The sequence below is a fragment of the Malus domestica genome, chromosome 08 (genome assembly GCF_042453785.1).
Source record: "Malus domestica chromosome 08, GDT2T_hap1".
Classification (NCBI taxonomy): domain Eukaryota; kingdom Viridiplantae; phylum Streptophyta; class Magnoliopsida; order Rosales; family Rosaceae; genus Malus; species Malus domestica.
The window spans coordinates 21761800-21905116 of NC_091668.1; the positions used below are offsets into that span (position 1 = coordinate 21761800).

The 143317-nt window shown below is 36.5% G+C and overlaps 10 protein-coding genes and 2 long non-coding RNA genes across 27 annotated transcripts in view; 5 read left to right on the plus strand and 7 right to left on the minus strand.

The window, feature by feature from the left end:
* LOC103404898 (probable leucine-rich repeat receptor-like protein kinase At1g35710) overlaps positions 1-5240 on the minus strand; it is a 5634-nt gene extending 394 nt beyond the window's left edge. The window contains exons 1-2 of the mRNA XM_029107150.2: positions 1866-5240; positions 1-180 (exon numbers count right to left, since the gene is read on the minus strand). The exon at positions 1-180 is cut by the window's left edge and continues 394 nt beyond it. Of these exons, the coding sequence (XP_028962983.1) occupies positions 1-180; positions 1866-5232 (3547 nt within the window). The 5' untranslated portion in view covers positions 5233-5240. The remainder of the gene's footprint in view (positions 181-1865) is intronic.
* Positions 5241-23101: 17861 nt separating this feature from the next.
* LOC103441640 (probable leucine-rich repeat receptor-like protein kinase At1g35710) lies at positions 23102-31389 on the minus strand. Its single transcript, XM_070826363.1, has 4 exons — positions 29631-31389; positions 28270-29486; positions 25256-25853; positions 23102-23572 (listed from the first exon to the last, which is right to left on the minus strand). The coding sequence occupies exons 1-4, from the start codon at positions 31387-31389 to the stop codon at positions 23172-23174; spliced, it is 3975 nt and encodes a 1324-aa protein (XP_070682464.1). The 3' UTR covers positions 23102-23171.
* Positions 25996-28197, plus strand: LOC139198207 (uncharacterized). Its single transcript, XR_011583482.1, has 4 exons — positions 25996-26133; positions 26269-26390; positions 27152-27210; positions 28075-28197. It is a non-coding gene; the product is annotated as an uncharacterized lncRNA (long non-coding RNA).
* Positions 31390-33252: 1863 nt separating the features above from the next.
* On the plus strand, positions 33253-36242 carry LOC114826367 (uncharacterized). Of its 2 annotated transcripts, XR_011583483.1 has the most exons (6): positions 33253-33475; positions 33560-33719; positions 33825-33893; positions 34591-34649; positions 35598-35790; positions 35888-36242. It is a non-coding gene; the product is annotated as an uncharacterized lncRNA (long non-coding RNA). The 2 variants fall into 2 exon arrangements; XR_003775179.2 differs by lacking the exon at positions 35888-36242 and having other exon boundaries at positions 35598-35837.
* Positions 36243-45907: 9665 nt separating this feature from the next.
* On the plus strand, positions 45908-49686 carry LOC103441632 (2,3-bisphosphoglycerate-dependent phosphoglycerate mutase 1). 7 transcript variants are annotated; one of them, XM_070826485.1, is made up of 10 exons: positions 46146-46246; positions 46757-46843; positions 47031-47305; positions 47526-47749; positions 48078-48196; positions 48282-48438; positions 48585-48686; positions 48784-48903; positions 49226-49290; positions 49393-49572. In XM_070826485.1, exons 3-9 carry the CDS (start codon positions 47032-47034, stop codon positions 49283-49285), a joined length of 1056 nt encoding a protein of 351 aa, XP_070682586.1. In that variant the 5' UTR covers positions 46146-46246; positions 46757-46843; position 47031; the 3' UTR covers positions 49286-49290; positions 49393-49572. The 7 variants fall into 7 exon arrangements, 4 of the variants coding, with proteins under 4 accessions (XP_070682584.1, XP_008378537.1, XP_070682586.1 ...); XR_011583486.1 differs by having other exon boundaries at positions 46156-46366; positions 48998-49290; positions 49394-49686; XM_070826484.1 differs by having other exon boundaries at positions 46156-46366.
* A 1426-nt stretch (positions 49687-51112) lies between these two features.
* Positions 51113-56856, minus strand: LOC103441633 (uncharacterized). Of its 3 annotated transcripts, none has more exons than XM_070827233.1 (7): positions 56707-56856; positions 56505-56601; positions 54723-54803; positions 54431-54607; positions 52780-52878; positions 52131-52373; positions 51113-51703 (listed from the first exon to the last, which is right to left on the minus strand). In XM_070827233.1, the coding sequence occupies exons 3-7, from the start codon at positions 54795-54797 to the stop codon at positions 51287-51289; spliced, it is 1011 nt and encodes a 336-aa protein (XP_070683334.1). In that variant the 5' UTR covers positions 54798-54803; positions 56505-56601; positions 56707-56856; the 3' UTR covers positions 51113-51286. The 3 variants fall into 3 exon arrangements, with proteins under 3 accessions (XP_070683334.1, XP_008378541.3, XP_008378542.1); XM_008380319.4 differs by having other exon boundaries at positions 54723-54814; positions 56707-56844; XM_008380320.4 differs by lacking the exon at positions 56707-56856 and having other exon boundaries at positions 56505-56672.
* Positions 56857-65013: 8157 nt separating this feature from the next.
* Positions 65014-72968, minus strand: LOC103441634 (probable helicase MAGATAMA 3). 4 transcript variants are annotated; one of them, XM_070826486.1, is made up of 9 exons: positions 72711-72968; positions 70457-71888; positions 69136-69324; positions 68865-68960; positions 68612-68771; positions 68366-68498; positions 66525-68285; positions 65697-66411; positions 65014-65514 (listed from the first exon to the last, which is right to left on the minus strand). In XM_070826486.1, the coding sequence occupies exons 2-8, from the start codon at positions 71814-71816 to the stop codon at positions 65983-65985; spliced, it is 4128 nt and encodes a 1375-aa protein (XP_070682587.1). In that variant the 5' UTR covers positions 71817-71888; positions 72711-72968; the 3' UTR covers positions 65014-65514; positions 65697-65982. The 4 variants fall into 4 exon arrangements, with proteins under 4 accessions (XP_070682587.1, XP_070682589.1, XP_070682588.1 ...); XM_070826488.1 differs by having other exon boundaries at positions 65014-65494; positions 72711-72870; XM_070826487.1 differs by having other exon boundaries at positions 65014-65539; positions 72711-72870.
* Positions 72969-80041: 7073 nt separating this feature from the next.
* Positions 80042-85861, minus strand: LOC103435261 (probable beta-D-xylosidase 7). Its single transcript, XM_008373646.3, has 6 exons — positions 85326-85861; positions 84826-85137; positions 84118-84287; positions 83158-83255; positions 81138-81902; positions 80042-80798 (listed from the first exon to the last, which is right to left on the minus strand). Exons 1-6 carry the CDS (start codon positions 85740-85742, stop codon positions 80206-80208), a joined length of 2355 nt encoding a protein of 784 aa, XP_008371868.3. The 5' UTR covers positions 85743-85861; the 3' UTR covers positions 80042-80205.
* Positions 85862-89093: 3232 nt separating this feature from the next.
* On the minus strand, positions 89094-92473 carry LOC139198102 (uncharacterized). Its single transcript, XM_070826364.1, has 2 exons — positions 92026-92473; positions 89094-91546 (listed from the first exon to the last, which is right to left on the minus strand). The coding sequence occupies exon 2, from the start codon at positions 91533-91535 to the stop codon at positions 89094-89096; it is 2442 nt and encodes an 813-aa protein (XP_070682465.1). The 5' UTR covers positions 91536-91546; positions 92026-92473.
* Positions 92474-93187: 714 nt separating this feature from the next.
* Positions 93188-98524, plus strand: LOC103441636 (uncharacterized WD repeat-containing protein C2A9.03-like). 4 transcript variants are annotated; one of them, XM_029107155.2, is made up of 10 exons: positions 93188-93903; positions 93987-94139; positions 94213-94380; positions 94815-94901; positions 96996-97130; positions 97218-97328; positions 97429-97520; positions 97593-97698; positions 97790-97876; positions 97970-98524. In XM_029107155.2, the coding sequence occupies exons 2-10, from the start codon at positions 93993-93995 to the stop codon at positions 98381-98383; spliced, it is 1347 nt and encodes a 448-aa protein (XP_028962988.2). In that variant the 5' UTR covers positions 93188-93903; positions 93987-93992; the 3' UTR covers positions 98384-98524. The 4 variants fall into 4 exon arrangements, with proteins under 4 accessions (XP_028962988.2, XP_070682590.1, XP_070682592.1 ...); XM_070826489.1 differs by lacking the exons at positions 93188-93903; positions 93987-94139; positions 94213-94380 and adding an exon at positions 96031-96081 and having other exon boundaries at positions 94813-94901; XM_070826491.1 differs by lacking the exons at positions 93188-93903; positions 93987-94139; positions 94213-94380 and adding an exon at positions 96031-96081 and having other exon boundaries at positions 94814-94901; positions 96961-97130.
* A 15543-nt stretch (positions 98525-114067) lies between these two features.
* LOC103441637 (ethylene-responsive transcription factor RAP2-4) lies at positions 114068-116055 on the plus strand. Its single transcript, XM_008380323.4, has one exon. It carries the CDS (start codon positions 114724-114726, stop codon positions 115789-115791), a length of 1068 nt encoding a protein of 355 aa, XP_008378545.3. The 5' UTR covers positions 114068-114723; the 3' UTR covers positions 115792-116055.
* A 4999-nt stretch (positions 116056-121054) lies between these two features.
* On the minus strand, positions 121055-128017 carry LOC103441638 (uncharacterized). The gene is made up of 13 exons (XM_008380325.4): positions 127449-128017; positions 127016-127089; positions 126744-126827; positions 126537-126617; positions 126218-126298; positions 125149-125241; positions 123770-123949; positions 123430-123497; positions 123240-123291; positions 122328-122381; positions 122127-122219; positions 121932-121998; positions 121055-121651 (listed from the first exon to the last, which is right to left on the minus strand). Exons 1-13 carry the CDS (start codon positions 127588-127590, stop codon positions 121560-121562), a joined length of 1161 nt encoding a protein of 386 aa, XP_008378547.1. The 5' UTR covers positions 127591-128017; the 3' UTR covers positions 121055-121559.
* Between the last annotated feature and the right edge of the window lie 15300 nt (positions 128018-143317).

Genomic DNA, 143317 nt, shown 5'->3' on the forward strand with positions numbered 1-143317 from the left:
CCACAATTGACATTTGATGGGGTGGTAATGTAGATGCTGATGATGACGTGGATGAAGAAGGCACCAATGAGAAAGACGAGAAAAAATCTCCGGGATGCCTTCCCATGATTGTTTCCAATGCAACCACTCCAAAGCTATAAACATCGCACTTTTCGTTCACTTTCATGGTATATGCAAGTTCTGAACAAAATAAGATTATAGCAATATTGGAAGTATTAGTTTGTATATAAAAATTTGAACAAAATTGGACAACTAATTTACAATTAACTTTAACAAAAGGAAATGAGAGCTGGCAAAATGGACCGAGACAAACGACCCAATTTGCTCTCAAAATTTCAACTAATGGGCAAAAGACTTAAAAAGGGTCAGTTTCATATTTTTGTAAATTTATGTAAGGGATACTGAGTGGTCTGCGATCTGTCTCTCTTAATCCGCCGACTCACTGCCCTATTCTCTCAGTCCGCACTCTCACGATCTCACTCTGCCACTCCGCCACTCTATCCTTTGCTCTCTCGCGATCTCTCACTCCGCCATTCGGCCCTCCGTCCTATCACGGTCTCTCACTCTCTCTCTCTCTCTCTGTCTCTCTCTCTCTAATTTCATAACAATATGAAACATCACGAGCCCTCTCTGCATTGAATTAATGGCAGTTACCTAGAGGTGATTTTACTTTGTCTTTTTTGTTGGGTTAGTGGATTATTAGCTTAATTTGGGTAGTCAAGGTTTCGTTTTGGCTCAATTTCGATTTTCAACTATAATTGAATTTTGGGTTTTAGGGATTTCTTCTTAGTGATCGTCTTCATATTCGATCGGTGATTTTTTCTTCAAAATTCGGGAATTTTACATTTCATATATATATAACATACACTAAATCTTCCTTAGCTCGTATTGGATATTGACATATTGTAGATTGTGCTTGAACTAGTAATTTTGCTGAATGATTTTATTAACTCATCTTGTAGTGTGGAGGGCATGTTAAGACCGAGTTTATTCGATAAACTTTTTGACACATGGGCTCTCTTCGATATGTGATTGCTTCTCCTTGTTGATGATAGCCTCTAATTGAAAACAATGCGAGACAGTTTTTTTCCTTGAGAAACTGCTGTTTGAATTTCTTAGATCATAGTTATTTTACATCACAATAATCTTTGCTAGTCTTATATTTTGGGTTTTTTACTTTTCATTGCAGGATTTCGATAAAAGTTACAAAAAGGGCTCAATTTTAATTATAAAAACTGAATTAAATTCTTGAGGGAAAACAAGAGTTAGATATTCTTTCTTGGTGGAAAATGGAACAATTTCATTATCCTGTCCTTTCTCGTTTGGCTTTTGATGTATTAGCAATTCATGTTTCTACTGTCACCTTAGAATTAGTATTTAGTATTGGTGGTAGAGTGATCGATCAATATTGTAGTTGTTTATTGCCTTAAACCGTTCAAGCGTTGTTATGTACTAGAGATTGGCTTTTTGGCAAAAGAGATAAATCTTATGTGGTATTTGTATTCTCACTACAGTTCCATGTTTACTGCATGTTGTTTTAATTAGTTAGTTTTTAGTAGTTCATTAACATCTCGATTGGTATTACTTAGTAAATTAGATGCTTACTATAGTTTGCATGTTTATAATTGCTTTTTTTTCCAATTTATTTTTATGTTTTAGCTTTAAGGAAAGAGAGCGCTGACTTGGAAAAGCTTACAATGAACCCAAGTATTGCCTATACTTAAATATGAATGTTCTCTTCAAAATCAAACCATGTAACGTGGTATGTTTAATCCGTCCTAACGTTGAAAAGAAATAAATTTGGCCAAAACATTAATCATAAACAGCACTCAATTAATAAGGTTAAAAGGAAGAAAACATTTTACCTGGTGCGACATACCCATATGTGCCTGCAACGGCAGTCCAAGTAGTTGAGTCTGGATTCAAAAACATAGCAATGCCAAAGTCTGAAACAAAGGCCTCATATTCAGAATCCAACAAAATGTTCTTGCTTGATATGTCTTGGTGCACAATTGGTGGCACACAATCGTGGTGCATGTATGCCAAGGCATGAGCTACACCTTTAACAATATTCACCCTTTTTCTCCACCCTATTTCTTTAGCTTCTTCATCTTTACTCAAATTTGCAGCCAAGCTACCTCTTTCAACAAACTTGTACACCAAGAACGAGTGTTGATGGTGTGAACAGAAACCATAAAGCTTCACGATATTTCGGTGTCTTATCTCTGAAAGTGCCCTTATTTCGTTCAAGAATGCCATCTCCAAATTCTTCTCGCCATCCCACAATTGATGTAATTTTTTCACAGCCACTATGTTGTCACTTGACAAATTTGCTCTGTAGACGCTTCCTTGTCCTCCGCTCCCGATGCAATATGTGGAATCAAAATTTTCTGTCACCCTTATGATTTCCTCATACATTGACTTTCCATCAAAATTTAAAACTGAAAACGATATTTCTTCATGCAAGTGTTTTTCTGCTTTATCTGGATGCTTCTCCTTTCTTTCCACTACAAATTTAATTGTAAAGAAAGCAGAAAGAAGTAAAATTGCTGCTATAAAGGAGAATGTGATTCCAAATACCCATTTGCAATCCTTTCTTGGGCCATGTGTGCAAGGTTGCAAACCTTCGACGTTGCCGCACAATCCTTTATTCCCTTGTAAGTACAGAGCTTGTCGAAATGCACTGTTGTTGGGAATGGGGCCTTCCAATTCATTGTAAGATACATCCACGTACGACAAGCCGTGCATGCCTTCAAAGCTTGGTGGTATGAAACCCGAAAGATTGTTGTGAGAAAGATTGAGTGTCTCCAAACTCTCCATATTGTTGATTTCTGGCGGTATGCTACCTTTAAGTGAGTTGCAACTCAAATCAAGTTCGTTCAACATAACTAACTTTTCCAACTTCAATGGAATTCCATGGGAAAAATGATTGTTGCTCAAATTCAGATGGTACAGTTTGAGAAAGTTGCCTAAAGTGCTTGCAATTGACCCATTGAATTTGTTTGATGACAAGTCAAGGTATTCAAGATCAACTAGTAATCCAAATTCTGAAGGTATACAACCTGAAAGTTGATTTCCATTTAGCATCAACTTCTGCAAAGAAGTCATTCTCCCGAATCCCTTTGGAATGGCCCCAACTAAGTGATTTGAAGAAAGGTCAAGTCTATGGATTTTATGAGCATTGACAATCTCAGGAGGTATGCTACCAATAAGGTTGTTTCCCACAATTAGTAAGGTTTCTAATTGTGCACATTGTCCCCATTTTTGTGAGATTTCACCATAAAACTTATTGTGGCTCATATCTATGAAATCAAGATTTGGATAAACACCAAAGTTTTTTGATATATTGCCTGTGAATTGGTTCCCTTCAAGACGAACTCTAACTAAGCTCTTGCATGTTTTCAAGCTTTTGGGGATTGGACCTGTCAAATGGTTATTGCCCACTGAAAGGTTTTGGAGTTGTCCACTACAGCAAATATTTTGGGGCAAATAACCTATTAATTGGTTATTATGCAATTGCAATTTAGTCAACTTCTTCAAATTCTTTATCTCTGAGGGGATGGAGCCAGAAAGTTGGTTATCTGTTAGGTGTAAGATTTTCAAGTTGACTAGATTACCTATTGAAGCGGGAATTGAATCACTGAGCTGATTATAAGACAATTGTAGGTTCACAAGAGATTTTAATTTCCCTAACTCATTAGGAATTGTGCTAGAAAGATTATTATTATTGAGATAAAGAGTGGCGAGGTTTGTGAAATCACCAAGAGATGTTGGGATTGAACCGTTGAGTTGGTTATAAGACAATTCTAGGTCCACAAGAAATTTCAATTTCCCCATCTCTTTTGGAATTGTGCCAGAAAGATTATTATTATTGAGATAGAGAGTGGTAAGGTTTGTGAGATCACCGAGGAATGTTGGGATTGAACCGTTGAGCTGGTTATAAGATAATCCTAGGTGCACAAGAGATTTCAATTTCCCTATCTCTTTTGGAATTGTGCCAGAAAGATTATTACGATGGAGATAGAGAATGGTAAGGTTTGTGAGATCACAGAGGGATTTTGGGATTAAACCATTGAGGTAATTCCCAAACAAATCTAGCTTCAAAAGAGATTTCAATTTCCCTATCTCTTTAGGAATTGTGCCAGTAAGATTATTACTATAGAGATAGAGAGTGGTAAGGATTGTGAGCTGGCCTAGGGATGTTGGGATTGAACCGTTGAGCTGGTTATATGACAATTCTAGGTCCACAAGAAATTTCAATTTCCCCATCTCTTTTGGAATTGTGCCAGAAAGATTATTATTATTGAGATAGAGAGTGGTAAGGTTTGTGAGATCACCTAGGGATGTTGGGATTAAACAGCTGAGCTGGTTAAAAGACAATCTTAGGTCCAAAAGAGATTTCAATTTCCCTATCTCTTTAGGAATTGTGCCAGAAAGATTATTACTATAGAGATAAAGAGTGGTAAGGTTTGTGAGCTGACCTAGGGATGTTGGGATTGAATCGCTGAGCTGATTCTCTGACAATTCTAGGTCCATAAGAGATTTCAATTTCCCTATCTCTTTAGGAATTGTGCTAGAAAGATTATTATTATTGAGATAGAGAGTGGTAAGGTTTGTGAGATCACCTAGGGATGTTGGGATTGAACAGCTGAGCTGGTTAAAAGACAATCTTAGGTCCACAAGAGATTTCAATTTCCCTATCTCTTTTGGAATTGTGCTAGAAAGATTATTTCGGTAGAGATAGAGAAATTTAATGTTTGTGAGATCACCGAAAGATGTTGGGATTGAACCACTGAGCCAATTGTTAGAAAGATCAAGTGAGATGAGTTTGGAGAGGGAATTGATCTGAGCGGGAATGGCATCAAAGAGATTATTGTAGCTGAGATTGAGGTATTGAAGATTGGGAAAAGACAAGAATGAAAACTCATGTAGCGTACCTTGTATACCGGAATTGGTAAGGTTTATCACACTAACACTTCCAACAGCATTGCATGAAATACCAGTCCAGAAACATGGGGCTGCTTTTGTATGAGCGGGTAGGTAAGTCCACGAGGTGAGATTTTGCAGGCGGGTATGGTTTTGAAAGGTGGCTTTCCATATGAGAAGTGCTTCTGCTTCAGTAGTAGAAGTAGCATAAGCAAAAGCACAAAAACTTGGCGGTGAAAGAAGTTGTACGAATAAGACAAGGCAATAAGCCAAAGGGCATAGTTTATGAAAATCTAAAGATGTCATGGCCACTAGTGTTTAATTTCGTGTACGTATTAGAATCTACTCCCAGGGCTTATTTATAATGGCATTCATGAGCTATTGTAATTAAGTCAATTCAACCTGCATCAAAAAAGGGGATGGGAGAGTAGAAAGATACAGGCCTTGCAAAATGTTTTGTAAGTACAAGATAAGTCAAAGTCTTTGTCCCAAATGTGTGTAATTGTTTTATGGGGCCCACCCCACTCCTTTTACCGGTTGTTTCCAATAATAAACAATGTACTTAGTCCCAAATGTGTGTAATTGTCAATATTTCTTCTCAAATATCACCATCTCAGCCCTGCCCTCTCGTTCACATCTCATTTATTTCTATTTTTTTTTTTTCTCATTAAAGTTATTCCGTTTGGTGTCATAAGTTAAAACTTATATCAAATAAAAGCAGCGTTACTTGGTGATGAAACAAGTTGTACGTACAAGACAAGGCAATAAGCCAGAAGGCATACTTTATGAAAAGCTAAGGATGTCATGGCCATTGTTTAGTTTAACTTCGTGTACATATTATAATCTCATTTATAATGGCATTCATGAGCTATTGCAATTAATTTGACCCGCACCGAAAAAAGGGGTGGGAGAGAAGAACAAAAATACAGGACTTGCAGAATGTTATGTTTTCCACAAGAAAAATGACCTCTTCATGGCTTTAGAGTCTCAGACCATGGAAAAGTTGTTCCAATTAATTTTTTTTCTTTCTCGACTTTGTGGAGTCTTCCATAAATTAAGTTACTCGAAGTCAAAGTCTTTGTCTTTTATATATATAAGGTAAATACAACTTGGCAATTTGTAGAGCTTAATGATGCTCAATTGATACTTTTTTTTTTTAGTATTCTCCTTTATTTCATATGACTATGGCAACTGATTCTTTTTAAATCTCGACGTAGACATATATTGGCATTGTTTTGCAAACTGCCTTAGAATAAAAGGGAAGGAACGTTTGCAAAGGCTTGCAGGTTTTCTTTACGCGTCAAAGTTATTTTCTAAGGAGACATTCGAACTTTTGCATTTTCTCGTTAATCTACGTAACTTTTTTTTTTTCATTTTCACTAGTTATAGATAAATATGCACATGTAAAGTCGCAATATTTTACTCAAAATCAAACATTAGAAAGAGTCAAAGTTTCATTAAGGATAGATTAATTTCCAAGGGCTTCTAAAAGTTTGAGTGGCCTTAAATTTGAGTGTGTGCTTTGGGTTTAATTCAAGAATTTACCGCAAAATTGAATTTTGTGAACCATGAACAATTCGCACATGCGTGCACGTCGAAAAACCATGTATATGTACTCATAAACTTATATTCCGATACTAGAGAAATCATGGAAATCCGAAACCCGAAATCTTTATCTTGGCCTTGATTTTGTATCGGAATATAAATGTGAAATTGTACGTCGGTTTTCTTGTGGCAAACACTACTTCTAGTTATTTATAATTTTTTTTTGTATTTTTAAATTTCTTTTTGTTTGAATATTTACTGCTCTCTTTGTATAACAGTGAGATTACCACTGACGGAAAACTTATAACCAAGCTTGACCAGATTTTACTCAACAGAATCTAAAAGTTCAATACAAAATACACTAATGGTTCACAAATATAAAGAAAGCTAAGCTCCCATCGCACGCCTGCTCATCTGGTTGGAGTGCTACTCATGATATGGAGTTAAGTCTAACTAAACCTGGACAGCCCGACCAGTCAACATTCGGTTAATTGTAATTGTAAGTCCCATTGTAGCAATTAAGTAAAAAATTTCGTATTTGAATAACCAAGCATACCTATACATTATATTCCTCTCTTTGGTGCAATGCTTTGCAGACGATCACACATTTTTTATCCTGGTACACGTAGTATATTGGGAAATCGTAAAGGATATACAACAAGAGTTATCGCAAGAGTGAGAGAGAGATGAGAGATGAGAGTGAGAGAACTGCGAAGGGAACGACGTCGGATGGAGCAGTGGTTTTCCATTTAGATTAAAATAAAGAAACGGAAAATTTGAAGAGGGGTATTTTAGTATTTTTACCGTGCTTAAGAGCAATGGTTTTTCATTTAGATTGTAATTAATTCGAGGCTTATTGTCAATGACGCCTCTAGAATTCTATTTTGATTTTATTTTTTTTCTGTAACTTAAAAGTTATCATTTTTTTTCTTGAAAAATTTGTTCCGTTTTGACTTGTGGACTCTCTCTTCTCCTAGAAACTTATAGGTCGTCTCTTAAAATATATATGGGACCCAACGCCTAATAAGACTATGCCACATGTACAATAAATTTGATTATAAATCTCCATTATGCGTTAATATTCAACAATCACATAATATTAAGTTTAAAAGAAACTGAAGAAATGAAAAAAATAAAAAATAAATCGATTAGCCTAGCGCACCCAAATCAAACCCACATAAGAAATTAACATATCTAAGGTAATTTGGAGCAAAATTTAGGTTTTATAGACACGACTTGCAAGTTTCAGAGGGCAAAATGGGATCAAAATCAAGTTCCAAGGACAAGGTTAATCGAACCTTGAGTTCCAAGAAGTAAAGTGGTAACTTTTGAGTTTTAGGAAGTAAAGTGATAACTTTTGAATTACAGAGAGCAAATTGAGATTAAAATCAAGTTTCAAAGGGTCGGTCGTACCCAGTGCACAAGGCTCCCGCTCTCCCAGACCCTGCGTAAAGCCTTAATTCGATCCGCACTGATTAAAAAGGCTTGGAAGAGAAGAACAATAATAAAGACTTGCATACTCTTCTGGTCTCCACAAGAAAATGACATCTTCATGGCTTAGATGATGGAAAAGTTTTTCCAATTAATATTCTCTTTTATGACTTTGGAGTCTTTCATAAATTAACTTACTCGAAATCAAAGTCTTTATCTCTTATATATAAGTCAAATGCAATTTGGAAATTTGTCATCAAATTTTTTTTCCTCAAAGACTAAGAGCTTAATGATGCTTAATTGGTACTACTTTTTCTTTTCTTTTTTTTTTAATTTTTAGTATTCTCCTTCGTTTATTTCATATGACTCACAAAAGATTTTCTTTAGATCTCGACATAGACATATATTGGCATTGTTTTGCAAATTGCCTTGAATGAAGGGGAAGGAACCTTTTGCAAAGGCTTGCAGTTTCTTTTACGAGTCAAAGTCATCTTCGAAGAAGAAATTCGAACTTTTGCATTTTTCTCGTTTATTGGATGAATTGAAATTTACAAAACTTATTTTCTTTTTCACTAGTTATAGATAAATTGCACAAATAAAACTGCCATGCTTTACTCAAAATTGAACATTAGAAAACAATCGAGGTTTAGTTAAGAATATAGATTAATTTTCAAAGGCTACTAACAGTTGGAGTGGCCTTAAAAATTGGCGTGTGCTTTGGGTTTAATTCAAGAATTGACTGCATAAGAGCAACTCCATCCATGGAGCCCTTCCCCCTGGCAATCCACTATTGAATCCACCCTTTTGAACAGTAACTGCCTTTAATAAATAGTAACTACCATTAATGAACAGTAATTGTCATTTGCATCTCCACCCTTGGAGCCCTCCCCCTGGCAATGGGCAATAAAATATTAGTTTTTTTTTGTTTGTTTAAATAATACAAAATAAAATTATTTGTAATTTCAGATAAGATTTTTTAAATCGTTCTCGTTGCGCCACGTGTCATTTTATAAAAAAAACAATTATTTAGTGATGGATTTCGATAAGATTTTTATCCAATGTCATCGTGCCACGTCTTCAAGAAGCGACCAATTCGTACCTGCATCAGTAGTCATTTTGTGGAAAAAAATTGGATTGAAACTTTGAGAGAAAGATAGGAATTTGATTGAAAGTGGTTGAGAAAATATGAAATTGTGGTGTAAGGTAGATGGAGAAGAAGTGGTATTTATAGAAAAGTAAAAACAATTTTTTACAAATTTTTTTTCAAACTTTTTACAATTTTTTCGGATTTTTTCCATTTTTTTTAATTTTTTTTTCACATAATTAATCTCTGTCGTTGGATTTTAAAAAAATTGAATTCCAACACTTCAGATTGTGCCACGTGTCACAACGGTAACTTTTCTTAATTTTAAAACTATTTTTTCTTTATTTATAAAGCATATTAATATCGACCGTTGATCTTAGATCGAACGGTTGATATTAAATAAGATTTTTTTTTTTACCGTTGAAATCCAACGGTCCAAATGAAGGAGCTGTTGAGATCGAACGGACCATGGGAAGCCACGTGGCCTCCCAACGGTAACTGAGACCTTCTGAAAAGCGGACTGCTTTTCTAAAAAGTTGTCAGGCGACGCGCCCCCACACGTGAGTGGGGTGCACGCGCCTGACAGAAAAAGGGCTGGGAGCTCAGGCTGCCGGGCTGTCACAAATTGACAGGCCTCTTGCTCGGGCCTTCTCCACGAGCTCGGGCTCTTCATGACTGGAGCTGATTAACAGGCCCTCGGGCCCTTTCTTCTTCCCTGTCCCCCGGCCTACATGCAAGACTGGACTTGCTCTAAGGGAATTATGTGAACGTCGAAATGGCGTGTGCTTTGGCCTTAAAAATTTGCACATGCGTGCACGTCGAAAAACCATGATCTGTACTAATAAACTTTATTGACTTAGGACTTAGGAGCATGCATGCTTGTGATGCTTTTTTGTTCTTTGATTTGACTCTTTTCACATTTTCTGCGATGTATTACAGAATTCATGGAAATCCAAAAACCCGAAATTTTCATCTTTGGCATTGATTTTGTATACATAAATATGAATGTGAAATTGTACCTTTTTTAGATGGCTAATTCGTCGTGATTTGGTCGGAATGAATCATCCATAAGTATCAAAGTTTAGAACATTCGACAATCTATTCTTTGACTCACATATTCCACATAGCATAATTGTGTATTGCATGAAACAAATATATGAAACATATACAATATATATATATATATATATATATCAGAAGGAAAATATAAACATAGGGGGTTCATGCATCATGAGGACTGTTTTCATGTTTCACGGTTGTTTCAAATATCTTACTTTATTTTAAGCGTACCTGATTGGCAGAAAATAACAAAAGCCTTTGAACTTGTAGAAGATCATTCTCATAAAGATGGAATTGCATCTCAAATATCTTACTTTTCTTCAAGATCTTCTACAACTTGTATCACGTTCAACACAAAAAAAATAAAATAAATTGAATCAATAGCATGTTGATCAATTCAATAAAATGATAAATTAATCATAAAAATAATGATTAAAACGTAATACTCCTCATATTGAAGATCAAACTCTCTTTAGCGCAGCGTCAAGAGCGTGCTGATGACGTGTTGTAGGCATAATTTACTGAACAATTATGGAGGCCAAAGAGAGATGGGTGTGGCAATAGGTAGAGAGAATGAGAGAGATGTGTAATTGTGGGTGTGTTATATTCCACCCCATTGTGCCTTTATTTATAGTAGTAGGATAGGTTAAAACCTTTCTCTTTAGGATTACAACATTTAATAGGTAATCTACTCCTAATAGGAATATAAGATACATTCTCATATCTACTAGGATTTACACAATCATATTCATAATCTAATAGGACTGCAACATTAGAATATATATTATATTACCTTTATTGATAATAGCTAAAAATAGGGAACTTTCATGAAAAGAGCTTGGACTAAGTTTATTTTAATATAAAATCATGTTATAACTTTATTTAATTAAAAAGCCTAAAATTTTAATGAAAAACCCTTAAATTTTAATAAAAATGACAAAAGAACTTAAATTTTAATGAAAAAGACATAATTTTAATATTAAAAAAAAATCTGATGCGTGGACCTATGTGTCCTCATACTTTTTATGAACTTCTACACTGCTTATGAAACTTACGACACTGTTTATGAAACTTATTGTACTGTTTATGAAAACTTGCGACATTATTTATGAAAACTTGCGACACTGTTTATGAAACTTACTAGACTATTTTGAAACTTAACGATACTACATTCTTCTCTCTCCTCTTCTTGAATATTCTTAGCACATTCTCACTTTCCAAGCACATCTTATTCTTCTAATTTTATTCGATACTCATTAAAATACAAAGATTTAAAAGCAATTTTCATTAGTTTTCTTAAAAAAAATATACACATATATTTATCCTTTTGTCGCCAAACATCAGTGTGATGACGTATTTAAATTTCTCCTCTTGACATGTCGATGTCCAATGCATAAAAAATCATAGCCAAAAATTATTGGGTGGTTGGAACTTGGGTGGGTGGGGGCGCGCGCACAGCGTGAATTTTTTTTTTTAATGTTTTTCTTTTTTGTCCTTATCATTAAATAAAGTTAGTGTATGGTTTTTCATTAAAATGCAAAAAATTGAAGTCATTTTTATTAGTTTTCCTCTAAAAATATTGTCCATACATTATTATTTTAATTTCCAAAGTGATTTGAGGACTTAGACGATTGGAATAGAGAAATGCATAATATATATGTACTTATAACTGCGTTCAATTATGCAAGTGGTCATTTATCATAGTGGTGGAAATGTGTTGAGTTCTTGCATAACGGCGTGGGTTCAAACCCCATAGGTGGCTAATCTAACAAAATCTATCGTTTAACAAAAAAAAAACATGCATTCAATTATCAAAAAAGAAAATTATGACAATTATTACACAACGGATAAACGGTTATGTGGGTATGCATAAACGATTGTGGGTAAATAATTGCGGTTACTCACCGCCATAACCATTGTCTATCCCTATTTAGGACTTAGGAGCAGGACTGTGAAATTTTACGTTGATTTTCTTGTTGAAAACACTACTTCTAATTATTTTTATTTTTATGTTTAACAGAAAAAGAACATTTTTTTGTGTTATTTGTGTTCATTTTGAAAGTTGGATTGAGGTTGCAGGGTCTTTCTTCTCTTTTGTACTGTTTTCGGACTCAAATGAAGAAATTTCATTCTTCAGTATAAATATATCTTTATATCAAAATAAGAGAAGCGTTATTAAGCAGAATCATCAATGTTTGGGTTTTATCATGAAGGTGCTAAAATTATCAAAGCCCCAAATTATGAAAGGAAAAGTTTTTTCTTAAAGCTTCAAGCCCAGACCATTTTATAACAACGGGCCAAACCAAATCAAGATAGTCCATTGGACTTGAGTTATGTATGATGCCACTCTGCTGGTTACGGAGATTATCAAGATCCTAATCTCATTTGAGTTAGGCTAAGTGGATTATAATCATCAGCTCTTACATCATATAGGCGCTAACAAATATGAAGAAGACAAGGCAATTTGGGTTTTTTCTTTGCAAGCAAATAACAATAGTGAGAGAAGGGTGATCCACAGCCGTCACAAAATTAACTTTCTGACAAATATGACAAAACAAGATGTCTTGAAATCTACAAATAAGCTTCTGAACGTAAACATCAAGGCGCTCAAATGCTAGGGGGTGGTACTGGTAATGATCCTATTAGAAGCATCAATAAGGGCCTTTGAGTTCCACCCACCTAAAAGGAGCTTAGCATTATGACCTCGTCTATAATAGTTTTTAATATATTTCTTTTACAAAACGTTATCCTGTTCTAAATTATAATAATTTATTGTGAGAAAATTTCAAATTTGGATTCAAAAAGTAGCGTACTGCAAAAGCCAACTAAGCCTAACACAGGTGCATAGTTTTAAGTGAAATCACCTAAATTAGGAGAAGTTTTTCTATTCGAAACTGGACGAGAACCAAAAAGAGAGAGGATATGATCAGAGAGTGGCGCAGGTGTGGATCTGGGAATCAAGGGTGCGGGTAGTTGTGAACTACGGTTTAACCCCATGAACAATTTAACCTCATGAACTATCACCCTAGTCGAAATTGACCATCTGAACTAATTAAAATCATCCAATTAACCCCCTTGCTGTTAGATTTTGTCAACCATTCCGTCAAATTCAAGGGCAAATTAGTCATTTCATCATCATTTTTTACTTGTCAATAATAACCACTAATAAAACTATGACACATGGACACAAAATAATGTGTAAAACATATAGCATAATAAGAAAACATAAATAAATAAATTGAACGTTTACATAACAGACAATTTCAAATTGTCATTACACATTATTTTGTGTCCACATGTCATAATTGTATTGGTGATTATAGTTGACAAGTAAGAATTGATGATGGAAAGACTAATTGCCCTTAAATTTGACGAAATAGTGGATCCAATCTACCGAGAAGGGGTTGATTGGCTAATTTCAAATAGTTCGGGGGATTAATTTACCAAAAAAATAATTCAAGTGATCAATTTCAACTGGGGTAATAATTCAAGAGGTCAAATAACAGTTTACCCTTACAATTATTGGTATTCTCCTTCCCTTTCCTTCCTCGTTGATTTTCCACGTGGAAGAAACGTTCAATATTGAAACATTTGAATGCAGAGGGAGGAGTTCGTTTGACCAAAAAGAAATGTAGAGGGAGGAGTTAGGTGTCAAATGGATGCATGTATTTGGTAAGCAACAAACAATGCATAAACAAGCACGTGTTCTATAAAAAAAAAAAAATTCACACCATAAAGGGAGGTGGTGTGGAATTGGTAGTGTTGGAGGTAGGTAGTATAAATTTGGTGACTTTGAAGGGTTTGCTTTGTTTGGTGCATAAATTAATTTCCAACTTAAAATTAAACTTAAAATTTCTTAATTACAAGTAAAGAACAATACTATTAAATCATATAAATAAATGACTAATGTATTTTTATTAATTAAACCTTTTAGAAAAAGACTTAATATAAATTTGGTGATTTCGAAGAGTTGCTTTGTTTGGTATATTCTTATCAATTAAATCTTTTTAGCAAAAGATTTAATTAGAGCCCATATTATGGCTCTTCTACCTACTCAAAAGACAAAATCATTTTTGTCTTATAAATAAATAAATAAAAATAGATTAACCCATCCATAATCTGGCTCTTTCAAGTATGGCCCCATGAAAATTAAACCCACTAGCGGTAGATGAGGCCAACCTAAATTGTTCATCCTACAAAGAACATGATGCCAAATGTAACGGAATTGGATCCTCTCATGAGCTCAGGATGGGGATCTTCTTGAGCAGCCCATTCAAGCAGTTCAAACTTGATCTCACGACTGCAATTATTATAACTTTTAGAGGGGTCCCCTGTTTGGAGTCGTTGGATCAAATTTCAACGGTCCGGATGGGTTGCTCAGGAGGATTCTCATCCTGAACTCAGAAGAGGATCCAGTTCCAAATATAACAATCTACCACTCTTTTTTTATTTTTTTTTATTTAGTTAATACTTCAACAAGTCTTTTATGATATTTGACCTCGAAAGTAAAAACCTATGTCACCAAGGTGTTCAAGGTTGCTGAACTAAAAGATAATAAAAAAACTGTTAATTTCGTTACACAAAAAGAAAAACACTACTATTTTTTATATGCATGCAGTGCAATATGTTCAACATCAATGCATGCTCTTATCAATCCACTAGTAAAAATAAACTCACAAAGTTTTGGTAATGTCGAACTTATAAGCTATTGTATCTAGAAAATCTTGGTCCAAACTTGTTAGTTAACTTGTAATTTATCAATTAAATCCATTGATCAATAATCCTTACCACCTCTAACTAACTCTTTATCCAAATTATTATTCAAATCTTCTTATCCTAGTCAAAAACCATGAAATCAACTTCTATCATCCAAATTAACATTTGTACCAAAAAGAAAAATTAAAATTGTGTTGTAGAGTGAAATCAACTTCTATCATCCAAATTAACATTTGTACCAAAAAGAAAAATTAAAATTGTGTTGTAGAGTCTATTTAACTGACAAATATAGTGAGGGATATAGATGGCGTGTTGGCAAGGAGAAGAGAGAGTTTGATGTAATTCATATTATGTATCTATTTATAATATTAAGAAACATAAAATCTTGACCCAACAGGTACTACATTTTCAACAGGATATTATTTTTAGGATACTATCTAAAAATTAAGATATGATAGAATCTCATAAGGATTTTCTAAGATTTACAACGTTATATTTCTAACTTAGTTAGGATTGCAACAACTATTACTATAAGACGATGAGAATTGAGGATTGAAGTCAAACCTACACAACATAGTTAGAGGCACAAACAGTTGAATATCAGAGTGCGCAACGAACTAGACTAACAAATAAGAAATATTATTGATATCAAACGAGAATGCCGAGACGGCTACAAAACCCTAAGAGACTACATTGTGAATAACTTATTCTCTAACTAAATTACAAGCTCTATTTATAGAGCAATAAACCAAAGAAACCCTAATGCGTATATGCCAAAAATACCCTACTACAAAATCAAATCAAATCTCTAATTAATTTCCTAAATAAACCTAATAAATTCCAACACCCCCCGTCAAACTCATGGCGGTACACGACATGAGTTTGCCAACAAGCAGATGTGGATGCAAGCCTCCAAATTCCGATGCCGATGCCAATTTCCGATGCCAATTTCAATACGAAATTCTATCGGTGCAAGTGCAAGATTTCAATGCCAGTGCAAGATTCCAATGTCAGTGCCAGATTTCCATGCCAGTGCCAGTGCAAGATTTCCATGCTAGTGCTAGTGCAAGATTCCAATGCCAGTACCAGTGCAAATGTCGATGCCGATGCCAAACAAACAAACAAAAAAAAAATCCAACAATTTTTTTTTTCTCTTTTGCCCGCATGGGCCTAAAAAACCTAACCCTTTTTTTTTTTTTTGTTAGGGGGTGGTACTGGTAATGATCCTATTAGAAGCATCAATAAGGACCTTTGAGTTCCACTCACCTAAAAGGAGCTTAGCGTTATGACCTCGTCTATAATAGTTTTTAATATATTTCTTTTACAAAACGTTATCCTGTTCTAAATTATAATAATTTATTGTGAGAAAATTTCAAATTTGGATTCAAAAAGTAGCGTACTGCAAAAGCCAACTAAGCCTAACACAAGTGCATAGCTTTAAGTGAAGTCACCTAAATTAGGAGAAGTTTTTCTATTCGAAACTGGACGAGAACCAAAAGAGAGAGGATATGATCAGAGAGTGGCGCAGGTGTAGATCTGGGAATCAAGGGTGCGGGGTAGTTGTGAACTGCGGTTTAACCCCCCTGAACTATCATCCTAGTCGAAATTGATCATCTGAACTAATTAAAATCATCCAATTAATCCCTTGCTGTTAGATTTCGTCAACCATTCCATCAAATTCAAGGGCAAATTAGTCATTTCATCATCAGTTTTTACTTGTCAATAATAACCGCTAATAAAACTATGACACATGGACACAAAATAATGTGTAAAACATATAGCATAATAAGAAAACATAAATAAATAAATAAACTGAACGTTTACATAACAGACCATTTCAAATTATCATTACACATTATTTTGTGTCCACGTGTCATAATTTTATTGGTGATTATAGTTGACAAGTAAGAATTGATGATGGAAAGACTAATTGCCCTTAAATTTGACGAAATAGTGGATCCAATCTACCTAGAAGGGATTAATTGGCTAATTTCAAATAGTTCAGGGGATTAATTTACCAAAAAAAAAATTCAAGTGGTCAATTTCAACTTAGGTAATAGTTCAAGAGGCCAAATAACAGTTTACCCTTACAATTATTAGTATTCTCCCTCCCTTTCCTTCCTCGTTGATTTTCCATGTGGAAAAATCTGAACGTTCAATATTGAAACATTTGAATGCAGAGGGAGGAGTTTGTTTGACCAAAAAGAAATGTAGAGGGAGGAGTTAGGTGTCAAATGGATGCATGTATTTGGTATGCAACAAACAATGCATAAACAAGCACGTGTTCTATAAAAAATATTCACACAAGGGAGGTGGTGTGGAATTGGTAGCATTGGAGGTAGGTAGTATAATTTGGTGACTTTGAAGGGTTTGCTTTGTTTGGTGTATAAATTAATTTCCAACTTAAAATTTTTGAGATTTAAACTTAAAATTTCTTACAAGTAAGCAGCAATACTACTAAATCATATAAATAAATGACTAATGTATTTTTATTAATTAAACCTTTTAGAAAAAGACTTAATATAAATTTGGTGATTTCGAAGAAGAGTTGCTTTGTTTGGTATATTCTTATTACTTAAATCTTTTTAGCAAAATATTTAATTAGAGCCCATATTATGGCCCTTCTACCTACTCAAAAGACAAAATCATTTTTGTCTTATAAATAAATAAATAAAAATAGATTAACCCATCCATAATCTGGCTCTTTCAAGTATGGCCCCATGAAAATTAAACCCTCTAGTGGTAAATGAGGCCAACCTAAATTGGTCATCCTACAGGGTGCGTTTGGTACGCAGACGGGATGGGATGGGACGGGACGGGACAAAGGTTCCTATAGCTCCCCATGCCCTCGGATGGAAGTGAGGAGGAAGAAGAAGGAGACAGAAATGTTATAATTTTGTGTTCCACGGATGGGACGGGACAAAGGTTCCTATAACTGAGTGCTAGGCATGCCACTGCTATCTCAGTATAGCAGATGTAGAACAAGAGTGTGTTTAGCCGATTACTTGCGCCCCAAGTTACTCGGACTTCTTGTTATCAAAGGATTGTCGTGGATGGGTTAAGTCCACATTAAGTTCGTTTTCTTGCCTTGTGACCAAGGACTTTCAGTTCATAGTCTTGTATGTTTGTATGAAAGGAGTTCGGATCCCCTTTAAGCCATTTAGCCGTTTGCTTGGTTCTTGATTGATTTTAATGATAGCCTATCCATTAAACTAACCAGATCCAGATACAAATATAACTCTTAAAGTAGGACAACAGGTGGACATGACTTGAATACATACTGGGGAATGTATTACGTAATAGATCTACAAATTTAGAAAACAAACAAAGAGCATCGGGCAAGATTTCACCTTGTCTGTCAAGGTTGAACTTCTTGCAGTCACTTCTCTTTGTGATTACAAGGGTTTATGTGCTAAAAAAGGATGGATGGTAAACAAGTTTACACAAGGGAATTGATACTACGCCACTAAGGGAGATAACAGAGCTTTAAACCAGAGAGAAAGATAGCTAGTTGCTAAAAGGATCTGAGATTTGGGCTGATTACAGCTTTTGGATGCAAATCTGGCTTAAGAGCAGAGTTTGTATATTTGTTTGTTTGATTGGTTGAGTGTCCTTGTCTCTGGGGCCTCTTCCTCCTTTTATAGGCCAGTTAGCCCGACTGATGTGACTTTGTTCTTGCCCAAAAGCATTTGAAAGGTAGTGAGTCATCAGCTTTTTATTTATATTGCCTCTGAATGTGCTTTTTGGTTGATTGTGAGTTAGTCTCCATCACTTGTCATTTAAATCATAGGCACATGGTCTATGCATTAATGGGGGAGGTGCCAATTTGTCTCTGGACCTGGTGCTGGGCTTCGGGCAAGTCGTCTTCTAATTGGCATCTCTGAGCTTTCTCGCATTTGCAACCCAATGTTCAAATATTAACCCAAACAAAACTCACAAAGTTTTGTTAATGTCGAACTTATAAGCTATTGTATCTAGAAAATCTTACTACAAGCTTGTTAGTTAACATGTAATCTATCAATTAAATCCGTTCCTCAATAATTCTTATCACCTCTAACTAACTCTATATCCAAATTATTATCCAAATCTTCTTGTCCAAGTCAAAAATAGAGGAACAAACACACATACATTAGCACAAGGATTTTGCAGTTACCCATTACTTATCCTCTCACTAACCATGTAGTCAACTTCTATCATCAAAATTAACATTTTGTACTTAAAAAGAGAGAAGAAAATTAAGCTTATACTATTATTAGAGGAAAAAAATAAGAGCAAAAGAATTGAAGTCAAATTAACATTTTTATTTCTTGTTTGTGTGGTTGTTGTCTTTCTCTACAATTTGTTCATGAAGATTTGTTATTGTTTTCATCAGTTTTTCATGAGCGCAATAAAAAAGGGGACAAAAGCAAGTGCAATAAGATATGCCAAATGCCAAAGTATTGCAGAAGAACATCAGCAGTGGTGTGCGTGGCCAAGGGGTTCCCAAGCCAGGGAAGCTCAAACAAACCTAAAGGTTGTTTTATTCACACCCTACATCATGTGTTGACTATACCTCACTTAATACACTCCACACCTACATTTTAAGTTACAATTTATCTTAAAGTACCCCACATATTTTTCAATACTACCCTCACACCCCATACTTATTACCCCACAATGTTGGTTTTAAAAATAAATTGTGTGTTCGTCCACAAACTCATTTTCTTTCTTCCTGGATCTCCAACTAAACATATAATAATTAGAGTTCAATTTAATGTAATCTCTTGCCTGCTATGCATAATTGTACAAAATAGAGTTCTTAAGGGGTTTGAATACCTCCTCGCTCACAACCGGTAAAAAAGGGAAGAACCTTTCGCTTTGGGGGTAGGAAAATCTTGCAAATTTCTTGTTTCTCAATTATCCTACTCTACAAATTTATCACATAATCAGTTTCTCGACCCATTCTAAAAAACATCAAGCATATTGAAATCAAATGGAATTTTTCCCTCAAACAATTTGATTATCAAGATTCTCAAACATGTTAAGTTTAGCCATGGAAACTCTATTTGGGCAATCATAATGGGATTTTATACACATATGTATACATATACATACATACATACATACATACGTGTGTGTATATATATATATATATTAAAAAAAAAGTTTTTATTCCAAATGATCTCTAAAATTGAAAATATTTCAATGTCGTCAATTAAAATAGATGGTACAAATCAATGTCGTCCTTTCTTTTGAGTTCTGTTAAAAAATCTGTTGGTGTGCTGACGTGGCACATTAGGCCTTTACTCCAATATTATAAAGGAAAACTAATGAAAATGACTTTAAAATTTTGAGTTTTAACGATAAGGACAAAATAAAAGGTAAAGTGAATAGTACCAGAATTGACTTTTTAATGTAAAAGTGTGATTTTTCGTTAAAATGAACAGTACTTAACGTTTTTCATTAAAGTTTTCATATTATAATGCCACGTGAATTAGAAAAACAAAAGGGTTAATTTATCCTTTGCATTAATTAAATAGGAAAAAAAAGAGTGAAAAATGAAAGAAAAAAACCGGACTCCATCCTTTCTTCCTGGACGCCGTCTTCAGTCGCGTAGGGCACACAAATTTCAATCTCTCTAGCGTTGCAAAGGGATACTACGCAATTCAAGATGGATTTGAATCATATTTCAGCCAAACCCAACCTACCGCTCTCTCTATTAATTGATACATTGGTTGTCAGTAGTATCAATATTTTGGTTTCTTGAGTTTTCGTTTTTTGGTATGCCAAATATCGATTTAAAGGGGTATGACAGGGGATACTCTGATTTGGGGTTTGATTTGCATCAGAAGCTTGATTTAGATTTGGTGCCATTTGCTCTCCCACTCGACTCGGTTTGTGGTTCCAAGATCCAACAAACAGAGATGGAAAGCCATGGCGTCGTATTAGGCCTCAAAATCAGCAATTGCTCAAGCATGGCCTAGCAGCGAAACGGAAAGCCATGGCGTCGTGTTGCAGTATCGATGACAGTATTGAATCATTGACGGCATCGTATTTCAGTTGGCAATATCCAATGTCAGTGTGACCTGGGGTTTTGGATGTTTGCTTTTTTCAAGCGTCCTAAGATCATTCCACATAGTATTAATACTATGGTTTAATAGTATTTTTTTTCACGGTGAAAGGTCTTAGGTTCGATCCTCATCAAAAACGAATTTTAACAATATTATTACTAATTTACTGTGAGGCTAAGCCCATCCCTCTCATTAATATTTTTTGTTAAAAAAAAAAAACAAAGGTGTCCCAAGATCATTGACCACACGAAATGTCCTCTCCGGATTGACAACAGTGGAGAAGAATATGATGTTTGGTGGCTCATGTGAAGGCCTACTGCAGACTATTTTTGGTCCATTTATTTGTTGCTTCAATGGCCTTTTGCTTTCGAAAGTGGCTAATTTGTTACCAATATCAAGCCCTTTTGCTATAAGGATTAGAGATGTTTCAAATCCTTCCGGAATTTGCCATTGCAGCTTATCCTTTACCACTACCAACGAATTGCAGTGTATGGTTCCAATCGTCAACGATTATTCATCCGTCTTAAAAATTTCTCTAACTATATTTTCATGTCAAATCAGACCCTTCAAAACCTTCAGAAAACCTATATATACCTCTATTTTCTATTCTATTTTGTAGATAAATAATCTCATACACATTAACTTTTACTGATACAAATTTAACAGTACATAATTTTTTTAGAAAGGCGAAGAATTGCATTCATACAGACCTTTCATCAATCCACCAAATTCACGTAAATAAACGCAGTCTAAATTTAGAGGCCCACTACTAATCACATATATAATGTCCCTCAACTTGTATCTTACCACCTCCACAACACGGGTATGTGTGAGAGTTTTATCACAAAAGACCGCGGTGTAATTAAAGTGGAATCACACAAGAAATCATATTTAGTTTTTCAACCCTCCAATGCAGGATTCTCAAATTCTTCAACAAACACCGATTTGAATCAGCATCATTGATCATTGAGAGAGACAGAGAGAATTACCATAACAAAATAACAAAAACTATCCTTTTTTCATTACCAGTTCATTACCATCATGTTTAACACTAACAATCGGATCGGTCAAATGAGATTGGTCGATCAATAATCTTAAATTGGGTTGGTCGCTCTTTGAAATTTGTACAAGGCAGATTTCCCTATAATAAAAACTTTGAAACCAACTGTATTGACTAGTCAAACTAAGCTCTTCACCTTGTGGCACCAAGATCAACACGATCAATGATATGATGTTATGATATGCTTATGAAATGAGGATTCAAACAACTAGTCAGGTTCTCCAGTCAAACAGTTGAAGAAAAACCTAACATGCCAAAGGGTTGGTCTATGAAGGATATGAAACTTAAAGTTTAGACCAAGAACTTAATGCAAAACCATGAATACAATGCAATCCTAATAAGCAGTGATTGGGTATTTGTGCATGAGATGGTTTTATGGTAGGGTTTCGGTTTGGAAGCTTAAGAGGTAGTTCTAGGCTAAATGCACTATTTTTCTTGAAATGTAAATAACCTAGCCATGAGACAAATGAAACCTTTAAACCTCTTTTAATGGAAGAGCTAGATGTTTTAGACAAGAGGAACAAGGAGACACGTGTCACAAGTCAAAGATACATTTTTAAATCAAGGATGAGAAATCCACACACGGGAAAATGTGTCAGTTGGCCTATGTAGGCTGTCTTAATTTGTGTGCCTGAACAACTGGACAACATAAGGAATTTCTAACTAGACAACTACACTAAACAAAATGAACTAGAAAAAAAAAAAAAAAAAAAAAAAAAAAAGCTTCATATGCATGTGCAAATGTATGAACCAAACCTTAGTGAAGATGACTGGTGCTTTTACAAATTCAATTCTAATGGTAATCCCAAATCAGCATTGTACACTAACTCTAAAGTATGAGCATGTGTGGTAACATTTACAATTTTTTACAAGGAAAACCAAACATTAAACCTAATACCTAACACTTTTCTTTCTCTCTCTATCTATGACTCTATGTCTGCCCGTATACATTAAACCTAATACCTAACACTTTTCTTTCTCTCTCTATCTATGACTCTATGTCTGCCCGTATACATATATAGAAATAGTAATATAAAGTGTAGCCATTGCATTCTCATCTTAGCAGTCATTGTCCCCATGCATGAAAGCCAAGTCCTTGTTTTAATAACTTATATTTCTTCCTCACAAGGGTAAACACAATTTTAATTGAAAAACATTAAGCATTATGCATAAAGTGAACAGAGCCCCAGCAAACAAGTGCATAAAATAAATTACAATACACGAAACATCTACGAAGAATCTTTCTTCAAAAATGAAGTCTCGAAATTTATTAATTGGAAACAAGCACATTATCTACTTTTCAGGCCGTCAAAGGATCAATAGCAAGCAATTCACCGCAGGTTATCATACATAATGGCTTCGACAAATGCATCTTATGAGTTGAGAGGAGTTGAGAAACTTGTTTCATTGTAGGGCGAGAGTGCGGACTGGGATTCAAGCATGAAAACACAATCTTCACAATAGAGAGTACTTCTCCTGCTTCTTGATGTGTTGGAGGCAAAATGCGTTGGTCCAAAACATCCACAATTGACATTTGATGGGGTGGTAATGTAGATGCTGATGATGACGTGGATGAAGAAGGCACCAATGAGAAAGACGAGAAAAAATCTCCGGGATGCCTTCCCATGATTGTTTCCAATGCAACCACTCCAAAGCTATAAACATCGCACTTTTCGTTCACTTTCATGGTATATGCAAGTTCTGAACAAAATAAGATTATAGCAATATTGGAAGTATTAGTTTGTATATAAAAATTTGAACAAAATTGGACAACTAATTTACAATTAACTTTAACAAAAGGAAATGAGAGCTGGCAAAATGGACCGAGACAAACGACCCAATTTGCTCTCAAAATTTCAACTAATGGGCAAAAGACTTAAAAAGGGTCAGTTTCATATTTTTGTAAATTTATGTAAGGGATACTGAGTGGTCTGCGATCTGTCTCTCTTAATCCGCCGACTCACTGCCCTATTCTCTCAGTCCGCACTCTCACGATCTCACTCTGCCACTCCGCCACTCTATCCTTTGCTCTCTCGCGATCTCTCACTCCGCCATTCGGCCCTCCGTCCTATCACGATCTCTCACTCTCTCTCTCTCTCTGTCTCTCTCTCTCTAATTTCATAACAATATGAAACATCACGAGCCCTCTCTGCATTGAATTAATGGCAGTTACCTAGAGGTGATTTTACTTTGTCTTTTTTGTTGGGTTAGTGGATTATTAGCTTAATTTGGGTAGTCAAGGTTTCGTTTTGGCTCAATTTCGATTTTCAACTATAATTGAATTTTGGGTTTTAGGGATTTCTTCTTGGTGATCGTCTTCATATTCGATCGGTGATTTTTTCTTCAAAATTCGGGAATTTTACATTTCATATATATATAACATACACTAAATCTTCCTTAGCTCGTATTGGATATTGACATATTGTAGATTGTGCTTGAACTAGTAATTTTGCTGAATGATTTTATTAACTCATCTTGTAGTGTGGAGGGCATGTTAAGACCGAGTTTATTCGATAAACTTTTTGACACATGGGCTCTCTTCGATATGTGACTGCTTCTCCTTGTTGATGATAGCCTCTAATTGAAAACAATGCGAGACAGTTTTTTTCCTTGAGAAACTGCTGTTTGAATTTCTTAGATCATAGTTATTTTACATCACAATAATCTTTGCTAGTCTTATATTTTGGGTTTTTTACTTTTCATTGCAGGATTTCGATAAAAGTTACAAAAAGGGCTCAATTTTAATTATAAAAACTGAATTAAATTCTTGAGGGAAAACAAGAGTTAGATATTCTTTCTTGGTGGAAAATGGAACAATTTCATTATCCTGTCCTTTCTCGTTTGGCTTTTGATGTATTAGCAATTCATGTTTCTACTGTCACCTTAGAATTAGTATTTAGTATTGGTGGTAGAGTGATCGATCAATATTGTAGTTGTTTATTGCCTTAAACCGTTCAAGCGTTGTTATGTACTAGAGATTGGCTTTTTGGCAAAAGAGATAAATCTTATGTGGTATTTGTATTCTCACTACAGTTCCATGTTTACTGCATGTTGTTTTAATTAGTTAGTTTTTAGTAGTTCATTAACATCTCGATTGGTATTACTTAGTAAATTAGATGCTTACTATAGTTTGCATGTTTATAATTGCTTTTTTTTCCAATTTATTTTTATGTTTTAGCTTTAAGGAAAGAGAGCGCTGACTTGGAAAAGCTTACAATGAACCCAAGTATCGCCTATACTTAAATATGAATGTTCTCTTCAAAATCAAACCATGTAACGTGGTATGTTTAATCCGTCCTAACGTTGAAAAGAAATAAATTTGGCCAAAACATTAATCATAAACAGCACTCAATTAATAAGGTTAAAAGGAAGAAAACATTTTACCTGGTGCGACATACCCATATGTGCCTGCAACGGCAGTCCAAGTAGTTGAGTCTGGATTCAAAAACATAGCAATGCCAAAGTCTGAAACAAAGGCCTCATATTCAGAATCCAACAAAATGTTCTTGCTTGATATGTCTTGGTGCACAATTGGTGGCACACAATCGTGGTGCATGTATGCCAAGGCATGAGCTACACCTTTAACAATATTCACCCTTTTTCTCCACCCTATTTCTTTAGCTTCTTCATCTTTACTCAAATTTGCAGCCAAGCTACCTCTTTCAACAAACTTGTACACCAAGAACGAGTGTTGATGGTGTGAACAGAAACCATAAAGCTTCACGATATTTCGGTGTCTTATCTCTGATAGTGCCCTTATTTCGTTCAAGAATGCCATCTCCAAATTCTTCTCGCCATCCCACAATTGATGTAATTTTTTCACAGCCACTATGTTGTCACTTGACAAATTTGCTATGTAGACGCTTCCTTGTCCTCCGCTCCCGATGCAATATGTGGAATCAAAATTTTCTGTCATGTCACAACCCGTCCCGAAGGTACATTTGACGGGAATGTGAATTGACGGGTTTGCCCTTAGTGGGTGCTAAGGTATGTGTGTGACACATTATGGATTATGCATATTTTCCTAAAGTTTGGAAAGTTGTATATGGATTAAAAAATTTGGGTTTTTCATTTTTGTATGGTTAGGATGAAATGGATGGTGGAGATTGAGTGGACCACCCACACCTAAAACTCCCTATTCTCTCTCTTCCTCTTCCCGTATCACTCTCTCTCTCCTCCCTCACGATTCTTCCCCTCTCTCACCCACATCGTACGGACGGCAACCAAAACCACCCAAAACTTCGTGGATCGAAGCAAATAAGGTAAGAATCTTCACCCTTTTGAAGTTCTGAGTTGATTGGTGTTAGTTTTAGGACGTAGAACCTTCGAAAAACCCCTGAACCCGAACCTCCATTTTTGAGTTACTGTTCATGCGCACGTAAAATGTCGTGTTTTAGGGAATTCTAAGCTTGTAGTGAGCTTAGGGAAGTCCTAAGGAGGCTCGGAGTACTTCGTTTGAAGGATTTGGACGTCGGGATCACGTGGTTCCATTTTGGCCGAATTTCTTGGGAATTTTCCGGTGAGATTTCTTGATTTTTAGAGCCTTAAAGTAGTGTATTGTGATTCTACATGTTTGGGGCTTCAATTTGATATATTATACGAAGAAAATGGGTGAAAACCGAAGGAGAATAGGGCATTTGAAGTTTGGCCGGAAACCGGCCACCGGGAAAAAACCAGTCCGGCGACTGGCTGAGGAAGATGATGCGCGTGGGGGCGCGTGTCCCCGTGCTTGCCCTGGCGCGTGGGGGCGCGTGCCACATCAAAAAATTATTTTAAAAATATGTCAACGTCCGTGACGTCGAGTAGATCACTGTGGCATATTCATATACCCAAATTGAGCACCGTATGAGAAAGTTATTAAGGATTGTTGGTTAGGTGTTCGATTAACGTTTTATAGTTTTCGCATTAGGTGAAAATGTGAATTGATGATCCGACCGTTGGATCGTTACCAAACTTTGGTACGTTGTAATACGTAATATTTGAGGATTATTGGAACTTACGGATTGGGAATCCGAGTTACGGATCTTCCGGAATTGGAGTTGTAAGTTCATGAAATAAAATGTTAACCGTCACTTAGTTTTGGAAATTGACGGAGATTCGACCGTTGGATGGTAATGAAATTTCAGGATGTTGTCCTAGAGATATATTGTGGGCCTCTGGAAGTTATGGATTTAAAATCTGAGTTGCAGATCTTTCGGATCGAACTGCGTAGTGATGTGTTTTATATAAGTTATATTCTATCGAGATGATTTCTGAGGTTGGATTTGATTATTGTTCTAGGCGGCGATCGTCATGACGCCTTGATGTGTTGTGCTAGGGAGTTGTAGGGCGAACTCCAGGTGAGTGGGCAGTTTTGTTTTCGTATTACCTATATACTATTGAGTTTTCCCAGAAATTGAATTTAAATGAAAGCATGATTTAAAATGCCATGGATAGAATTATATGAAAAGTATGATTTGGAATGCCATGCATAGAAGTATATGAAAAGCATGAATTGATATATGATGCATATATATATATGTGAATTGGTGCTGTGGACGCACAGGTAAGTATCAGGTGAGTTTTATATTATTCATGTGCATTGTTGATGTGTATATTGTGGATAGCTCATAACCTGCAATCATGGTGTTAGTGCTTATATTATTCACCACACCGCACGTTCGTCTTGGATCCAAGTAGGTGGATGTCGTACAGACCAAGTGAGGGTTCCGACATGCTAGTCGTATAGATTACTAGATGTGATTCCGACTAGTGGGTGACCTTAGATTATGTGCACAGATGATTGATGAGAGAAGCACTAGAGCGTATTATTACACCATCCATGTCGTACAGACTACTTCAGGTAGTTCCGACTTATCTGCAGTGTAGTGCCGTACAGGTCATCGAGGTGACTCCGGTTGGATTGGATGTTGAGCTATGGAATTAACCGTACAGGACCAACTGCAGGGTCTCCGGTTAATTCAACTTTTCACCTGTTACATTGATGCATCATTTATTTTGTTTTCGAAATTAAAACATGGCATACTTTCGAGTTTTAAAGAAAAATTGATGATTCGAGATTTATGAAAAGTATTATGTTATTATATTATTTTCTGGGAAAAGTATACAGGTTTTACAGTGAGGGGTTATAATTATTTTTGGCGAAATGTTTTTGAAAAGATTTGTTTTACTGACCCACTCAATTTTGTTTTTCGCCCCTCCAGGTTCTTGATAGCAGAGTTTTGGTGGCCACGAGGAATCCAACGGTATTCTGACAGAATTCACAAAAGTAGGACTCATCCTCGAGGGTTTCCATTTTAATAATTGTATTTTAAAAGCTTCCGAACTGTGTAAATGGTTACGTCACTCTCATGTGACGGCCAGCATGCCCTCCTTCGAGATGGGGTGTGTCATGTCACCCTTATGATTTCCTCATACATTGACTTTCCATCAAAATTTAAAACTGAAAACGATATTTCTTCATGCAAGTGTTTTTCTGCTTTATCTGGATGCTTCTCCTTTCTTTCCACTACAAATTTAATTGTAAAGAAAGCAGAAAGAAGTAAAAGTGCTGCTATGAAGGAGAATGTGATTCCAAATACCCATTTGCAGTCCTTTCTTAGGCCATGTGTGCAAGGTTGCAAACCTTCAACGTTGCCGCACAATCCTTTGTTCCCTTGTAAGTACAGAGCTTGTCGAAATGCACTGTTGTTGGGAATGGGGCCTTCCAATTCATTGTAAGATACATCCACGTACGACAAGCCGTGCATGCCTTCAAAGCTTGGTGGTATGAAACCCGAAAGATTGTTGTGAGAAAGATTGAGTGTCTCCAAACTCTCCATATTGCTGATTTCTGGCGGTATGCTACCTTCAAGTGAGTTGTGACTCAAATCAAGTTCGTTCAACATAACTAACTTTTCCAACTTCAATGGAATTCCATGGGAAAAATGATTGTTGCTCAAATTCAAATGGTACAGTTTGAGAAAGTTGCCTAAAGTGCTTGTAATTGACCCATTGAATTTGTTTGATGACAAGTCGAGGTATTCAAGATCAACTAGTAATCCAAATTCTGAAGGTATACAACCTGAAAGTTGATTTCCATTTAGCATCAACTTTTGCAATGTCATTCTCCCGAATCCCTTTGGAATGGCCCCAACTAAGTGATTTGAAGAAAGGTCAAGTCTATGGATTTTATGAGCATTGACAATCTCAGGAGGTATGCTACCAATAAGGTTGTTTCCCATAATTAGTAAGGTTTCTAATTGTGCGCATTGTCCCCATTTTTGTGAGATTTCACCATAAAACTTATTGTGGCTCATATCTATGAAATCAAGATTTGGATAAACACCAAAGTCTTTTGATATATTGCCTGTGAATTGGTTCCCTTCAAGATGAACTCTAACTAAGCTCTTGCATGTTTTCAAGCTTTTGGGGATTGGACCTGTCAAATGGTTATTGCTCACTGAAAGGTTTTCGAGTTGTCCACTACAGCAAATATTCTGGGGCAAACAACCTATTAATTGGTTATTATGCAATTGTAGTAAAGTCAACTTCTTCAAATTCTTTATCTCTGAGGGGATGGAACCAGAAAGTTGGTTATCTGTTATGTGTAAGATTTTCAAGTTGACAAGGTTACCTATTGAAGCGGGAATTGAATCACTGAGCTTGTTATAAGACAATTGTAGGTTCACAAGAGATCTTAATTTCCCTATCTCATTAGGAATTGTGCTAGAAAGATTATTATTATTGAGATAGAGAGAGGTGAGGTTTGTGAAATCACCGAATGATGTTGGGATTGAACCGTTGAGCTGGTTATGAGACAAGTCTAGGTCCACAAGAAATTTCAATTTCCCCATCTCTTTTGGAATTGTGCCAGAAAGACTATTATGGTGGAGATAGAGAATGGTAAGGTTTGTGAGATCACCGAGGGATGTTGGGATCAAACCATTAAGCTGATTCCTAGACAATTCTAGATCCAAAAGAGATTTCAATTTCCCTATCTCTTTATGAATTGTGCCAGAAAGATTATTACTATAGAGACAGAGAGTGGTAAGGTTTGTGAGCTGACCTAGGGATGTTGGGATTGAACCGCTAAGCTGATTCTCAGACAATTCTAGGTCCACAAGAAATTTCAATTTCCCCATCTCTTTTGGAATTGTGCCAGAAAGATTATTATTATTGAGATAGAGAGTGGTAAGGTTTGTGAGATCACCTAGGGATGTTGGGATTGAACAGCTGAGCTGGTTAAATGACAATCTTAAGTCCACAAGAGATTTCAATTTCCCTATCTCTTTTGGAATTGTGCCAGAAAGATTATTATGGTGGAGATAGAGAATGGTAAGGTTTGTGAGATCACCAAGGGATGTTGGGATTAAACCATTGAGCTGATTCTCTGACAATTCTAGGTCCACAAGAGATTTCAATTTCCCTATCTCTTTAGGAATTGTGCTAGAAAGATTATTATTGTTGAGATAGAGAGTGGTAAGGATTGTGAGCTGACCTAGGGATGTTGGGATTGAACCGTTGAGCTGGTTATAAGACAATCTTAGGTGCACAAGAGATTTCAATTTCCTTATCTCTTTTGGAATTGTGCCAAAAAGATTATTACGATGGAAATAGAGACTAGTAAGGTTTGTTAGATCACCGAGGGATGTTGGGATTAAACCATTGAGCTGATTCCTAGACAAACCTAGCTCCAAAAGAGATTTCAATTTCCCTATCTCTTTAGGAATTGTGCCAGAAAGATTATTACTATAGAGATAGAGAATGGTAAGGTTTGTGAGCTGACCTAAGGATGTTGGGATTGAACCGCTGAGCTGATTCTCTGACAATTCTAGGTCCACAAGAGATTTCAATTTCCCTATCTCTTTAGGAATTGTGCTAGAAAGATTATTATTATTGAGATGGAGAGTGGTAAGGTTTGTGAGATCACCTAGGGATGTTGGGATTGAACAGCTGAGCTGGTTAAAAGACAATCTTAGGTCCACAAGAGATTTCAATTTCCCTATCTCTTTTGGAATTGTGCTAGAAAGATTATTTTGGTAGAGATAGAGAAATTTAATGTTTGTGAGATCACAGAGAGATGTTGGGATTGAACCACTGAGCCAATTGTTAGAAAGATCAAGCGAGATGAGTTTGGAGAGGGAATTGATCTGAGCGGGAATGGCATCAAAGAGATTATTGTAGCTGAGATTGAGGTATTGAAGATTGGGAAAAGACAAGAATGAAAACTCATGTAGCGTACCTTGTATACCGGAATTGGTAAGGTTTATCACACTGACACTTCCAACAGCATTGCATGAAATACCAGTCCAGAAGCATGGGGCTGCTTTTGTATGAGCGGGTAGGTAAGTCCATGAGGTGAGATTTTGCAGGCAGGTATGGTTTTGAAAGGTGGCTTTCCATTTGAGAAGTGCTTCTGCTTCAGTAGTAGTAGCAGCATAAGCAAAAGCACAGAAACTTGGCGGTGAAAGAAGTTGTACGAATAAAACAAGGCAATAAGCCAGAGGGCATAGTTTATGAAAATCTAAAGATGTCATGGCCACTAGTGTTTAATTTCGTGTACGTATTAGAATCTACTCCCAGGGTTTATTTATAATGGCATTCATGAGCTATTGTAATTAAGTCAATTCAACCTGCATCAAAAAATGGGATGGGAGAGTAGAAAGATACAGGCCTTGCAAAATGTTTTTTACGTACAAGATAAGCCAAAGTCTTTGTCCCAAATGTGTGTAATTGTTTTATGGGGCCCACCCCACTCCTTTTACCGGTTGTTTCCAATAATAAACAATGTACTTAGTCCCAAATGTGTGTAATTGTCAATATTTCTTCTCAAATATCACCATCTCAGCCCTGCCCTCTCGTTCACATCTCATTTATTTCTATTTTTTTTTTCTCATTAAAGTTATTCCGTTTGGTGTCATAAGTTAAAACTTATATCAAATAAAAGCAGCGTTACTTGGTGATGAAACAAGTTGTACGTACAAGACAAGGCAATAAGCCAGAAGGCATACTTTATGAAAAGCTAAGGATGTCATGGCCATTGTTTAGTTTAACTTCGTGTACATATTATAATCTCATTTATAATGGCATTCATGAGCTATTGCAATTAATTTGACCCGCACCGAAAAAAGGGGTGGGAGAGAAGAACAAAAATACAGGACTTGCAGAATGTTATGTTTTCCACAAGAAAAATGACCTCTTCATGGCTTTAGAGTCTCAGACCATGGAAAAGTTGTTCCAATTAATTTTTTTTCTTTCTCGACTTTGTGGAGTCTTCCATAAATTAAGTTAATCGAAGTCAAAGTCTTTGTCTTTTATAAATATAAGGTAAATACAACTTGGCAATTTGTAGAGCTTAATGATGCTCAATTGATATTTTTTATTTTTTTTTTTAGTATTCTCCTTTATTTCATATGACTATGACAACTGATTCTTTTTAAATCTCGACGTAGACATATATTGGCATTGTTTTGCAAACTGCCTTAGAATAAAAGGGAAGGAACGTTTGCAAAGGCTTGCAGGTTTTCTTTACGCGTCAAAGTTATTTTCTAAGGAGACATTCGAACTTTTGCATTTTCTCGTTAATCTACATAACTTTTTTTTTTTCATTTTCACTAGTTATAGATAAATATGCACATGTAAAGTCGCAATATTTTACTCAAAATCAAACATTAGAAAGAGTCAAAGTTTCATTAAGGATAGATTAATTTCCAATGGCTTCTAAAAGTTTGAGTGGCCTTAAAATTGAGTGTGTGCTTTGGGTTTAATTCAAGAATTTACCGCAAAATTGAATTTTGTGAACCATGAACAATTCGCGCATGCGTGCACGTCGAAAAACCATGTATATGTACTCATAAACTTATATTCCGATACTAGAGAAATCATGGAAATCCGAAACCCGAAATCTTTATCTTGGCCTTGATTTTGTATCGGAATATAAATGTGAAATTGTACGTCGGTTTTCTTGTGGCAAACACTACTTCTAGTTATTTATAATTTTTTTTTTGTATTTTTAAATTTTTTTTTGTTTGAATCTTTACTTCTCTCTTTGTATAACAGTGAGATTACCACTGACGGAAAACTTATAACCAAGCTTGACCAGATTTTACTCAACAGAATCTAAAAGTTCAATACAAAATACACTAATGCTTCACAAATATAAAGAAAGCTAAGCTCCCATCGCACGCCTGCTCATCTGGTTGGAGTGCTACTCATGATATGGAGTTAAGTCTAACTAAACCTGGACAGCCCGACCAGTCAACATTCGGTTAATTGTAATTGTCACAGCCCGTCCCGGAATTTTAATTCCGAGAACGTGAAAAGACCAAAATGCCCTTAAGCGGGACTAAGGGGCGAAAATTTAACAATTGGATTTACATTAGTATGTTTAAAGTTGTGTTTGGGATTTAAGTAGGGCCTCCTACCCTGATTCCCTCCCCAATTCCCGTATACTGTCATTCACTCTCTCTCTTCCCTCACGACTCTCTCTCACTCTCAGTTCTCTCTCTCTTCCTCTCCGACGCTCAACCTCACCCAAAACCACCTAAAACATAAACAAACGGCCAAGATAAGACCACATTTGGACTCCTGGAACTTCCACAATCACGTAGACATCAATTTCAGGTAAGTTCTACTTCGGAAAACCCTAGTTTTCAAAGTTCCCGTGAAATGGCACTGTTCATAAACTCTTAAATGGTGGTGTTTTAGCTTAAAACAAGATCACAGTGAGCTTAAGGAAGTCCCAAGGAAGCTCGGAGTGCTTCGTTGGAAGTTTTTGGACGTAAGAACACGGAGATCGACAAGTTCAAAGTTTGGCCGGAGCTTTCGAGGCTCTTTCCGGCGAATCCCCGGTGAGTTAGGAGTCGAGGTAGGTATCAATCTCTTCGTCTCGTCAAGTACTACAACTTTCCTTTTTGTTTCACTCAATTTTGTTGCGTATTGAAGAAGTTATACTCATTTGAAAAATACCCAGTTTCCGGCGACCTCCGAGGCTTTCGAGGCAGTTTCCGGCCAAACCACGGCGAACTAGGTGTTGTGCAAGGTACCATTCTCTTTGTCTCTTCAAGGGCTACAACTCTCGTTTTTGAATCACTTGATTTCGTTGAGAAATGACAAAGTTATGGCAATTTGAAAAACTGCCCGGAAAACGGCCGCCGGAAAAACCAGTCCGGCGACCCAAGGAAGAAGAAGGTGCTACAGTAAAAAAATAAATAAAAATAAAATTATTTTAAAAATATGTCGACGTCCGTGACGTCGAGTAGATCACCGTGGTATATTCATATACCCAAATTGAGCACCGTATGAGAAAGTTATTAAGGATTGTTGGTTAGGTGTTCGAATAACGTTTTATAGTTTTCACATTTAGGTAAAAATGTGAATTGACGATCCGACCGTTGGATCGTTACCAAACTTTGATACGTTGTAATACGTAATATTCGAGGATTATTGGAACTTACGGATTGGGAATCCGAGTTACGGATCTTCCGGAATTGGAATTGTAAGTCCATAATATAAAATGTTAACCGTCACTTAGTTTTGGAAATTGACGGAGATCCGACCGTTGGATGGTGATGAAATTTTAGGATGTTGTCCTAGAGATATATTGTGGACCTCTGGAAGTTATGGATTTAAAATCTGAGTGGCAGATCTTCCGGATCGAACTACGTAGTGACGTATTTTATATAAGTTATATATTCTATCGATATGAATTCTGAGGTTGGATTTGATTACTATTCTAGGCGGCGATCGTCGTGACGCCTTGATGTGTGGTGCTAGGGAGTTGTTGGACGAACTCCAGGTGAGTGGGCAGTTTTGTTTTCCGTATATATATATACTTGACGTTTCCCAGAAATTGAATTGAAATGAAAATATGTTTAAAATGAAATGCATATGAGTTATGTGGAAAAAGGGGAAGTGAAATACCATGCATAGAATTGATATGAAAAGTATATAGAAATGTGAGTTGAAATGCCATGCATGAATTAATATATGATGCATATGTATGAATTGGTGCGGTGGACGCACAGGTAAGAATTGATTTATGATGCATATGTATGAATTGGTGCGGTGGACGCACAGGTAAGAATTGATTTATGATACATATGTATGAAATGGTGCGGTGGACGCACATGTGAGTATTTATTTCTGTTATGATGATGTTGATGTATATTGAGCTCAAATCCTGCACCATAGTTTAGTGCTTATAGTATTCACCGCATCGCACGCTCGCCTTGGATCCAAGTAGATGCTAGTCGTACAGTCCACGCGGAGTGGGTACGACAGGCCAGTCACGAGAGTGTTAGTGAGATTCCGACTGGTGGGTGACCTTAGATTATGTGCACAGATGATTATGAGAAGCACTAGAGCGTAACTTATGTGCAGAAGGCCGTACAGGTCACGCGGAGTGACTCCGGCAGAGTGTGAGAATGATAGATTTTGAGCTCTAGGTTCAACCGTACAGGGCTATTAGAGGGCCTCCGGTTGATTACTTTCTTGTACCTGATATGATTATTGTTGATGCATCCATACTTAACTGTTGAATTAGACATGGCATGGCATGATTGATAAAGAAAAATGTTGAGATAGTAAAAATGAAGTTTTGAGAATATATATGTATATTTATATTTTACATTTCTGGGAAAGTATACAGGTTTTACGGAGAGGGGTTACAATGCTTTGAAAAAAAATTGGATTTGAAAAGAATTGTTTTACTGACCCACTCAATTTTGGTTTTGCGCCCCTCCAGGTTAAAGAATAGCTTAGGTGTGGTGGCTACGAGGAATTCGACGGTGTTCTGACAGATTGGACAAAATTAGGACTCCCTTCGGGTGTATCAACTTATAAATTGTATCTTAAAGCTTCCGTACTGTGCAAATGGTTACGTCACTCTCACGTGACGGCCAGCATGCCCTCCTTCGGGACGGGGTGTGTCAGTAATTGTAAGTCCCATTGTAGCAATTAAGTAAAAAATTTCGTATTTGAATAACCAAGCATACCTATACATTATATTCCTCTCTTTGGTGCAATGCTTTGCAGACGATCACACATTTTTTATCCTGGTACACGTAGTATATTGGGAAATCGTAAAGGATATACAACAAGAGTTATCGCAAGAGTGAGAGAGAGATGAGAGATGAGAGTGAGAGAACTGCGAAGGGAACGACGTCGGATGGAGCAGTGGTTTTCCATTTAGATTAAAATAAAGAAACGGAAAATTTGAAGAGGGGTATTTTAGTATTGTTACCGTGCTTAAGAGCAATGGTTTTTCATTTAGATTGTAATTAATTCGAGGCTTATTGTCAATGACGCCTCTAGAATTCTATTTTGATTTTATTTTTTTTCTGTAACTTAAAAGTTATCATTTTTTTTTCTTGAAAAATTTGTTCCGTTTTGACTTGTGGACTCTCTCTTCTCCCAGAAACTTATAGGTCGTCTCTTAAAATATATATGGGACCCAACGCCTAATAAGACTATGTCACATGTACAATAAATTTGATTATAAATCTCCATTATGCGTTAATATTCAACAATCACATAATATTAAGTTTAAAAGAAACTGAAGAAATGAAAAAAATAAAAAATAAATCGATTAGCCTAGCGCACCCAAATCAAACCCACATAAGAAATTAACATATCTAAGGTAATTTGGAGCAAAATTTAGGTTTTATAGACACGACTTGCAAGTTTCAGAGGGCAAAATGGGATCAAAATCAAGTTCCAGGGACAAGGTTAATCGAACCTTGAGTTCCAAGAAGTAAAGTGGTAACTTTTGAGTTTTAAGAAGTAAAGTGATAACTTTTGAATTACAGAGAGCAAATTGAGATTAAAATCAAGTTTCAAAGGGTATAAGTAAAAATAAGCCTTAATTCGATCCGCACTGATTAAAAAGGCGTGGAAGAGAAGAACAATAATAAAGACTTGCATAATCTTCTGGTCTCCACAAGAAAATGACATCTTCATGGCTTAGATGATGGAAAAGTTTTTCCAATTAATATTCTCTTTTATGACTTTGGAGTCTTTCATAAATTAACTTACTAGAAATCAAAGTCTTTATCTCTTATATATAAGTCAAATGCAATTTGGAAATTTGTCATCAAATTTTTTTTCCTCAAAGACTAAGAGCTTAATGATGCTTAATTGGTACTACTTTTTCTTTTCTTTTTTATTAATTTTTAGTATTCTCCTTTGTTTATTTCATATGACTCACAAAAGATTTTCTTTAGATCTCGACATAGACATATATTGGCATTGTTTTGCAAATTGCCTTGAATGAAGGGGAAGGAACCTTTTGCAAAGGCTTGCAGTTTCTTTTACGAGTCAAAGTCATCTTCGAAGAAGAAATTCGAACTTTTGCATTTTTCTCGTTTATTGGATGAATTGAAATTTACAAAACTTATTTTCTTTTTCACTAGTTATAGATAAATTGCACAAATAAAACTGCCATACTTTACTCAAAATTGAACATTAGAAAACAATCGAGGTTTAGTTAAGAATATAGATTAATTTTCAAAGGCTACTAACAGTTGGAGTGGCCTTAAAAATTGGCGTGTGCTTTGGGTTTAATTCAAGAATTGACTGCATAAGAGCAACTCCACCCATGGAGCCCTTCCCCCTGGCAATCCACTATTGAATCCACCATTTTGAACAGTAACTGCCTTTAATGAATAGTAACTGCCATTAATGAACAGTAATTGCCATTTGCATCTCCACCCTTGGAGCCCTCCCCCTGGCAATGGGCAATAAAATATTAGTTTTTTTTTGTTTGTTTAAATAATACAAAATAAAATTATTTGTAATTTCAGATAAGATTTTTTAAATCGTTCTCGTTGCGCCATGTGTCATTTTATAAAAAAAAAAACAATTATTTAGTGATGTATTTCGATAAGATTTTTATCCAATGTCATCGTGCCACGTCTTCAAGAAGCGACCAATTCGTACCTGCATCAGTAGTCATTTTGTGGAAAAAAAATTGGATTGAAACTTTGAGAAAAAGATAGGAATTTGATTGAATGTGGTTGAGAAAATATGAAATTGTGGTGTAAGGTAGATGGAGAAGAAGTGGTATTTATAGAAAAGTAAAAACAACTTTTTACAAAAAAAATTTCAAATTTTTTACAATTTTTTCGGATTTTTTCCATTTTTTTAATTTTTTTTTCAAATAATTAATCTCTGCCGTTGGATTTTAAAAAAAAATTGAATTCCAACACTCCAGATTGTGCCACGTGTCACAACGGTAACTTTTTTTAATTTTAAAACTATTTTTTCTTTATTTATAAAGCATATTAATATCGACCGTTGATCTTAGATCGAACGGTTGATATTAAATAAGATTTTTTTTTTTTACCGTTGAAATCCAACGGTCCAAATGAAGGAGCCGTTGAGATCGAACGGACCATGGGAAGCCACGTGGCTTCCCAACGGTAACTGAGACCTTCTGAAAAGCGGACTGCTTTTCTAAAAAGTTGTCAGGCGACGCGCCCCCACGCGTGAGTGGGGTGCACGCGCCTGACAGAAAAAGGGTTGGGAGCTCGGGCTGCCAGGCTGTCACAAATTGACAGGCCTCTTGCTCGGGCCTTCTCCACGAGCTCGGGCTCTTCATGACTGGAGCTGATTGACAGGCCCTCGGGCCCTTTCTTCTCCCCTGTCCTCCGGCCTACATGCAAGACTGGACTTGCTCTAAGGGAATTATGTGAACGTCGAAATGGCGTGTGCTTTGGCCTTAAAAATTTGCACATGCGTGCACGTCGAAAAACCATGATCTGTACTAATAAACTTTATTGACTTAGGACTTAGGAGCATGCATGCTTGTGATGCTTTTTTGTTCTTTGATTTGACTTTTTTCACATTTTCTGCGATGTATTACAGAATTCATGGAAATCCAAAAACCCGAAATTTTCATCTTTGGCATTGATTTTGTATACATAAATATGAATGTGAAATGGTACCTTTTTTAGATGGCTAACTCGTCGTGATTTGGTAGGAATGAATCATCCATAAGTATCAAAGTTTAGAACATTCGACAATCTATTCTTTGACTCACATATTCCACATAGCATAATTGTGTATTGCATGAAACAAATATATGAAACATATACAATATATATATATATATATATATATATATATATATCAGAAAGAAAATATAAACATAGGGGGTTCATGCATCATGAGGACTGTTTTCATGCTTCACGGTTGTTTCAAATATCTTACTTTATTTTAAGCGTACCTGATTGGCAGAAAATAACAAAAGCCTTTGAACTTGTAGAAGATCATTCTCATAAAGATGGAATTGCATCTCAAATATCTTACTTTTCTTCAAGATCTTCTACAACTTGTATCACGTTCAACACAAAAAAAATAAAATAAATTGAATCAATAGCATGTTGATCAATTCAATAAAATGATAAATTAATCATAAAAATAATGATTAAAACGTAATACTCCTCATATTGAAGATCAAACTCTCTTTAGCGCAGCGTTAAGAGCGTGCTGATAACGTGTTGTAGGCATAATTTACTGAACAATTATGGAGGCCAAAGAGAGATGGGTGTGGCAATAGGTAGAGAGAATGAGAGAGATGTGTAATTGTGGGTGTGTTATATTCCACCCCATTGTGCCTTTATTTATAGTAGTAGGATAGGTTAAAACCTTTCTCTTTAGGATTACAACATTTAATAGGTAATCTACTCCTAATAGGAATATAAGATACATTCTCATATCTACTAGGATTTACACAATCATATTCATAATCTAATAGGACTGCAACATTAGAATATATATTATATTACCTTTATTGATAATAGCTAAAAATAGGGAACTTTCATGAAAAGAGCTTGGACTAAGTTTATTTTAATATAAAATCATGTTATAACTTTATTTAATTAAAAAGCCTAAAATTTTAATGAAAAACCCTTAAATTTTAATAAAAATGACAAAAGAACTTAAATTTTAATGAAAAAGACATAATTTTAATATTAAAAAAAAATCTGATGCGTGGACCTATGTGTCCTCATACTTTTTATGAACTTCTACACTGCTTATGAAACTTACGACACTGTTTATGAAACTTATTGTACTGTTTATGAAAACTTGCGACATTATTTATGAAAACTTGCGACACTGTTTATGAAACTTACTAGATTATTTTGAAACTTAACGATACTACATTCTTCTCTCTCCTCTTCTTGAATATTCTTAGCACATTCTCACTTTCCAAGCACATCTTATTCTTCTAATTCTATTCGATACTCATTAAAATACAAAGATTTAAAAGCAATTTTCATTAGTTTTCTTAAAAAAAATATACACATATATTTATCCTTTTGTCGCCAAACATCAGTGTGATGACGTATTTAAATTTCTCCTCTTGACATGTCGATGTCCAATGCATAAAAAATCATAGCCAAAAATTAAAGCACCGAATTGAAAATCAAACAAAAATTTGTCTGCCAAGTAAGATAAAGCATCAGTGTTCCTTCATCTGAAACTCCACTTGTAATTACCTAGATAGTTTGAACTTGAAGCATTTAGCATTGTGGCTATGCTTGCGCGAAAGCGCGATAGGTTGGTCGATTTCATTCAGTGTTTCATAGGTTGTAGTTGATGTGCAGCAAGTCAATTTGAATTAAATTTGGGTTCGGATGCAAGTTTGACAAGACCATGTAAAGTAAACATGCAACTTGCAGAACCGAAGTTGTCTGATAGAGTATTGGGTGGTTGGAACTTGGGTGGGTGGGGGCGCGCGCACAGTGTGAATTTTTTTTTTAATGTTTTTTTTTTGTTCTTATCATTAAATAAAGTTAGTATATGGTTTTTCATTAAAATGCAAAAAATTGAAGTCATTTTTATTAGTTTTCCTCTAAAAATATTGTCCATACATTATTATTTTAATTTCCAAAGTGATTTGAGGACTTAGACGATTGGAATAGAGAAATGCATAATATATATGTACTTATAACTGCGTTCAATTATGCAAGTGGTCATTTATCACAGTGGTGGAAATGTGTTGAGTTCTTGCATAACGGCGTGGGTTCAAACCCCATAGGTGGCTAATCTAACAAAATCTATCGTTTAACGAAAAAAAAAACATGCATTCAATTATCAAAAAAGAAAATTATGACAATTATTACACAACCGATAAACGGTTATGTGGGTATGCATAAACGATTGTGGGCAAATAATTACGGTTACTCACCGCCATAACCATTGTCTATCCCTATTTAGGACTTAGGAGCAGGACTGTGAAATTTTACGTTGATTTTCTTGTTGAAAACACTACTTCTAATTATTTTTATTTTTATGTTTAACAGAAAAAGAACATTTTTTTGTGTTATTTGTGTTCATTTTGAAAGTTGGATTGAGGTTGCAGGGTCTTTCTTCTCTTTTGTACTGTTTTCGGACTCAAATGAAGAAATTTCATTCTTCAGTATAAATATATCTTTATATCAAAATAAGAGAAGCGTTATTAAGCAGAATCATCAATGTTTGGGTTTTATCATGAAGGTGCTAAAATTATCAAAGCCCCAAATTATGAAAGGAAAAGTTTTTTCTTAAAGCTTCAAGCCCAGACCATTTTATAACAACGGGCCAAACCAAATCAAGATAGTCCATTGGACTTGAGTTATGTATGATGCCACTCTGCTGGTTACGGAGATTATCAAGATCCTAATCTCATTTGAGTTAGGCTAAGTGGATTATAATCATCAGCTCTTACATCATATAGGCGCTAACAAATATGAAGAAGACAAGGCAATTTGGGTTTTTTCTTTGCAAGCAAATAACAATAGTGAGAGAAGGGTGATCCACAGCCGTCACAAAATTAACTTTCTGACAAATATGACAAAACAAGATGTCTTGAAATCTACAAATAAGCTTCTGAACGTAAACATCAAGGCGCTCAAATGCTAGGGGGTGGTACTGGTAATGATCCTATTAGAAGCATCAATAAGGGCCTTTGAGTTCCACCCACCTAAAAGGAGCTTAGCATTATGACCTCGTCTATAATAGTTTTTAATATATTTCTTTTACAAAACGTTATCCTGTTCTAAATTATAATAATTTATTGTGAGAAAATTTCAAATTTGGATTCAAAAAGTAGCGTACTGCAAAAGCCAACTAAGCCTAACACAGGTGCATAGTTTTAAGTGAAATCACCTAAATTAGGAGAAGTTTTTCTATTCGAAACTGGACGAGAACCAAAAAGAGAGAGGATATGATCAGAGAGTGGCGCAGGTGTGGATCTGGGAATCAAGGGTGCGGGTAGTTGTGAACTACGGTTTAACCCCATGAACAATTTAACCTCATGAACTATCACCCTAGTCGAAATTGACCATCTGAACTAATTAAAATCATCCAATTAACCCCCTTGCTGTTAGATTTTGTCAACCATTCCGTCAAATTCAAGGGCAAATTAGTCATTTCATCATCATTTTTTACTTGTCAATAATAACCACTAATAAAACTATGACACATGGACACAAAATAATGTGTAAAACATATAGCATAATAAGAAAACATAAATAAATAAATTGAACGTTTACATAACAGACAATTTCAAATTGTCATTACACATTATTTTGTGTCCACATGTCATAATTGTATTGGTGATTATAGTTGACAAGTAAGAATTGATGATGGAAAGACTAATTGCCCTTAAATTTGACGAAATAGTGGATCCAATCTACCGAGAAGGGGTTGATTGGCTAATTTCAAATAGTTCGGGGGATTAATTTACCAAAAAAATAATTCAAGTGATCAATTTCAACTGGGGTAATAATTCAAGAGGTCAAATAACAGTTTACCCTTACAATTATTGGTATTCTCCTTCCCTTTCCTTCCTCGTTGATTTTCCACGTGGAAGAAACGTTCAATATTGAAACATTTGAATGCAGAGGGAGGAGTTCGTTTGACCAAAAAGAAATGTAGAGGGAGGAGTTAGGTGTCAAATGGATGCATGTATTTGGTAAGCAACAAACAATGCATAAACAAGCACGTGTTCTATAAAAAAAAAAAAATTCACACCATAAAGGGAGGTGGTGTGGAATTGGTAGTGTTGGAGGTAGGTAGTATAAATTTGGTGACTTTGAAGGGTTTGCTTTGTTTGGTGCATAAATTAATTTCCAACTTAAAATTAAACTTAAAATTTCTTAATTACAAGTAAAGAACAATACTATTAAATCATATAAATAAATGACTAATGTATTTTTATTAATTAAACCTTTTAGAAAAAGACTTAATATAAATTTGGTGATTTCGAAGAGTTGCTTTGTTTGGTATATTCTTATCAATTAAATCTTTTTAGCAAAAGATTTAATTAGAGCCCATATTATGGCTCTTCTACCTACTCAAAAGACAAAATCATTTTTGTCTTATAAATAAATAAATAAAAATAGATTAACCCATCCATAATCTGGCTCTTTCAAGTATGGCCCCATGAAAATTAAACCCACTAGCGGTAGATGAGGCCAACCTAAATTGTTCATCCTACAAAGAACATGATGCCAAATGTAACGGAATTGGATCCTCTCATGAGCTCAGGATGGGGATCTTCTTGAGCAGCCCATTCAAGCAGTTCAAACTTGATCTCACGACTGCAATTATTATAACTTTTAGAGGGGTCCCCTGTTTGGAGTCGTTGGATCAAATTTCAACGGTCCGGATGGGTTGCTCAGGAGGATTCTCATCCTGAACTCAGAAGAGGATCCAGTTCCAAATATAACAATCTACCACTCTTTTTTTATTTTTTTTTATTTAGTTAATACTTCAACAAGTCTTTTATGATATTTGACCTCGAAAGTAAAAACCTATGTCACCAAGGTGTTCAAGGTTGCTGAACTAAAAGATAATAAAAAAACTGTTAATTTCGTTACACAAAAAGAAAAACACTACTATTTTTTATATGCATGCAGTGCAATATGTTCAACATCAATGCATGCTCTTATCAATCCACTAGTAAAAATAAACTCACAAAGTTTTGGTAATGTCGAACTTATAAGCTATTGTATCTAGAAAATCTTGGTCCAAACTTGTTAGTTAACTTGTAATTTATCAATTAAATCCATTGATCAATAATCCTTACCACCTCTAACTAACTCTTTATCCAAATTATTATTCAAATCTTCTTATCCTAGTCAAAAACCATGAAATCAACTTCTATCATCCAAATTAACATTTGTACCAAAAAGAAAAATTAAAATTGTGTTGTAGAGTGAAATCAACTTCTATCATCCAAATTAACATTTGTACCAAAAAGAAAAATTAAAATTGTGTTGTAGAGTCTATTTAACTGACAAATATAGTGAGGGATATAGATGGCGTGTTGGCAAGGAGAAGAGAGAGTTTGATGTAATTCATATTATGTATCTATTTATAATATTAAGAAACATAAAATCTTGACCCAACAGGTACTACATTTTCAACAGGATATTATTTTTAGGATACTATCTAAAAATTAAGATATGATAGAATCTCATAAGGATTTTCTAAGATTTACAACGTTATATTTCTAACTTAGTTAGGATTGCAACAACTATTACTATAAGACGATGAGAATTGAGGATTGAAGTCAAACCTACACAACATAGTTAGAGGCACAAACAGTTGAATATCAGAGTGCGCAACGAACTAGACTAACAAATAAGAAATATTATTGATATCAAACGAGAATGCCGAGACGGCTACAAAACCCTAAGAGACTACATTGTGAATAACTTATTCTCTAACTAAATTACAAGCTCTATTTATAGAGCAATAAACCAAAGAAACCCTAATGCGTATATGCCAAAAATACCCTACTACAAAATCAAATCAAATCTCTAATTAATTTCCTAAATAAACCTAATAAATTCCAACACCCCCCGTCAAACTCATGGCGGTACACGACATGAGTTTGCCAACAAGCAGATGTGGATGCAAGCCTCCAAATTCCGATGCCGATGCCAATTTCCGATGCCAATTTCAATACGAAATTCTATCGGTGCAAGTGCAAGATTTCAATGCCAGTGCAAGATTCCAATGTCAGTGCCAGATTTCCATGCCAGTGCCAGTGCAAGATTTCCATGCTAGTGCTAGTGCAAGATTCCAATGCCAGTACCAGTGCAAATGTCGATGCCGATGCCAAACAAACAAACAAAAAAAAAATCCAACAATTTTTTTTTTCTCTTTTGCCCGCATGGGCCTAAAAAACCTAACCCTTTTTTTTTTTTTTTACTTCTGCTTTCTTCATGCAGCAACCAAGTCTGAGGGAAAGAAAATGGATTGCAGCCAACAGAACAACTCCAATGCAATTGCAGAAGGACTTCATACGAGTTGCGACAGATCCAACTCATAGGAATCGAGTCCGGGTACCGTGCGAGTTCAAGCACATGGTGGGTGGATGGTTCTGCAAATCCAGATGGGGTAGGCGCAGCGGAGGTGATGGCATATTCCACCTTTTTTTTTTTTTTAAAAAAACAAACTAGACCAACGACAATCTAAACAACGAACAAGACGGACAAACAAACTGATACGAATCAAGGGCAATTAAATCCCAAAGGATCAAACCTGCTCTGATACCAAGTTGAATATCAGAGTGCGCAACGAACTAGACTAACAAATAGGAAATATTATTGATATCAAACGAGAATGCCGAGACGGCTACAAAACCCTAAGAGGCTACATTGTGAATAACTTATTCTCTAACTAAATTACAAGCTCTATTTATAGAGCAATAAACCAAAGAAACCCTAATGCGTATATGCCAAAAATACCCTACTACAAAATCAAATCAAATCTCTAATTAATTTCCTAAATAAACCTAATAAATTCCAACACAAACACTGAGAGAGTGTGACTAGTACATGAGATAGTATATCACGTGTCACTGTATAAATGGTGGGATACATGTGTTAAAAAGTTAATAACTTAAAAAATAAAATTTCCTACCACTTCTATTAAAACACGTGATGTACCACTTATATTATCATCACAATTAAAATTTTGTCTACAAACGCCCACCAATCTGCTGACAACTTTGGCAAACCCCTTGTCAATACACTGTTGCTTTAGAACGATTTTATTGACGACGACAAACTACAACGATTTCTTCTATAAATATAAATATTGATTATATATATAGTGATTATATTATATATACATGTAAAATAAATCTCAAGTTTATTTCTTTCCCTCTCCTCCTGAAACTTGATGAGAGATTAAATGTTTTATGGGATGGAGAGACATTGATATTTATGTTGTAGGTATTAGCTTTCTCTTTCTGCAAACAACTCATCAGCCATCTTCTTCTCCGTCAACCTCTCTCGTAATAGACTCTGTTTTGCTCTCTCTCTCTCTCTCTCTCTCTCTCTCTCTCTCTCTCTCTCTGCCTCGGTTTTGTGGCCTTTTCCTGTATTTAACCAGGTAGATTGCTAAATGCACCCACTACCCTTTCTGTATTTTTCAAATTTGATTGGTTCTGCATTTCCATCGGGGGATTTTGGCTTCTGGGTTTCTCTCTGATACTCCTAAATCTCTGCAAAGGTCTGTGCTTTTTTTACTTTTTTTTTGTTTTTTAGATTTTGGTTAGATTGTGTTTGAATATCTGAGAAAATATGGAAAAATATAAAAACAAAAAAGCATTCCTTTCTGTGTTTTTTGGATCTAGTTTTCATTGGGAAATAGTTGATTTGAGCAACAGCATTGGATTTACATCTATTTTTTCTGTATAGAGTTTTTTTTTTTTTTTTTTTTTTTTGGTTAATCAATTCTAATTGTTTTCTGGTAATTAATTTCCACGTGTTGGTCAAATGGGGTGGATTATGATGGGATTAACATGTTTTCCTGAGCTCCGTCAACCTTATAACGGTTCATCTAATGTGAGGATTGATCTGATTTTGGAATGCAAAATGATATTTGCCATTTGTTTGTAAGCATGTCAAGTTACAAAAGTTCAACTACGTCTTTGTTGCAAGGGGACTGTAGCTCAAGAGGTTAAGAGTGGTTACTCCTACACCCGAGGTCCTGAGTTCAAATTCTCATTCCCCGATATCGATTTTGTCATTTGTTTATAATGTTTTTTTCCTTCATTTTTCATCCCTGTTTTTGTCCCAAAATCTTTGATAATTTGTATTTTAAGATATTTTTGTCCTCTAATTTGTATAATTTGTGTACTTGTGTCTTGACCTGCTATGTTACGAATTTTCAGAATGGCTGCTGCTACTGCATTTCACCAAAGCATTGGGACTCCTCACTCCCTTGGCCATGTCAATAATTCCGGCTTGCATCAAGAGTTTGCGAAAAGCTCAGTGAGATTGATTTCAAAGGGTTTTGAGGTTGATATTGGACTATCAAAAACAGGAGGATATAACTCTTCCCAGAGAAACCTTAGTGTAAGTCGAGCCTCGGCTTCCCAGGCTTCAGTGATTGATATGGTTTCATCCCCATCGCATACCAAAGCCAATGATTCTCGAAAGAAATCTAGTAAGCATCTTTAACCATTCAACGATCCGTGATTAGTAAATATGCTCATGTTAATTGTTTGTTGTTGCTTAACCCATAAAATGGTCATATAATTCCTTTTCCTAGAAACAAAATGGTTGAACTTTATTCTTTATACAATTGATATGCCGTATCCATATGAGTTTGAAGTTTAAATTTGTATTTGTAAAATTTCCAACTGTTGTTTCCACCTGCATTGCAGATGAAGCAGCTTTGATTTTGATTAGGCATGGCGAGTCATTGTGGAACGAAAAGAACTTGTTCACAGGCTGTGTTGATGTCCCTCTGAGCAAGAAGGGTGTAGAAGAGGCAATTGAAGCTGGCAAGAGAATCAGCAACATACCTGTCGACATGATCTATACATCTGCACTGATTCGTGCACAGATGACTGCCATGCTTGCCATGACACAGCACCGTCGTAAGAAGGTAATTTGGAGCAAAACATCTTGTTGAGTGTTAGTAGGAACCACTTGAATAGCTATTTGGAGGCTTTACGCAGTGGCACTGGAAACTAGAAAATGATATTCATAGACGATTGAATTGGTTTTATACCATTCATCGTATTTAAGCAGGGATACGCAGACAAAACAAGTGTTCGTACCCTAAAAGGAAAAATAAATATTACGCTATTAATTTGAGCTGCATTTTCAAAACTGTTTTAATGTCTGAAATCCTTTAGTTTTCCATATTTCCCATTCACTCTCTTCTGGTTTTATATCCATTTGGCAGCCTTTTTATATCAGTTTTCCTGCAGGTCCCAGTTATAATGCATAACGAGAGTGACCAGGCTAGGGCATGGAGTCAGATTTTCAGTGAAGACACAATAAAGCAAACCATTCCTGTCGTTGCAGATTGGCGATTGAATGAAAGAATGTAACCATTCCATCTCTGCATTTTTGAATTATTATTCTTTTATTTATTTTTCCCTGTACTTGCATGACATGGATCTTGTTTTTAGGTATGGGGAATTACAGGGTCTTAATAAGCAGGAAACAGCAGACAGATATGGGAAGGAACAAGTTCACAAGTGGCGTCGGAGTTATGACATTCCCCCTCCCAATGGGGAGAGTTTGGAAATGTGTGCTCAAAGAGCTGTTGCTTATTTCAAAGATCAAGTAAGAATGACCATGTGCCTACCTATCCCCTTGTCCTCTTAACTGTTTGTACTACATCCAATATGCAAGGGTTTTGTGTCGTTTTTGAAGTCTTAAGTGAGAGTACGCCGTTCTGAATATCTGACTGCATATATATAACGCTGCAGATTGAACCCCAACTGTTAGCTGGAAAGAATGTTATGATTGCTGCCCACGGGAATTCATTGAGATCCATAATCATGTATCTTGACAAACTGACTTCTCAAGAGGTAACAGACCATTTTATCATTGAGATGTGCACTAAATTTGTCGGAGCGGAGCAGGAAAAGGATAAAATTAGTGTGTTGTCTTGTTATATTTCGGCAGGTTATCAGTTTAGAACTATCAACTGGAATACCCATGCTTTACATTTCCAAAGAGGGAAAATTCATTCGGAGGGGAAGTCCTGCGGGGCCTGCTGAGGCTGGGGTTTATGCCTACACTAAGGTATGCAACTTCTTGTATACTTGCAACTTTTCCATAGTTCAATTCTATGGTATCGATAGTTAGGTGCATTTTGAAAAATTTCTTAGTATTTCAGCCGGGAAAAATAATGTGCCCGCTCTTCCCTTGGTGAGGAAAGAAAGGGAGCTTCCAAGTCATAGCAACTGGATCCCCGCTCTTCCCTTAAAAGATTCAACTTCTTCTGTCAAGGAAGGCTGTAACTTATATACAGAGCTTTGATTAGACCCTAATCATCTCAAATTGGCATTCATTATAGTTCTTCTGTCAAGGATCTAATGCGTCCGCTATTTGAATTTTGTTGCAGAGTTTGGCTCTTTACAGGCAGAAGTTAGATGAGATGGTTCATTGGTGTGCTCCTTCCTAGTATAGGTAACCCCATAAATATTTTCTCAAGTAGGGAACCTAAATTGCGGGTTTTCTGCTGCTTTCAAATTCTTAAATCTGCTTGTGCACATTCATTTGCTCTTCTCAGGGGCTTATCTTTCGGCAGTCTTGTACCGGTTGCTTGCTTTCGTTCAAGTTTTTACGTGTATATGAAATATATTGGTACGGTTCTCAAGCTCGCAGACCTGGCTACTCGTTTCTGTGTACTTTCTGTATGTGTTTAGCAAGCAAAGTTAGTTAAAGTCAATGTCTTATATGAGAGTGAAAGTTGTGTATGTTGTTTTTTCCTCCCAGTTTGTAATCGTGTAATGATAGATTGAAATAAACAAAAACATTTTAGATGGAGGAACATCCCTCCCGTATAGAACATGTAGTTCATCATGTGATCTTTGTTCATAGAATTATTATTTTTGTAAGCCAAATTATCAACACCATTCAAATTGTATAATTTATTTTTAGGGTTAATCTCATTTTATTACCTTAAAAGTCTCTTGCATTTCCCGCATCAAGTATTTTTGGTCTTAGTCTGGTATTTAAAGTCATAATTTTGGGATACTTTTATATATCCATTATGTTTTCCGTTAAAACCTCCGTTACCTGATGACGTGACGTCCATTGACGTGGACATAAAAAATAAAAATAAAATAATTAAAAACTAGAATAAATCTCAGTTTACTACCTTAAAGTTTTTAGGTTTTCAACATTTCATATATCAAGTTTTTTTTCATTCCAGTCTGGTATCTAAAGTGATCATTCTTTGACTGTTTTATACATCTGTTAAGTTTTTTGTTAGAACAACAGTTAACTTGTGAGGTAGCACCTTCATGGATTATAACTGAGGACCACGTGTGCTGTCAAAAAAACGCTTTTAGCCCTCCATGAAGCAATTTCAAACCATAACCTAATTTAGTGACTTTTTTTTTTTTACTTTCGTTTCTAAAGATGTCTTTCGAATAAGCTCTTTTGGCTGTGAGAAAATGCCTATAACCCTTTTTCGATGTAAAAGATTTAAACGTCATGATGCGCAAAATGAGTTTATCTGTTGAATATGTGGAGCATTTTGGAGGAAATTAGTTCGACTCTAAAACCGATTGATCGTATCGTATGAGACGCACACGTCAGGTTAGAGTCACTATTCTAAAAATTATCATCTTGCACCACCTAGGCTAGGCAGCTACTCACCGGCCCGATTAATGTCTAAGTGTTTGAAAATTAAGAAATGACCCCTAGACCTGCTGAGACACCTATCTAAACCACCAACGCACCTGTCTAGCCGTCCTAGGCCCGCCTAGCCCGTCCAGACCGGCCTAGGCACCTGCCTAGGTCACGACTCACTTAAACAAAAAAATAGATAAATTTCATTTTGCATTGTATTTTTTTCAATAAATTGTAAGAGATTGTTGCAGACTTAAATGAACACACATTACATTATCTTCCCTTGTTTTCAATGTTTCAATACTTCATAATATAAATGTTAATGTATTTTGTAGTTTTTTTTATGAAATTACATATATTTTATGTACAAGCAGATACTTATTTACATGAAACATAATAGACTTAAATCCATCTGCCTAGGCGCCCACCTAGGCCCTGTCTAGCCGCCTAGGCTCTAGACCCCAGCCCGCCGCCCAACTAGCACCTAACGTCGTTTAGAACCTTGGTTAGAGTCAAACTCGACGGTCATTTTTTAAGGAAACAAGTTCAACTCGAAAACCGACCTTTCGCCTGTCTGCTCTTAAACACCACCATTCTTCATGCGCTCTGGATTTGGAATATATGTTCTGCAGAATGAAGCACACGAAACAAAGAACAGCAAAATGCAAAAATCTCTTATTTGAATTGTGTACTTCACGAGTTCCAACTAACTTCAAAAGGAGAATTCATTCATTGAGTCTCCAAAAATTTCTCAAAATAAATTGACAAGTAGAGTTGACGATACATCAGTTAAGTCACCATCATCTACCTTTAGCCATTCTTATACTCAATGTACACCTTCGGTAGCATTTCCGGTACTAGCAGCCACCGTCTCATCATTGTCTGAGACTTCCGGTTCTATCCCATGGGATGAAGAGATATCTGTTTTCTCGTCATCAGAAGCATCAGAATCTGAGTCTAACTTGAGAGAATCTAATGAAAGAGCAGCACTGGTAACACCAGGTTCTGAGGCCGCCAAAGAAGGGTTTCCTCTTGTCCAAATTGTGGACATCTTCTTGTCATCCTCTTTCATCCTTTCGGCATATTTATTTATATCAAAACCAGAAGTATCGTTTCCCCCGAATGCAGCCTCCAGTTTATCCATATCAAACAGATCCTCCATTATCTTCTTGGCGTTGTCGTCATCCGAGTAAACAAACTTCCCTTTGTTGTAAGTCTTTGGCTCTAGAAAAGGCTTTACCATCTGCAACAAAGAAAGATATTATTAGCATCAGAAGAACCCAGATGATACATTTTGGCTGTAGATTTCACCCATGTTAATGGAAACCTACAAGTACTAAGCGACTAGGATCCTCTCTATTTGGAACTTTTCTAAACCGGGAAAAGCAAATGGCCAGCTCCTTGGAAACTGGAATGGCATAAGATACAAAGAAACCGCTTATTACTAATAATTTATCAGGCTAAAAAAATTGGCACTCTTCCGGTAGCCAAAGTTAGGTGGCTATTTGCAGTTCATATTCCCAAAACAAGACACTGTCAATGACAAGGCCAAAGCTGTATAATGACAAACTGAAAGTGTTGCAGCTTCAGTATAAATGATCCTGTAGGAGTATAATAGATGTAGCGAAAAAGTTAAAACAAGAGGAACAAAAAGCATCAAAGGGACTTACCGAAAAGAATGGTTCAAAAAACTTGGGTGGATTGTACAGTATTGCAAGTCCTAGGTGTTCTGGATAACGGTCTTGTAAAACATGTGCAGTTTCCCGTGTCACCTTCACAGAAATATTTGACAAATTGAAACCTTCGAAGTCTATCATCCAAACCATCTGCTCCTGACCTGGAGGAAGATTTAAAACAGCGTTCTCCATGCAATATACCAAATATTTAATCTGGCCCTTCGTTGACTTTGAGTTCTACAAGAAAAATACAAAAAGTTAACAAGGCAAATTAGTTTTCTTCTGAAACTAGGATCTCCAGAGCATTCGATATGCCTATAAATTATAAAACAGCAGATCCCATAAAAAGGATTTCAAAAAGATGAATATAACCAATGATTTTGCCAATAATGGTGCACCATCGTCAATATGCTAATTATCGGAATGTCAAACAAGTTATTTTTGCAAAAAGTATCAGCTCCAATACATGAATTTTTGTTTAGGTGAGATGAAATAAGTTGACGATAAAAACAGTTTTACAGCAGGATAAGATCCCAGACGTAGCTACTCAGAGACCAACAAAATATTCTAATCTAGAATAATAGCCTAATTTATGAAATACAGAATATTCATGGAGGTATCAGAAGAGTTTAGAAGATAAAACCTGACAACGTGGTCTCATGACGAGAACTGGTCTCCCATGCTTGTCGAAATAATTCGTTCTGTAAATCTTCCCTGTTTCTGCTTCACGAGCTATCTCTTCCTGTATTAGAAATGAAAATGATGAATTTGTAAGAACATAGTCTCTTCAGTAACCAATACCATATACTGCAAGAACCGGCCTCAACCATGAAGACTCCAGTTGACCATTGCAGTATCTGGGTTTGAAGTAATTATAGCTGCTGGAGTCTGATAATTGGTCTATTAATTATTTTACAGTTACATGATATGTGGGGTTGGATTCAGAAAGGACTGCTGATGGGCCTAGGATGAACTATTACAAAACACAGAGATGTCAACTGGCCCTCGTTGCGTGCATTGAACAAGAACCAAATAAGCCATCTCAAGATGCATTGCAGAACAAAGATAAAAACCTTATGTTTGCATGAGGGACTTTCAAAGTGCCAAGGAAATTTAGACTCAATGGTTAAAAATACACTTGGAATTTAAAGGTCTTCGCCTAAGTCAGTAAAAGATAAAGAGTATTTTGAGTGCAAGTTCATTGCAAATGGAGACTCAAATGAGTTAGGAGTGAGGATTGGAGATCAGGAAGTACCAAAGAGCGACCGCTTACCTAGGATCTATCTTGCAAAAGAACAGAGAGTTGGATGGAGACCTCAACCATAGAATACATGCTGGATAGATGAAGTGGAAGAGTGCATCCGGTGTGTTGTGTGATCGTCGTATGCCATTGAAGCTCAAGGGAAAATTTTATAGGACAGCAATAAGGTCAGCAATGCTTTGTGGCACAGAATGTTGGGCGGTGAAGCATCAACACGTACATAAAATGGGTGTAGCGGAGATGAGAATGCTTTATTGGATGTGTGGGCACACGAGAAAGGATAGGATTAGGAATGAGGATATCCGAGGTAAAGTAGGAGTAGCCGAAATTGAAGGAAAGATGAGAGAAAATTGGTTATGGTGGTTTGGACATGTGAAACAAAGGCCTACTGACGTTCCAGTTAGAAGATGCGATTACGGGACAGAGGTTCAAGGCCGAAAGGGTAGAGGAAGACCTAGGAAGAAACTCTAAGAAAAGACTGAAGAGTACTTGGATCTAACGGAAGACATGGCACAGAACTGAGTGCAATGACATTCTAGGATTCATACAGCCGACCCCACATAGTGAGAAAAGGCTTTGTTGTTGTTGTTGTTGGTTAATAATACACTACATGGACACCACCATTGAACTACTCAAGCACTACAAAACTACTAATAAAACACTACAAATGCACTACGAAAACAATAAATAAGAAACCAGGGACTTTCAAATGACAACCTGAAAGGTGTCATCTGAAAGTTCTCTTGAATGTACCGCATCTAGTCAATTTCATGTTCCTCTATCCAATTTTTGCAGTGCATTCCTAATAAATTTAGCCTAAATTTCATGGAACTTTAAATTCCCTCATCCAAACATAGGGTCAAGGAACAACCTTCAGAATTTTATATCAGGCTTTATTTGACAACTAGTACCCCCATCAGAGTGGCGAATAATCACGTTACAGAAACCTAAGGAGTGATGGATACTGTTCTAAGAAGAATGAAAAGGTACAATCTGGATGAATTCTGACTATAAGGCTATGAAAGAAGCATACCCAACGAATCTCCTCCGGTTTGTATTCTGACCTCCACTTTAAGGTAGCCTTTAACATTTTAGTTGCCTTCTTGACATTCCAATTTCTCGCCCTTAGATACCTTGAGATGCATGCATCCGAACAATAGATGGACAACTTATCGGGCAATGGTCCTATCAGCTTTTTCACTTCGTTAATCTGCAAACATGAAGAGTGTTGCAGGGTAGAATCATCATGCCCCGACTTATAGGATTCAAACAAATTAAAGAAAGCACTTATAAAATGCTGAAAGGAGAACTTTTAATGGAGATACCTTTGCCTGCTGCTCTTCACATGATAATTTCTTCTCAGAGCCATTCGACGGGGATTTCTTTATTCTCGCACTCATAGTTTTCTGAGAAGACTTGGTAAATCAAAAATAAAGACTCTGTAAGTACTAGTGTCACTGTCATGTACCCATTTCAGTCCCCTCTCCCCAATCCTTTAACATATAGAATAAACAAGCAAAATCTGTAATAAAAAGCTTGTTCTCTATCCTATGAAAAGCAAAACGAATGCATGCTTCAAGAATGACTAGCACATCTCACGTGTATCTACTCTGACAGAAATTCGCCCATGTATGAGATCTAACTCATTTATATTATGTTTTAATTTGTCAGGAGGCATATTACATTTTACAAGCTAATTACATCAATTACTCAATCATTTTTATAGGGGAGAAATTACTGATCCAAGTACTACACAAAGTTTTAATTTTGTCAGGAGGTATTGCATCTTACAAGTAGTAAATAAATGTTTTCGTTTTATCACGAGGTATGTTACCTCTGTTAATTAATCAACCATTTTTAGCAGGAAAAAACTGCTAATCCAAGTACTACATAATGAAAAAGACACAACGGAAATGAATGCTTTTGAATTCATCCACAGTTTGAGAAAAATTTATTTCAGGTACCTATTTTAAAGATCTCAATAATGTCAATGGCTGCATTATTGAAAGTTAGATTCTCTGCTCTCAAGTTATCGGATTTACAATTCACTCTGTGCCCCCAATAATTGCTTTCAAATTGTTCAAAAATAAAACTTCTTCTGGATTGCTACAAGATTATGTCACTTAGCATGGATCTTTAGCTGACAGGATCACAAAATTCCCTGGATATCTTCTCCCGAGATTATCCTCTATTTCCCACCTTTGAGGAGACGTACATGGGATCATAAGTTAGTTCAAATAGAATGCCTCATCTTCATCTCATTTTTGGATCAAACATTGTTTTATCAGCAAAACAAACTGAACCTCTGTCATTTGACATTTTCACGATTCCACCAATTATGGCAGTCCACAAATCAATTGTATAACCTAACATTGATGTGCGAGAACTTTCCCAAGCAACATATGCAATCACTACTAACGAGATTACGCTGACATTCTTAACAGCATATGCACACCCCTCGCTATTACCAGGGAAGCCTAACAACAGTTTGCCTAACCATTCCAAATCATCGAAATCTAACTCGGAACCACCAGTCTGATTCCAAACCCTCGTTTTCAAATTATTAAGTCCTAGTAATTCAGACTTAAAAACGCGATTGTTCGCAACTATCCCGCCATTCAGACTATATCTGTTGCCATCCAAATTATCTACTCAACTAATCAACTTAATAATCCCTTCTGTTACAGCTTTTACATGACCACATTGGAATCACCACTCTCCTCATAGAATCATCCAAATCTACCTTAAACCATAATGTTTCGACCGACATTCAACCGACACCCCAAACAAATGGGAAATCTGCCGACATAAAACACCATGTGGGTTTTTGTACTCAATTCAACTTCTCAATTATTTTAGCAAATTACATATGAAATAATTCATAAAACAATCAAAATTCAATCCCACGGGTTATCTTTATATTCAACTAAATATCACAAAATCGCATTTTAACTAACATAAGTAATTTAGTATGCAACCCAGCCCAAGACACCAAATCACAAACATCATGGTAAAAAGACAACCTTTTCAAGTAATAGAATTGCAAATCGAAACCGCCCCAGAAATATTAGGAGCATAAATCTAGGAAACAAAAGACAAGATCCCACCTTGACCAAACAGATTGAGGAATTTTGGCGGAGCTTCCCAGGAAGTGATGATCGGAGCTGCTATTCCGGAGCTCCTCAGTTGTCCCAAACTGATCAACTGTGAAAAACAAGGCAGTATTATTTCGTGTTAAAACAGGCACTGAGACAGAGAGGGCGGAGATGTAGCGGGTTTGGACTTTGGATTATATATGAAGAATATTACTTGGATCGAATCAGGGGTGTCGCTGACATCTGGTTGAATTTCCAAAAACACGTGCTCTTTCAATACATACACTGTACATATATACATATAATATGTATATATGTATTTGTGGCTTGGAAGGCACATATGATCTGGATTTTTCATTGCCGTAACCCATTTGTCATTTATGTGTGGATCGTAGCAGACATATAATTCTTACAAGTGAAAAACGACCGAAATGGTGGGTGAGACGTTTAAGCAAATGCCGGTGTCTTAAGGATATTACATTATTTTATTATTAAATATTTGTGGTTTTCTTCCAGTAAGAAACTCGAAATTTTTAGAAATATCATATTTAGCTTATTCAGAGATGTACATTATAGTTTTCGTAAATATCATTATTATATGGGTAAATTAAATAGTAGCCCTTCAGGTTTAAGGTCTATTATAACCTCATACAACATCTTTAAAATATTTCACTTTCATACCTCACGTTCTATTTTATTTCAAAATAATACCTCCGTCATTTTTCATCCATTGATCCATTAAACGCTAACGTGGCTGCCACGTTTGTGCCAAATGTGTGCCACATGACAAAAATAAATTTTAAATTTTTTTAATAAAAAAAACCATACAAACCCAGAAACCCCCCAACCCACTTCTCTATCTCCTCCCTCTTCAACCTCACATCCCTTCTCTCTCCCCAGACCCACACCTCTCATCCCTTACAAACCATCACCCTCACCCTTCTTCTCCAGTTCACCCGTGTCCCGCCGCTGCCGTCTTCCTCCTCAAATCCCCTGCTTTGTTTATCCAAATCCATCAAACAAAACAAAAGCAAAACCAATTTCACATCTTTACAAAAAATTCAGAAACGCCAATTAAACCCAAGCCAGTCGGGAACACAGTCTATTCGAAGCGGGGCCTACGAGTTCCAGTCAATTAGGAGCGGTGGGTCAGATGCTGTGACCGGATCGAGAGGAAGGGGGTTCAAAAGATGCAGCCTTGGGGGTAGCCATTTGCGTGGGCGAGCTTCCAATGCACAAGGTCGGAAAGATGGTGGTTGATTTAGGGTGGGAAGAAGAGAGTGAATTTTTTTCCAGTTGGGCTAGGGTGGTGGTGGGTTGAGTTCGTTGGGGTCGTTGGGGGGGGGGGGGGAGGTGGGGATAATGGCTGAGGTGGGTTGCTTGGTGGGGGGTGAGGGGAAGGGTGGGAAAGTTTATGGGTTTTTATTTGCGGGGTCGCGTGGTGGGGGTTGTGGGGGGAAGGGTGGGAAATTTTATGGGTTTGGTTTGCGAAGGTAGGGGTTGCAGGGAGGTGTCTCTGACGTTTTTTTTTATTCTTTTTTATTTAATTTAGAAGATTAAGGTTTTTAAAAAAAATTAAAAATTATTTTTTTTGCCACTTGGCACAAATGTGGTAGCCACGTCAGCACTTAACGGATCAATTGATGGAAAATGTAATTGAGGTATTATTTTGAAATAAAATAGAATGTGATATATGAAAGTAAAATGCTTTAAAGATGTTGTATGAGGTTGTAATAGACCTCAAACCTAAAGGGCTACTATGTAATTTACTCTTATTATATTGTACCACCATGTGTGCTAATATTTTAAAAGATGAAGCGTCAACTAATAATAATATATCAGATATTTGTTAAAAATAGGGTTTAATTTAGTATGAATAAATATAATCTCTCTGATAGGCCAAATCACCAATATCATTTGCTAATAAAACTTTGGTGTCACTTTTAAAAAGGGATTCAACTTTTCAAAAGAATTTGTTATGCTACGTACTATATTAAGCAATGAGCAATTTGCTACAACAAAATCACATGCTTGTATCATTGGCAAATGCAAAACATGTGTTTCTTGTGTTGGCAAACAATCAGTCAGTTACTCTTGTGTTGGCATACACATGTTTCTTGGTCCCTTTTTTAAAAGTGATTACTTCTTTTTCTTTTTTTAAATATATTTAGCATTTTATATCACTTAACAAATTTAATGAATATCATACCTTTTCATTTAAAAAAAAAAACAAATTTAATGATGAAAATTGAAAAGTTAGCATACTAGACATTTTTACCCTTTTAGATTTTATATTGATGAAGGGAGTTCTCTTAAGGGTACTGCTATCCACATATTTTTTGTACCTCTCTTGCACTCTCTGTTAATTTAAGTTATTTGATTTTATTTAATTTATTTGATTCGATGACCGGAAATTTAAGAGAATGTGTGGAAGGTAAAAGCAAATGTGTTCATAAATTTTCTAGTTTTCTAGTTTTGATTCACCTAATTAACAAATGCCTTAATCAACAGATAATATCACTTGTTTCACCTTAATCGAATGATACTATTGAGCAGTGCATCATGTTGCATCTTGTACTTCTAAATGCGGGGAAGGACAATACTTGGGTACTGCCTATTCGGTGCCCAATTTAGTCACTATATTATGTGGCCCAATAAGATTGTAACATCTGTCCATTTATACTTTCTCAAATCAATGTAACCAAACTCAAACTTTTCCTTTAAACATGTGACCAAAGATAACCTTTCTTCTTCCTCCCTTCCTGACAACACCAAAGATCTCAGCCCCAGCCCCTTTCTCCTCCATCAAGCACACACACTCCTTCCTCCAACGTTTCCATCGATTAAGGCCAAATCGAATATGACCTTGCAGGGCCGGCCCTAAGGGTAGCCCAAGTAAGTGCCAGCCTAAGGTGCCCAATTTTTTTTTATATCATGCAATTAACATATAAATACAGAAATTTGTTGGTGTAGTGGAAATGTTCGGCTTTTTTTTTTTGGGTAAATTACATAGTAGCCCCTCAGGTTTGAGGTCTATTGCAATCGTATACAACATCTTTAAAACATTTCACTTTCATACCTCAAGTACTATTTTATTTCAATTTCATACAACCGTTAGATTTTCCATCCATGGATCTGTTAAATGCTGACGTGGCTGCCACATATATGACACATGGCTGCCAAATGTCTGCCACGTGGCAAATAAAATAATTTTTTAATTTTTAAAAAAAAAAAAACATATCTGCCACCTTTTCTTTTTCTCTTTCTCTTTCTTCTTCTTCTTCTCTTTCTCTTTCTTCTTCTTCTTCTCTTTCTTCTTCTTCTTCTTCTGGGTTCGAACCTTTTTTTTTTTTTTTTTCCTTCTTCTTCTTCTTCTTCTCCCTCCTCCTCCTCTTTCTTCTTCTCTTCTTCTTCTTCCTCCTTCTTCTTCTGGGTTCGGTCCCTTTCTTTTTTCTTTTTTCTTTTTTTTTCTCTTTCTTCTTCTTCTCTTTCTCTTTCTTCTTCTTCTCTTTCTCTTTCTTCTTCTTCTGGGTTCGGACCTTTTTTTTTTTCTTCTTCTGGGTTCGGTCCCTTTCTTTTTTTTTTTTTTCTCTTTCTTCTTCTCCCTCTCCCTCCTCTTTCTTCTTCTCTTCTTCTTCTTCCTCCTTCTTCTTCTGGGTTCGGTCCCTTTCTTTCTTTCTTTTTCTCTTTCTTCTTCTTCTCTTTCTTCTTCTGGGTTCGGTCCTTTTTTTTTTCTTCTTCTTCTTCTTCTTCTTCTTCTCCCTCCTCCTCTTTCTTCTTCTCTTCTTCTTCTTCCTCCTTTTTCTGGGTTCGGTCCCTTTTTTTTTTTTTTTTTCTTCTTCTTCTTCTTCCTCCTCCTCCTCCTCCTCCTCCTCTTTCTTCTTCTTCCTCCTTCTTCTGGGTTCGGACCCCTTTCTTTTTTCTTTTTTTTTTCTTCTTCTTCTTCTTTCTCTTCCCTCCTCTTTCTTCTTCCCTTCTTCTTCTTCCTCCTTCTTCTGGGTTCGGTCCCTTTCTTTCTTTTTTTTCTTCCAATTTCAGGTTTTTTTAAAAAAAAATAAATAATTATTTTATTTGCCACGTGGCAGACATTTGGCAGTCACGTGTCATATATGTGGCAGCCACGTCAGCATTTAACAGATCCATGGATGGAAAATCTAACGGTTGTATGAAATTGAAATAAAATAGTACTTGAGGTATGAAAGTGAAATGTTTTAAAGATGTTGTATAAGATTGCAATAGAGCTCAAACCTGAGGGGCTACTATGTAATTTACCCTCTCTTTTTTTGGGCCTTAAATTCGAAACATGGAACTACCTTTTTAGTCACTAGTTTTTTCTTGTTTTTCAAATTTACTCTTAATTCATCTGTCCAACTCCCAATTTACTCAAGTCCCCCTTGCAATCTTTTTTTTCTTTCAACTTTCCATACTCTCCATTTCTATCGAATGTTTAAATCAACTATCACATGGTCTTGAAGATTGTACTTTAAGGTAATCAAAACTATGAATTTATATGTTGCTTTTCAATAATTTTTTAGTCAATGGATTATATTAATATTCGATTCATTAATGTTGACGCATCCCAGACCAGCTCCGTCGTAGCACAATATTGTCTGTTTTTGGCTTATCATTCCCTCACGGTTTTGTTTCTGGGAATTTAGACAAGAATTTCCTAATGGATCACCCATCCTAGAAATACTCTCGCCCAAACTCGCTTAACTTCAAAGTTCTTATGGAATCTGAAGCCATGAGCTCTCAAAAAGCCTCGTGCTATATGAAAGGGAGTATGTACATATAAGACACATCACCCCCTCTCCATTGGTCAATGTGGGATCTCACAATCCACCCCACTTAAGGGGAACCCGGCTTCCTCGCCAGCATATCCGTACCGAATGGCAGAGTGGCTCCGATACCATTCTGTCAACCACTGAGTATCATCAAAGGTTCACGGATTTATCCCGTTACTGTCTCGAGACTGTTGTTAATCCCCAAGAGATGCTTCGTTTGTTTAAGAGGGGAACTCGCAAGAAACTGCGTTCTATGGCAACCACTACTCCATGTGCTACCTATTAAGAGTTCTTCGAGGTTTTACTTTGGGTTGAAGATTTAGAGAATGCTCTTGATGATGAGGATGAGGATGATGACAGGAATGCTCAAAGAAACAGTATCATGGGGCAATCCTCGTTTGGTCCACGAAGGACTCAGAACTTCAAGAAAAGCGGAAACAGCCCTGGATCAACCAGCGGTGGTTCTAACTCTGGTACACCTCATAGAGGCGGCAGATCCACTTAGAAGTTCTCGTGTGAGTTCCCAGAAACAAAACCATGAGAGTGTGGCCCAAAGCGGACAATATCCTGCTATAATGGAGCTGATCTGGGATGTGACAAATGTGATGTTGATTTTAGAAAAAAAAAAACAAAGAGAAGCAATTGGTGTTGTTGAAGTTATTATACTCGTCAATCAAGTTTTATTATTTTTCACTCTCAATCTTAGACTCTTGGCTGCAAACATTTAGTACATTTGCATCTAAAAACATGAGACATGTAATATTTGTATATTTATCTTCTTTTGAGTTTTGATATTAACTTTAATGATAATTGACATGGAAATAGAATTTTTTATGTATTTAGTGAATTCCTTTTATACATATCAATGTCTAAAGAACTAAAGATATTCATAGAATATTAGGCCTCCAATTTGAAGGCTTGCCTAGGGCCCCAAATTCTCATGGCCCTGTGACCTTATCACCACCAACCTATCTATGCATCAAATCTCAGTGCCCTAGTATTTTCTAGACTTATCCTCTGTGACTCAATTTCCAAATTTAATTGAAGATCATGTTTAATCGAGAGTCGGGTGCTGATTTGGTCGGATTTGCGGAGGAAGACGTCAAATTTGTAAAGGAAGGGCAACGAGGGAGAAGATAGGTTGGAGGGGACAAGGGTGGTTCGACGGAGGGGGGAGGTTGGAGGAGGAGGAGTTGGGATGGGATCCGATCAAGGGCTTTGAATATGCAGATTGGCCATAGCAGGGGTAAAGGTAGGAGAAGGTGGGTTTTTGTTTGTTAACATAGCAAAGAGTTTGAGAAAGAATTAAATAGACATGTGTTACAATCTTATTGGACCACATAATATGATGAGTAAATCAGACATTGCCTAGCCAACACCCAAGTATTGTCCTATAGGGAAATAGGCGGAATTGTGTTCAACCTGAGTGGTAGTTTAATATTGCGACTAAGGATATGTAATTTAATAATACAGTTTAATGATATTCTTTTGTTGTATTTATTTTCACTTGTAAAAGAAAGCTCTAAGGTTCGATTTTCAGCAAAGACGAAATCGAACCAAATTATTATGGGTAACTTATTGTGAAGCTTGATCTACTCAACTCCTTAATGTAAATAATATCATATGTGGTAAAACAAAATATCAACACTGATCTCCATATTCAAAATAAAATAATTTCTATTGTTTGACAAAAAAATACCATATACAATCACAGTTTTTTTTTCCGTCTGTTACTTTCTCAATAATTTACCTAATTCAAACACAAAAATCCCATTTTCAGTTACTTTTCCCACCAACCATTGAAAAGGCCTTGAGGTCCATCTTCAATCATGGAAGGCTATTTTTAATCCAGATCTATTTAATAGTTGTAAAAGGGATAATATTTTAAACAATTGTTTCAGGGTATTTTTTTTCCATTGTAGCCATGGAAGGTTATATATTAGCCCTTTTTATTTTAAGGATGTGCTATCCACACATCATTTTTTACTTCTCACACACCCACTTAATTTCTAACCGTCGAATCAAATGAATTGAAGAATATAAAATGACAAAGATTAAAAAGGGATGTGTAAGAAGTAAAAACGGACGTGTGGATATCATACCCTTTATTTTATTACTTTTTAGTATATTGAGAGAACTGTGATAGAGTGTTGGGTTTATATCCATACATTTCACATTTAAAACTGTTTTCTCTCTGAAATTACTGTAATACTTTCAAACCCTTCATTTCCCCTTAATAATAATATATTTCTCTTAAAAATAAAATAAAATAAGAGAAACTATATATATAGTCACTCATTAGCTGGGCTCCCCAAAAAGGAAAAGCCAAGTGTCGGGGCTGGCACTTTGAAGAGCATTTCTAATGTAGGAAAGCCTTCTCGGACAATAGACAACTCAATCCCCTTAAATAAACAGTAATTATCTGCAATGAATAGTAATTACCCAAATTCGTATTAAAATATTAGTTTTATTTTATAAAATAATAAAAGTTAACTTTATTTTTAATTTTGAATAATAGTAAATGATTAGTTGAAAGTATTCGAAAATATTGAAATGTAATGCAAAGTAGAAGAACATTGTTAAATATTCATAGAAAAAAAATTATAACTTTTTATATTTTTAATTAGTTTTTTATAATTTTTAATAATTCAAATGGTGGCTGACGTCGTCAGCCTAATGTCACATAGGCAGGGCACTGGACTAGATGACTATTGTCTGACTTCTCCATCAGGCTCGCCTTAGATCTAATTGCCCGAGTGAGCTGGAGTGTTTTGGGAAGGGGGGAGAGTGAATTTGATTGCCTATCCCCAAGACAATAAGCAACTGAAGAATTGTTCTTAAACCCTTCCGACGGCTGAGTTGAGGCCTAAAATATGCCCATTTGCAAGAAAAACTTTTGGTTGGAGACTGATCTGTATCATTTTGGAGGTAATATTGGTCAAATAGCTTTGGTTGGAGATGCACAATCGCCACCATGCCCAAATTGCCCACACAATGTACAACTCAGAGATTTGATTATTCAGCAAAAGGCGGCCAGAGGATTCAAAGTACACATCCACCAAAAAATAAAAGATTCAAAGTAGAGATCATTCATGACCTCTGCATGTTGCTACTCTGGCAATCATTTACATGTGCCATGTGACATTTCCTGTCCTTTACAAGACAAGGGTGTGATCCTAGTTAGGTCATCACATCTTGTGATGTAATCAAATCACCACTGTTTTTGGATTGTGTTGTGAAAAAAAAATGTTTTTAAAAGTAGCAGGAGTAAAGCTACTTCTGCTTTATGCTGTTTTGAACTTATGATTTTGATAAATAACTTTTTTTTTTATTTACCAAACAAAAATTTAGGCCCAACTTTTTTAAATACCACCTTTAAAATAATTTCAAAAATACCAAACCAGCCCTTAGTCTAGTAATACTAGTTTTTCTAATGTTAAAATACGTCCCAAGTTTGAATTTCCCTCCCTGTCAAACCCCAAAATTGAGGAGAAACAATGGAACTAGAATTTGAATGAGTGCTTCATCATTATCCTAGTTCGCTCCTCATGTGATTATGCGACCAAGATCACCATTGTTTTTGGTCCTATTACTCGAGAAGCAACAACAAACAACAAACTCGCTATTAGCTCTAAATCTAATAGTAGTACTCCTCATCATGTTAAAATACGTCCCAAGTTGGAATTCCCCTGCCTGTCAAATTCCAAAATTAAGGACAAACAACGGAACAAAAGGCAAAAGCATAAAAGGTAAATTTATATTCGATTCCACAACTGAAAGATGTTATGTACATGTTAGTTGACACTACAAATCGATTTTTCTTTCTAATGCAATTTCTGTACTTCCACCATTTCTATACAGAAGATTGTTGTAAATGCCACCTTTTGGCATGTATGTATGTCACTAACTAACCTTCAAACAACAGGAGGACAAAACAACATATTCTTGCGTATCCAGACCACAACAGGAGGACTAACCTTTCGTCTACTATCTGGTCACCGTGCACGTCCGAAAATGTCCATAGCATCATTCAAATGGGAACTTCCTACATTAAACCGTTTAACTAGCCACCGGCGCCAAGAATGGAGGAGTCGGTGAGTATGCTTCCGCGAACAGAGCTTTTGAGTCATCCAGAAGCTTTCCCCTTTGTATCTCTGTAACTGAAGTCGTCAATTGAATCAAAACAGGAGCGATATTACCGTAACACGAAAAGCATTGCTGTGACCACCATATGATTCCTGAGTTATTTGGGGAAAAGCGTTGCTGTGACCACCATATGATTCCTGAGTTATTTGGTATCCCATACATGAGAAGTTATGACACTAAAAGGGAAAAGGAAAACTACAGAGCTATAAAGCATTGGTCAAATTATAAATACATGTTTCAGGGTTTCAGCACATCAAATGATTTATCGTCTTACCTCTGAAGATTGTGAGGTGGTGAATCGTCGGCAAAAGCAACTTTATGCACAGGCCGACAGCCCCTGCCAAGTCCCCCTTACTGCCAAACGCCTCAAGTAAGTGAAAGAATATGCAGCACAAGGCTCGGCCTTTCAGATTTAAGGCATCAACTTCAGAGATCGGCACAGGAAGCTAGTCCTCCAGAAGCCTTCTGGCAGACGAGCAAGAGCTGCACAATAGGGAAAATATAGAATGCCAAAAAGCTCCAATGATGCAAAAAGAGGATTCAGAACCAACAATCAATAGCTAGATGTCTCTCCTTCCCACAACCCCAGCAGGACCATGCTTCTTCTGTATACCATACTGCCAGGCATCTCTAGATTTATCACCTGATTGATCAAAGTCGTCCAAGGAATTCTCATATGGAGGTTTCATAGGCCGGTAACTTCCATTCCTAGAAATTACTGATACACCCAACTTCTCATCATCTTCTGACGGTGTTCCTGACCTTGATTCCATGTGCATATCCATTGATCTATGCCTTGGTCCACCAGACCTGAAACCCCTCATATTAGAGGAAGGCTTTCCTGGTAATGGAGCATAAGAAGGTACCTTTGGTACCCGAAATTCTTTGGGAAGAGTTTCTATGTCCATAAAACAGTTCCTGGCTTTGGCATCAGTAATCAATGCAGCCCAGTCATCACACTGCATTAAGGCACTTGCATTCCCCATGACCTGTTAAAATATCCAGATTGAAATTAAAAATGCAAAGTATGTATGTGCAGGTAGAAGGTGCAAACTTGTCTGTAATTAGTATAAAAGGAGGACAAAATAGAAGAAATCCATACCCAAAGAGCCCTTCTTGCACGAGTGAGAGCTACATTCATACGGCGGATATCTGCTACAAAACCAACCCCGTGAGTTGAAGCTCGCACACAGGACATGATAATTACATCACGCTCTTGGCCTTGAAAAGCATCTACAGTGTTGATATATATATCCTTCCCTTCCTCTGAATTTAAAATATCCTCAAACTCACGTTGGAGGCATTTGAGTTGCAATTTATATGGTGTGATTATGCCGACAGAAACTTTCCCCAAACCCAATGCTTTCAAGGACTTCTGGAGATGCTCATACAAGCGCACACAAAACTGTGCTTCGTGTATGTTCTGATAAGAGACAGATCCCCCTCTGTGGGACTCCCGTCCATGGGAAATGTCAAAAAATACATAAGGTCTAAGTAAAGGGTCCTTGTAATAGGTTTCATCAGGTAAATTAGCAACACTTTCACTGTCAGTGAGGCGTCCTTGGTAGAAGTACCTAGAAGGAAAATCACGTATTTGGGGATGCATCCTATACTGCACAGATAACAACATTGTTGGACATTTTGCTTGCTGGAATCTTTCGAAAAGACTTCTACTGTATAACAAGGTCCCAGCAGCCTTGCTGATAACTGTTGCGGGAAGCTGCTGAGGATCCCCAACAAGAACACATCGTGCAGCACCAAGAGAAAGGGGAGGAAGAACTCCCACTTCACTGGCTTGCGCTGCCTCATCAATCACAACCATATCAAACCCATGAGAAAGACGAGAGAACAGCTTGCGACCACTGCTTGAAACAGTAGTGAAAACAATCTCAGCCTCATTGGCAAAACTTGCCTCAAGATTAGCTCGAGCTTCTTCCAAGTTAAAATTGCCACCAGCACGAAACTTGCTTTCTAAAATAAACAGGCGAGATAGCTCAACTAGAGTTTTATCCCTGTTTTCAACAACAGCTGCAAGAATCTGCAGCAAAGTATCTCGATTCTGGTCCCGAGCCACCAAAACATCAGGATCAACACCAACTGATCCTTGGGAACGAACAGCAGCAGCTGCAACAGTAAGGTCTCTTTGAAGATTAGATATCTGCACGGACAACTGAGCTTCACGATTTCTCAACTGATGCATCCACCCTAAAACTTCCTCACGGTTCTTAACCAGAAGCTGTTCAGTTCTCCGCTCAACGGATACAGCCTGGGCAGCACGTGTCTGTGAATCCACACCTACTCGGGCTACATCAGGTCGATAAACTTTCATCTCGCCATCAATGAATCCACGGTCAAGAACACGGGAAAGAAGCTCATCTGTTGCAGCATTAGAAGGGGCGCAAACCAACATTCTAGGCTTTGGACAGAGCTTGGGTAGTGTACGAAGGAGATTCTGGTCCATGTTCTGAAGAACCTCATCTATTGATCCCGTAGCAACATTATCAAAGTTGGTCTCACTATTTTGCTTATAGCTTTCAGGTGCTAGTTTCTTCAGCAAAGAAGTGTAGTACTGCTGATACTGAACCAGATGGATGACGTTTAGCATTCCCCAGACCGTATGTGTCTTACCTGTTCCTGGAGGTCCTTGAACAAGTGTAAAAGGCCATGGATCTTGCCTCTTTCCACCACTTGTACCTGCAGCTGTATGCATTGCAGCCCATTGGATTGCTGATAGCTGGGGCCCATTAAAGGTCCTATGCAAATGATCAATGAAATTCGGTGTGAAGCATTCTGGCATAGCAGGGGACTGCTGCTCGTATTTTGGAAAGTGTTCAGGACTGGGCCGTAGAATTGCTGCTTGCATCTGTTAAATTGTTCACTCAAATTATTATTCACAGGAAAAAGAAAAAGAACATGGTCATTACTGATGCAAAAATTTGTCACCTGCATATTCAGACGACGAAATGCATGCAGTGCAATATACTCGCGCTGGGTGGTTGCTAGAGAACCAAGCACAGTTAAATACCAAATTCCTTTGGGCTGTAGCTTTCTTAGAACATGATCATCATCAACCAAGCTGGAAAAATAATATCAGAGAGAGGAAAGAAAAAAAATGTAAGCATATTTGCTGCAAAAATACTAAAGGAAATCAAACTAATAATCCAAAATCATAGGAAAAAAATATACTACCTGTTAGAATCATAGGAGTCCCCAACATAAAAATGAAGGATTGCCCCTGGGGGATCACGAGTATCGATAGGAATATGTCGCCGGACAGTACCAGCCACACGCCCACTGATTTCAGGCTCCTCATCACCCTCAGCTGAAGAGTTGTTCCTTTTGGATCTGACTGCTTGACATAATAAGAGTGAATGTAAGGAACATATCAAAAGCATCAATATCGAATGAAATGATTTCACAGAAAAGTATTCACATATCAGACCTGATCCAGGCCGAGGAGTTGAAAGAACTGCAACATCCCCCTCTTTAAATGTCCACTTGCATTCACTAACTGGAAGGACTATTACATCATACCACCCTAAGCCACCAAAAGTTACACCTTAGTCAGTTCACAGAACCACAAAAAAAGCACGGGTACTATAAGCTATACTGGACAACCCTAAATACATGGCTAGCCTATTTTATTTTCATTATTTCTAAAATCTGTACCCTGATATATCACTAAAGTAGGAGGAAACAAATTGGACATGTACCTCTCTCTCTCCTTTCAATGCTTCTTACACGAACAGTTATATGAGCATCTCTAGAAACACCCTCTGTTAATTCCTCCCAGGTGCTGTAAAGTTGTGCACGGCATTCTTCAAACAGAAGCGGTTCAAATACTCTAACATACTCCTCAACAGATTCAAACTTTTCAGGAACACATTGGAGGTCAGTCTCCCCTGTTGCAACAAAAAAAAAAATTCAGTGGAAAGAAAAATGATTTTGAAGGGGAAGACAAAGGTAAAACCACAAGGAATAAAGGATAAACGTATATTTGCTAGGCTATGAGAACACATAACATAAAAAGCAACGATATAAGAACCATTTACATGTACCCTGGTCGCAGCCTACCAACCAAAGAGAACTTCCACATGAACTAGAAGCTGTACAAGCTTTCAGCAAATATAAGGTTTAGAAAATAAATAAACAAATAATCACAGAAATATAGGTTACCAAAACAAAATTACAGGTTACAGTTGAAACTTCAAGTACTTAAACAAACAAGAAACCTACAATAACCAGTTAAAATTCCACACAGAAAATGTAAACTTGAAGGCTGCTCTTAGTATTAGCTACAGATTAAATATATTATGTTGGCTCAATAACAATTAATACTATGAAGGAAAATCCTCCCAATTGGCCCTCCTGATAATTGCACACCCACCAAATGGAGCTGTTGAGATCTTGTCCACTGTTTGGGGGCCTGAGCAATAAAATATCAACTTTTACAATTTACAAGCTATAGAGAATCACAGTTACCAATTCCTTATTTATTAGAAAATAAAAACCAAATAATGCATGCTGGTCTGTTGTGTGTGTGTGTTTTTCTAAAGCTTGTCCGGCGGCTGCTGCTCTGGGGCAGAAATATATCAAAGCATGTAAAACTTCAATTGAAATATTTACACACCCCCAACCACCGCCCCTCCAAAAAAAAAAAAAAACTAACTAAAGAGATTGAAGATAGTAGGAACATTACACTATGAGAACATTTGCACACAAGAGGGTATGTGATGATGATACGGATTACAAAGTGAAATTGAGAAAATCAATGAAATATGTTAACATGGAATCTCGATTTCACAATATAATTGTCATCACCTTCCAATCTTTGTGTGCTATGAATCTCATAATGTAACAATTGGAGGGGCATGGATCACTGGCATAAGAAAATTCGGAAAGCTGTTAACACACATGGCCTAAAGTTCCCAAGAGTAAAAAGAAAGAAAGAAAGAAAGAAAAAAAAAACTGGGATACATGTTACAACTATTCAACAGTAATGAACATAAACAGAAATACAACATTACTTTATACCTGGGTGATGCCAAAACTTCTCATTTGTAACCTCCCTTATAAGACGCTCAACTGATGTGTCTTGGTATGTGTTACTGATTGCCGTTTGCTTCTTGGCAGGAAGAAGTTTCTTGTTTCCAGATTTGGAATCCATGGAGCTTTGAGTGATCAGTGCTGGCTTCCTATTAGCAACATGTGAATTCTTCAGCTGCCTTGTATCCGTGGGCTGCTTCCATGAACTCTGCCTTGGAATTGGCGGTAAGACCTCTGTGGAAGGATCATTGTCAACATTTTGCCTTCTGGTCCTAGATAGTGATCCATAACTAACATCCCCGTTAGTTTCAGACTTGGAATCACTAGACTCTGCGGCAGTTCCTCCATCATTACATAAAACATCAACTTGTTTCTGGTCCTTAATCATTGATTGTGACTGCTTTTCCCCAACACAATCTGCAGGCAGAGTAATGGTACGAACGTCCTTCAAAGTGCGAGTTGTAACAGGTGAGGGAAAGGTCTGTCTTCTTGGTGTTGAACTTTTGATAGTGCCAGCTTGCTTAACATCATCCAAATTAAGGAACATTGTCTGTCTATTACGTTTCTTTCCCAGCTTTGCTTCATTCTGTTGGCTCAGCTTCCTCTTCATTGGATTATTTGCACACTTGAGTGCATGGCTTGCTTCAATGCCTTTAACTTTTTCTTGTTTCAAAACCAATCCGTGTTCATCCTGACCATCCATGGCTGCCTGACCTTTAACATTGCTGTCTGAAATGCGGCTACTAGTACTATTCTGATCATCTACTCCTAAAGAAGTATGACTGGTGTTCTTATCCTTGAGACCTTCTGAAGTTTTAATATCACAAGAACTAATATCTGGAGCAACACCAGAAGCACATTCAACAATCCCTCCCGATTGTCCTTGTAAACTTGTACCCTGTTCATGCAAACTGCCAGTTCCACCTGCTTCAGCAGATCCCTCGGCATCATCAGACCACTCTCCTTCTTCTCTTTCCACAGATGGACCATTTGCAGAAGCAGAAGCTAAACATGGTACAGGTTTCATGTCCTCATCATTACTTGATTTAGATACTGATGTATATTTGGGATTACTATCTCTTGATTTCTCGTCAGCATCACCTTCAAAGCCATGAGCATTTTTTGGCCGAACAAAAGGTTGAAAACCTGACACAGACGATGCATGTGAAAAAGCATGATTATTAACAATTCTTGGTGCAACGGCTGCTACTGCAAGCACTTCTGAAGTGTGGGGGTTTGAAGAAGGAAGTGCCTTTTGTGGCTGGAAGCTGAGGGCGCCATCACTCTCTTCATTATCCTCGGCAGGGGGTTCATTGAGATCAAATAACAACCTTCCTCGAGAACCCATCTCATATGTAAATACATACAAATTAAACCGTATTTCCAAAAAGGTTGAACTGGTCAATTTCGTGATTCCCTCCTAAGGAAAAATTCAAACGAAATGCATACAGTTAGGAAACAAGAAAACATCACAGGATAAACGCTCGCATTAAATGGAACAAATTGGTATTAAAACATTAATCAAAGAGTTATAAAAGTTCAGCCAATTCTACATGCCAGATCAAGGAAACCAATCAATCGACAACGTTACAAGAAGCAATCCAGTATCAAATAATAATAACTAAACCACAAAACACACACACACAACACACACAGCATGCTCAAATTAACAGTTATCAAGCTGGAACGATTTCGAGAACATGAAACAAAATCATACAACACATTAATTTCACAAAATTATTACTACTTCAGAATGCATAAATTGGTTTTCCAAACAGCACATAATCAAATAAGCATAATTTACATATATACTACATATATACAACCTAGCAGAATAAGCATACACGAAACCCTAACAAAAAATAGAAGGAAAATAAAACCCCCAAATTTGAAAACGCAGTTCCTGATCCAATTAAATTCAAAATTGCCTACTCAGATTGAAATCCCAATCCCAATCCCAACCTGCTGACCTAGCTTTTCGTTTCTAGGGTTTCATCATCAATAACCAAACACTCCAAATCCCAACACAAATCCGAAATCTCAAAATCCCAAATCCCACTCCCATCCAAACAGATCCACAATTCCTTCACCCAAATGTTCATGCATTCATCAAATTACTCCCACCTAAAGATTTAGTCTCTAATCAAATCCCATTATTCATGCTACTGATCCTCCGCATCAACAAAAATTAAATTCGGAAAAATTAAATTAAATTTTAAAATATATTGGGCAGAATTATTACCTCTTTTCAGAGCTTTCGTGTGGTGTATTTATCAGATGGAAAAATAATAATTATTTAATTTAACCAAAATTAAATAAATTTGGGAGACGGAGGACTCGCTGTAGGGTGAGGGTTAGAGCGAGAGAGCGAGCGAAGCTTGAGAGAGAGAGGAAAATATGAGAGAAAACAAGGCGTGGTGACGGGTTTATATAGGAAATATCAAAGGCTTCGCCGGCCGGTTTTATCTCCGGCCACCGTTATTTTATTCCCGGCAAATTTAATTTCTATCCATTATTTTAGTTTATTTATCCTCTCGAGGTTGTGAAATTCCCAAACCGCCCTCCCGTCCTCCTGCTTTTAACCGACTCTGTTTTCCGGGTTTGAATTTGACTAGGCATGGCTTCCGGAATAAGGACCAGGGTAAATTCGGGATTTTGGCAGCGGCGGATCAGGGCAATCTGGTGGGGAAATTTTGTGTGTAGTACGCTCACAGTGAGAATCTTATGCTCCATGGGCAGTTCTCTCGGGTTCGGCTCTGGGCCACTAAACTGCCACGTGTACGGACAGGATTTCTGATCTATCAATGATTCCTTAATTGGATTTTATGAGGGTTTTTTTTTTAGGAAAACTAATGAAAATGGCTTGAAAACTTTGAGTTTTAATGATAAGGACAAAATAAAAGGTAAAGTGAATAGTACCAGGATTGACTTTTTAGTGTAAAAATGTGATTTTTCGTTAAAGTGAACAGTACCGGGTGCTTTTCGTTAAAGTTCCTTTTTTTTTTAGTGGTGGCGCTTGGAACGGGTGTAATACTTTCAAAATGCTTAGGGTAGAAACGTCATTTGGACAAAGGGGTGGGTACGATCTCACGTGCTTTCAAAGCAGAGGAAGAACACAATACCATTGTGGTACAACAACGCTGTGGGATTGCGTTTGGGGCACGCAAACTCGAGGCGCGTGGGGCATGCGGTCACTGTTTTAAATTTTAGTTGAAATTAGAAATAGAAAACCACCTCGTGTATTTGGACGAGGAGCCAGATCCTTTCTGTGAAAATTCTGAAGATTACTTCATCGTATTCATTTATTATGCATCGTGTAGACAGTTTTTATCAGATATTATTTGTATTTAATTTAAATAAAAAAATACAAAATAACTTTTTACTGCAGAATTACAGATAAACATATACCATGAAATGATCCCGAACCTATTCCCCTATATTCTTCGTTTGTTGGCAATTACTTAAGGTCACTTGATAACGTGTGTAAAATGCCATGAATCATGACTAGAGGCCCAAGGCCATAAAATATTACTTATATTTTAATTATGGAAATAAGAAATTATGGAAAGAATCTAAATTAGGAGGAAAAGTCTATTGTGAAAGACAATTATAGCCTTACATTTCATGATGGCATTCGTTGAGGATGGTTACATATTCATTTATTTTGGTAGTGACCAAAACTCTAATGTGTATGTGTTTGGGCCCAAAATAATAGTTTGGGCCGAGTATAGAATCATTCTCGGCCCGAAAGGCCTTGCGATAAGAATACCATGGATCGTTTAGTACGAGGGCCTCCAAACCTAGGTCGGCTAGGTCATAACGCAAGAAGGCGAGTCCTAATGCAATAAGGAGTCTCGGCAAGACCCGGAAGCGAATCCGGCTCGGTTAAGGACTAGGTTCACAATCCTAGTGAAAGTAGGACTGGTCGAGTTTGTACTGATCAGGAGAAGAAGACCTAGTCCGAGTAGGTTTTTAACTCGACCTTGGGGGGCCGTTGTTATAAATAGAAGAGACTGCGCATCATTCAGGCCCCTGCAAAATAAATACAAAATTGCCATGCGCAAATTCTCACAACTTGTGATTTTTCTTTTTCCTTTTTCGCTGACACATCTTCCGTTGGCATCAACAGCATTGTGGAAGCAACCGGTGATATCTTACGTCGGCATAGATAGCTCTGTCACCGTAGAGTCAGTCGGTCTCGCAGTATCTTCCGTTGGCATCAACAGCACTGCAGCGAGAACGATTGATTACCTATCCGAGTCTCGGTCGAGAAGGATTTCTGAATCCTTGTTGGTCGAGGTCATCTCATCAGCCTTCTCAGCAAAGTGAGGTGTTACAGTTATTACATTCGGCACATTGAAAGCCGAATTTGATATTGAACTTCGTAAGAATAGTAACCTTGTCTTCAGGTTCGAGAGCCCAAGAGGCCGAGACGTGTTCCTTTCTCGGCCGCAATCGCAAGACGCAGAAGTCAGCCGCGTACCCAACGCAACATCAACAAAATTTACTCCTCGGCCGAGCTCGGCCGACGAGTTGGCACGCCCCGCATCCATCGAAGGACGTAGTTAGCTTATAGATTACTCGGCATGCGCACCACGTAGGCTTGGTAGTTTCTAGGGTCAACAGTATGTCATTGAAATTTGGCTAAATCGCGAAAATAGTTCCTGAGATTATATAACACATCGCTTTGGTCCATGAGATTTCAAATCAATATAAGTGGTCCATGAGATTGTCCATCATCCACCATTTTCATCGTTTATTTAAAAACTTCATTAAATGTCCCGAAACTCTTGGCCGGAAGTTTGGACAATTTTCAAAGCTTCGTAACTTAATCGTTTCTTAACCAAATTTGACCCATAATATATAAAAATAAAGATAGGAAAGTGTAGAATAAGATTATACCTATTTAGAAGCCCAATGGTTGCCGGAGATGGTCGGAAAATAGCCTCAAAATTGACTGGTCCGAGAGAAAACTGAAAAACTCGCCGAAAACTGGTTAAACTTTAAACATTCATAACTTCTTCAATACTCAACGAAATCAAGTGATTCAAAAACAAACATCATACTTCTTGATGAGACAAAGAGAATGGTACCTTTTTTTATGGTTAACTCGTTGTGGTTTGACTGAAAAATGGCTCGAAAGTGGCTAACTCGAGATCAAGACAGCCACTTTAGAGCCATTTTTCAGCCAAACCACAGCGAGTTAACCGCTGAAAAAGGTACCATTCTCTTCGTCTCGTCGAGAAGTATGATTTTCGTTTTTGAATCACTTGATTTCGTTGAGTATCGAATAAGTTATGAACGTTTAAAATTTACCCAGTTTTGGGCGAGTTTTCCAGTTTTTCCTTGGACCAGTCAACTTTGAGGCTATTTTACGACTATCTCTGGCAACCATTGGGCTTCCAAATGGGTATTATCTTATTCTATGCTTTCCAATTTTCATTTTGATATATTATGGGTCGAATTTGGTTAAGAAACGATTGAGTTACGAAGCTTTGAAAATTGCCGAAACTTCAGCCAAGAGCTCTAGGAGTTTTTAATGGAATGACCAAAATGATAGAGGATGGACAATCTCAGGGACCACTTCTATTGATTTGAAATCTCAGGGACCAAAATGAGGAGTTATGCAAATCCCAATGACCATTTTCGCGATTTAGCCTTGAAATTGTAATGTTGTCAAAGCTATTGTTAGATGATGTTGACTTTCAAGAGAAAAAAATTGGTTTTCTTTTCTTTTTAGGTTACAAAATTTTATTGATTTGCGTTGAATCAAAAGTTGGTGGGTGATTTTCTTATTATTTTGATATATTGTTGTTAATGACATGTTAACATAAATATACGATGAGAAATTCAGAGAATATATTGAGAAAATGTATTCTCGAACTTGAAAACCTCCTTTAGAGAAAGGCAATCATCACTCGCTAACTCCATAATCACTCAAGAAAAAGATATATAACTTATCTTGCACATTGATTCAATGCGACATTTGATTTTTCCTTATGTGCTTGTGTCGACCCTAAAAATTAGAATGCCTAAATGGCGTGCAAGCCAAGTAACTAATGAGCTAACTATATTCTTCAGTGGTTGATTGCTGATGTGGGCATGCCAACTCGCTACCAAGCTCGATTGGGCGAATAAGATGAATGTGGTTATGTGAAACGCGTTGTTGACTACTACATCGACCGACTTCGGCCGAGAAAAGAACGTTCTCAGTCTAGGGTTCTATAACTCAAAAATAAGATGATGCAAATCACTACTACATTCAGGATCTTATGAACCAAGTTCAGCAGCTTCAACTATATTTGTGAAAATATAAGTAAGTCGAATCGGTATCAAAACTATAAGGACTTGTAAATAAAATATGCAGTTTAGCCGAACTTCAATAGATACTTGAATAACTGATCATAGAACATTCCACTTTGACAATAAGCTGATGAGGTGACCTCTTGCAGCTCATTTTTTCAATGAAAACCATACACTTTGGCTGTATACTACTTACAAATTATAGAAAGAATAAAATGTTACAATTCCAACAATGTTGTCTAAATAAGGGTGTCCTATATATTGTCTAACCATATACCTAGATCTTTAGGTCTTGTTTGGTATCTAGGAGTTGGATAGATCATCAGATTCAATGAATGTAAAATAAAAAATTAATGTTAAATTGCATATTTTGTTCAGGTTGAAAGAAGAAAATGTAATGGTCATGAAGAAAAGTTTTCCCTCCCATCCTACTATTTTTGTGAGAATTAGAATAGTAAGCTTCTCTCGTAACTATGTAATTTATATCTTCAATATGGACAAAGTCTGCAAGTTGACATTTGTTTAAATATTAAACATTCATTAAATGTAGTGAGTAATTTAATCCAATTCAATCCTAAATATCCAAACAATATTGGTGGCTACAAAACAATGTTTGCTTGCATTCAGACTAAAAGCATAACCTCATATTTGTCCTCTCCATGGGCTGCTAGAATTTGAATCTTCTTCTTTTTTTGGTTAAAACAATTGCATTTTTTTTCTCAGTTGCCTTTGCAAACCATATCTATATTATTGTAGTTGGTTTATCATTAGGTTGGCATGAATATATATTCTTTTCCTTGCATATGCAATATCCACACCACAAGCTTAAAAAACACCAAAAAAGAAAAGATAATAAATTACTAAAGTGCATGGTTCAAGATATAGACAACTAATTCGTCTCATAGAGGTCTCAAAGTAAGAGTAATATATAATCCATTGTTAATCATCTCCGGATTCTTCTCTTTAATTTATGTTTTTTTATGCTGCAAGTCAAATACGACGAACTTGAATTAGACATAGCAAGGGTCAAGTCTTATGAATATAATTATTCATTTCCATTTGTAGCATAAGTACATGTATCCTTTTTAAACAAAAAAATTGAGATAATTGGTGGCAATCCACAGTATCGATGTGATCAAGGAATAATATTTTTACATAGGCAGATTGTCTGCCCTCGTATTTGGTTACCCTTCACATCCCCTCCTATTTGTGTGTTCACGGTTAAGCAACGTCAATATTTTATATTCTTATTTCTTTTTATCTTATTATCTCTATAAAAAAAATCAATATAAAATGTTGACGTGACTTAATCGTGACCGCACAAAATAGGGAAGAGAATGGAAAGGGCACCCAAACAAAAGGACAGACAATATGCCTCCTATTTTTACATGGTATCTGCCTAACTAGGTCCTAGGGTTTATCTCACCAACGCTTTCCAGTCCCTTATCGGCCTTGGTTTTCCTTTTTTATCCTTTTGTTACCTTTACCTTACCAATGCTATCTTAGATTCCATTTTACATCACATCATTGGCCATGATACTGCACAGGATGCCTGGAAGTGTCTTCACTCATTTTTCTTAGAGTTCTCTTTCTAGCGAGGCCAGCCTCCACTTCCAACTTCTTGCCATGTCCAAAGGCTCCCAATCTCTTGATGTTTACCTGCAACATGTCAAGTCTATTGCAAATAAACTTGCTTCCATCAATCAGCCGGTCGTGGACAAAGATATTGTTCTTGTTGTTCTTCGTGGCCTTGGTTTCAAATATCGGATGTCCAATACGGCAATCATCAACGGCTCTCTTACTACATTCGTCGACCTTCGTCACACTTTCAAGCAGCAAAATTCAAGGTCTTCTTCTCCTTTTAATTCAGGCGTAGCTCTCCTCATGCATTCCGCAGGCCCAACCGTCTCTTCCTCTCGGAGCAATTCTTTATAGGTAGGCCAAGGGGATAAGCGGCCACGGTGGATGCTGGTGTTGTAGCCGTCTCTTTCTATTCATAATCTACAAGGATTTATACAATCATATTTCTAACTAAATTAGAGCTTTCACATTTTTGGCTCAAAATACATTGATTCCGAAATGGTACTGTAGTCTCCACTAAACCGAAACAATTTGGTATTGTATGATCCGGTTTAAGTTGTCTAATGAAAATATGCCTACTCCAAATTGTTTGTCGAATACCCCATTTGTCTTCCTTCGAGAGTTGTCTGTCAGATCGGTCTTGCTTTCTGCTATCTTGGTCTCCAATGGTACTGATCATTCATGTTTGTGGCAGGTCGATTCGTTTTGGACTTCTAGTGAGGGAATTTCTTTTCAAAATTTAGAGTGCAAACTGGTTCTATGTAATCTGTTTCTTTATTAGTTGATAATTGTGAAATTACTAGAACCCTCCTCAGTTTAGAGTGCTTGAATTTGGTCTAAATCTTTATATTTGGCACCTGTTTATCAATGCAATGGAATCTATTTTTCTACCCAAAAAAAAGTTTGAGTGAGCCAAAAAGAAGAAAACTTGTCATGTTAGCAATAATGTCAATAAACTCTTGTATGCGTTCGATTGAAGCCATACCCTTGAAGAATGTGACTCAGGAAATAGTCATTAAGGTCCTGAAAGAGAATATCATTCATAGATTTGGCATCCCACAGACTGTTCATCAACTTGTAACAAGTAACAACTAATAAGTAACAATTGAACCCCTAATGTTATCATTTTTCAAAAAAAAAAAAAAGGTCTAATGCTAGGTGTTTCTTTCTGGATTATCAGAACCAGGATTTTCTAGGGTGCATTTTTGTTCATTATCCTACTTATTATTATTGGATGAGTTTAAATTTTAAAATTTGTGTCTATCCACTACACAGATTTCAAAATTTTAACTAACCCTACGATTATAAATAAGATAATGAACATCACCATCACAAGGGTGGTGAGTAAATATATTCCCGATTTTCTATTTGCTACAATCTCATATAGATACGCGTGTTCTTAATTACATCAGGTTAGTGGCACACGGTTTAATATTCATCTAACACACATGCTCACCTTTAAGACATAAAAAAATCATAGGAATAAAAAATAAAAGAGCACGGAATCATAAGCCATCAAACTCAGCTGCTCCTCCATTAGTTGGTAACCATAAGAGTCAACGCATGTTTCAAAATATCGGTTCAGTCTTGATCATTATATATTGTCAAAGACATAAGTTTGTAATTTTGTCCAGTTTTAATAAAACATCGATATGTATATAACCACATCATTTGATGAATAAACTTAAATGAATCGATCACAAAAATTATAATGTTGATTTGACGGTAGCAACGAAGGAACACAAGACTACCAGAAACAGCTCAAAGTTGGCTCTTCCATATTTAAGATTTGCATTCATAATTTCGCAACCAACGAATATGGCTGTTGCAAGAAGCAACCCTTACTTTATATATCAGACTATGATATCAAGAGGGTACTCTACATCTCCAACACCCAAGAAATAAGAACCTTCTTCAACCACCATCAAACCTTCCTCATTTGGATGGCTCAAGTGCTCACAAGGGCTCAAAACAAATTCAACTTCTGCTCTTTCCCCAGCATTCAATATCACACTCTGGAATCCAACCAACCGCTTCATTGGCCTTCCATTTTTGGGATTCTTCTCACCCACAAAAAGCAGCACCGGATGCTTCCCGGCCATCTCGCCATGATTTTGAACCCCAACTCTGACCGGTAACTTCTTTTTCTCGCAGAATTCTTCACCTAGGTCTTGGACTAACTGGTACCTGCCGGAGTCCGATGACTTAGCTGTGGGACTAATTGATGATTCATTTAAGTAGAGCTTGTTCTGGGATTCTGCAGAGGCAAACTCATAAACATAGTTTGAGTAGCTGAGGCCATAACCAAAGTCAAAAAGTTTTCTGCCTGTATAGAATCTGTAAGTGCGACCAACGTAGCCTGTTTTTGGGTCAGGCCTAATTCTCATATCCGTCATTGGCATTTTGACATAATCTTGTGTGTACCAAGCCATTGGCAATCTTCCACCTGCACAGGAAACATTAAATAAGTAAAACTTTTTGTTAGTAAAATTATCTGTAACTAACATATTAGGTTATCCGACTGTCAATCAAATCGTTTTGTGTTAAGTACGTGATCCATATTAATAGTCTAACAACATATCAAGTAGCTAGAAAACGGTACCAAACTTTGTCAAATGGTTCTTCTAAAGCTAAAATAAGACGCTATCGAACTTTGTCAAACATTTTGTGTGCAAGATTAACTCTCCCGTACATGTTATGTTATTTGATTGTTAATTGTATTAAATAAGCCAACGCTATTGAACTTTGTCAATTGGTTCTTCTAAGCAGTGACATCAAATTTTACCTGGGTTGTGATCACCAAAGATGATTTTAGCAAGGGCAATTCCACCAGCTTCACCAGGATATCCAGCCCACAAGATGCTTCCAACTTTTTTGTCCAATTTAGCAAAAGAAATGTCAATTGGACCCCCACTAAGAATCACAAGAACAACAGGCTTCTTAGCAACTTTAGCCACACTAGTAATTAGCTGCTGCTGCTTCCCAGGAAATTCCAAGTGCAATCTATCATGTCCCTCTCTCTCTTGACTTTGGTCCAATCCCACAATCAAAACCAAATAATCTGCTTCTTTTGCCGTTCCAACAGCTTCATCAAAAGAAGCTTGGGGACACTGAACCGAATCACAGCCCGGGTTAGAGATCATGTCTTTAGCATAGTCCTGAAGTGCTTTTAATGGGGTGACGGATTTGCATGGAGGACCATGGTAGTTTCCCAGAAGTTCTTTTGAAGCATTAGCAAGGGGGCCAATGACAGCCAATGAAATGGCTTTTGCTTTTGGGAGTGGGAGAAGCCTGCCAGAGTTTTTCAAAAGCACTATTCCATCCTGAGCAGCTTCTAGGGCTAAAGCCTGGTGCAGTTTGGAGCACACTTGGTCTGGACCAATGGTTCCATAGGGTTGTTTCAGTGGATTTCCATCAAACAGGCCAAGCCTCATCCTCACTGAGAAGAGGTTGTGGAGTGCTCTGTCTATTTTTGATACATTTAGCTTTTTCTGCTCCACTGCTGATTTAATGTGATCCTTCAAGTAGGATCCACAGTTCACATCCATGCCTGCAACATTTGTATAAAATATCGAATTTTATGTTTCTTAATCAAACTTGGATTAATATTGAAAATAGGATCGTTGTCTACTCAGTGTCTCTCTAGTTCATTTTTATTATAAGTTTTCAACTGGGTTTATTTTGTACGTATCTCGGATGTTATTATAGGCCCCCAATGTATCAAATTTTGACTAATTAGACTCCATAATCCAAGATTTTTTTTCATGTTTAGTCCTTGGCTCTAGACAGTTTGCCTGCCTTATAGGCCGAATAAATATTACTAAACCCAACGGCGAGGGGCATGCCTGTCGATCCGGGATGGCTGGCTGATGAGGGCGAGCGCGATATAGGCCGTTAGATTTGTAACAGCTATATCATATTACCCTTCCGATTTAGCAAATATTTTTAGGTTAAAAATTCAGCAAAAAATCTGAATCTATCTGTTGTGCTCACGTGACACAATCTAGGTTGTTGGGATTGCAAAAAAAAAAAGTAATCCGACACTTCATTGCAAAAATAATAATAATAATAATCTGACAGTTTTAATTCAATTAGAAAAAGATTTTTTTTTAAATATAGAAATTCTTACACGATCACGTAAAGCTACGAGATTAGTCAAAAAACTAATCGAAAATCTATTGACAAAAGTTGTAATTTCGGATAGTGACATGTGGTGTGACGAAACTTGTTAAAAATTATATTCGAGATTAAACATAATATTATCATTTTGTTATTATTTTTTTATAATAACTTTTTAAAGTCAATTGCTTAGACAATTCCTTTACGGGATGGTGAAATATACTCAGACAATTACTATTCACTAAGTTAATAATCGCCTATTATTCAATTACCTAAGCAATTATCGACATAAGATTTGGAGTTGTTCTAAGTAGATGATGGAAAATTTTGGAAAAGAAAAAAAACCCCAAAAAGTGGATTTAAGTGGTTGGAGCCCATGTGAGTTCATAAATGGGCCATGACAACAAGGAATAGATTGCACAATTACCCAACAAAAAGACAAAAGTGAGGAACATAGTAAACAAGATATAGAAAAAGGCAAAAAGGAAAGGATAATAGATAGGGGAACTTTAACGAAAAGCACCCGGTACTGTTCACTTTAACGAAAAACCATATTTTTACACTAAAAAGTCAATCATGTTACTATTCACTTTACCTTTTATTTTGTCCTTATCATTAAAACTCAAAGTTTTCAAGCCATTTTCATTAGTTTTCCTTAATAAATAAGGGGATTGGTCCCACCATACCTGCTTTGAGGACATATGCGACTGCATCCTCGGGCTTTTTAGCGTATCCTTGCATATCGTGGATGATGGACACAGCATCGCAGTCCGACGTGATGTACCTGATCATTCCCCCAATTCGGTCAATAAATAAATAAATTTGGATTTTTTTTTTTTGAAAAAAAACGATATTATATGCCCTAAAAGAATGGAAAAGTGGGATAAATCTCACAACAGGTTAGCAATAATGTGGTTCAAATTTGTCTTTGGTGAAAATCAAACATAAAACCTCTTACTTACACAAGTGAACATGAATATCACTAAATCGTAGTACTAAGTGTCAAGTCAATCGATCATATATTAATGGATATGAATCTTTTATTATGATTTTGCTTCTATTAGCATTTCGTTAATTCATGCTAAAATTAGCACCATGGTTCTTCATATATTTGGTAAACCATTTCTACCAAATCTCTGACCTCAAATTATGGTTATGAAAGTTTAGCTATTAGTCATCTAAAACCCTAATGACTAGACACATTATGTGAGATTCGTCATTAACTGATTCACGTCACATTCACATAGACACAATTATCGACGATTGATTAAATCGTGCCTTACAATTTATAATCTACCAATCAACCACTCACAGTCGTCCACTATTACATGAATGAACTGTATTAGCATATCTATCCCAACGATAATTGACAGAAAAAGTTCATAATTAAATGAAAAGAGTGCAAAAAGGTTATAGTTAAAGGAAAAGGATGATGAAAAAATGAGTTTGTAGTGATAGTTTTTTGAACAAATGATATTATCTATAATAATAAGAAGGGGGTGGGCTTAGCCTTACAATATGATAGTAATAATGTGATTCGAATTTGCCTTTGACGAAAATCGAACCTAAAACCTTTCACTTACAAGTAAAAAAAAATATCACTAGACCGTAGTACTAAGTGACAGTTTATAGTGATAGTTAAGTACCCATGAAAGTCCCATTGTCCTCTTGCAACCTTGGTGAGGAGATTATAATCTGCACAGCTTGGAACCCCATTGACGCGGTTATAGGCACACATTATGCCGCTGGCTTGGCCTTCCTGCACGCATTTTTGGAACGGAGGGTGGTATGTGTCTGCTAGGTCTTGCTGTGTCACCTGCATGCAACAAACACATAAAGTTATACAAGTCTACAAATCTAAGAAAAGTACAATAAAAAGAACATTTACTAGTTAAGTCAAATTTCCTTTCATTTATTCAATTTAAATGGAGAAAAGAATGCATTAAAAACAAGAGTGTAGAACTTAAATTCTTTTTTTTTTTTGAAGAAGAAGAAGAAGAAGAAGAAACTTAAATTCATTTTTCCTCATTATTTTATCCAAGAACATGACACCAAGATAAGATATGATGGACTGCCTGTCATCTATGTTTTCATTCAAAACCTAGGTAGATTAAATGTGTAGGCTCAATTTACAAATCAAATAATACGTCATCAATAAATAATAAACATGTTAATCAACGTTGAAGTAATAACTCAATTATCAACTTTCATGTCATTTAGTTTGAAAAATTTTGTCTGCAATTTTAATCTTCCTATTACCCGAACATTTTTATACCCTTCCAAATTCGAAAACATATTCGAAAATTAATTGACCAATAGATGAAAAAAAAACAAAAAAAAGGAGAAGAACTCACACGAGCATCGAAGCGAAAACGAGTGACATTGTTCCAACTGTCCAAATCATAAGCTGTGAAATGCTTGCAGCAAGCTGAAGCTTGAAGACGACCACCAGCACCAAGTTTATGCTTCCCTCCAAAAAACGAGTCGCCCTGAACCCCTCTCACATACGACACCGCGTATCTTCCGGCGACCGTTGGATCTTCGCCAGGTGTCTCTTGCCCTCTCCCCCATCTCGGGTCTCTGAAAATGTTGATATTTGGTGCCCAAAATGTCATCCCTGTTGCTTGTCCGGCATTGTACACTGCTCGAGCTTCAGTCCCAATCACCTAAAAAATGGAAGGAAAAAAAACACAACTTTATTTATATTTGAATGATTTTAACAGTAACCCAATAACTACTATTTGGGTTTTGATCTGCCACCAAAAAAACCGTAATGGGTTGTAATTATTTCGACCAAAAATGGTAACTGATCGAAGCCGAGTTGGGGTTTTTTTACTCTGTGAGTTGGACTCACCTGGCCAATGCGGTACCAGAGATGGTCGTTGAAAGAAGCCGCGGTGAGGATGACTTGAGGGAAGCTTGTGGCGTTGTTAATGGTGGGGTAAAGTTTAATACCTTTGCCGACGTCCGCGACGCCATGTAAAGCCTCGGACCACCACTCGTAACTCGGGATGCCTAGTCGGGGAATCGGAGGGGCTGAGTTAACGAGTTGGGAGATTTTCTCGTCCAATGTGAGGCGGGAGACGAGGTCCCGGACTCTTTTGTAGATGGGGAGGGTCGTTTTGCAAAAAGGGTAGGAGCTGGTTGAGGGTGGGGACGAGTCACAGGAATATGGAGGCTGAGTTGACTCGGTAGGGCGGAGGAGGAGAAGGGCGGTGGTGAAGAAGAAGATAAGGGCTGAGGGAGCAGGAGTGTGCCAATGGAGTTTCATTGTGTGAGTGGTTTGGTTAGATGGAGAACTGAATGCAGATGGACTGAAAGAGGGTAAGAGTTTATAGGGTAGCAGCTGGGCATGGGCAAAAAAGGTTTCTTTCACTCATGACTGAACCCACTCTTTTTTTTTTTTTTGGTTGAAAAATGGACTGTTGGTTTGACAATCCCTCTTGGTGGCTAGTCATGCGGGTTGCAACACGAGTGGGTTGGATGGGTTAGATGGTCAACCCAATCTTAACCCAATCTTTATAATTTGGGTTTGAGTTGGATTCAGGTTCATGCGGGTTTAGTAGGTTCGGGTTTATACAGGTTGGTTTGGGTTTACTCAACTTTATCGAGTTCAATCTTATAACATCTTATTTTACATGATTTTTCAAATTTTGAACTAAACAACGTCAATACTAGTTAAAATTTCATTTATATGTCATCATCCACACAAAAGTTTAAACAAACAACTTGGAGACTATATATTTCTGATGTTTCAACCATGCAAAGTTGAAATTAAGTTACAAGACATATACCAAAGCTTCAGACAAAAGAAATGTAAAATTAAAACTATCCATATGAAAACCGACAATAAACTTCAAGTTAGTCATTCCAAAACTTATACATAACTTATAAAGAAAAAGAATTTCACGTTCTTCCTTTCAGGAATGGAGGATTAGAAAAATCCTATTGATTGCAGCTTTCTACAAACCTCTAGAAAAAGCATGGAGAGATTTTTACCTATTTTTTTAGTAGAATTTGTAGAAGTAGGATATGATTAAAGTGTATAATCGATTAGCTGTAGCAAAGAAATAAATTTCATAAAAGTCAAAATATGAAGAAGCGTTATATCACAATATCTAGATTTTTCATATATAAATGTAACGAATGTATCTCATGCGGAAAGGATTTTTCCATAATGTCCATGAACAATTGCTCCTATAGTGGCTAAATAGGGTTTCGCCGATCTTATTACTACATAGTCAATTTGAACAGTTAATATGAAGTGGGACGGGTAATAGGTGCATGACCGAATTTAGGCTCAAAATCGAGTTGGGTTTGGTTTGACATGGGTGGGCAAGATATCAACCCCCAACCCAAATAAATGATCTGGTTGAGGTCCAGTTGGGTTTGGGTGAGTTTCTTCTTCATTCTAACCTATCCGATTGGATTTGGAATTGGGTTGGGCATGGGCAGACTTGGGTTGATCCGACCTGCATCCCTATGCACCCTAATTTGTTGATCAGTCGAACAAACTTTTAAACTTGTCAGATTTAAAAGGTTTGGGCCATATAACTTAGACCAGCCCAATTACTCAAGTAAGGGTATTTTGTGGAATTTTTATTTATTTATTTATTTATTTATATTTGCATTATATGAGCCTTGCAATGTTATATTGACGGTTATTCAATGTTTGAAACTGTTCCAAAATTAAGACTTGAGGTATGATTTTTGGATGAAAAAAACTTCATGTACCAAATGTTGAAAACCACGAAACTTCAGGGTAGTAAACTGAGATTAACCCTAAATTTTAAAATTTAAAACAATACGAAGTTCTAATCCAACACGTATGTTATTATGGTTTCTTCAAAATAAAATGTTAACTGCAATGAATTTTGGCTGAGGGATCCCTTAATAACTTCAACAATCCAATTGTCTATTATTTAGGTATTTTCTTAAAGTTCATTTTTCTCTAAAAATTACTCAAATTAGAAATCATATCACCATTGAATTAAATGGTGGTTCTAATTTTATTAACCATTGTATTTGTCAATTTTCTTCCTACAATTAGATGTCTTAATAGTTTGAATTTGTCTGACTATTTGCAAATATAGGGTGTAGAAGGAGAAAAAAGAGTATGGAAATCACTTACCAATATTTATGAATCCCTCACTTATTCTGAGAGTCATTTTATCACAAGTTTAGGTCGGGTTTGTGGATTGATTCGAAAGAGGATGACGAGGAATACACCATTTCAAACCCAAACGAAAGTTGGTCAAAACAAGATGTGCCAAAATTTTCTAGAACAAGGAGAGCGTGTTGGGTCCTCCCTAAACCACAATCCTGACTTCGTCATTGTAAAAGAGGGTTGATGTTAACTACATCATCGTCTTTGTTTCAATTTTATTAAAAATGGTTGTTTATTTAACATAAATTTATCAAGAACCAAAGCAAAAAACAAAATCCAATTTCTTACATACTGATTTTAAAGGAAGATCATGCACTATGTCGAAGTATGGTTTCTCACTTTTTATTTCAATGAGAAAAAGGCAAGATTACATTTTGAGCCCTCTCATCCAAACACTAGAAGGTGAGATGTTTACCACCTTGGTCAAGCAGTAATATATATTATCTGAAAACCCAAAACATGGAAAACGACCTCAAATCTGGAAGCAATATTAAGATAACCTTATCCTAGCGATTAGTGATTATTTACCTTTCCTGCCAACGAGAAGGTCCCATGGTGGGCCCCATCTAAGTCGAGTTTGGAGTGGGACCCATTGCCACCGCCTATTGAATTAAAGAGAAAATTGTAGTAATTGTTTTTCAATTTTAATCTAATTAGAGCAATAGTTCATCAATAAAAAATTTGTGATCATTGGTACCTTAACTCATCAAAACGTGTAGTTATGATCGAAATGAGTCATGTTAGCAAGATCATTGCTATAATTGAGTTAAAATCAAGAGACTATCACTATAAGTTAGTTAAAGTTGAGAGACCTAAATTAGTTAAAATTAAAAAACTATTATTTTAATTAAGTTAAAATTTAAAGATAATTGCTGCAAAAGAATAACATGGACCGTTGATCTCAAATCAAACGGTTGAAATTAATGAAGGTTTGATTTTTTTTTTTTTACCATTGGAAATCCAACCGTCCATAAAACGTAACCGTTGAAATCCAACGGACATGAAGAAGCCACGTGGCCTTCCCAACAGTAAGTTTCAAAAGTTGCGTTGTTGGGCCCCACGTCTGAAAACGTGTCGGAGACACGCCACCACGCGGGCTTGAAGTGCACGCTCCTAACACAAAAAAGGCAGAAATGTGGCTAACGTCTCCCTAACATCAGCCTTGTGTCATCTGGTCATCGGGCTCTCGAGGCAGCTACTCGTGCCGGGCCTCTTCCTCGGGCCCCCTCAGACTCAATCCCCAGCATGGGCTGGACTTGCTTGCTGGGGCGATTTGGCCCTGTTTGATCGCCGGTCCATGGGGCTACTCCCAGTGGCGGATCCAGGATTTTAACTTAGGGTGGTCCCAATATAAAAGTTCCAAAAAAAAAAAGACAAGACGAAAATATCATTGAACAAATAAATGGCAAACTACAAATTTCATTCATAATCTTTGTGCTAAACAAGCTAGAAATACTAAATTTGTCCACGACGGGATCTCATACTTTGAAAACGTGTCATGATAGTTTCATTGTCAATACAAGAAAAAACATCTTTCTCAATATAAACAACTAAGCTATCATTTAACCATTGATCCCCCATTCTATTGCGGAGTGGACTCTTAATGATATTCATGGCAGAAAATGCTCTCTCAACTGAAGCAGTTGCAACAGGTAAAACCAAAGCCAATTCAATAAGTAAATACACATATTGAAATACTCGATGTAACCTTTTTTCCACCATTTTCTTAGCAAGATCACTAATGCTTTGCAACTGAGAAAAGTCACTTCTCGAACGCATAGAATGAATATAAATATCGAGTTGATCTTCAAGTGTCAATAGGTCTTGCTTCGTATAATCCTGAGGGTACAATTGAGCAAGGCGAAGTAGCTTTTCTTTGTCAAAAGCTGCAAAAGAATCATTTGGACTCAAACTAGCCAAATAAATGAGCAATTCGATACTTGTTTCATTGAAGCGATCATTTAACTCTGTAAGTTGAGAATCAATGACAACAAAAAAGAGCTCCACTTTGTAACGATGACGGTTGGTCTTTTTGTGGGTATTACGGCGCGACCTCCCATGAGCTACATATGTCTCATCCATGTTAATAATCTCAATATGATGTTGGACACAAAATGACAATACTTTGTCAACCAAAAGGTCAAACCCCTCATCATTCCTCATGTAGAGTAGTTGTTCTTTACATGTGTTGACTAAAGCCATTGCATTCACAATCTCTTGATCATCCTTTTGTAATGCTTGTGATAAATCATTCGTGATTCCCAATATAGATTTCATCAAAAATAAGAGAAACACAAACTCAAAAGATTGTATGTCTTTCAATAACCTATTTGCTTCGGCCACACTATCATTGATATTATCATCAACAATCATTTCAAGCACATTGACCACGGATGAGAACATAGTAATCAAACTAATTAAAGTACCATAATGTGAATTCCATCTTGTAGCTCCGGAACGTTTGAGACTAGTTTCTTGATTTAAGCCTCGTCCCGTCATAAGAGAATCATTTTCAAGAGCTTTCATAAGTTCTTTTTGTTTCATCTCTCTAAGTGCATCACAACGCTTACATGAAGCTCCAATATTATTTACCACATTATTAGCCAATAGAAAGAATGTGTTAACATCAACATTATTCTTTGCTACGGCAACAAGAGCTAATTGGAGTTGATGAGCAAAGCAATGAATATAGAATGCACAAGGTTGATCATTCAAAATCTTTGTCTTGAGTCCATTGAACTCACCTTTCATATTACTAGCACCATCGTAACCTTGCCCTCGTAAATTGGAGAAGCTCAACTCATTGAAATGAAAGAAGGCATCAATAGACTCCTTTAATGTGTTTGAAGTGGTGTTGGGAACATGTTGAACTCCTACAAACCTTTCAATGACTTTCCCATTTTTGTCCACATAACGCAAAACCACCGCCATTTGCTCCTTTATAGAAACATCACGTGCCTCATCAACCAATAGAGAAAAGAACCTAGCATTCTTCATATCACTTATGATAGTTTTAATGGTTTCAATAGAACATGAATGAACAAGATCTTTTTGAATTGAAGGAGCTATTAGCTTGAGATTTCCCGGAGCTTTATCTAACACAACGACCTTTATTTTCTCATCATGATCCGCAAGGAATTGCAAGAGCTCCAAATAGTTACCTCTATTGTTTGAAGTGTCACTTTCATCATGACCACGAAATGAAAGACTTTGTCGCAACAAAAACTTAGTGCAATCAATTGACGCATTCAAGCAAGTGCGATAAGCCATACGAGCTTCTTCTGACTGTTTGACCAAAACTGTTTCAATATGTGTCTTTTGATTCATTAGATTACCAGCAGCTTCAACAGCTTTATTGTGAAAGCTACCAACCATTCCCACATGTTTTTCAAAACAGGCTCTTGCATGCTTCCAATTTTGAAAGCCTACCTCAGTAAAGACGTCACTGCCTGATTGTTCAAAGTTGACTTTGAATAGATAGCAATAAAAGCAAAATGCAGCATCTTTAGATATACTATATTCCAACCAATGAAATTCCTTTAACCAATTATCAACGAACCATCGCTTTTTATTCGAATGCAAAGTGAATGGAAAATCATGATCTTTAGCTCTAAAAGGCTCCATTAATATATATGCTCTTCGGACCTCATCTCGAATATCTGGAGGATAATCCTTCATTGGAATTCTCTTTCCGGGGTCTCTCTCAAGATTATCCAAATCAACTTTTAACCCATTTTGTTGTGGAGTGGAATTACCCCCAATTGGATTAGAACTACTTGGAATTGGACGGGAACTGTTTGGAATAGGATTGGAACTATCCAAGTTTGGAGATGAACTATTTGGAATATGATTGTCCGAACTAATCGATGATGATTTTCGCTTGTAATATCGTTCCATACTTCTAATTTCTACACATATCAATTAATAAAAAAATTTATATCAATTGATGAAACTAAACAAATATTATATGAACACTATGGCAATGCTAGAGATGCATATAGCAAAATGCAGACACACACAAAACAAAAGATTATAATAACACCAATACACAAAACAAAAGATGCATATAGCAATATAAATAATACCTCAGGTACGTAGTTGGGACTCACAAAACTCATTGGTGCTGTTTAATTGATTGTTTATTTAGGGTTTGTTCTGTTAGTGTGCTTCATTCAATGAGATTTGGATTCTTAGGTATAGGCATCTTAGACAGACAAGAGTGTTTGCATCGGGAAAAAATTTAGGAGCTACAAAACTGTGCTTTGATTTACAGAAAACTAAAAAGCGCCACTTTCGACTCAATAGAGAAACATCCACACGCCAACACCATACAAGCAAACCAAAGCAAAGCAGAAGGAAGGAACGAGAGCGAGAAGAGAGTACAAACCTGATTCAGATTCAGATTCAGAAACTAGAGTGCAGTGCAGAAGAGAGTTGATCGATGCCGACGCCGTAAGGAACGAGAGCGGACCTTGTTGTGTGAAGGATTTGGTAACGAGAACGAAGAGAGTTGAACGATTTGGTAAAGTGAAGTTGTGAATCTTGTGATTGCTGTGTGAAGGAGCTGAGTCTGAGGGTTCTCACGTGAGTGGGCAGTGAGGTTTTAAATTTTTTTAATGACTTGGCTCAAAACGACGTCGTTTTGGCCAAGTCATTTAAAAAAAAATGGCTTTCTTCTTCCCCATTCTGAAATGCACACGACCAGAGCAGCCATGGCTGCTGTTCTTCTTCCATCACTGCCCAGACTTGGGTGGTCCTTGAAGATCCTCACAGCCATTTTTCCGAGCTTCGGGTGGTCCCAAGACCACCCTGGTCCCTTAATAGATCCGCCACTGGCTACTCCACACCGTGGAGTTGCTTTAAGCTAACCAACTAAAAATCCAAAGTCTATCAACTGATCGCGATGGACACTACGACAACCGTTTTGGAACAACGCCTTCAGCGGACCTTATCGTATGTGTCGAGGATAACGAGGTATGGGGAACCCGTCAGCTTGAGCAAATCACGTGTTGGCTGCCAAAAGCATGAAGCTCGCACCAGGAGCTCACCACGTGGAGTGCACCTCATTTTGTAGGCATTTAGTGGCAGGGGACCCACATGCATTTTTAGTATGAGAGATTTATGAGTGTGAATGTCACACGAGATGGTACATCACGTGTCTCTATATAAATGGTGGGATATGTGTGTTAAAAGGTTAATAACTTAAAAATTAAAATTTTCCACCACTAACATAAAAACACGGCAAGTACCTGACAGTTGTGGGTGTTTGGGAGGGAATTGGATCCTCTCTAGGGCAATGCCTCAGGATCCTCTTGACCAGACAACATGGACCGTTGGATTTTGATCCAACGGCTACAAACAGGGATTCCTCTAAAATTATAATAATTGTAGCCGTTTGATTAAAATCTAACGATCCGTGTTGTTTGGTTAGGAGGATCCCGAGGCTTTGCCTCGTAGAGGATCCAATTCCGTTTGAGAGTCCTCGGACAAGCCGAGTGTGAGCTTCTGTTATGACGTTCTGCTGTTTACACTTTTGTCCAACTAACTGCAAAACAGGGGAGTTTATGAACAAATAAAATTCATAAAAAAAAAATATGTCCCTATAACTCAATTTTAATCTTATTTTGTTCTCTTTTAACTCAAAAGTATACTTTTTGAAACTCATAATTTGCTCCATTTGCCCTCTGAAATTTGATTTTGATCCCTTACCCTCTAAAACTTCAAAGTCACATCTATAAACTAAAACTTCGCTCTACATTACCATAAATCTATTAATTTCTTATGTGGGTTTAATTTGAATGTCATAGACTATTTTAAATTTATTATTCTTTGATTGTTCAATATTACACATAATAGAGATTTATAGTCAAATTTATGCACATATGATAGTTTTATTTGTGTTAGGTTCCACATATGTTTTAGAAGGCGACTAGGAAAAGAAAGAAAAAAGAGTTCACAAATAAAAATGAAATGAATTTTGAAATTTGAAAAGTAAAATGATAGATAGCAAAGTAAAATCAAAATAACGTAAACAGGGGGAAACTAAAAATAAGGCAATAATAATCTACTTGCTGTCGCTATCCATGCACTCCCCGTCTCTCTGGATAAGTCTATAAGCTGCACAAGATCCTTCTCCTCTTCTCACTCCATCGCATTTCTCTCCCCCACCTAATAAAAAACGCTCGCTTTTTCTGTTTGTTTTCGGGAAAATTCTACACACTCTGTTTTTCTTAACCGCCCAGCTGAATTCCTCCCCCAATTCCAGGTAATCCCTTCGCTACCTCTCTCACTTTCGGTTTCGATTCAGTGCCCAATGCGGATTTCAGTTTATCTGTGACTTTTCCGCAGTCGGAAATGGCGCAGTTTCAGAACGACGAGCTGGAGTACGTCGACGGCTATTACGATGTCGTCGACTTTGATGACACCGACGCTTTTGCCGATAACCAGCTCCCGGGAGGCCACGATGCCGACTCGGACTTTGACCACGACGACTTCGATGAGGTCGTCTGCTCTGTTTACTTTGGTAATGTTTATTTTTTTTCCAGAAGAATTAAAAAATTTGGGGTTTTTGCAGAGCAAGGCGAAGACTGACACTTCAGCAATGGAAGCTCGAAATGGGAAGGACATCCAAGGGATTCCGTGGGAGAGGCTTAATTTTACCAGAGATAGGTACCGTGAGACCCGATTGAAGCAGTACAAGAACTACGAGAACCTCTCTCGGCCGCGCCAGGACCTTGAAAAGGTGTCGATTTTGTGCCATTCACTCTGTTTTTTGTGGAATTTGCATATGTTTTTTTGCTCTAATGCATCAGGATTGCATTGCGGGTGGTGTAATCAAGTTGGCTGGAGCAGTGTACTCCGATTAGATTAATTAGAATATGCTCGAATAATATAAAGAATTCCTTTTTGGTCTTAAAGACTTCACCTTTTGCAATATGTACCAAAATGATTGTTACCCATCATAACATGGATACTATCCTCTATGTTTTTGCTCTAGGTTCTGATTAATTGGCCGGTGTAACCAAGTTGGCTAGATTAGCATGATCCTTCTATTAGATTAATTAGAATATCGCTCGAATAAACATATATAAAGAATGCCTTGTTGGTCTTAAAGAATTCATCTTTACTTCTGTTTTGATGCTTCCCTTCATGTTTGTGAATCTTCTGCCTTGACAGGAGTGCTCGCCAGTAGAGACGGGGAAGACCTTCTATGACTTTCACTATAATACAAGGATTGTGAAGTCCACAATTGTGCATTTCCAGGTAGAGATTTTGTTCTTGCTTGTAAACTCTTTGGAAATAGTTTTTCAAGAAATTTGTTTGTGAGTTTGTTGGACGCCAGTACATAAGAGTCTTTTGTTGTTGAGTTTGTTTAAGTTTTCTTTTCTCAAAACTTCATCCATATGTGGTGTTGAAATATTTACATAACTTTCATCCACTACGCAATCATATGCATAATTTAGTCCGTTCGCTCATATCAGTATTCATTGTTTCATGTAGTTCATTCGATCTTCCAAAGGTTATTGCTCGTCAAGATAATTTCCTCATTTTTGTCACTGAAGATAGATGGCATGTTCTGTGCATAAAGCTTATGATCCTTATGAATTTTGTGCCTTGTTGCTAGATATAAGCCTCTTTAATAGCTGTATTTTACTTTTAGTTATATGCATATCATTAATTTGTAGTTTTGCAGGTCTTACACAAATATGTTCTATCCTTTATGAAGGATATCTTAATTTATTTATCCTCTATGAAGGATATTTTAATTTATGATTGTCGTTATGTGCTCAACCATTCACTGGAAGGTATGGATTTCATATTGTAGATCTTGTATGTACCATCTGAGATGTAACGCTGAACTTATTTGCGTAACCTGTAGTTGATTAAGCTTCCCACTAATACTGTAGGCAATATGTCACCATCTTGTTCACAAATTTGCTGTGTTTTTTCCATTTACAGTTGTCATGGGTTCTTGTTAGGCAAACACTATAATAGAAATTAAGTTGTATATACCGGTTTTACACGAGCTAGAATAACAGTTGAGTCAATAACTAACCCTTAATTTCTGTAAGATTAAGAGTAGTTGTGAACACTTGCACCTACAAGTCGCATACATTTTGAGGCTTGTGTTTCAGCTTTAGCTAAACTAGGCCTCTTAAATTGCTGGATCTTACATCGTTAACCACGGTTACACATAATCTTTCACATATTTTTGTAATCAGTTCACTTCAATTTTGTACCTTCTGAATTTTCCAGCATGCCATTTCTTTTGCATATCAGTCGCATTTTGATTTATGGTGGTAAATATATTGCTTCTGTTGACTGTTGAATATAATACATCACATTAACCCATCTGTTGCATTTAGGACTGCTATTTCTCTCTTTATTTCAGCTTTTACAGCAGGGTGGACATTAGAGCTGCTGGCGCGACATTGTTAATATGGTATGATAGGAAGATATTTGAGCATTAAAAGGCCTCTTAATAAGTCAATGCGTTCTGGTCATGAGGGGGCCGATTAACACAGTTCTTGCTTTCTTAGACTTCGAATTTTATTAGAATTTTTTAGGCATCCAGGGCCTTCAAATTTGCATGTTTTTGACATATTTTTTTAACTGTCACCTGAAGTATATGGTGGTGTGGTTACATACACATCTGCTCTTTTACTTATGGATATTTGTTCATGATACTGTCTGTCTTTTTGTGACCTTGAAATGCCATTGGATTGGTCATGATCATTTTATTGTTCAGCCTTATGTGTGGTCTTTGCTTTGCTTTGAACATCGAAGAGTCGTCATGTTGTTCCATTTATATGTGCTTTATTCCTGGTTGGATGCATTTGTCATGTACTGGCGTTATCATTTTAATCTCCAATTTCTGTGCCTAATGAAGGGGATGGATGTAGTCTTAGCAAAGCGGAATACTGACCAAATTCCTTCATCATGTATCTAAAAAATTGCATAGCATAAATAATCTCATCATCTATTCAGGGCACTAGAGTCAACTTTTTCACTGCTTGTGCGTCTAATTTTTTCATATAATCCTCTTGCAACGGTCTGGTACGAAACATTTTTTATTTTGGATTTCTTGGTTGGTGGTTTTCCCGGTCCATGAAAAGTAAAGACTATATTGCATGGTTTTTACATACTGGTCACTGACCTTAACGATTTTGATTTTATAATTCTCTATTGTCTTATGGCTGGTTAAACCTTATATCTGTCGCAGTATTTTAACTGTTAGTTCATAATTGTCATCTAGCATAAGCAGACATATATTTGTTATAACCTTAGTTCTTGTTTTGGATTGTTGAATGTTGTTACTAAGGTACCTCTCAACTTGATTTGTTTCTCCCCCGGCAGCTGAGGAATCTGTTATGGGCTACATCAAAGCACGATGTATACGTTATGCAAAACTTTTCAGTAATGCATTGGTCTTCTCTACTCAGGAGAGGCAAAGAAGTACTGAACGTAGCGAAACCAGTTGTGCCTACTGAGGTATGTAAAGGCTTGATTGATCGTTCACGCTTTATTGGAAAAAGGGCCAAAAGGCCATTCTAATGTTAACGTTGTATGTTCTCTCAGAAAAGACCTGGGTTGGTGGTTCGTCCACTCTCTAGAGTGCAAATAAGCACTATGGCTGTGAAGGAAAATTTATTGGTTGCTGGGGGATTCCAAGGTGAACTAATCTGCAAGGTATGGAAGTGCTCAAACAAATATTCCTTTGAGACTACTGAATCCATCATAGCCATTGTTTCTCTATTACTAACTTCTTCTTTTTCGTTTGTGCGGCCAGCACATTAATCAACCTGGAGTTGCTTTCTGCTCAAAATTAACAACAGATGACAATGCCATCACAAATGCAGTGGACATTTTCCAAAACCCCGCGTAAGTCATCCCGCCATTATCTGATATAGGTTGTTTGCCTTGAAGACCTATAACTGAACTTTCTTTGTGCAGCGGTTCAATGAGGGTAATGACAGCAAACAATGATGCTCAAGTTAGAGTTTTTGATGTCCAGAATTTCACTTGCCTCAACTGCTTCTCGTTCGATTGGTCCGTGAATGTGAGTACCCTCTTCTGAAACTGTTCCTTACGAGTGATTTGTCATTCTATATTTCTCAATCTTAGCTTTTCTTGTTTATGATTCTTGGCAGAACACCTCTGTTAGTCCGGATGGTAAACTGGTTGCAGTACTCGGTGATAGCACGGACTGCTTGATTGCTGATGCTCAGTCTGGAAAAGTAAGTTGCATTGTCGCGGTGCGGCGTATTCATTTTGTGATTTATGCAAGTCATAAGCAAAGATCTGATGGTTTACCTACCTACTTGGCACAGGCTGTCGGAAGCCTCAAAGGCCATTTGGACTATTGCTTTTCCTCGGCGTGGCATCCGAACAGACAAATTTTGGCCACCGGGAATCAAGACACCACTTGCAGGTTATGGGACATAAGGAACCTCTCAGAGTCCGTAGCCGTGTTAAAGGGAAGAATGGGAGCAATACGAGCCATAAAGTTCACTTCAGACGGTCGGTTCATGGCCATGGCTGAGCCGGCAGACTTTGTTCACATCCTGGATACCCATTGTGGGTATGTCAAGGAACAAGAGATTGACCTGTTCGGTGAAATCGCCGGAATATCCTTTAGCCCGGACACAGAAGCTCTGTTTGTTGGGATCGCTGATCGGACATATGGTAGCGTGTTGGAGTTGGACAAGAGGCATCGTAACCAGTATCTGGAAGCAGTCTTCTAGTAAGAGTGCCTCCATGAAGTTGTTTCTTGAGCAAGCAGAAACGGAAGAAAAGTAACTTCCGGGTTTTGTAAAGCACATTTCAATCTCAAAATGTGGATTTATAAACGGTTCCTAGTTTATTCAATCTTTCGTTCTTGTAAATCCTGGGCCATTGATCTCTAAGTGTTGCATCATATTTTTGTTTTTGGCTGCACGGGACCAAACACGATCGTTTTAGGCCGAGCCTTTCAACTTTATGTTCGACGTACCACAGCGTTTCATGCATAAGATTTCCAAGTTTCGGTCTTTCCATTGATAAAAAAGAGCTACGTTTGAGTAGTTGGAATGTGTAATATGTCGGATTTTGAAACTTTGATGATGCGTTGAACAAAGTAGAACAATTTCAAAACATGTGGATTATCCGAAGCGACAGAAATACTCCTCAAATTTAATAAAAATTGATTTAGAATTCAGGAGTTGGTTTGAGACAAATTTAATAAGAATTGATTGGTACACGGCAGTTGGTTTGAAGGTTATAGCATTAGTTTAAGGACGGTTGAAGGTAGTTGGATTTAGAACGGTTGCCAAAACAGAAAACCATCTACTAACAAAATTTTACGATGCTCCGGAGTATCTATCAGTATGTGATCGAACTTTTCTAAACTAATATTAAATGGTGACGCTTAGGCTCAAGATCTAGAAGATGCATCATCTTGACTTTATTTTCCCTTTCGTTGCAAAAGTGTCGAATGGAGGAAGGAAAAGTCCAAAGTTTAATTAGAGCATGTTTGAGACTGATTCTGAATTAACTTTTGATCGTAACTTGAAAGCACTCTTGTGTAAGCGTCTCTAATACAAAAGCGTCGAAATTTTTACTGAAAATCCAAGGTGCTTCTTAAAGCAATTCTAGTCATTCTAAACTAGCAAGCAAAAGAATTTGGTCCTTATTCAAAAATATGATGTTAAGGCTGCTGCGGCTTTTCTGTTTAGATATCCTTTAGGAAAAACTAAATTGAGTTTTATAAGTTAGAACCCGTAAGGTCACTCAGTACTACGGTTTGATGTTATTCCTCTTTATTTTGAGAAGTCTTAGATTCAAATCTCATGGTTTGCGAATTCGATATCAAATTACTTTGGCCATTATGTGACTTAGCCGACCTCCCCCGTTTCTTTAGTGTAAAATATATTATTGTACTAAAAAACTTTTCTATTTTTCATAAAACGGAGTTGCGGCCTAAATTGAGTTTGGTTGGGCCAAGAGTCTGGCCCTCTTGTTTTAGTTGGGCCACTAACAACATTTCACACCAACCAAGTCAAATCTCAAGGGTGTGATGCGTAGTTAGGACCTTTTTTTACAAGTACATCGTTTAAATATTAGAAAAAAGAATTTTCAATTACCAAAAAAAATAAAGAATTGGACGTATCAGGAGAATAATTTTGGTGCTGATGCTTTAGTATTTAATTTTTCTCTCTCTAAAACAAACAAGAGAGATGAGTCACTCGTAGAAGAAAAAAATAAAATAAAAGAAGATGCATACATTTTTAGATTAAAAAAAAGGTTAAAACATTTTTATTTTATTTTACTGTTCATGTCTTGTTCTTTGTCTGTAATCTGTATCTTTTAGATTAAAAAAAGGTTAAAAGAAGATGCATACATTTTTAGATTAAAAAAAAGGTTAAAACATTTTTTTTTTCTCCTTCTCTTCTTCTTTTTTTTTTTTTTTTTTTTTTTTTTTCCTTCTTCCTCCTCCTCCTCCTTCTTCTTCCTTCTCCTTCCTCCTCCTTCTTATTTAAATAAATTTTTTATTTTTTTAATGACACGTGGCGTCCAATCAGGGCGCCACGTCATCACTTAACGGGAGAACTAACAGTTTGACTAACAGATGTATGAGACTGTCCCAAAATTTACACTTTAGGTATGACTCTGAGACGAAAAAAACTTGATGTACTAAATGTTGAAAACCACGAAACATGAGGGTGGTAAACAGTCTTTTACCCAATTTTCAATTACCAAAAAAAAATAAAGAATTGGACGTATCAGGAGAATAATTTTGGTGCTGATGCTTTAGTATTTAATTTTTCTCTCTCTAAAACAAACAAGAGAGATGAGTCACTCGTAGAAGAAAAAAAAAAAAAAAAAAAAGATGCATACATTTTTAGATTAAAAAAAAGGTTAAAACATTTTTATTTTATTTTACTGTTCATGTCTTGTTCTTTGTCTGTAATCTGTATCTTTTTTTTTTTTTTTTAACCTAAATAGGTGATAAGAAACATGGGTTAGTGGTTTTTTTTTTGTTTTGTTTTTAATCTCATTAACTTGATGTAGAATATGAGTGCTTAATTAAAAACTGGACACAAAGGCGATTCCCTAATCCAAAAGATTATATAAACATAAAATAAAGGGTGGTGTTATCCCACACCCTTTTTTATCTTTCACGCACCTCCTTCAATTTTCAACTGTCAGATCTAATGATTTGAAGAGGATCAAAAAGTAGGAATTAACAAGAGGTGTCTGTAAGGTTGAAAAAAAATGTTTGGATAACACCACCCAACATAAAACCTGAAGGGGTATGTGCCAATCCAACCTCAAGGGAATATATTTCAAGCACCTATTTAATGATCTAATTCAAAACCACAAATTTGACGGGGAGAAATTATTGTATGGCACTAAAGTAAACCCAAATTGTGTATAACGATCCAGTTCAGCATGACAAATTTGGCCTAGTATTATTGTCAGGTACTAAAACACAGTCATGTGGTATAATTACCCCAAGCCCAAAATGTTATATAAAACAGATTCATGTTTAACAAGCTTATGAATGTTTTATAGAAAGTTTTATTCATTCATATAGATATAAGCATAAGCTCGTGGACAATCTTTCTACAACAATGGGTTTTCAATCTTGCAAAAGCTACCAAATGTGTTCAATACGTAACAGTGTTTTATTTATTTAAATTTGGACCAACTATAAACCCTTATGACTTTCTATGGTTCGACATTAAAAACATATACATGTATTCATACGGTATTTAGTAAACAGAATTGATAGCTTAGTACTATTCTCGTGTATTGCTTGTTCAATACGTAACAGTGTTTCATTTATTAAAATTTGGACCAACTATAAACCCATATGACTATATATTTCGACATTTAAAATATACACGTGTTCATATATCATTTTATAACTTAGTACTATTACCGTGTATTGCACGCCATGCTCAATTAAAATCCAAGTCCAAGTGGGGTGAAGGAAAAAAATGAAGAACGAGAAGGAAAGGAGAAAGAGAAAGCATGAAGAAAATACAAGACTTCTGGGGAATTCCATATGCTCACTTTTAGGCAACATTCCAACCATGGCACTAAAATCATTCATAGTTTTAACATTTTTGATATGTTAGCCATCATAACTCATAAATTTTCATGCTCACTATACATATTCAAACTTCGGAGTTGAGTTATAATACTACGTCTTACTCAGTTGTACAAAATTTATATAAGATCCAATCATTGCACAATTTATTAAATTTCTATGTGTAAATATAACTGTTGATTTTCTGGATCACTGAGTGATACGTACCATGAAGAATAAAAATCCAAACTGAGTAATATTTTGTACCCCAAGGTTGGGCAATTCACACTTTAAAAGCATGTATTATAAAAAAGAGGCTTCAAGAAATAAGCAATCATTGCAAAATTCATCAAATTTCTATATGTAAATTTAACTGTTAATTTTTTGAACCACTCAGTGATACGTACTTTAAAATTAAAAATCCAAACTCAGCACAATTTTGTACCCGCAAGGTTGGGCAATTCACACTTTAAAAGCATGTATAACAAAAAAGAAACTACAAGAAATAAGCAATGTAGGAGTCAAGAGTCACGATCAAATACTGTCGTGAAAAAGTTAAATTGGAGGACTCCCACCAAATCCTTTCTAATATCTTTGGCTATAATGACATGAAAACCACTTTGAAAATGACAACATATATATCCCACTATCTATTACTTTGCTTTGCTTAGTCGCAAAACAAATTCAAATTCGATGGCCCTTACCTTCCCCCATTCTTCTATGCTTCTAGTTTCAAAGAAATCACAAAGCTGTTACCGACAGTCGTCTACGTACGTGCATGTTGATCAACAATACATTATAAACGTCACATGTATTAACAGTTAAATTTTAAATATATGCATAAACAATCGACACTAATTCTGTTTAGAAAACCATTATGCATAATACATGAAATTGCGAGAAGAAGCTATCATGGGTTTGATTAGGTTGAAATTTGTGACAAAAGGAGGTGGTGGTTGCACTTGTACTTTTCTTTAGGACTTAATGTAGTGGAAAGTTGTGTAAGTGTGAACCAAATCTTTTGTTGGAATTCTTTGTGGCTCAGGTGGCTAAATTGAAACCTTAAATTTCATTCTATTTTGAGGCAGCTTAGTTTGAACAAGGTCAATAGATTCGGACGACCTAATTGATGCAAGTGATTCGGACGACCTAATTGAACTCCAAAGAAGCATCTTTTCTCCACTTGGAATTTGCTTACATATATACAAGCACAAACTCTCATTTTATTAAACATTAGCTATTACTTCAAGTAATCAAATACACCCCTTCCCTTCTAGTGAAAATAAAGAGAGAAATGCTTAAGAGATTCTTATAGCACGTTTACGTAACCATAATGAGGGAATTGAATTTAGAAGGAATTGAATTTAGAAGAAGTTGGAATGAGGAGAAGTCAGAATCGGATTCATGTTGAAGCTGTTTACTTAAATGTTCTAGAATTTGAATAGAAATAACACTAATTTCATAAAGCTGTTTACTAATTCAGCAGAATCGAAATATGAACAAGTATGATTACTAAAATGCCCTTGTCCCAAATCAAATATTTTATATACTTTTTTTTAATAAAATTTGATATAATATATATTAGTAAGAAAAAAATTAAATTGCTTTTTTATTTTATACACACTAAAATGCTTTTGTTTATTTTTTTTTATAAATTTAAGTATTTACTTTAATATTTAAATTTTCTCGCTCAAATTGTAGTTTCTTCTCTTCAACATATGCATGGAGTTGTGCATAATGTGAATGAGCATGGAAATAAAAAAAAAGTAAGGACTTGTGCATAATTAAACTAGGGTTAATGGGTTTATAAAGGATAGTCTTGGAAAAAAAAAAAAAAAGTAAGTGAGTGCATAATGGGAACAAAACTGTCATTTTGATGACCCAAACAATGTCATTATGATTGCCCAAACAATTAGGAAGTGGATTACCACTTACATCTAAGGAATCAAATTCCACCAATACAAGGAATTTAATTCCAAAATTTGTGTGGGCCCCACTGCTTTTTTGATTCCTCGATATTTAGTAAACACCGGAGTACTCCGTAATTAGAATTCAATTCTATATTTTCTTTCCGAGTGCGGATACGTAAACACGCCCTTAGTGAGACTTTTTATGGATTTTCTGTTATCTTACATTTTAACATCAATTCTCATGAACATTATAAAACAGGCAAAGAGTTTATGAAGAGTCTCACTTTTGAGAGAGTCCCCTTAGTGTTTCTCAAACAAGGAATATGGTGTTTTTGGTTTTTTTTTTTTTTTGTGCAAAGTATTTTGTGCCCATAAATCTCAAAATTACTATATTCTTTTATCAATAAAAACTAAAAATAAAAGATTTTATAAAATATGAAATTGAAGAGATGGAGAAGGTAAAAAAAACCCCAATTATATTACAAGAATGCTACTAGCTTTGTTATTTGGACTTCTCCTTCTATTTTTCGTTTTCTTTTACTATCTTATACATTTATAATGTTGCATGATGATCAAAACCGTCTATTTTTCTGGTCAATCTTCAAAAATTGGTTCTACACAAAATCGTCCAAATAAAAAATTAGTTACTCATTCGATTAATGCTACCATAATTTCAGTATCTAATTAAAAACTTGGTTCGTCTATTAAATGACTTCAAATTTCTAATTTTTTTTTTTTGGCATAAATGATGTTTAAAAGTGACTTAAATAATAAACGATTCTAATTATCTTACAACATTAAAATAAAAAGAAAGTATTTTTAAAAAGTTCAAATAATAAGGTTGTTAGCATTCATCTTATCTCGAAATAGGGTTATATGTTACCGCGTGATATGCATGGAACCTTTTCATGTAATCCTTTGTTGGACCGAAATTTGCCAGGAATTTTAGTGAAGAAACGGTGCTCACAAGACATTAAGAATAATTAATAGATTATTGACTTGACCAAAAAAAACAAATTGATTATTGAATTAATAAATCGTGTTAACGGCTGCTGCATTGAGTGCAAGAACCGTTGTGTGAGAGAGAAGACCCGCGAAACCGCGTTAAAAACGCTCCCACTGGGGTAGGGGCCTACTACTCTCACGCGTCTCTCTTTTCAGTTACTGTTTAGGTTTTTTCTTTTTTTTCTTTTTTTCTTCTTTTTTGAGGAATTAAACCTATAAATTTTTTTCTTTTTTAAACAAACAACATTAAAAAGGGTAGACTTTTTCTCACAATAAGCTAGTAATAATAGGATTTAAATTCATTATTGATGAGACTAGAATCTAAGACTTTTTATTTACAAATAAAGAAGAATGTCATTAGACTGTAACACTGAGTGACAAACCTATAACTAAATGTGTGGAAAATATTTGGAGCTTGTGTTATTCAAGCTGAGGGATAATATTGGAGACTTTGGAGTCATATGTCCATATGGGAAAGTAACTTTCATAGTGGAGTAAATTAATTAGATAAATGATTGATATGATGTAAATTTGGATCCATCCAATACTAAAAAGGAATAAAATAGCAATTGGTGTTATCTTTTTATCTAATATTATGATATTTTTTTTTTTTTACAAATGATAACGTTAGTGTGTTAAATTGTTAGTTGTTAAGAATAGAGGATCGGTGATGATTGAACATGCACCATAATGTATAGACATGATATGTTACTACGATAAAGACTCACTTGCTATCTAATATTATGATTCCAATATTAAGAAAAACATATAATTGCAAATACTAAGGGGCCAATTGATAATTATTTGGTTTGGTAACTGAAAATTAAAAGTTCCTTTGATAACTACTTTTAGTTTTTAATTTTCAGATAAATAAAGACAAGAAGCCAAATTTTGAGAACTCAAAATAGCATCTTATGTTGTAAGCATTACTAGTGTTTAAGTTTTGATTGTGTAAACTAAAGTATGGGTTTAACATGGTTTGTTGTATGAGGCTCATGGAGAAATGTTAAGGAGACTGTTTCAAAAGTGAGACTCTCTATAGACTCTTTATCATCTCATTTTTTTGCATAATGTTTTGTAATGTTGGTATAGAAATTGACGTTATATTATGAGTTATCGGAGAGTTCATATAGAGTTCCACTTTGAGAGTCTCCTTAGCATTTCTCTAAGAGCAACTCCACTGTTGCTAAGGCCCCTTAGGGCTATTCATTATTTAATCCACTCAGTGAACATTAACTACCTTTTGCATCTCCACTCTTACACTGAATAACTCTGGCAATAGGCAATAAAATAATAGTATTTTTTATTTATAAAATAATACAAAATAATTATTTTAAGAAAAGTAAAACAGAAACCCAAACGCCACCCAGTGATGACTCAATAGAATTGAACAGAATAGAATCGAATAGTTCCCAGCTCTGTCTCTCTCTGTTTCTATCACTCTTTGCAAATTGCAATGTCCGAAAACCACCATGTCCTCTGCTTGGTGCTCTCATGCCGCAAAATCACAGCACAGGTGACGAGCCTCAGCAGCTCCTCAATCATAACCATGGCCTCCTCCTCCGAGCAAGAGTTCGTCGCCCGTTATCGATCCAATCTCAACTGCTTCCCTCGCTCCCAAACCTTCTAAGACGCCAAGGTTGCCTCTCGCGTCAACGAGAAGCTTGCCCTCCGTCTCCGGGATATCGGCATTACCGGCGTTGAGATTGACCTCTATGAAAAGTTGTCCAGGCTGATCCACAACCGCATCAGGGTTTTGTCGCTCTTCGACTTTGCCTAGGTCCGTCCACCATGTGCCTGATGTCGCCCAGACGTCAGCCTTGTGTCACATGCCCTTCGGGCTGGCAACTCCTGCTGGGCCTCTCCCTCGGGCCTGCTTGGGCTCCATCTCCAGCACACGTTGGACCAAGTTGCTCGGGCTTTCTGGCTCTGTTTGAGAACCAGTCCACCGGGCTATTGCCCATGGTGGAACTGCTCCAAGCTCATGTACTTACTGTAATCATTAAAGAACTCTTAAATCCTAGATAAAGCAATATAAATATGAGGCAATGTGTGGGGGAAAATAACAACACGAGAATTTTCTGAACTCCATTTTCCCTCTCAATTTCATCTGGAACAACTTTCAGTTTTCTGTATTTAAAAATACCTACGAGTACGAGTAATCGTGGTTACCTGCCTGTTTAAAATTCATGTTTATTGTCATGGATAACCCTAAAGAACTCTTAAATCCTAGATAAAGCAATATAAATATGAGGCAATGTGTGGGGAAAATAACAACACGAGAATTTTCTGAACTCCATTTTCCCTCTCAATTTCATCTGGAACGACTTTCAGTTTTCTGTATTTAAAAATACCTACGGGTATGAGTAACCGTGGTTACCTGCCCGTTTAAAATTCATGTTTATTGTCATGGATAACTGTTTAGATAACTATTCACATTTACTGTTACGAGTAACTGTTTAGATAAATAAACGGTTATTGGTATAACCATTTACCCGTGAAATTTAAATAGGTGGTTATGGGTGTTACTCGTGGTTATAACGAGTACCCATTTTCCCATTTATCATAATATATGTAAAATTAAAATTAAAAAAAAAAAATCTAAAGCATACTTGAAAGTCTAGTTTTGAAGTATTTTGGAACTTTGAAATTATCTAGTATTCAAGATAATGACTAACTTGATTATTGGAATGATATGAGAACTTAAAAGACTAAAATACAGAAATGCATGCTAAATGTATCTATAAGTTAACAGTGTAATTGTTAGAAAAAGAACTTTATAACAAATTTTTCTTTTTTAATTTTCAAGTTGTTAAAAAAACATGTGAACGGATGAAAAAAATAGGTAAATTGGTAAAAAAAGAGGAGATAAACGGGTTAAAAAAAGGATAAACGGTTACGATTAAATAGTTACACGGTTATGAGTATGGTTAACCGTTTATAAACGGTTATGAGTATGAGTATAACTATTTAATTACCTAAAAAAGCGTGAATTAGACACTAAAAAGAATGATTTTGGTAGACGATTATCCAAAAGGCAAACAATTATGCAGATATAAACATAAAAGGTTATAGATAATAACATCTTTTACCCGCCTATCATAATCGTTGTCCATCTTTAATTGTGGTCATCACAACTTTTTTTTACAATAAAGCAAGCAGCATGAAGTTGATGACATCATTTTGATAAAAAGTAAATAAAACAAAATGAAAAGTTGATCACATCGTGTGGACTTAATTACCTAAAGAAGCGTGAATTAGACACTAAAAAGAATGATTTTGGTAGGAAAGTCAAAAGTTGGTTTATTATTAGATATGATATTAGATAAGAATTAGTTGTAAAGTGCTAGATCTTACCAAATTTACACTACATGCATTCCCTAAAGTTACCACTTTCTCTTGTTAATAATTTGAACATCATCATCACCACCACTTTCTCTTTGCAGTGAATCAGTTTGTAAATGAAAAATAAAGATGAGCACAATGACTCTTATGTACACGACATAACATATTGATGATAATGGTAACTTTACGCGCCTAGAACAGGGGAAAAAAAGAACATAATTACATTATCCCTTCGACGACTGAGCCGGGGCTTGCCCCTTTCATTTCACATGGAATTGATCGCCTATTTAAAGTAATATAATATTTCATATTACTTTCGCTGACAACGTACGCGAAAGTCATTATGCTCATGTTTATTTTTCATTTACAAACTGATTCACTGGATAGAGAAAATTTAAATCTCACATCTATATCTTGTCATGTTTAATAGATTAATCGAACAAAAAACTAAACAATATTATATTATTATTAAACCTTGACAAAAAACAAAACCCTAATCACAATTCAAATACAAAATAGAATTAAAAGAAAAGAAATAGGAAAAAGATAATGCTTTACGTTGGAATTTGGAAGACTTGAAGACAAAGGCACAAGTCGGATGGATCCAAAAACATTGAGATGAAATTACATAATTGGGAGACTCATCAAGGCCTTTCAGCGATTCGATGCAAACCTCTAATCTAGATGCTTCACTTACCCAACAATTAAAAGTAAAATGCTAAGGAAAAGTAAAACGTTTATAAATTCGTTATTACCTTACAGTTTAATTTCAATTTTAGATAATATTATAAAATATTAAAATATGAGATGACTGTAAGTTCACGAAAAATCTTACGTTCAAAGAGTCAGTGTTAACTTTTTTAATTATGAAATATTAAAATATGAGATTATTGTAAGTCTACGAAGAACCTCATATTTAAAGAGTCAGCTTTAGCATTTCTCTAATTAAAAATAAATCATGGCATCACGGAGAAGGATCGGGCTCTGGGTTCCGCCCGACATGGCGTAAGACTCATTGGCGATTCTCTCAACCCGACTTGGTCAACTATTACTATTGCAATTTAAATCATTAAAATGAGTAGCACGCCTGCGTTGTTCTGATACCACGCTTTTTGGTACAGCGTGAATATCACGTGCCACTGAAAAGTAAACCGTGTGGAAGCTTTAGTTGGTGATAAGGGGATACGCGCTAGTGCGCGTGGGTTAAGAGTAGTAGAGATTGAGTCTGGCGCCGCAATTCAAGAAGTTGTCCCACTCGCGTGGTGCGGCACGTGACATGTTGGGCTCCCACTCCTGTCTACGCCGTATCCTCCGCCATTCTTGAACTGCGATAAATTATTGAGAGCTTATTTTATACGCAATGTGGCGTGCTCTATGTTGTATGATGGATGTGGGAGGGAAGAGAAATGAAAGGGTGGGATGGTTTCTTTGGGAAATAATATTTAATGAAGTTATTATTTATTTTTTTTGAAAGTTATGGAGAATTTCATTCTGCTCGTGGTCACAGTTAAGCAGACTCATAAACTCAAAATATTATAAAATTCCTCATTTTTTTTGCTTATTGGGAAGCCACAGTCTGCGCCCTTACTACTAGACCACTTGATATGATTAATAATATTTAATTAACTAAAAAAAAGTCTAGTTTGAAAAGGAGCCCATCCACGTCGGAATTTTTTTGACTCATTATCCTATTGTTTATCTTTGAAGGAATTTGATTTAATCTATCTACAACATAAATCTCGAAACTTAAAGTAACACTAACAGTAATTAATAGTAGTAAGCATGACCACCATCATAAAAGAACTCTACCAATACACACCGTTTCATTGAAAACACGAGTTTTAACACCAATAGCATAAAACATAGCAAACGACACCGTTTAGTTTTAAAGAATAAACAAGTCGCCTACTCCCCCTAAACCTATACGCCTCTGGATCTTTTCTTTTCAGCCACCGCAGAGCCACCACGGTCAAATTCTCCTGGGCTAACTATATAATGTTCCCAGGCTAAGACACTAAGTTTTAGCATTTTTTTTTTTTTTTTTGGTTTGTTTGAGATGTACGTGGTTAGCGAGTCTTGGCGGAATTGTTTTTGGGCAACGCTGCACATGCAGTCGCGAGTCTTAAGGATTCTAGTGTTAAATATTAGTTTTTTAGACAAAAATAGAGGTCAAAGTGCGCAAAAAAAAAATGTTTATTCACTTTATGGGCTTGTTGTACATATTTCAACAAATATTGGCGTATGTTAAAGTAATCTGATAAGTGATATAGAAAGAATTTGTTAAGTGATGTTGACACAACTTGTCGAGATATGTCTAAATGCATTACATCAAACATTTAATAGACACAAAAATGATCTATACTAAATATTGAAAGGATTCTTGGAACACCTCACATGTTTATTTTGTAGACTCGGATGGTCTTGGAACCACTTTAGTCTCTATTTTCGTCCGCCCTTAACACATGCCAAGTATGAAGTTATAAAAACCACAAAACTGAACAAAAATTTCAATTTAATACAAGTGGAAACTAACGGCTCTTAAATATCTAGTTACTAAAATCATCTGTCCAAGCACCCAAATGGATTAAATATTGTATTAATACATATATACACATACATTACTGAATTTGAAAGATGAATGTGAGCAGAGTCGCACCTAAATAATTTCTATCTAACCATGGTTAGCAAACATCAAACCATTGATGTATCATGGTTAAGTTAAGAACTTGAAAACTCAAAGCTTCGTCTTTTTTTGTGCATTTTTACTCAGCATCCTCAAGTGATGGTAATGCTACCATCCGATTTATATTATTGAATGAGTGAAAATTTTGATATTTGTACCTAACCGCTACACATATATTGAAATTTAAGTTCATTCAACAATAATAAAAATAATAGCAACATTACCATCACTTTAGGATGATTATAAAAAATATTCCCTTCTTTTTCCACGTTGTCACCTTGTTAATTAGGATAGCTCTTGATAGACGAAATAGAAAGGGACAGGCTCTCACCCATCAGATATCTGTAATCATGACGTCAAAGACCACTTTTTTCGTGTCATCTGACCCTAACATCAACGGCTGTCATAACTCCTTTAAGTCCTTGTCACTCCAACTAGGATTTGGTCATTTGCTACGCGCATACGACTTTTTGTATGATTATTAATCACATTATTAATTTTGAAGATTAGGTCGTGGAGCGGATTAGGGGTTTAATTAATTAGTCCATAACATAAATTTTCATCAATATCTTGATCAAGTTCTAAAAAACGTTCGGCACTAGTCGGGTAAGCGGTTAGATAGGGCCTATGCGGATTATGAGGATTTTAATAAATTTATTATTTCATATAAATAAGGATCTATTAATACTTAAAAATATACATAATTGTAGTATATACATAAATTACAAAATATCTATAAGTTATAAAGTACTAAACATATTGAGAACATGAGAAACAATCATCTAATGAGTGTTCATTCGAGTATTTAACAAGTCTCTTACAAATTATTTAAAAAATAAAATGCAAAATAAAAGTTATCACTTCTCTGTATAAGTGAGAGTCGCGACTTAGACAGATATCTAGGCAAACACCTATGCGCTTTTTCTTAATTTTCAAATGTCTGGTGATTAATCAGAGTAATGGCCGCCTAGACAACGAGAGGCAAAAATTTAAAAAACGGTGATGTTAATCGAGAGGCTTCCATTAATTGAAGAATGTGGGGGTGTCTTAATCATCAAAAAATTGGTAACTAATAGTATTAAGACAAATAATAGCTGCACTACTACTCTGTCTACACCATCACATTATATAATTGTTCATGTTTTAAATAATACTTGTCAAATTGTCAACCCTAAAATGGGGAAGAGTAGGTTTAGTGGCATTGTGTCAATCCAATTATTTTGGTGAACTAGCTTGTGATGCGGATGAGATTTTGTAACATACTAACTATGTCAAACATAGTGGCTAGTGAGTGCATAGATCATTGCTGTCAGGAGTAGGGGTGGGTTCGGTACGGTTACTGTACCAAAACCCTCGTACCAATTACCGTACCAAACTTTCGGTTTGGTAAAATCTATTACCATTACCATACCAAACTTTCGGTATACAAAAGTTCGGTATTCCCAAATGTTCGGTTGTCATGGTATGACAATGGTAATTGCCACTTTATTTTAAGACAAAATCTGTTTTTGCTTTGTTCAACATTTCATATTTTGTGCCTCTGTAATAAGACAAAGATATATAAACAAATGCATAGACAGAAGAAAATTCTCATAACAAGTGCCCAAATGGATTTCGGATTTCCACCTTCAAATGGATTTACAGCCGCATGAAATGTTGATGAATTACTTGAAATTCTAAGCATGAAACAAAAAATGGAAACATAAAGGTCTACTTCCTCACCTTAGCAGTACCGGTTGATTATTCAACAGAAGCATAAAGCACCACTATGGCACTACAACAAGACTCACCTCTTTAACTTAAACCTCACCTTAGCTGCTGATATCTCATAAATTGTAGCCTAAATTCATCTATTATTCATCATTCACAATTCACACACACAATAATTCAAATGATGCATCAAGATTCATAATGAAAATTAAGCTTACAATCCAAATAGAAGTTACCAACCAAAACAAATAGAAGTTAACAATCCAAATAGAAGTTAAAGTTTCAAACTAAATGAAAATTGAAACTAAACTTCAAAAGGTAAAATTCATTGATCAATTCTTCAAGTTTAAGATGTCGAAGCTTTTGGAGAAGACATTGAACTTCTAGAATATTATAAATATATATTATAATTTATAAATATGTGTTATATTATATATTATATTATATTTTTGGTACGGTACGGTAATACCGTGGTAATGGTATCCATTACCAATACCGTACCACGAACTTTCGGTACGGTACAATACCGTACCATTACCATTGGCACAAAAAATTTGGTACAAAATCGGTATGGCACGGTTGGTAATTCGGTTGGCATGACAATTTGGCAAAAAAATCCACCCCTAGTCAGGAGATATGTTTCGAAACTTATTATAATTAATGGTTGCTAATCACTTATATTGGTATAGTTAAGGTAGTATTGTTTTATTAATTGTCAAGAGATGTTGATTAACGAGAACTCTTATAGAGTTACTAATTATTCGTCGTTGGAATCAATTTAATAAAAAAAAATCAGAAGACATAAACAAAAAGAAGAATTAACAAATCATTTCTGTTACACAAATCATGAAAATTGTTAAATGACAATTTATCATGCTCATATGGAACTATTGTTTAAGAGTAATACACATCAACCAATCAATATAGAAGATTGATAAAGTTGACTTATAGTTCATATTCACATTCTTATCGAAAATTGATTCAAGATTTCGAGTTGATCAATATTCAATAGTCAAGAACGACAATTTATGTTAAATTATTTTAATTTATAAGTAGGAATATTCTAATTAAAATGCATAAAAATGAACTCTTACCATAATCAAATAGTCTATATCACAAATGCATACGATGAGGACTAAACTACTGTAGAATATTGCATTTTAGGCAGAGAGGTAGGCGCCTTAATGCTTCTTCATACTCAATGATATATTTATTTTTGTCAATTAATACTACATTTTTGTAGTATTTTTCTTCATTTGTAAGTAAGATGTCTTGAATTAAATTCTTATTAAAAATAAATTTGAATTATATTATTACTAATTTATTATGAGATCAACTAGACCATGTAATATTGCTAGTTCCTCCAAAAAAAAAAGTGAGATGAATTTTATTTTATTTTTTTGTCAGTGCTTAAACATTTTGGAAAGTCAGAGGTGTGAACGCGTCAAAAAATATTCAACAAGATAGGCGACAAATTTATGCCAAGACCAAGACTAACCGCGAGTCCACCGACAGGTGCCGGTGGGAAAATGACAGGTGTCCGTCTCTAAGCACAGAACCTGTACGTGGCAGACATCCATTGGCCCAGACCCCATTCATTGAATGACCCTACGTCACGAACAGAACGCGCGGCAGACTCGAGAGGGATGCAGAAAATTTAAAAAAGAGCAAGTGGGGCTTACAGAGAGATAATTGGGATTAACGACGTGATTAACGAAGGTAATTAATCCCCCAGGGCCCTTATATAACAGAGGAGGAGATGCCCCTGCAGAGAAAAAACAAAGTGAGGAGTGAAAAAAAAAAAAAAAAGTTTAGCAGCAAAGCAGAGTGTTGAGAGTGTTAAGAGCGATTAATCTTCTGGTTTAATTTGTGTGTTCTTCCCCCCCATCTCTGTAATCCCCGCTTCTCTGAATCCCTTTCTGTTAATCATCTGTCTTTCAAAGAGTTATGATTTTTGGGTTTGTTTTTTGGAAATAACATAAAAAGAAAAAGCAAACTTAGAAGGATTTTTCAGTCGAAAGCCAGGTGTTTTCAGAATCGAGATCCAGGTTTTGTATAATTATTTTTTTCTCAGTTTTTAGCTAAATTATAATATTATTTTTTGGTTTGGAAAAATCAGTTTAGAGGGTTAATTTTTGGTCCCTCAAGGTTGGTTTTTGTTTGATTTTCTGGGAGTAAAAGAGGTTGATTATTTGAAATCTCTTTTCCCATTTTCTTTTTCGGGTTCTTAATTTTCTGTGAAAAACCCACCTCCTGTTCTTTAATTTTGATAAGAAACAGGTTGATTTGTAGATTAATTAATTTCTCGTGTTATCTAAAAAGTTTTAATTTTGTGATTTGAGTGTGTGTTTTGGAGGCATGGCAGCTACAATGGATTTCTACAGTTGCAGATCAGCTCTTCACTCATCATCAGATCCCTTTAGAGGTGAGCTGATGGAAGCACTTGAGCCTTTTATGAAAAGTGTTTCTTCATCGCCGCCGTCTTCCCTTCCCACCACCACCGCTTCTCCTTCCTTTTCCTCCGCCCCTCTCCTCCCTTCTTTCCCCTTTACCTCCTACGACTTCCTCTCTTTCCCAAACCAGCCCAATTTCTACCACGACGGTTGCTCCCCCTCTTCTATGACCCAAGTGTTTTCAGATGGGTTCTTTGAGCAGCAACCGCCGTCAATCGGGCTGAACCACCTCACCTCCTCCCAGATCCACCAGATCCAAGCTCAGATCCAGTCTCAATCCCAACCCCAACAGCCCCAAATCTCTTGGGATAACTACCACCAACAAGTTTCTCAGACGACGTCTCGTACCCTCAGCTTCCTCAGCCCCAAGCCCATCCCGATGAAGCAGGTGGGCTCGGCTGGTTCGCCGCCGAAACCCACCAAGCTTTACAGGGGTGTAAGGCAACGCCACTGGGGAAAATGGGTCGCTGAGATCAGGCTCCCTAAGAACCGAACCAGGCTCTGGCTCGGAACTTTCGACACGGCGGAGGAAGCCGCTTTGGCTTACGACAAGGCGGCGTACAAGCTCAGAGGCGACTTCGCCAGGCTCAATTTCCCGCACCTCCGCCACAACGGGTCCGTCGTCGGAGGCGAGTTCGGCGAGTACAAGCCTCTGCATTCCTCAGTCGACGCCAAGCTTCAAGCCATCTGCGAAGGCTTGGCCGAAACTCAGAAACAGGGCAAGTCGGGGAAGCCAGCCAAGAGGTCCTCCGCCGCCAGCCGACAGCCGGAGCCGGTGACTTTAGCGGTCAAGGTTGAAACCTCGTCGCCGGTGACGACTGATAGCGAGGGGTCTGCCGGGTCTTCGCCGCTGTCTGATCTGACTTTCTGCGACTCCATGGAGCCATGGGAGAACAGCGGCGCTTCCGAGAGCAGTTCCGTGTTGGAGAAGTATCCGTCCGAGATTGATTGGGCTTCGATCCTCAGTTACTGAGTGTTTATCAATCATGTTAAATTGTAATCGAGTATGTTTTAGTCTGGTCATCAGTCTTTTAAGTAATTGAGTAAGTTGAATAGGGTTTATAGTGGTTGCTGCAATCAAGTTTTTGGCATTTGCAGAGCTGCATTTGAATTAGGGTTTTAGTTGGGTGAATTGGGTTTTATTATGTTAATATAAGTATCATGTAAAAAGTCTTCACCATGTTCAGCTGGTTTTTTCCTAGCTACACCATGAATGATTCAACTTCCTTTATATATATATATATATGTATATGTATGAATTCTCTTCTAAGTATTTCAATCTCTTGGTGTTTGTATTTCTTACATTAAAAACTTGTGTTTTATTTTTCTTACTTCTGGCAATTATCCCGCAAGATTTAGTACATTTTGCAATTGTCCTGCAAGATTTGTTCATTTAGTTATCTAGTTGTATAAAAATATCTATTTGATATATTGGTCAATATAATAGATTGGTATTGGCTAAAAGACCAGTTGATTTGCTTGCAATATAAACAGGTCTAATCGTAAGCACAAAATTTTGTGAGGAACACGAAGAGTTGGGACTTATTTTTTGGTAGTCGAGCAAAACACTTACTACAAAAACACTTACTCCCTGCATTCCGGTGTCATGGAGATAGTTTTGTGATGGATATGTTTGGGGAGGAGCTTGGAGGTGTAGATTTTGTGTCGAAAAGAATAGATTCGTAATGGATTTGTGGGCACAAAATGGGGAAGATAATTGAAGAACATGTGATGTTGAGTGAGTAGGGAGTCATGAGTTGGATGGAGGCGTCTCAACTTTAAGATAGTGTGATGGCTAAGAATCTGGAAAGGTTTTGTTTCTGGTTGCTCTACTGACTGGCGAGTGAGTCACGGGCCTATCCTGAATTGTGACTAGTGAACCAATTCATTTTGCCTTGCTTCTCATTTGTGGTTACCTCCTTTAAGGTAAGAGATTTTCAGTTATTTTTTTCCCTAAAAAATGAGTTAGTTGTAGGCCCACATTACCTTGAACTTCGACGAACCGAACTTTCTTATTTTCAAGTTGAACCTCATAGATCATCCTTGAAAAATATTAACAAAATTAGAAATATTTGAGACATTTAATTGAGTGCAAAGAAATTGATAAACACTTTGTTATACAAGAAACAATGAAATTTCAATGTGATAATTAATAGACAAATGGTTTCGGATTAAATTGAATTTTTGCAGTGGGTCCTACAACTATTCTCTCCAAAAATTGGAATCCTTTTCGATAAAGGGCCTGGTTACTTCCATCGTCTAGTAATAAGGAAGTTTTTCAACCCTTTGAGTTCGGGGTGAAAGGCCAGTGTTTGGAAGTTCTCAAGCCTTTGGTTCGGTTCGGCTCACATAATTGGTGATTACGATGTAATATATATGTTGAATTTGATGTCTAATTTATGTGTGAAAAAAACAGTGGTAACATGAATTGCTGACTAGTTAGCACTATCTCATCAATTGAAGCTCTTTTCTCCCTATAGTGGTCCAATTTGAAGGAACATCAATAATTACTAACATATTCACCATAACGGTAGCTGCTTAGGGGTAGGGAAGATTTTCAGCCCTTTCGGTTTTCGATCAAAATTCTTTTGAATGTAATTAGTAGGGATGGGTTCGGTTCAAATCGGTTCGGTTTTTTGTCAAAATCGAAACCAAACCGAAATTTCTGTTTGGTTCATTTTTTTTTCAGTTTTTTGTTTTGTTTTTTTTTTCAAAAAATGAAAGACATTAAAATTTAAAATTTTAACATCTCCAACACAATCATAACATAAACATTCTAACTAGAATCAAAGACAATGAAAATAAACATTTAAAGTTGAACTAAAATCATCAATCAAGTCTTCCAAAGTCCAAACTAACAACCTCACAACACAAAAATCGTACAAATGACTTAGAAAAGTTAAATTGTATGATGTTGTTCAAAGATCAGGGTTGTTTGCTTGTAACTACATGTTGACAACTTGATTAGTAAAAGTAATGCGTGGGTGAATTTATTTAGTGTGTGTTGGATTCTTTTCCATCACAAATTACGCAAGTAATCTACCCGAAATAAATGTTTATGGATTCTGTTACATGTTATAAGAGAGTAGATTTGGAAAAGAAAGCTGGGGCTGAAGTAGACAGTGCTATGAAGATGAATGTAGGTACTTCAGGAGGTGGTTTGGTTCCGAAACCTTATATGAGGGAGAAATAATAGGTTAGGGTTTAGAGTTTTTATAGGCATTTTTTTAATATTTTGAGTTTAAAGTTTGGCAACACATTGGGTTTAGCACATTTTAACTTACAAATTGGGTTTAGAAAATAATACCCAAAACAAATAATTAAATAAAAAATTTAATTTAATTTAATTAATTCGGTTCGGTTCGGTTCGGTTTGGTTTCTAGATCACTAAAACCGAACCGAACCGAACCAAAAGAATTCAGTTCGGTTTTTTTGTTCGGTTCGGTTTTTTCGGTTTCGGTTCGGTTTGGTTTTCGGTTTTTTGAACCCACCCCTAGTAATAGGGTTAGTCAAGTTTTTGAGTTTGGCTCGTAGAGTAGAATATTATTGCGTAGTCAAACAACAATAACATGAATAGGTGATTAGTTAGTTCCAACTTCATCATTGTTACTTTCTTTTCTCGATAGTGGTCGAATATGAAATAACATCGATTATTACTGCCATATTTACCACAAATGAAAAACATTATTGGTCATAACGGTATCTCGTAGGGATAGGGAAGATTTTCAATTCTTTTCGATCAAAATTCTTTTGAATGTAATTAGGGTTAGTTAAGTTTTTAAGTTGGGCTCGTAGAGTAGAATATTACTATGCAGTCAAATGTGAAAAAAAAAACAACAATAATATGAATTGGTGGCTCGTTGTTACTACTTTATCATTGTAGATTTCTTTTCTTGATATAGGTCAAAATATGAAAGAACATCAATAATTACAGTCATATTTACCATAAAAATATTATTGGTTGTAGCCGTAACCGCCCAACAATTAAATAATTTATTTTAGTCAAAAGTCTTTTGAATGTGATTAGGGTTAGTTAAGTTTTTAAGAATCGGCGTCAGGCTTAGGTCCTTGATTAAAGGCGTTGATTGTTTTGTAGATACAAATTTGTCAAAACTAAAAACGACAAATTCTTGCTACCACGGTCGGAACATAAATTGGTGACTAGTTAGTTCTGACTTCATCATTGTAGATTTCTTTTCTCAATAATGGTCAAATGAGAAAAATCGACAATAATTATCGCCCTATTTACGAAAGTGGGCATTACTGGTCGTAACAGTAACAATCCAACGATAGTAAGTTTTTCAACCATTCTATTTTCGGGTAAAGAAAACAAAAGGTATCTCTCTTTGTAGAGAAATTTTACCGAAACCAGTTTGTGTAAAATGAGTCTCACATGTAACTAAACCCTAGCATAGCCAAATGTATCCTAGTCGCCCATGAACACAAATATTTGCATGTAGGTTAATAATTGTAGCAACAAATAAAGAGAGAAGCTTTGATCCTTCATTTTCTTTCATTGATACGTACGATTGACAATTCACAATGATGATGGTCAAAAAGAGGCTGCAATGCCTCTGTGAAACTTTTCGATCTAAAAATGGTGGACTGCTAAAACGAAGACACCAACTGGTCCATTTTTTTGAAAAGAAAAAAAAAACAATCCACAACAATCATGCTTGATGCCTCCATAATTTAAAAACACGGCTGCTGCTTAAAACTTTAGGCAGAAAAAAACACTTTGTTCTTATTCTTTGGATGTCCCTATATCCATCTTTATTCCAATCCTTCCTTCCAATCCTTCCAACCCTGCATTTTGTACAACCTTAGAAGGTCAAAAATGCACAGAAAAAAGTGAAAAAAGGACGAAAAGAAAAAGTCGGTGGGGGCATTTGGAACCAAATGAGGCCGTCTATAAAAGTAAGAGGTGATAGGTATTAATACAAGAAATTATAAGATACAAATACAACGTCACGGTATGAGGATATGTATTAGTTCTGGGGGCATTTGGAACCAAATGAGGCCGTCTATAAAAGTAAGAGGTGATAGCTATTAATACAAGAAATTATAAGATACAAATACAACGTCACGGTATGAGGATATGTATTAGTTCTTCTCACATGTCCTCGCATTAGTGGCTTGAGTGTTACCGTGATAGTGTATCTGTATCATACAAGTTCATCTCGTCTAATACACATGTTCACCTCTATTAAAGAGTGTTAACAAGTATGTCTGTTTTGTGTGTTCATAAAATTTTACTCACAAAAAAATGACTATTTTTATTTGTTCTTTCACTTACCTGTATATGTTTTGATATTAAATTTTATAAATCAAACAAAATTAACATACATAATTAAAAATGTGCGTAAAGATGAAAAAAAGAGAGCGGATAGTTGTCATTTCTATTGAAAACAAGATAATATTTGTGCGATTTACATATGATTCGAAAGCAATAGCATCTTTGAATAGAAAAAGGGGGAAAGGTGTATGAAATGGGGCAGTGGAAACAGTGCAAAGGTTATTCTGGATGATTTGAATGGTTTTGGCATTTTGCCGTGAAGGGTTAAAAGGTGTTTAAAGGTGATTAGATCTAATTGCCTCTGCGGATAAGCTTTGTGCAAGAATCTCAACAATTAAATTACAAAATGCTCCAATTTTTTATGGACATTGGTTGTGCTGCCGACGCGGTTTCTGTCCTTGTCTTATGTTTTGGAATTATTCGTATCTTTTGTATTTTGAATTGTTTAGTTAGTAGATCTTGATCATTGTCGAAACATTCTAAAAAAGTTTATAAACGCGTCATGTGGAATTCAAAACCCTTTATCTAAACCTAAGAAGTTTGTAATGCATTTGAGATTTTGTGTTTGATTTCATGTCCTTTAGTATAGCTCGTATGAGAAAACACGAAACAAATGAATGTCAGAGATTTAAGAATGCAGTTATCACAGTTCCTAATGTCCGACTCAAAATGCCATTTACAAACACAAATGATTGTGGGAGGCTTATATTGACTCGAGGCACTCCACATTGATCGGAACATTTTGAGTTTGATTCTTATAAACTTGAAATATAACTCATGCAACGGACCGAAAAATTTGATTTGAATACAGGTGAGTTTAATTGAATACAGGTGAATTTAATTGTTGAGCGTAATATATGGATCTCATGAGTTTAGTTGCTATTATACACATTGGTTTTAGTTTTAACCAGATGCAAATCCTATCCATGCTTTTGAGGAATACACAATCCGCAATAATTTGTATTCACTAATTTTATCTGTCAATCAAACATTAGTACCAAACCAAAGAGCAAGACAAGTAACCACTAACCAAGACCCCAAAAAAAGAGTAGGACTATGAGTTCGAAATCGTCGAATGTCGGAAGAAGGAAAAGAAAACGAGAGATTAATTCGGGAGGGAGTAAAAGTGCCTGGATCTCCATTGAGAATCGAATGTCCCGGAGGAAACGAAGAAGCCCTTCTTTCGGCTTTCAAACAGAGATTCACATCACGATTTAGCGATTACAAAACTGTTTTAACATTGTGGGCATTTGGCATATGTCTGAATTAAGGAATGTCAACCTAGTTCTTTTACGTCACCGATTAAACGATGATGCCTCTGCCCAACCACATGGTCATGAGAGTGCACTACAAGCTTCCTCTTTCCTAGATCGATTCTGTCGCGCACAAAGTCGTTGACAGGCGGACCAAACAAATGGAGCAGCACCATATGCTAATAGAACCGCTCAACTAAACTTGCCAATTTCCATCTTCTTCTTGATTGCCTTCTGGCCATGGTATATAAATGAATCTAGTATCCCCGAAACTGTAAAAACACCTGAAAAACAGAAATGAAAATGATAAAAAGAGTACATGCATCACAACTTATTTATAACGGTGGCCGAAGAAATCCAGCATATGCTGCAACAGGTTCAGTTCAAGATGACTGATGACTAGCGACGAATGCTAAAACGGTGGATAAATAATCAACAGATAAATGACAATGTAACTTCAAAATCCACAAAAGACATTAAAAGTAAAGAAAAACAAAAAAGATGGAAACTCTGTCAATAGAAACAATCAAAGATGGGAGATGAAAATTGGTAATTAGTCATTACCTCCGACTATGGCACAAACATTTGTCAGGAAGTGCAGGAATGAAATATGCTCCTCCGTGAAAGTTACCTGCAACATCCAAGTCAGCCGCATAAGAATATAGGTTCAACTTCAACAGAAGGAGCGCAAAAGATATGAATTATCGTTAACATTAGTTCTTGAACTAGCTTATGGAATAGAATGAAAACAAAATCCACCTTTATAGGAGAAAGATCATAGAAGAAAAACACTCCAGGAAGGAACTGAAGGTTGCCCATTTCTGTACCCCTATAATGTTCGGTCACAGAGAACTGCAAATTCCAATTATTAGAACATAAGACATTATATTCAACTGGTAAAAGACAAAGCTTAGAAATTGCATCATCTTTTAATCTTTGCTTAATTCGAGTTTACTGCACCTGATTTGACTGTATAGTGTGCCCACTCACGTCTGTATACACAGTAGGTACAACCTGCAAAATAAAAACGATCGTTAAATTCCTTGGCAGAAAAATAGATTGATCCAACAAAGGTGGCCAACAATAAAAGGCAACTATTTCAGATGGAAGACAAATAGTAGCTGTAAATAAGTTCACTCAGAACTTGTTTTCCCTCTTTGGAATGTATATGCAGACGTGCAATAAATATGTTTAAAGAGTATAACACCATATACAGGTAAACATAAGAGCAAGGTAATCAGGATTGATTGGGGAATTGAGATAAGCGACAAAAGGTTGTTAATATTAGTAATCCATACAGAATTAAGTTCATATGCGACTCAACTCAAAGGTGAAAACGCAAGGTTTTGGGCCAAAGGAATGAAATAAGCAGATAGCCAGCTAGATGAACCAGAGTCATCATTCAACACCAAATATGTGCAAGTTCTGAAATAACTCTTAACTTTTTAATTATTAACTTTTTTTTTTTTCCAATAGCGGTATGCAAAACATTATATAGCTGGATCATGCTATATATTGCTATGCAACAATGAAGGGGAAAAAGAACTAATTCTCTTTTATCTACAAAAATACAGCACATCCATAGTCTAGAAATTCTTACATGTAAATCTAAAGAAAAAAAGCCGTGGTATCTAAACAGTAGATTTCTGCTGCTCTTGCCGTTTAAACCTTTTCCCTGCTAACTCTAATACACGTTCTTTTTGTGTGTGTGCGCATGTGCATGTACATGCTCATAAATGTAGCTATGTATAAGCATATACATATGTATGAAAGATTATTGAACATGGTGAAAGGATGTAAATAAACTGCAGACATTATAATAACATTGAAAATAATACAAAAGATATAAGAGCCATTCTGCAGGAAACAGACCTTGATAAAGTATTGATACATCCCACTTGGGTTGTCTTGAGTCCAGTGCACACTGAAGGTTGAAAAACCAATTTATAAGCATATATAATATCAATATATAGGATGTAATAAACAGAAAAACCCTAAAAGTATTTGAATGTTTGGAAATAATAAGGTTGACTAGAATATATAATGAAGAGAGGAAACATACCCATCAAGAGGATTTACAACACCAGGGAAATAGTCTCCAAAAGACAATCTGTTGATCGTGTGACTTATCTGTATCATGTAATATATATTAATTACAAAACTTTTCCAAAGATGCAGGACAAAGTTTTAGGAAGTATATTTCTAGGAACTTTGATAATTTGATCTCACTCTCTTCTCCTTATATTTTCGTTATCCACATATACAAAGAAAACTAGAAACATCAGGGATCAGACCTTTTTTCTCATGTTTATTTGGGGAAGATTGGTGCAACTATTTTTTTTTTTCATAAATTAATTTTCCAATATCTCTTATTAGAAAAAAAATTAGTGATCAGGCCTTACATTGAAACTATCCTTTTGAAATGCCAACAGATCATGTACATGAACATTTGATTGTTGAAAGCTTTTCCCTGGTGCAAAATGGAAGTTCCCAGCTACCTTGTTGACTTCCAAGAATCCATATATATTGCACCCTTCCCCTTCTTCATCTTTAATTCTTTGCAGAAAGCCTTCTCTTTTGCACTGTTGTGAAACACATAACATAAGAAAGACTAGAAATGTTAAAAGAACAGAATTATAAGATGTGGCAATTAGTAACTACAGGTGACAGAAAAGGGGGAGGGGTAAAATAATGATAGTAAGGGACTCGAGAGACATGTAAAAGGTAGAATATGACAGAGATAAGTTTTGGACAAATGGTTTCAGATGATAACATGAATGAAATTAGACATTTTTTAAATGGTTCCAAAATCAAACCTCGTCATTTCTAAATGTGACATGCCCAGGGAAATTTTTTAAACAAAGGGGATCATTTTAAGAGAAAATTGGAGGAATGGTCCCTTAACTATCCTCGAATTGTAGCTTTAGTCCCTAAACTAAAAAATCATTTTATTTGGTCCTTGAACTTGATAAGATGTGGAGCGTTAGTCCTTCATTACCAATTCTATTAAGTTTTAGTTAAGTGTTTAAATGTTAGTTTCACCTAATTACAACAAAAATTGCAGGCCTACCTTATCCAACATCACTCGCAGGCCACCCCTTCAACTTCAATCTTTGATACACTCCCTGCCAACCTCCCACTTCCAACCCCCAATCGTTAATCCCCACTCCCCAGCCGACCCCAACCTGTAGCCCACGGAGCACAGCCTTCACCCACACCCCGAACCCGCATCCCACAAAATTCTTGAATCTTACCTGTCGAGACAGCGTGGATGGATGTCATTGTGAATTCGTTTACAAAGGGAGACGTGTTCGAAATTTGGATTAGAAACTTTCTTTTGTTTTGGTTGTTTGGAGAGGGCGACAATGGTGTGGCTGGGGTTTGGAGGAGGCGAGGCAGAAGGGAAGATGGGAGAGAGAGAGCTAACTTTTATATTTTTAGTATTTTTTTCTTTCTTTCTTTATGTTTGTATTTATTTTTATTTTGAATTTTTAAGCCACGTGGTATTTAGTGAACAAAAATATGGAGCCCACAAAGACCACGTCATCAAACTAACGGAAAATCTCACGGTGTTAGTATGAAGGGACCAATGCTCTACGTTTTGTTAAGTTCAGGGCCCAAATCTAATGAATTTTAAGTTTAAGGACCAAAACTACAATTCGATCATAGTTCAGGGACCAATCCTCCAATTTCCTCTCATTTTAATGCAAAAGATTAAATTTAGAGTAAAATTTCTCATTTAAGACTGCTCTTTTGGATTCAAGATCTCGAGCTCGCTGACCTGGTCAATCAAATCGGGATTTGATATTGCCCAACCTTTCTTTCGGTAAGCTTCACGGACATCTTCACATGAATTACAACAATCCTCGTCAGCCTGCAAAAATACAGAAACAAACAAACAAATGGAATTAGAAAAATAAGAAATACATAACTAAGGAAACTTCTTTTGCTCAAAATATCTGTGTAGAATGATTCTCAATTGTGATGGACATTTCAGCTATCATCACAATGCTTCTAAAAAATTCCAGCAGAAAATCAAAATGAAAATATTGTCTGCACGCATGCAGAAACCCATAGGAGAAATTAAACGAAGCAGAAAATCAAAATGAAAACATTGTCTGCATGCATGCAGAAACCCATAGGAGAAATGAAACGCAATGGAGAAACTAAAGCAGTGGATGGAGGACCAGTGACAAACATAGCTACTGAACATAACACCCAAAGTGTAAGTCATAGTGACAGTGAACTATATATAATCATGATCAAGCTTAAGTGATAGTGAACTATATATAGAGAGGACAGTGAAATAGAAGTGCATTGCAAAGGTTTATTTTGTGTATCCTATTACAGTCTATTAAGGCAGTGAATTGGCATGTCTGTCTATATTGTTATATAAACTCTCTATTGTTGGACATATAGGAGAATGAAAACCCAATATACTTCCGACGTTTTAAACACTTCAATACTAGATTAAGAAACAAGATAGCATGATAATTGAACACTACCCAACTTCCAATCAGTTTCCAGTTTTTACTCTCAGAAACCTCACCCTTATCATCCGTGACCCAATTTTCCACATAACTTCCATTGTAATGCACACACGTGGGTGAGAATCTTTCTAGTTCATAGTTGATTTACAGAATAACACATCCAATCCAATTGGATCTCCAAATAGATTCATTGTATTTACAACACCGCAGCTGGATATCATAATCAGCATCTTTACACACATCTACAGGGTAGACTGATGACACTTATCTAGTTCAGCATTCCCAACATTATAACAGAAACAACTTCCCACATTATATTTAACACAAATCTAGCACAACGATCCAGACAAACAAACATACCGCTTCTGCACCATAACATGAACCACAGTATGTCTCATTGTGCTCAAGCCTGCCACCATGTCTCTGTAAGGGCTTATCAATCTGTGTCAAGGAGAAACAGGTATGAGCAGAATGAAGGACAGACGAGTAAAAACAAATAGATATTATGTAGATCCTTAATGCAATTTATTACGAAATTGAAATTGCAGAATCGAAGAAAATAACTATTCTGATTCTCTTTTCTCCATACACCAGGTAATTACAGAATACTTTAACTTGTTGATGTATCAAATGCAAACGTTCTGATTCTCTTTTCTCTATACAACATTGTAATACTTACCTTGGGTGCACCAATAACATCTGGCCTTGATTCTATCACATTTCCATGGGAGTCTAATCTTTTTTTGATAATGTCATGTTTCTGCAAGTACACAAGAACAAGAAATTGCATACAAGTCAGAATGCATCGAGTGGTGGTGTGTGGCTGCATAGCGGGAGAGTTCAGAGCAAAAGTTATATCTTATCACCGATCAATTGGGATACATACTACATCTAGGTGCTGCTCGCCACTGATGTCCATGGCATCGAGACTTAGTATAGAACAAGGCAAGGCAGCAAAAGTCACATCAAACTGCAATTGTGAACGTCAAAAAGCACATGCATCCATTAGTTTAGCAAAAAAGTTGGAGTTTACCACAACATTTTCAAACCATTGTAAAAAAGTTCCTCTTACGAACGGAACAAAGCAATGCCCTTGATATCAGGTTATCGAATAGGAGCTACTTGACACTTGTTGGGAAGGAAAAACAAAAACATTACATTGATTCGTAAGGTTTCGCCTCTAGAAGTATCTACCACAAGCTTTGATTCCGTTACCGCATGGAGATATAACCCTGCACTCGCACAATTAAACAAAATACACAACAGTATAAAAAATGCAAAACAAAATTTCGACACAAGCAATAATTTTTGTAAATCCCTTGATGATCAACCAGGATTGACAAAACGTTGACTTGCACGACTTGGAATTCAGAAATTCAAACACTTTAATTCCTCCTATTCCTAAACTCCCTATTAAACAAAAAAGAAACACAATTTAGAGAACAAACCCTAGAAATTAACAGATCTTCATTCCCCAAATGAACATCTAATCATGGAGATCTTCACATAGAGAGAGAACAACCATACACATACATGCACAAATTCATATCTACATATATCAATATATATAAAAAATAATAAGGAAACGTACGAAGCTCGGAGAGGAAGAGCAGGAGCATGACGATGGAGGAAGCGAGGGTGATAACGCCGCCGGAGAGTGTACGACTGTAGAAATCTTCATTGATTTTTGGGTAAGCATCCAAATTCCGAAGCTTGCTCATTATATTCTCCATTTTTTTTTTGTTGCCTTGATTTTCTTCGCTCGGTAATCTCTAAGATTTGATCTGATAATATCTCATCTAAATGTCTCTGAAATAAAAAATTAAATTACAAAATCTGCAGATTATTTATTGAAATTCAAACCTAAACACCCCGTTCTTCCAAATCGAAAGCAAAATCGAGACAGAAACGCAGATTTTTTATTGGAAGAAAAAAAAGGGGGGACGATTTTACGAACGGGGCGTCCAAGTTGATTTCTTTTGGTTTCAGGAACTTGTTGTTTTTGCTCTTTAATATTTTTTTTCGCTATTTATTTATTTGTTCGTTTTCGTTGTTTATTCTTCTTTTTTTAGAAAATATTTGGTGGGAGCTGTTTGTTTGGGTAGCCACTTGCCGGGAAAAGAGAGCCGGCTTTTTTGTATTGTGTTTTGTAAGGATTTTTCACGGGAGCAGAATGAAATCATAATTCTCTAGATTTACGTTCGATGTAAAAAGATCTCAATCAGCGAAATAAAGGGTTGTTTTTTGGTTTTTCGTTTTTTATTACGGTCTTGTCTGTTTTATCAAACTCATCTATTTGGTCATCTAATCTATATTTATATAGTTACTCATCAATTTTATTCATGCGTTAAAGTTTCGTTAGCGTGCTAACATAGTTTATTTGTAGGGTCCACCAAACCGATCACATAAGACCATATGAATTAAATAAAACAATATTTTTGAAAGCCGAAAAGATAAAATTAAAAATAATAAAGGAGTCTAGATTGACATCAAAATTAAAAATGTACTCATTCATACAAAAAGAATTTAATCCTTCGAACCATCTCTGCCAGTGCCACCTCCCCCACCCCATGCGCTGGCTAATTGGGGCACTAGGGCTAAAACTAGCTTAGGAACTTATGACTGTAGAATTTATATAATATTCAAATGTGTTGCGGGCGTCATTTTTCAACCTGCCTTTTCTTTTTGTACCTCCATGCCGAAAGATGATTATTTACCAACCCACAGGCTAATGCGTAGTCATGCAATACAAGGACAAAAAACACCAATCAGTGCTTCACAAAAACTCAAATACAAGGCCATTTGGCACAAAATATTGGCATTTACACCCATACCACTGAAACATTTGGGGAGAGGGGGCATTCCGATTGGGGGCTCATGGCGGTCGCACTTCGTCGCCTACCCCTGGACCGCCCTTGCCCCTGCCCCTTCGCATGACCTGCCTAACTAGTCCCACCCTCAAAGCCAAACATGTCAAAATTGTTAAAATTAAACAATACAGTTATCAAATGGGCTATTAAAGACATAGTCACCAAAAGAAATTTTAACTTATAACACATGACAAAAGATTTATAACGCCAAAAAAACCATAATTAAAAAAACCATAATTAAAATAAAAACTCAAAAAAAAAAAAAAAAAAAAAAAGGAAGAAGGGGGACAGGGGAGGGGTTATTGGGTTGGGTGGGAAGGAAGTAGGAGGAGGATTCTCTTCCCTCCTAATTTCTCTCTCATTTCCTCTCTTCCTATTTGAACGGTTACGGTTTAGCGACGTCAACATCTTATATTGATTTTTTTATAGAGATAATAAGACAAAAAACAATATGTGAGAAGAGGGGAGAGGAGGGAAGGGGATGTGAATATGAGGGGAGAAAATTCTACACTGTGAAAGATAGGTCCTCCTCCAGCTGCTTAATGATATGTGGAGATATGTTTGTAAGAAATTAAAATGTTCGAGTCCTGCGTTTAACATTACGGTCTAGTGGTATTCCTTTTCACTTGTAAGTGAGAGATTTTATGTTCGATTCTTGTCAAAAGCAAATTTGAACCACATTATTGCAAATTCATTGTGAAGCTTAGCCCATTTAGCTACTCATTTAATATAGATAATATTGTTCGTTCAAAAAAAAAAATGTTGTCCTTTAGATTATGGGAGTTTTAACGAAAAGCCCACGGTACTGTTCACTTTAACGAAAAACCACATTTTTATACTAAAAAGTCAAATATGATACTATTCACTTTACCCTTTATTTTGTTCTTATCATTAAAACTTATAATTTTCAAGTTCTTTTCATTAGTTTTCCTTTAGATTATAGGTCCTCCTTCAAAGGACCCGGACCAGTCTGTAAGAAATTAATATGATGTCTTGAGGTTTGGGCTTTTTGATCTTGGGCTAGGTCAAGTTTGTCGGACTATAATCTAAAAGCTATGGTTTGGATCAAGCCAACTCCAAACCTCATACTTATGATTAAAAAACAAGTCAAACATTGTTGAGTCTATGTGGAGACAAACTTCCAAAATTATTTTTTAATAATTCGAATTGTTTATATTTTAATTTATTGTTTACAGAAAAAAAAAATAGAGAAATTAAAAATGGGAAATTCATGTAACCTATTTCTACACCCAGCTTAAATTTTAAATGTTAATTATCTATTTTACACTATTGCATAATTACTATTTAGTACAAAATGAAATTAATAATAAAACTCAAATTTATTTATAAACCCAAATACTATAATTAAACCCTACGATCATTCTTTGTTTATCCTACGTTCATTTCGGCTAAAACCCTAAGGGGGCGTTTGTTGCGCCGAACTATCTCGGACTGAACTAGCTTCAAGGACTAAGATGGACTGGCTTAGACTAGACTAAGCTGGACTAACTTAGTGAAGCGTTTGGTGCAGTGTTGGACTAAGAAGCTGGATAATAACAAATTCTAATATTATATTATTTAATATATAAATTATTAATATTTTATTATGATCTAGGTGACCGGAGATGACAAGGAGTCTATCGGGAGTGGTTGTTGAGCATGACGAGGACAAGAGAGGATAGTCTTAGCTAGTCCCATGGTTATTGGGAGGTCTCGCTAATAGTTCTTATAGAGAAAAACAAATTTTTTTATTGATGGATGATGATTTTGAAGTTTTGAATCATCTAACCAAGGTATGACTTAATTTATGAATTTTTTGTGCGTTTGATTTCAATTTTTTAGAGTTTAGAAGATGCGTATTTTGATTTTATTTATTTTTAAATCAATCCCGCATAGTTTGTTTATCTTTCGGCAACAGCAAATTGTGCAGTCGCTCTCCCACTGTCCATATGCACCCAATGAACCCAAAAAGACTTGCAGATATTGCAAATATTTTCTCTGACGGATCAAGCCATAGTTCAACATGGAAGAAAAATTGTAATTTTGTAGGTGGCGCTGTTGTTACTTGTATGCCATCCTTCGTCATATGATTTCATTTGTGGAGTTAGCAGAACATATTCCATAAGTTGTTTTCAATCTTCAGAGTTATCCATTATTTATTCCAAATCAATAAATTTCAGTCTGTAAATTCTCAGTAATTATTTCTCGCTTCATATTCTTTGGGCCTTATGTGTCGAATCCTGAATGAACTGGGGAACAAGATTCAACCAAATGCAAAACACCAGCTGCTCTTGGCAAAAAAGAAAATCCACTGGCAGCATTTGCATCACTATATTCGCTGAACGCGGCTACCTTCTTTATAAAAACTTGATTACTATACGCTGCAACGTAGCTCCAGGTTTGTAACAGGATGTGTAACTGGAAAGAAACGTAGGTTTTGAACAAGATACTGTGTTCCATTCACTCTAGTAGGATGAATAACACACTGCTTGATTGAATCAATAACAATTTTCTGGAGTCCTATAACATTCTCTATCAAATACATGACATGTTCAACAACATTTCTTCGACCACGCTGTAGACATCGAAATTTCGGTAAAATAAATGTTGATCAAAAATTAAAATTTCAATGTTTATGTGTCACATAAATTTTACACATAACATGGGAATAAACGAAAAATCAAAATAAATCAGAAAAGTCATCAAACAGGACACGTGTCAACACCTGGCAGAAATGATTTATTTCATCTAATTATTTAAATCCAAAAAAATCAAGTTTTGGAATTCTATAAATAGGAGGCCAAGACATTCATTTTGAGCGACCAATTCATAACCAATTCACTTCATATCAAAACCTTGAAGCTTTGAAACTCAAAAGCTCCCAAGCAAATCCCGAAGGATCAAGAGAGCTCTCTTCGTTCTTCGTCAAATCCTCATTCAAGATCAAGCCCCAACGGCCCTTGAAGAACTTCCACTGATTCAAGATCAAGCCCCGACGACCCTTGAAGAAAGTGTTCATCGTTCATCATTCGTTCATCCCTAGATCAAGCCCCGACGGCCCTTTGGATCCACGACGTCAACAAATCTGCACAACTGTTTATCCCAAGATCAAGCCCCGACGGCCCTTTGGATCAACAACATCAAATCTACCCATTGCAAAAATAGAATCAGAGGCTAAATTTGTAGAAGAGATTGTAACCCCTAAATCATCAATATAAATATTATTTTGTACACGTGTTTCTTGTCTCGTTCATCGCAGGAAAATTCCGTGTTCACAAATTTGGCACGCCCAGTGGGACCATCTCTACCTCTCATCTCTATCTTTGAATCCGCAAAAAGCACAAATGGCATCAAAGAAGGCTCAAGTTGTTCTCGCGGCCAATGCAAGGAACAAGAACGTTATCACCGTAGGCGGTGTTACTTCGGGCGTCATAACTCGAAGCAAGGCAAGAGCTCTTTCTGCCGCATCTTCCACCCCTGCATCAACTCCGCCGAAGGAACAAGAGCACCTGAGGCATGAACCTTTGATCACCCTGGCTTCGCTAAAGGCGTCAAGGAAGGAAAGCCCAAGGAAGTACTCTGGTTTCATGCTTTCCGATGCCGACACAAGTGGCAACTCAGCCATGCAAGTCATGACTACTGGAGCGACTTCAATCGATGAGCAGCTGGCTCATATGAACGAAGCAATTGCAAGGCTAACACGGATTGTGGAAGAAAAAGACCAGCAAATCGCCGCACTCGTCAACCAACTAGATGTAAAGCCCAACGTGAAAATCGAGCAAGGGGATGGTTCAGTAAAGAAGGAAAACGACGAGGATGAAGAGCCTCCGGTGGAGAAAATCGATGTGAAGCCGGAGCCAGGCCAAGCAGAGGCACTCATGGGATCTCTTTCTATCCAACAACTGCAAGAGATGATAACCATCACCATCAAGGCGCAGTACGAGGGGAGCTCACATACCTCATCATTCTACTCAAAGCCCTACTCCAAGAAGATTGATGCCCTAAAGATGCCAAGGGGTTATCAACCACCAAAGTTCATGCAGTTTGATGGAAAAGGAAACCCGAAGCAACATGTCGCACATTTCGTCGAAACCTGCAACAATGCAGGGACGGAAGGAGATTACCTCGCTAAGCAGTTTGTGCGCTCGTTAAAAGGAAACGCCTTTGAGTGGTACACAGACCTGGAGCCCGAATCCATCAACAGCTGGGAACAGTTGGAAAGGGAATTCCTCAATCGCTTCTACAGCACCCGCCGCACCGTGAGCATGCTAGAGCTGACAAGCACGAAGCAATGGAAGGATGAGCCAGTCGTGGACTACATCAACCGATGGCGCAATCTGAGCCTCGACTGCAAGGACAGGCTTTCGGAGATCTCTTCGATCGAGATGTGCGTCCAAGGCATGCAATGGGGGTTACACTATATCCTTCAAGGCATCAAACCACAGACATTTGAAGAGTTAGTCACTCGTGCCCACGACATGGAGCTAAGTATTGCCCATCATGGGAAGAAAGAGCCGATCACCGACTTCAAGAAGGATAAAGTGTTCTCCCCAAATGTAGACAAGACTGGGAAGAAACCCCCCAAGGAAGCGTTCATCGTCAGCACTGCGCCCGTCAAGACCGCATCCGCGCCTATCAAGATCTCCTCTAAAACCAAAGCAAATGAGATAAAGAAAAGTGAGCCGCCTCGCACCCAAGAAAGGTACAAAAGCACCTTGAGGGAATTGGAGCAGAAGGTATACCCTTTTCCTGACTCAGACATGGATGCAATGTTAGACGATTTGCTAGAAAAGAAGGTAATTGAGCTACCCGAATGCAAGCGGCCTGAAGAAATGAATCGCATAAACGATCCTAAATATTGCAAGTACCATCGAATCGTGAGCCATCCTGTGGGTAAATGTTTCGTCCTCAAAGAGCTCATCATGAAACTAGCACAACAAGGGCGAATCGAGCTCGACCTCGAAGACACGGCTGCGACACATACTACTACAATTGCATTTGGAACTTTCGATCCCGTGCCTCTCCGAGTAGCACTTGACCATTCCTATCAATGCTCAAGTTACACGATACCTTCTGCGCAACCATCACCGGGGGCAAACGAACAAGATGCACATGCCGATGATGAAGAAGGATGGACATTGGTGACCTACAAAAAAACAAGGAAACCAAAACCACAAGTAATAAGACAAAAGGTGGAACAAGTGAGAAATCACCGTCGCCGCAACAGTAGGAAGCCCAAAAGCAACGTAAAAGTTGATAAGCCAATGTATGCTGGGGAACCTACGGAGCAAAAGCCACGCATTCCTATCTTATTGCACGAGTACTTCCCGAACGACTTCTTCCAACAGGGCATTATCGCTGCATGCCACATGGTCGAAGTAGAAATAGAAGAACCTTCAAAAGGCAAAGATATCACCACTGAGGGAGAAAAAGTTCTCACGCTCGAAGAAGGTCTGCCAACACACTTTAGCATTGAGGAAGCGCTGCGATTACCAAAGAAGATGCGAATAGCATTAGCAGCGATCTTGGAAAGTCCCAATGACCACGAAGTGCAAGAAAGCAAGAACGAAGGCTTCAAACTTCGGTCACATGAATATGACACATGTTGTGCCATCGAAGACACAATCCATTTCACCGACGAAGACTTGCTGCTAGGATCCAAGCCTCACAACCGTCCTCTCTTCGTCTCTGGGTACGTAAGGGAGCACAAAGTCAACCGCATGCTTGTGGATGGTGGATCAGCCATAAACATCATGCCAAAGTCAACAATGACTACAATCGGCATCAAGGCGGATGAACTGTCCTTAAGTCGTCTACTAATTCAAGGTTTTAATCAAGGAGGACAAAAAGCAATGGGCATGATCTGAGTAGAGATGACTATTGGTGAACTCAAGTCAAGCACGATATTCCACGTGATTGATGCAAGAACTTCCTACGGCTTGCTCTTAGGAAGGCCTTGGATCCATGCAAATGGAGTAGTACCGTCCACCCTTCACCAATGCTTGAAATTCTACCGAGAAGGAGTGAAAGTGATCTATGGCGACACCAAACCATTCACCGAAGCCGAATCACATTTCGCAGACGCCAAGTTCTACATGGATGAAGACATGGTGCTCGAAGCTCTTCCAAAAGAGATCAAATCCACTGGTAAAGCAACACCTAAAAAGCAAGAGTGGCAAGCCATGCCCAAGAAGCAAGAAGAAGAAGCCATGTCGTCTTTAAGCAAGAATGATGATGAACTTGCTAAACCTGCAACAACCAAAGGGAGTAAGACGCCCTCAAATGTACTAAACACACCCGTTTTCCGATACATCCCGATGTCAAGAAGAAAGAATGGTCAATCCCCATTCGAAACTGAAGCAAGCAAAGTCGATGCACAACGGTACATGAATAATGTAAAGTTGCTCAAGACGAATGCAGTTCTACCTCTGACACAACTAAGCAACGCTAAGGTTGCAAAATTACCACAAGGCTTCGTAAAAGCTCTACCAAAGAGAGCGGAACCAAGTTTTCTCCCAACCAAGAGGACTGAAGAAGGTTTTGATCCGAACGCCTACAAACTCATGTCAAAAGCTGGGTACGACTTCGCTTCTTCTTCGAATCCTGGAAAAAAGGTTTCAAACACCGTCAACAATAAAGAACGTGACCTCACCAAGACTCAAAAGAAGTTGAAGAAGCATGGTTACTGATCGGATCATATTTATATATATTTTTACTTCGAATTCACTCGTCTTTTCTTGGTTAGTTCCTTATATTTTTGAGCTATTTACGTTATTTTTGTGTTTATAGGATTTGTTATGCAAAGAAAATAAAAATAGAACAAGTGAAATTTTATTCGTGAAAAGCAAATTTAAATTACAAAATTACTAACCCATTGTGACGCTAAATGATAAACTAATATTTAAACTATATGTTTCATCATTTTATATTTCTTTTCTTGTCTAATTTATTTGGAAGCTTTAAGTATTTATGATACTTTTGATATATTGTGTTTGTAGGAGTAACATGATCGAAAGAACTTATTTTTCTGCTATGTGGGGCTGCTAGAAACTAAATGAAAATAAAAGGAGAGCATCGGGAGGAGAATATAGAGGAAAGCAAGCTACCTTTGCAGCTGGAGGAAAGCATAGACGAGAAAAAAAAAAAAAAGACAAAGGGATCCAAGGAAGTCAGAAGACTTAGGGGACAGCATCTGGCAAAGCAGAGAATGGAGGAGTCCACGCGGAGGGAGCTTTGAAAAAAGGGGCGAAAAGAATAAGAGAAAGGAGACAGCTGCCTTGCACAGCAGATATCACGGGCCAGGGAAAAGAATAAAAAAAAGAACAAAAAAGCACAGATGGGGATTTGGCAGAAGAGAGAAGTGGGCGGTCTTGGGGGGGGGAATTAAGGAAGAGGGGGAGCTGCCCTTTGGGCAGCTGGAGAAGAAAAGTCAGCGAGAGCTAGCGGGGGAGATAGAAGCTGCCTTTGGCAGCTGGGGCGTGAGCAAGAGAGATAGAGAGGTGAGCACGGGGGAGCTGAGCTTCCCTGGCAGCTCAGAGACTGACGCGGAGCAGTGAGGTCAGCACAGAGAAACAGAAAATGAGGTCAGAGGGCAGAGAGACGTAGCAGGGTGACGAGGAGAAGCAGGGGAGATAGACACGGAGCAGGAGGGCAGAAGCACAGAAAGCAGCAGATCACCTTCTTTCGGTTTAATCTTTCCAAACTCCTATTTTATTTTTGTTTTAATAATGTGTAATTAATTTTATTTTGGCTAGAGGTTAATTCGAAACCATGAATATATTTGTAATATGAATTGATTACCTTCAGTTGTGATTTCATAAGTTGTGATTTCAATTTACTTATCCGTTCGTATAAAAACTGATTTGTGTATGTTGGTTAAGAGTGCACGCTTAATTTACATGCATGAATTTGATGCTAGAATATAAGTGAATTTCACCTAATCGTTATGAACTTATTTTCACAAGTAGTAAAGGTTGCTAGTCACAATCACGTTAAGTAAATTCTTGGCAAGAGTATCATGCTTTTCATAGTTACGAATGCCTCGTCAATGCTTATAGTTTTCACAAAGTTTAATGATCTTTGATTGTATCGCTATTGTGCTTTTCACGTAGGGGATTTTTGAAGAATGTTTTGAATTGTTGTATGCGTTTTTCCGTCCAATTCAATAACTTAAGGAAAACTTGAAGATTAAAAAAGTGCTGTTCACGGTTAATCTGGAGTATTGAGATTCACAATTTATTAAATGAACAACTGGAAATCATTTTGTATGCAAGTATAACATGTGTGGAGAAGAACCCTCTAGCTAATCCGTCATTTATCATTTTACCTTAATTTTATGTTTTTGTCAATTCTGTAATTTAATTAAGTTTAATTTATTTTTCATCAAAACCAAACACCCATCCATTATTAAATTATATTATTTATTTAGTTTTCTTTATTGTTAGTCTTTTAATTTAATTTCCGTCCATTTCAGTTCCTAGTGTTTAATTTAATTGTTTTCATTATTTTGAGTCATTTTAAGTGTGTTTCGAGTTATTAGAGTTTTTAGCCTAGTTTTGTATCATTGAGTCTTGTTTAATATATTTAAATTAATTGAGAATAGATTAGCAATCCCTCCTAATCCCCGGCCTAGAACGATACCCTACTTACATCCATACTACAATTGTCAAAAAGAGGGTTTAATTTTGTGTGTTAACTTATTTTACGCATCAAATTTTGGCGCCGTTGCCGGGGATTAGTAACTTTGCTAATCCTTTTATTTTTGTTTTTGTTTATGTTTATATTGGTGTTTGTGTATTTTACTTTTGATATTTGATTTATTTTTCTTTCTTTGATTTTAGGCACAAATGGAGCTGAGGGAAATTTAAAGGAAAGATGCGTCCGGCTAAAGACGTTAAATCAAGCGCTTCTTGGGAGGCAACCCAAGCATTCAACGAAGGGAGACTTTGGAATCGCTAACCCAATCAGATTTGCATTTTTACACCCTTATCTTTACTGCTTTCATTTTGTTTTGTTTAGTTAGTTGTGTTATTTGGTTGATTTCTGTGAGTTTGTATTATTTAGTTTAAGTGTGGGGGAAGGTTAACCAAAGTCTTTCTACTTTAATTTACATATATATATAAAAAAAAAAAAAAAAAAAAAAGATAAAATTTAAAATTAATGATAAAAAAAAAAAAAAAAAAAACAATTAAAAAAATCAAAAAAAAAAAAATACATTAAAAAAAAAAAAAAAAAAAAAAAAATTTTAAATTAAAATTTTACAATGATGTAAACTAATAGTATTCATTGGTCGGGTGATGCTTCAGTAGTAGGCGGGGCTTCAGCAGTCGGCGGGGCCACAGAAGGAAGAGGCAGCAGAGGTTGATCAGTTGGAGCTTCACTACGCGGTGCCGCCCCAGAAGACGAAGGCAGATGCGGTTGGAACAAACCCACAAACCTCCGATGATCAAGTAAAATTTGACCATCGGTGTCCTGCATCTGGTCAATCTTCCTCTTCATGCTGGTGGCATAGCTGTGTGCGAGCTTGTGCAATTCCTTATTCTCATGCTTGAGCCCTTTAATCTCTTGCTTGAGACTCTGTATTTCAGCCACCAAGGATTCAACGTGACGGGTTCGAGCATATAGGCGTTGGGCCATGTTGGATACGGAACCCGCACACTGCACACTGAGAGCCAGAGACTCCTTGACCGCCAATTCATCAAACCGCCTTGCGAGCAGTCTGTTATCTCTGGGAGTGACAAGGTTTCGGGCCACCACCGCAGCGGTCATGTCATTTTTCATCATCGAATCCCCCACGGTAAGGGGACCGGTAGGGGATATGAAGGATGGCCGCCATATGTTGTCTGGTGAAGGCGGAGCTGCCTCTTCACCAATGTTCAAGTCAAAACGACGATCAGAAGGGCCAGACATTTTTCAGAGGTGGTAAAGAAAGAAGAGAGTCGGAATGATCAAGATTAAACAAGTGTAAGAAGGGAGTGTTTACAGGAGGGTACTCAAGTGTGTTGTGGAACAAGCTTAACGTCTCTATAAAAAGGAAGAAATCAAAGAGGCGCTCCTCAGAGAAGCGTCCTCTCGCAAATCGAAGAGTCGGGGCTCCGTTCTCAAAAGCCGGATTCTTTTCTCAAAAGAGGCGTTTCATTTCTTAAAGGCTGGGCTTGCTCAGAAACCACGAGCCGAACCCCGGATTTCAAAAGATCAATTTGTCCAGACGTGTCGTCACTTGTCACACGCAAATTGCTTTGCGAAATTCTCGGGCAGTTTGTCGAAGCACCAATTCAGAAATCGAAGAGGGAAATTCAACAGTCAAAGACACGCTAGCTTTCTCAAAAGCTGGGCTTCAACCCACGGGCAAATCTTCTTTTCCAGATTTATCCGCACGTGTCACATGCTACCTCTACAATCGACGATGCTCAGAGCTCGAAGCGCCGATTCCAGATATCAATGAGGAATCTGCTTTGCGGAAATTACGGGCAGCTTTGTCAGAAAGCGCGTAATTTGTATTCTTCACCCATCCACCGGCTGCCGACACTAAGTGAGAGAACAGTTCCGGTTGTGAAGACAAGTCCTATAAGTTTCTACCTTCGCCTTCCACAGCAAAAGCACACTCTCTCAGCACACCCTCTCAACACTTCTTCATATCCGAAAATGCATTCCCAAAGAATCCTCTCGAGTCACTCTATGTTCCTCATTCCTTGGGATACTCCTGCGAACAACCCATTCAAAGCAAAAGTATTTCATATCATAAAGGTTGAAAGCAAGAGTATCTCATATCATGCTTTCTCCATGTCCTTCTCCTTGTCTTTGTTTTCCGACAAGGAGAAAGAGAGCAATCAGCCAGCATTTGGTATCAATCTTCCGATCTGGAGCCAACTGCCTGGAACCCCTTCCTGATTGCTTACCTAGCCTTGCTCTCGAGTACTCATCTTCATCATTTTATGCTTTCTCTTCGTCTACCACATCTGCCTGGGGGACAGTAAGGGAAGTGAAAATGATACCTCGAAGCATGTGGAGACAATTCAGCTAGGGACAAGGAGAAAGAAAGCAAGAGGTGGGCACTTGGAAAGATTGAAGAAAGAAATAAGGACCAACACCTTTCCCTCGTGCCTGCCCGTTGTGCAGAAGAAACAAGCAGAGAAGAATGCAGCTTGCACAATCATCCCAGCGGAAGGAGTCCGAACTGAGGAACTAGAGAAGCTGCCACATCTGCTTGGAGAACAAATAAGGAACTGCAACATAACCAAAGAGCAAAGCTTCGCCGTACAATATCATAAAATCATCACTTGCAAGTGAAAAGCTAAGTGTCACCCTGTTCAAGAGGAAAGCTGTGGAAAGTCAACAAGCACGACCAATGATTACTTATTAGTTTTATTCATTATCTTTTATCGTAATTTTCAATTTTTCGTTTGCAATTTTTTTTTAATTAATTTTCTTGCGTACTTAACTGAATTTTTCCTTTTCTTTGCAGGAACTTTTGGTTATTTCCACCCTTGAAGTTGATTGCAGAATTTTAGCTTGGGGGTCATCGCTTGATTTTACTGCAAATTAGGGAAGTTTTCAGTCTAATTGCTTTATTTTGTTTCTTATTATTTATTTATTTTATTTTATTTTTATTTGCGTTATAGTGTTTTCTGACATTGGGGACAATGTCAAGTTTAAGTGTGGGGGTAGAAATCTCTAGAATTTCATTTGTTTCTGTGTAATTAGTTTTGTTTCCTTAAAAAAAAAAAAAAAAAAAAAAAATTAAAAAAAAAAAAAAAATTAAAAATTCAGAAAATTTAAAAATCCAAAAATATTGTCTTGTTTCCCTTATTGTTTTGAATTAGATTTTTATTAGTTTCCCGACTCAATGATATAATTGGATCAAATTCGAACCATGATCATCAAGAACTTAGTTAACATGTGTTTTGTGAAATTCCTTATTCTCTTGTTAGTTTGGTACATGTTTGACCATCTTTGAAAAACCAAATGCACATAGCCTTGTTAATGTGAAACTAAAGTATGACTTAAAGCTTCATATGTGAATTTAGTGACCATATACATCCTATGTGAGTTTTTGAGCCTATTGAAAGTGTGTGCATTTTTCATACACTCCTATTTTTTTTATGTGTGATGAACTTATGTGATATACATCTCTAGAACTTGCGTAACGATCTTTCGAAATGTTGTCATTGATTGCATGAATTTGGAAATGATAGAGGCATTAGGTTTACCACTATGGCCCAAATAACCATGTTTCCCAAAGAAAAATGATATCATTAGATTGCCAATTTGAACCGTGTATGTTGAGCCTTTTATTTCTTATCACCAGATATGTCTACCCTTATACCTGAAACATTTTTCCTTACCCTTTCCAAGCGAGCAATGCGAAATTGTCTTATGAGAAACGTTGGTGAAATACTGTGAAGATGTTTGGCAAAAGAATAAGTGTGGGGGTATTTCATGTTTGTGAATTAAAAAAAAAAAAAAAAAAAAAAAAAAAAAAGAAAAAGAAAAGAGAAAAATTGTACACAAAGAAAATAAAAAGTTATTCAAGTTTCAGTTTAAGAGTATGGTTGGAGGTGCTAGAAGAATTGCTGGAGAGCTTGAGTTCTTATAAATCTAAAGAAAAGAATTGCTTGCAATGTAGCTTGGAACTTGTGTTTTCCTATTCTTTCATTTCAATAACCCTCTCCTTAAACCTCATTACGTCCAATAAAAGTCCTCTTGATTTAAGTTTTGCAATTATGATTGTGGAGATGAGATCTTTATGCAAGCTTATGGTAGAAATTTCACATTTGATTCTTTGAGCGAAACACATTAAAACTAAACACATGTGTGATTGAGTGCATATCCCGTGAGAAGGTCGCTAGTTTGCATATGATGATTTTAAAAATAAAAACTTGAAATTGCATTAGCATGGCTATCTCACACACTACACTTCAAGGATGATTTAAAGATTACTGCTAATATTTGAATAAGGAAGATGAACTTGGATTAGTTCCTTGATGCTAGCTATGGTTCTTGATGATTTGTTTTCTTGAATGAAATTCTATGAGGGTCACATAGAGGGAAGCTAATGTTTTTCTTGTTACTTCTTGTTCTTATTTTCTTTGTTTTGCTCGAGGACTAGCAAAAGTTAAGTGTGGGGGTATTTGATCGGATCATATTTATATATATTTTTACTTCGAATTCACTCGTCTTTTCTTGGTTAGTTCCTTATATTTTTGAGCTATTTACGTTATTTTTGTGTTTATAGGATTTGTTATGCAAAGAAAATAAAAATAGAACAAGTGAAATTTTATTCGTGAAAAGCAAATTTAAATTACAAAATTACTAACCCATTGTGACGCTAAATGATAAACTAATATTTAAACTATATGTTTCATCATTTTATATTTCTTTTCTTGTCTAATTTATTTGGAAGCTTTAAGTATTTATGATACTTTTGATATATTGTGTTTGTAGGAGTAACATGATCGAAAGAACTTATTTTTCTGCTATGTGGGGCTGCTAGAAACTAAATGAAAATAAAAGGAGAGCATCGGGAGGAGAATATAGAGGAAAGCAAGCTACCTTTGCAGCTGGAGGAAAGCATAGACGAGAAAAAAAAAAAAAAGACAAAGGGATCCAAGGAAGTCAGAAGACTTAGGGGACAGCATCTGGCAAAGCAGAGAATGGAGGAGTCCACGCGGAGGGAGCTTTGAAAAAAGGGGCGAAAAGAATAAGAGAAAGGAGACAGCTGCCTTGCACAGCAGATATCACGGGCCAGGGAAAAGAATAAAAAAAAGAACAAAAAAGCACAGATGGGGATTTGGCAGAAGAGAGAAGTGGGCGGTCTTGGGGGGGGGAATTAAGGAAGAGGGGGAGCTGCCCTTTGGGCAGCTGGAGAAGAAAAGTCAGCGAGAGCTAGCGGGGGAGATAGAAGCTGCCTTTGGCAGCTGGGGCGTGAGCAAGAGAGATAGAGAGGTGAGCACGGGGGAGCTGAGCTTCCCTGGCAGCTCAGAGACTGACGCGGAGCAGTGAGGTCAGCACAGAGAAACAGAAAATGAGGTCAGAGGGCAGAGAGACGTAGCAGGGTGACGAGGAGAAGCAGGGGAGATAGACACGGAGCAGGAGGGCAGAAGCACAGAAAGCAGCAGATCACCTTCTTTCGGTTTAATCTTTCCAAACTCCTATTTTATTTTTGTTTTAATAATGTGTAATTAATTTTATTTTGGCTAGAGGTTAATTCGAAACCATGAATATATTTGTAATATGAATTGATTACCTTCAGTTGTGATTTCATAAGTTGTGATTTCAATTTACTTATCCGTTCGTATAAAAACTGATTTGTGTATGTTGGTTAAGAGTGCACGCTTAATTTACATGCATGAATTTGATGCTAGAATATAAGTGAATTTCACCTAATCGTTATGAACTTATTTTCACAAGTAGTAAAGGTTGCTAGTCACAATCACGTTAAGTAAATTCTTGGCAAGAGTATCATGCTTTTCATAGTTACGAATGCCTCGTCAATGCTTATAGTTTTCACAAAATTTAATGATCTTTGATTGTATCGCTATTGTGCTTTTCACGTAGGGGATTTTTGAAGAATGTTTTGAATTGTTGTATG

Coding starts and splice junctions, on each gene's coding strand:
- LOC103441633 (XM_008380319.4), bottom strand. CDS start 56,832: ATGTGCCTTCCAAGCCACAAATACATATATACATATTATATGTATATA. Junction 56,602..56,706: donor ACACCCCTGATTCGATCCAA/GTAATATTCTTC, acceptor TGTTTTTCACAG/TTGATCAGTTTGGGACAACT. Junction 52,374..52,779: donor TCATGAGACCACGTTGTCAG/GTTTTATCTTCT, acceptor TTTTTCTTGTAG/AACTCAAAGTCAACGAAGGG.
- LOC139198102 (XM_070826364.1), bottom strand. CDS start 91,535: ATGGAACGATATTACAAGCGAAAATCATCATCGATTAGTTCGGACAAT.
- LOC103435261 (XM_008373646.3), bottom strand. CDS start 85,742: ATGAAACTCCATTGGCACACTCCTGCTCCCTCAGCCCTTATCTTCTTC. Junction 84,288..84,825: donor GTTTTCGCTTCGATGCTCGT/GTGAGTTCTTCT, acceptor TGTTGCATGCAG/GTGACACAGCAAGACCTAGC. Junction 83,256..84,117: donor GGACAATGGGACTTTCATGG/GTACTTAACTAT, acceptor GGGAATGATCAG/GTACATCACGTCGGACTGCG.
- LOC103441638 (XM_008380325.4), bottom strand. CDS start 127,590: ATGGAGAATATAATGAGCAAGCTTCGGAATTTGGATGCTTACCCAAAA. Junction 127,090..127,448: donor GCTCTTCCTCTCCGAGCTTC/GTACGTTTCCTT, acceptor GTGCGAGTGCAG/GGTTATATCTCCATGCGGTA. Junction 125,242..126,217: donor CATGTTATGGTGCAGAAGCG/GTATGTTTGTTT, acceptor GTATTTTTGCAG/GCTGACGAGGATTGTTGTAA.
- LOC103441634 (XM_070826486.1), bottom strand. CDS start 71,816: ATGGGTTCTCGAGGAAGGTTGTTATTTGATCTCAATGAACCCCCTGCC. Junction 68,286..68,365: donor TTCGTCGTCTGAATATGCAG/GTGACAAATTTT, acceptor ACAATTTAACAG/ATGCAAGCAGCAATTCTACG. Junction 66,412..66,524: donor GTGCAAGAAGGGCTCTTTGG/GTATGGATTTCT, acceptor ATATTTTAACAG/GTCATGGGGAATGCAAGTGC.
- LOC103441636 (XM_029107155.2), top strand. CDS start 93,993: ATGGCGCAGTTTCAGAACGACGAGCTGGAGTACGTCGACGGCTATTAC. Junction 94,381..94,814: donor CGCGCCAGGACCTTGAAAAG/GTGTCGATTTTG, acceptor CTGCCTTGACAG/GAGTGCTCGCCAGTAGAGAC. Junction 97,521..97,592: donor GACATTTTCCAAAACCCCGC/GTAAGTCATCCC, acceptor TTCTTTGTGCAG/CGGTTCAATGAGGGTAATGA.
- LOC103441637 (XM_008380323.4), top strand. CDS start 114,724: ATGGCAGCTACAATGGATTTCTACAGTTGCAGATCAGCTCTTCACTCA.
- LOC103441640 (XM_070826363.1), bottom strand. CDS start 31,389: ATGACATCTTTAGATTTTCATAAACTATGCCCTCTGGCTTATTGCCTT. Junction 29,487..29,630: donor TTCAATCCCAACATCATTCG/GTGATTTCACAA, acceptor CCGCTTCAATAG/GTAACCTTGTCAACTTGAAA. Junction 25,854..28,269: donor TGTATGAGGAAATCATAAGG/GTGACATGACAC, acceptor CACATACCTTAG/CACCCACTAAGGGCAAACCC.
- LOC103441632 (XM_070826483.1), top strand. CDS start 46,053: ATGGGATGGAGAGACATTGATATTTATGTTGTAGGTATTAGCTTTCTC. Junction 47,306..47,525: donor TGATTCTCGAAAGAAATCTA/GTAAGCATCTTT, acceptor CCTGCATTGCAG/ATGAAGCAGCTTTGATTTTG. Junction 48,687..48,783: donor ACAAACTGACTTCTCAAGAG/GTAACAGACCAT, acceptor ATATTTCGGCAG/GTTATCAGTTTAGAACTATC.